Source organism: Corythoichthys intestinalis, chromosome 18 (assembly GCF_030265065.1).
Source record: "Corythoichthys intestinalis isolate RoL2023-P3 chromosome 18, ASM3026506v1, whole genome shotgun sequence".
Taxonomy (NCBI): domain Eukaryota; kingdom Metazoa; phylum Chordata; class Actinopteri; order Syngnathiformes; family Syngnathidae; genus Corythoichthys; species Corythoichthys intestinalis.
This window is the reverse complement of record NC_080412.1, coordinates 32,035,290-32,148,337: the sequence shown is the minus strand read 5'-3', so window position 1 is coordinate 32,148,337 and position 113,048 is coordinate 32,035,290. Positions and strand designations below refer to the sequence as shown.

The following is a 113,048-nucleotide window of genomic DNA, read 5'->3' as shown; positions in this document are numbered from 1 at the left end:
CAAAGATTTATAGAAAATCATGTAATTGGTTGTAAACAGTTACTGCTCTATTAACATTACCTCCTAGTGGTGGCGGCTACCACTCTCAAAAGCGTATTCATTTTTAATAAGATTTAGTGGACTAAATTATTTTATCTTTATTATTTTATTTATTTTTAAACTTAACTGCAGTTAAAAACTTAAACCACAATAACACTGCACACTTAGAAACGTATCAATAGGACAAAAGTGCTTTCGTCGTTGCATTAGACTAATTTGAACACTAGATGGCGGAAAATAACCAGCGATTAACTTTGTGATTCGTGCAGCTACTTTAACCCTTTCAGTGACAGCAGTAACTGCAGTGCACATCTATCAAAAGTTGACACTTAGACCTTTTAAACCTATATAAAGCTAGTTACATTATATTTGATTTTGTCATTAATTTGAAAAATGTCAATCCATTCAATAAAGTTATGTTTGATATATGACTTATGTTTGATGTCAAATAATAATGCTTAATAATCATGAATATTCATCAAAATAATGTTTTCTAGTGCAGTCCTCGTTCAAACTAGAAAATTTAGAACCTTAAACCACTGATCGATTTTGGATTAGCAGTGTACAAACAACAAAATGTATGACATTAACACTTTGCTTTTGTAATCCATAGAAAGTGGGAACTCGGGTTGCAGCTCTCGATTATTTAAGAAATCGATTTATCAAACTTTCAAACCTTCTCAAACTGCCATTTTCAGATCTCTCCAAAGGTGTTCTATGGGATTCAGGTCTGGACTCATTGTTGGCCACATTAGAAGTCTTTAGTGTTTTCTCTCAAACCATTGTCTAGTGCTTTTTGATGTGCGTTTTGGGTCATTGTCCTGCTGGAAGATCCAGGACCTCTGAGGTAGACTCAGCTGTCTCACACTGGGCCCTACATTATGCTGCAAAATTTGTTGGTAGTCTTCAGACTTCATTATACCATGCACACGGTCAAGCAGTCCAGTGCCAGGGGCAACAAAGCAACCCCAAAACATCAGTGAACCTCCGCCATGTTTGACTATGGGGACCGTGTTCTTTTCTTTGAAGACCTCATTTCCCCCCCCTGTAAATTCTATGTTGATGCCTTCTCCCAAAACGCTCTATTTTTGTCTCATCTGACCAGAGAACATTCTTCCAAAACTTTTTTGGCTCTAGCCTGGCTTTTTTATGTCTCTGGGTCAGAAGTGGGGTCTTTCTGGGTATCCTACCAGAGAGTCCCTTTTCATTCAGATGCCGACAGATAGTACGGGTTGACACTGTTGTACCCTCGGACTGCAGGACAGCTTGAACTTGTTTGGATGTTGGTCCAGGTTCTTTATTCACCATCGTCACAATCTTTTGTTGAAATCTCTCGTCAATTTTTCTTTTACGTCCACATCTAGCGAGGTTATCAATAAGTGTAAACCCCATGACAGTGTCATGGGGTTTACACTTATTGATAACACTGTGCATGGTAGACGCAGGAACATTCAGGTCTATGGAGATGGACTTGTAGCCTTGAGATTACTAGAGAGATCACAATTTTGCTTCTCAAGTCCTCAGACAGTTCTTTGGTCTTATTTCTTTTCTCCATGCTCAATGTGGTACACACAAGTACACATGACAGAGGTTGAGTCAAATTTAATCCATTTTAACTGACTGCACATGTGATTTAGTTATTGCCCCCACCTGTTATGTGCCACAGGTAAGTAACAGGTGCTGTTTATTCCACAAATTAGAGAAGCATCACATGATTTTTCAAAGGGTGCCAATACTTCCGTCCGGCCCATTTTTGGAGTTATGTGTAAAATGATAAAAAAAATTTTCTTTCTCTTTGGTATTTTTCATTGCAAGCAAAATAAATAAAGATATTACTACCAAAGTATTCGGAATTGCAATAATTCTTCGGGAGAAATTGAGCATTATCTGACATACAGTGGGGCAAATAAGTATTTAGTCAACCACCAATTGTGCAAGTTCTCCTACTTGAAAAGATTAGAGAGGCCTGTAATTGTCAGCATGGGTAAACCTCAACCATGAGACAGAATGTGGGAAAAAAACAGAAAATCACATTGTTTGATTTTTAAAGAATTTATTTCCAAATTAGAGTGGAAAATAAGTATTTGGTCACCTTCAAACAAGAAGATTTCTGGCTGTCAGAGAGGTCTAACTTCTTCTAATGAGGTCTAACGAGGCTCCACTTGTTACCTGTACTAATGGCACCTGTTTTAACTCATTATCGGTATAAAAAACACCTGTCCACAATCTCAGTCAGTCACACTCCAAACTCCACTATGGCCAAGACCAAAGAGCTGTCGAAGGACACCAGAGACAAAATTGTCGACCTGCACCAGGCTGGGAAGACTGAATCTGCAATATGTAAAACACTTGGTGTAAAGAAATCAACTGTGGGAGCAATTATTAGAAAATGGAAGACATACAAGACCACTGATAATCTCCCTCGATCTGGAGCTCCATGCAAGATCTCACCCCATTGGTGTCAAAATGATAACAAGAACGGTGAGCAAAAATCCCAGAACCACACGGGGGGACCGAGTGAATGACCTACAGAGAGCTGGGACCACAGTAACAAAGGCTACTATCAGTAACACAATGCACCCTCAGGGACTCAAATCCTGCACTGCCAGACGTGTCCCCCTGCTGAAGAAAGTACACGTCCAGGCCCGTCTGCGGTTCGCTAGAGAGCATTTGGATGATCCCGAAGAGGACTGGGAGAATGTGTTATGGTCAGATGAAACCAAAATAAAACTTTTTGGTAGAAACACAGGTTCTCGTGTTTGGAGGAGAAAGAATACTGAATTGCATCCGAAGAACACCATACCCACTGTGAAGCATGGGGGTGGAAACATCATGCTTTGGGGCTGTTTTTCTCCAAGGGGACCAGGACGACTGATCTGTGTAAAGGAAAGAATGAATGGGGCCATGTATGGAGAGATTTTGAGTGAAATCTCCTTCCATCAGCAAGGGCAATGAAGATGAGACGTGGCTAGGTCTTTCAGCATGACAATGATCCCAAACACACAGCCAGGGCAACAAAGGAGTGGCTTCGTATGAAGCATTTCAAGGTCCTGGAGTGGCCTAGCCAGTCTCCAGATCTCAACCCAATAGAAAATCTGTGGAGGGAGTTGAAAGTCCGTGTTGCCCAACGACATCCCCAAAACATCACTGCTCTAGAGGAGATCTGCATGGAGGAATGGGCCAAAATACCAGCAACAGTGTGTGAAAAGCTTGTGAAGAGTTATAGAAAATGTTTAGCCTCCGTTATTGCCAAGAAAGGGTACATAACAAAGTATTGAGATGAACTTTTGGTATTGACCAAATACTTATTTTCCACCATGATTTGCAAATAAATTCTTTAAAAATCAAACAATGTGATTTTCTGTTTGTTTTTTTTTTCATATTCTGTCTCTAATGGTTGAGGTTTACCCATGTTGACAACTACAGGCCTCTCTAATATTTTCAAGTGGGAGAACTTGCACAATTAGTGGTTGACTAAATAGTTATTTGCCCCACTGTAATTGCAGGGCTGCCAATACTTTTGGCCAATAGTGTATAATATATATAATATAATAAAGTCGATTCTATTCTATTGAGCAGCGTGTTAAATAATTTGTGCTAGTAGTCAAAACCACATTTTTTTTTTTTTTCAAATTACAAAAGCACTTTGCCCGGAGTTCTGCTGTACTTGAAGTCCCTGAATGCAACATTAATTCAGCTTCCAAAGGAGTCAAAAAAAAAAAAAGGAATCAGCTTCTGGGTGTTGCTGCACAGCAGAACAGATGAGGATTGGGGATTAGGGGGTTGGGCCGTCTGCTGGTTGGAAGAAGCGTGCCTCCAGACATCCAGTCGGTGCGTGGCGGTGCAGCAACGTCGCATCCCTCCCGCAGCATCAGCATCATCCTCGTAGCCGCACGCCGCAGCACACCGTGAGTTGCCTACATCTGTCTGCGTCCTTGTTGAAATTTTGTCTGCACGTTTTTGCCCTCATTCACCTTCCCGACGACGTGTTTGTATCAGGCACGTTTAAACGTTTGCTCTTAGAGAAGGGAAAAGAGTCTTTTTGTTTTGATCCTCATATAGTTCAACATGAACTGCAACCTGTTCTGCATTTGACTTTTGTCACAGCTCAGCAGAAGTGTTTAATAATTGTTGATTTTTAATTTCATATTTGAACTTTCAATGCATATTGTAAATTTTTGAATCACACTCTAGCCAAACAATATACTCTTCTTTTGAATGTTTAATTCTAAACATTTTAATGTCTTTTCATGTAATTTCTTTAAAAAATACATTTAGCATTTGCAAGTATTAAAATGTTAACAGTTTAGTTATAGTACTGTATTTTCTAATGTTTGAGTGATTTTTTAATTATGTGAAATATGTTTATTAGTCATATAATTTATGTATTTTTGCAGTTTAGTTAAAAATATTTTTCGTGATTCTTTAAGAATTTGTTCATAAAATATATTAGGATGAATCAAATATTTGATAATGAAATATTTCTCACATACTATTGATTAGTAATACATCATATGTGTTGATCAGTTTTAATGTACTATTTTACTATCTTTACTTTCTAAAACTGTTATTTAAATACTATATGATTAAATATGATGAAATATTTTATAAGAGCTTTAAAAATTATCAACTTGAAAATTGTGTTTATTCCATTTTTATTCAATATTTATTTTGAATTTATTTTAAAATGTAGTATATTCAACTTGAAAAGGGAAAACACAATCTAATTGAAATATCCCCAAATTAGACAGTTTGCTTTTGTACCACATCCAGGTAACGTAACAAGAGGTTACGCAAGATGGTAAAACTGGGGAGTCATCTTCAGGACAAAGGGGCCAAAGCGGCGAGCGTGGAGGACGGCTTCCAAAACGTGCCCCTTATCACTCCTCTAGATGTGGGCAGCCTGCAGAGTCAAGCCCCTGACAAGGTGAGCGCCCCTCTCCTCCCTCCATCCTTTTCACTTTACATCCATCCTTTGCGCTTTGTATTCCTATCAGACATCAGGAGACAGATTAGCTCATTTGTCATCTCCTCATCCCATAGTCGTCCACACCCCTACGTTTGTCCTGTTACCATGGTGATGCTTCAATGGACGCTAATGGTTTCCGTTCGATCGGATTTGCATGTGAGTTCCAATGGGACAACTAAGCCTCTTTTCCCTACTGTCCTATCACAACATTAACCCTTTCAAGTAGGGTTGTCCCGATCATGTTTTTTTGCTCCCGATCCGATCCCGATCGTTTTAGTTTGAGTATCTGCCGATCCCGATATGATTGCTTTTTTTTTTTGCTCCCGATTCAATTCCAATCATTCCCGATAATTTTTCCCGATCATATACATTTTGGCAATGCATTAAGAAAAAAATGAATAAAACTCGGACGAATATATACATTCAACACACAGTACATAAGTACTGTATTTGTTTATTATGACAATAAATCTTCAAGATGGCATTTACATTATTAACATTCTTTCTGTGAGAGGGATCCACGGATAGAAAGACTTGTGACTTTGTGTATTGTGACTAAATATTGCCATCTAGTGTATTTGTTGAGCTTTCAGTAAATGATAACGTGGCCATCCCAAATGCATGATGGGAAGTGCACCCATGACTGTGCGTAGTGCTAGCAATTGATATATGTTCTCTGCGTTGGGAAATAACTTAAGGTGATAAGACAAAGATCAAATGCCACCTTGCTTCTCCACATTGCTTCCCATGATATTTCTAATCATAGGGAGAGGGATTGCAAGGCTTTAGCCCATTTAAAATAAGGCTCCAAAGGCTGCCAAAATTCATTCTACTCATTTTGCGCTGCCTTTTATCTCTTAATATAGGCAAAACGGCGTCATTACAGATTGAGCGCGACAATGAGTGAGACGGTCGTCCAGTGCATACATTAATATATAACGTGACACATTTTTTATAGGGCTGTCAAACGATTAAAATTTTTAATCGAGTTAATTACAGCTTAAAAATTAATTAATCGTAATTAATCGCAATTAATCGCAATTCAAACCATCTATAAAATATGCCATATTTTTCTGTGAATTATATATATCTATTCTGTAAAATAAATTGTTGGAATGGAAAGATAAGACACAAGATGGATATATACATTCAACATACGGTACATAAGGACTGTAGTGGGCATTTCACTCTACTGTCATTTAAATCTGTCTATGCTTTCCTCACGCCGAAGCGTCTACTTTTTCGAAGGCTAGACAGCTAGTGAACGACGCCTTAATAATCAGACTTCTTCCTTTTTCATCTGATTTATTAATAAAAGGGCCTCAAACCATTGTCCTCTTTAGACCGTTTACGTAAAACTACAAAAAAAGAAGTAAACAAGCATTGCATTAGCAACAACGTTAGCTTAGCACGCTATACAGGTTGACTAAACATAAACAAAAAGCGTCTCATACAAAAAATATAACATTTTGCTTATTAACATAATAGGTACATTCTTTACAACAACCATACTTACGGACAAATCTTTTCCAAGGATCATATAAGCACAACAGAGACGTCGTGCAGCCCATATTGAACTGGCAAGAAAAAAATAAACCATGTCGCAAAGCGACCACAAGAGTTCGCTGTTAGACAGCACAAAACGTCTTGCTGTAAAACTTACCAAAAGGCAGAATACTGTCTGAGAGGGACATGTGCGTTAATTGCGTCAAATATTTTAACGTGATTAATAAAAAAAAATAATTACCGCGCGTTAACGCGTTAATTTTGACAGCCCTTATTTTTAATAAATTAATTGCTGCCGTTATTGGGATAAATTTGATAACCCTACTTTATGCCTAAACTAAAGACTCTGGATGAGTGTAACATATTATGTCTGTAACGTTAAATACAATTAGAAAACGATTTAATTAAAATATATATATTTTTAAAAAAGGCATGGTCGATATTTTTTTGCCGATTCCGATACTTTGAAAATGACGTGATCGGACCCGATCGATCAGCATCACATCTCTACTTTCAAGGACAGTGGTCACTACAGTGGACAGCAATAGACTTCACTATCAGTTGATGGGGAACGGGGTGCGGTGCCGCTCCGTAGGGGGCTTATTTTCAAAAATTTCAAATTCAAATATTTTTAAAACCAAAGCCGCTAGTGACGTCAACCAAAACATACACCTCTTTTAGTCATATATGCGTCTCCATGAGCAGCGGCATTGAAAAATTCAAAGTTGTTCCCTAATAAAATCTCGTTTAATTCTTTTTTATCTAAGTATAACAAAAACCTTAAAATGGCTATAAAATTCTCAGATTTTACGCTAGATGCACAAAAATCACCAAATGCAGAAATAATCACCTACATTTTCAGGATCAATATCAATATTTAACATATAAGTTTTTGCCCGAAATAGTGACTTCAATTTTTTCAATTTTGTGCAATTTTGACTTAAGCTTTCAACAGCTAATAAATCGATAGAGACGCTATGAAGAACTACTGTATGTGGAATAAATAAATAAATAATAAATATCTGTTGACAGGGCTGTCAACAGTCCTGCAGGGGCCCGGGAACAAGAGACCATTATAGCCCCCCCCCACCCCCCTACCCCTGCCACCGGCTTGTCACGACAACATACGCAGTACTTTTAACGCTTTGCAAGCAATGACAGTGTAAATGTTCAAAATATTTGAGATGGACCGTTAAATTTAACAGACCGTAATGTGATGTGACACAATATAAATAATTTCCATCGCCATGTAGGCTACAATACAATACAACTGAGAGTGCTATGCCTGCCTGTTAAGAACCAAAACAGTAAAACTAAACATCCTGTGCCTGCCCTCTCCACATCCCTGGAGTTATCAAGCCCTCAAACAGTGATGCGCTTAGATTTTTTGACAGCAAAGTCATTTATAACATCAGTGAAATCCAGTTTTTGGGCAAGCTCACGCTCAATAGAGAGCATGGCTAAGTTCTTAAGACTGCCTTGTGATATGGTGGAGCGTAGGTAGTTTTTTATTATTTGCATTTTACTGAAGGCTCGCTCTTCTCCAGCTATAGTCATACCTGTAGTATATGGACTATGTGTCCCATGATCACCCGGGCTCATGCAGCCAATGGCATGGGACTTGGGGTGATCTAACGCAGCGCATCTAGGTTGCTGGTTTATGATATCTAGTGTGAAGTGCGCAAGTGTAGTTGAGTATTAAAAAAGTTCATATACGTCGCAGAAGCATAAGCGGATTTTAAGGGGGGCCCACGGGGGCTAGGCCCCCCCCGGTGACCGAAAAGTGTCATTGCATGAAATTGACTTTCCTACATATATATAAAAGTTGTAAAGCAATAAAACTGCAACAAAAATGAATGAAATAACAAAAAAATATTCATAGTGGGTCAAAATTATTTTTCGAACAGATCATGTAATTAGCACCTTCAAGGGTCATTTGCTTTGCATATAATTTTCAAAAAAATAAAAAAAATTAGGGGAGGGCAATTTTATTTTTCACATGATTTTTTTCTTTGATTGAAAATATTTTTTTGGGATTGAAGCAACTTTTTTGGGATTGAATGATTTAGACACAAATGTCCTCCCCATAATATGGCCCAAACACAAAAGGATTGCTTCAATCAAAGAAAGAAAAAAGAAAAAAACTTTTTCATTGAAAAATTAAGTTCAAATGCAAATTTTTCAATCTCAAATAAAAACGTTTTCTATGATTGAAATTTTTCTTTTTTTGATTGAAGTGATTTTTTTCTTTGGAAAATATATTTTTTTGAAGCAATTTAATTTTTTAAATTGAATAATAAAGACAAAAACGTCCTAGCCGAAATGTGGCCAAAACACAAATCAATATTACTTCAATCAAAAAAGTTGCTTCAATCAAAAATAATTTTGACTAAAAAAAAAAAAAAAAAGCTTTCACATGCATTTTTTGAGTTCCAAATTTATTTTTGCTTTCAAACACCTTTTTTTTTATTTTTTATTGAAGCCACTTTTTTTTTTTGATTAAAAATATATATTTCGATTGAAGCAACTTTCTTTTTTCACTGAAGCAACTTTTTTTTTTGATTGAATAATAAAGACACAAATCTACTTCCATATGGCTCCGCCCAGGGGATACGATTTTTGACTGGGGTAACTACATTGACACGACACCGGCGGGCGTACCATATTCAATGGATGACAATCTTGGTGAAAAGTATTGCCTAAGCGGCCTGTTTTAGAATTCGCCTCAAGAATGTTGGGAAACAAAAAACGCTCGTTGTCAACTTATTATTATAAATATTCTTGTAACTTAATTTTATTGCTGACACTGCGTTTCGGGGTCATCAACATGTTGTGCCCCCCCCGCCCGAAAAGTCAAACTCCGCCTACGCGCAGAAATCACGTCTGCTCTTTACTTCACATCACCAGCATATGACAATATCGCAGCTCAATAGGCTACAAGCGGCCGGTGACAGACTCGAATCGGGCTTTGGTCACGGTGATGGCGAATGTCAGTGTTAGCGGCTGTTGTTCACTTACCGACATCACCGTCCACAGCCAACTCTAGCCCTAATTCTCTGGCTTCTTGTCCCCCTTTTAAAACTTCATTTTTACTCATTCATCTCTATGATCTTCAGCTCTTTTTTCTTTTCTTTTCTGCGCACCCGATTTATGATGACTCGCCATGTATAGAGTTTATAACAATGATAGATTTTAATTTCCCGCTTCAGGGCGCTTCTAGTGTATTGAGTGCCCCAGAGCGGGGTCAAACCATTCTCTGCTAAGACAGAGGGTGGGTGGGGTCGATGTGCAAAAAAAGGAAAAAATATATATTTGAAATATTTAATACTGTATGTAATATACAAGAAAGCTCGCAAACAGTTTGCTCAAGACATGTCAACAATGCACGTGGATTACTGGAACCATGTCCTATGGTCTGATGAGACTGGCAAGCTTTCTTGTCTACCGTCTTCAGAAGAGGCTTCCTCCTGGGGTGACAGCCATGCGTACCAATTTGATGTAGAGTGCGGCGTATGGTCTGAGCACTAACAGGCTTACCCCCCACCTCTTCAATCTCTGCAGCAATGCTGACAGCACTCCTGTAACGAGTCACATGACATTTTGGAGGGAAAATGACGATCAGTACTCAATTTAGATATTTAGGGATGTACGTAGTTTCTAAGGCAGGGGTGGGCAGGGTTTTTGTTCATACCCATCATGAGGACAGCCTTTCACCAATCTGGTTTCTTACAAGTGCAATCAGTTGATTGCAGTCAGGTGCTTCTTGTTTCCACTGAAACCTCATTGGTTAAACTGTCTGTGCTGAATCAGTTGGAACAAAGACCAGGACCCACTGCGGCCCTCGAGGACCGGTTTGCCCACCCCTGTTCTAAGGGGTGTACTCACTTTAGTTGCCAGGGGTTTAGATATTAATGGCTATATTTTGAGTTATTTTGAGGGGAAAATAAATTAACTCTATTATTATAAGCTGCACACAGACCACTTTTCATTGTGTCAAAGCAGGGCCGGCCCAGGCCATTTGGGGGCCCTAAGCAAAATAATGCAAAGGGGCCCATATTTTTGGCCCGCCATTTTGTCACAGTGTACTGTGAAACCCATACATGCAATCCAACCCAGATGTCCATATTTTGTATATTAATCAGATCTTGTTGCACTGCATACTTCAAACTTCTCACCCCAAATGATTGTCAGTACTTACAGTAGATAGCGCCAAACCTTTTTCTAAAAGAGGAAAGAAAGAAGTTAAGGAAGAACTTTTATTTTTTTTAAGCTTATAATCAAGTATCAAAACTCACAAAAGTCAAATACAGAAAACTGTAGTAAAAAAAATAGAATATAAATTAAACAATTGCCAGATTGGGGGCCCCCTACTGGTCAGGGGCCCTAAGCAGCTGCATAGTCTGCGTATAGGCTGGGCCGGCCCTGTGTCAAAGTATCATTTTGTCAGTGTTGTCCCATGAAAAGATATACTTAAATATCTGCAGAAATGCGAGGGGTGTACTCACTTTTGTGATACACTGTATAGCGAGTAGAACATGATATTTAATCAGACAATGATTTACTGTAAATAAAAAAGAAATACGTGAATGTAAAGTAAAATAAATTAAGGGTCATTCAGGGGCCCCTATGGCCATGAGGCCCGGGAAAACATAACTTGTTGCCCCCTCCCCCACGTGTCGACGGGCTTGTTTGTGGAAACGGATTACACTACAAAAGCACTTTGTTAGGCTTGTTGTTAACACTTGTGTATGTAAATCTGACATGATTATTCTTCTTGGAGTTGTGTGTATGGCAGCCTGGCAGTTTTTTTTAAACATGGGTTCATGGACCATGGATCAAAGCACTGTTCCGCCTTGTTCCGGCCCCGAATCTTTTACCGGAACAGTGTTCCGGCCCACTTCCACCCTTGCTCCTAAAGGACAGTGGTTTGAAGTCTTACTGTCCAGGCGTTTGTGTGTGTGTGTGTGTGTGTGTGTGTGTATGTGACAAGCAATATCTGTCAGTAGCCACCAGTTTGTACGATATGACATGACATTTAAAGAGCTGTCAGTCACTATACTCTGGCGACCTTACAAGCACACGCACACACACCATCTACTATGCTTATATCATTGCAAAGTAAGTAAGGCTGAACCCTGGGGATGTACCACTGAATCATTGTTGGTCCTGTTTGAAGAAGGAGGTAAGAGATAAGAGAAGCGTCTTCCTTCCACGTCTCTGCTGGCTGTCAGCCACTGCAGATTTTGTCGTCCGCCCCCTCCGACTGAAAACATGTTTTTGTTGGGCCTGCGTAAGCTGCTTAAAACAGCCTGTATGAAGCACCGTCGCTAATCACACGTAGCAAAGTCTACTGGATATCTTTGTTCTTATTCATAATGTTCTACCGGAAAGGCAGACACGTTTATGTGTAGTTTTTTGTGTAATTCTAAATAATTTGTAGTCAGATTTATTTGAGCTGGGCAATTTATTTTTGCATGGGGACAAGTGGAGCAAACTGCTGTTTGTAGTGTATGTTCTTGGTTGCTACTAGGGTTGTTCCGATCATGCTTTTTTGCTCCCGATCCGATCCCGATCGTTTTAGTTGCCGATCCCGATATTTCACGATCCGATTGCTTTTTTTGCTCCCGGTTCAATTCCATTCATTCCCGATAATTTTTCCCGATCATATACATTTTGGCAATGCATTAAGAAAGAAATGAATACAACTCGGACGAATATATACATTCAACATACAGTACATAAGTACTGTATTTGTTTATTATGACAATAAATCCTCAAGATGGCATTTACATTATTAACATTCTTTCTGTGAGAGGGATCCACGGATAGAAAGACTTGTGACTTTGTATATTGTGACTAAATAGTGCCATCGAGTGTATTTGTTGAGCTTTCAGTAAATGATACTGAAGCCATTTAACCCAAATGCATGATGGGAAGTGGAACCATGACTGTGCGTAGTGCTACCAATTCATATATCTTCTCTGCGTTGGGAAATAACATAAGGTATTAAATAAAAGTTCAGTTGCTACCTTGCTTCCCCACGTTACTTCCCATGATATTACTAATCATAGGGAGAGGGATTGTAAGGTAATTAAAAAAAGGCTTCAAAAGCTGCCAAAACTCACTCTACTCATTTTATGCTGCCTTTTATCTCCCAATATAGGTAAAACGGCACCATTACAGATTGAGCGTGACAATGGGTCGTGCAACGCATGCATTAACTGCGTTAAATATTTAACGTGATACATTTTTAAAAAATTTATTACCGCCGTTATCAGGATAAATTTGATAACCCTACCTTAAGCCTAAACTAAAGACTCTGGATGAGTGTAACATATTATGTCTGTAACATTAAGTACAATTAGAAAACGATTTAATTAAAAAAAATATATATATTAAAAAAGGCATGGCCGATATTTTTTTGCCGATTCCGATACTTTGAAAATGACGTGATCGGACTCGATCGATCGGGATGCATCTCTTGTTGCTACATTCATTTGAGAAGTTTTACCGAAAAGGATATATTCCATAAAAGGGGTAAATCAATCTTGCCAAATGAAAGAGGGCAATTTGGAAAAAAAAATGTTTTACCATATTTTTCGGACTACAGGTAGTCCCCGGGTTACGAACGAATTCCGTTCCTATGCTGGCGCCATAACCTGAATTTCCGTGTAAGTTAACCCTTTAACCCTTGAAAACCCAAGCCTATTTTGACCGAATTTGCATGCCTTTGATGTTGCCTTTATATTTCAAAGAAAAAATTGTTCACAATGGCCTGATTGGGTCCCTTTTTTCAGGGCACCATAACCTTCATGTCCAAACTGTTTTTTTTTTCCGTCACTGACCAACTATAATCAACATTTTGGACCCAAAAGACCCCCAAAAAATCCCCAAATCTTTGGTCAGAATTTGTAATACTGATGTCCCATTGACAACCAAACATGTTCGACCAACCGTTTTGAAGCTTGATAATATTTATTCAACTTGTTAGGATAAACATTCAACAGAAAAAAAAAAATAAGAATGAATAGTTTTATGTTCAATTCAACACAAACAGCAGGTATGGTCATAGGCATTTTTGGCCTTTACACGGACTGTGTTCAAAACAGTTTATATACAATGCAAAATAGAAATAGATTAGATAGTGAAGAATGAAATCTAGGGCTGTCAAATGATTACAATTTTTAATCGAGTTAATTACAGCTTTAAAATTAATTAATCGTAATTAATCGCACTTCAAACCATGTATAAAATATGCCATATTTTTCTGTAAATTATTGTTGGAATGGAAAGATAAGACACAAGATGGATATATACATTCAACATTCGGTACATAAGTACTGTATTTGTTTATTATAACAATAAATGTTTCGTTTTAATAAAATTTGTAAAATTTTCTGTCAAAAAATAAACTAGTAGCCCGCCATTGTTGATGCCAATAATTACTTACACAATGCTCATGGGTGCTGAAGCCTATAAAATCGGTCGCACCCAAGCGCCAGCAGGGATCGACAAAACTCCAAAAAACACAAGTAACAAGTGGACATTGCACTGTGCTGTCATTTTAATATGTTTGAGCGAGGCATGTGCGTTAATTGCGTCAAATATTTTAACGTGATTAATTAAAAAAAATTAATTACCGCCAGTTAACGCGATCATTTTGACAGCCGTAATAAAATCAAATATAACATTGAAAAAAGTCTTTTAAAAATATTGACTATAAACTAGTTACATTTTTTCAGGCACGCCACTCAGTTTCCCCTTGAATGGGACACAGAGCTACGTCACACAGCCCACTCTACCGCCGTTTGCGCTGTTAGCCTGTCACTTTTCCCAACTCTCCAACTCGTCTGAAGAAAACAATGACAAATCTGGCTCATCCACTTCCTAGGGTTGATGAAATAATGTATTAGCTTGAACTGAATTTAGTTTTCGATTCATTCCACACGTTTCAAACTCAATCCAACCAGCCGTTGCTCACTATCTTGCCTCCCTCTCCTTAGGTGGCGCCTTGCTCGGCAATTTATTGAACGATTGAATGTGGAACGAATTAATGGAATAATGTATTCTTATGGGAAAATCCTGCTTGAGATACGACCATTTCGACTTACAAACATGGTCCTGGAATGAATTAACTTCGTATGTAGAGGTACCACTTAGAGAGCGGCATCTCGATCGATCGGCATCGATCACGTCATTTTCAAAGTATCGGAATCGGCAAAAAAATATCAGCCATGCCTTTTTTTTAATATATATATATATTTTTTTAAATTAAATAGTTTTCTAATTGTATTTAACGTTACAGACATAATATGTTACACTCATCCAGAGTCTTTAGCTTAGGCTTAAGGTAGGGTTATCCCGATAACGGCGGTAATAAGTTTTTTTTTTAAAAAGTATCATGTTAAGAATTTTAACGCAATTAATGCATGCGTTGCACAACCCACTCACGCATTGTCGCGCTCAATCTGTAATGGCTCCATTTTACCTATACGGAGAGATAAAAGGCAGCATAAAATAAGTAGAGTGAATTTTGGCAGCCTTTGGAGGATTATTTCAATTGGCTAAAGCCTTACAATCCCTCTCCCTATGTTTAGAAATATCATGGGAAGCAATGTGGGGAAGCAAGGTCGCATTTGGTCTTTTTCTTAACACCTTATTTTATTTCCCAACACAGAGAAGATATATCAATTGCTAGCACTACGCACAGTCATGGTTCCACTTCCCATCATGATTCCACTTCCCTTCATGAATTGGGGCATAGCTGGAGTATCATTTACTGAAAGCTCAACAAATACACTAGATGGCAATATTTAGTCACAATATACAAAGTCACAAGTCCGTGGATCCCTCTCACAGAAAGAATGTTAATCATGTAAATGCCATCTTGAGGATTTATTGTCATAATAAACAAATACAGTACTTATGTACTGTATGTTGAATGTATATATTCGCCCGAGTTTTATTCATTTTTTTCCTAATGCATTGCCAAAATGTATATGATCGGGAAAAATTATCGGGAATGATTGGAATTGAATCGGGAGCAAAAAAAAAAAGCAATCGGATCGGGAAATATCGGAATCGGCAGATACTCAAACTAAAACGATCGGGATCGGATCGGGAGCAAAAAAACATGATCGGAACAACCCTAGTACCACTGTATTAGTAAAATAAAGTCAAAAACAAGATATTATAAGGACAAAGGTACTGTTTGCACGACAAAAACAACCAACAAAAACAAAACAAAAACAAAAAAACGACTGGAGACAAAATGGCGGACAAGACTCTGGCGTCATAAAGTCGAAATCACGTAAATCGCGTACGTCGTAACTAGGGCTGCAGCTATGGAATATTTTAGTAATCGAGTAATCGACTGAAAATTCTGCGATTAATCGAGTAATCGGATAACATATACATGAGAAAAAAAGACATTTCATCTAATATTGAACCATTTTCAGTCAATCAATGTCTTTATTTTTTATGTACATTGTTGAAAACAGCCAACAATTGCATCTCAGATGTGATTCGAAAAAAAAATCACTGCTTTCACTCAAAAAAGCTTCTAGAACTCTAGAAAAAAAAAACAAACATATTTCTTATCTAAAAATGTAATAACGCTTGATAATACACAGCACTTAAAAGCTTGGATTTTTTCCCACATGTTTTAATTGAATTTCCATTTGTGTCAAGCTATTTTTAACTTCTATTTAAGTTTTGAGTTAGTCTAAACCAGGCATGTCCAAAGTGCGGCCCGGGGGCCAAATGCGGCCCGTGGTCAAATTTCATCCGGCCCCCTGTCATAAAATCAATAATGTCTGGCCCGCACACAGACCTAATAAATTGGTCAGCAGTACCACCAGCATATGAAGTAGCTTACACACTAAATGCTGCTCCTCATTTAACCACTAAAAGGCAGCAGCACTCTAAGCAACATTACCTCGCGTGACCCTTTACTCCCAATTTTCTATAATGGCGACAATCAACAACAACAACAAAAAAGAAAGTTGACTGACGGCCGACGCTTCAAGGATAGGTGGAAATTGGACTATTTCTTCACTAAAATACGCAAAAACTGTGTCTGCCTCATTTGCAAAGAGACAGTCGCTGTTTTAAAAGAGTTCGATGTGAGGCGATATTACCAAACAAGACACGCTGACATGTACGACAAGATTACAGGGAAGATACGTAGCAAGAAATTGAAGCAACTTAAAGCTAGGTTAATTTTACAGCATCAGTATTTCGCAAGAGATAAAAGAGAACGCCACAAACGCTAGTTGCAAGATTTTGTGGAAATTATTAATTAAAAAAAAAAAATAATAAAGCAAATGTGACACACAGAATGGCATGCTAAAATTTGCAAAAAATATATTGTTCTACGTAAAGGATGTCAGCCAAGGTCGGCCCCCCACATTTTTACCACACCGATTCTGGCCCCCTTCGCAAAAAGTTTGGACACCCCTGGTCTAAACTGTAAGTCCTGATAGGATATTGAGTTTTTGCAGTGTTCAAAATAAATGTATGATACCTGCTGTATTGGAGCACATTAGGGACCAGTGCTACTTGGTGTTTTATCCAGCAATGACTACTGAGCTAAAATTGACAGTTAGCATTTTTATTTTACACCCCCATCACTCTACAGCGCTATGTTTTCACAGATTAAATAAAGCCAGTATGTAAGACACGTTAGCCACGCATCGACAGTGGTCATAATTAATAGGAACGTAGCCTTTCTCAGGGCTAAGGTTACGTGATCGAGTGACAGTTACGTTATATTTATTAGCGCTGAGAAATCGACTGCTTAAAGATGGCGGCTGTTTACTAACGCCACCCAGACGCGGCCGAGTCTGTCATTTCACATCTAGTTCTATGTACATGCGATATCTATGAGATGCATCAGACGCTACCTGCTACCATCGTAGCATCATACATGCGGGCATAGTTTTTAGCAACGTCGGCGTAGGTTTTTTTTTTTTTTTTTTTCATTGCTTCTTCCTCTAAGCACGTGAAGTCAGCGCATTGTCCCGCATTAAAAGTAGTCCGGGCAAAACATGATGCTTTGAGCTGGCAAAATTGAACGATTCCTCGAGGTGAATAAAATTACTCGGATCAGTTTTCAAACTCGAGTTACTCGAGTTGCTCGAGTATTCGTTTCAGCTCTAGTCGTAACCTGGGGGCTACCTGTATAAGTCGTACCAGCCAAAGAGTGCACATTGAAGAGGAAAAAAAACAAGTCTCATTGGAGTATAAGCCAAATTTTTGGACTCGAATGTTTTAATTTATATGAGACCAAGACAAAACTATCTGTTTAACCTTTTAACACCTAAGCCTATTTTGGCCGAATTGGCATGCATTTGATGTTGCCTTTATATTTCAAAGAAAAAATTGTTTACAATGGCCAAGTTGGGTCCCTTTTTTCAGGACACCTTGAACTTCATGTCTAAACTGTTGTTTTCTTCACTGACCAATTATAAATTTTGGACCCAAAAAGACAAAAAAATCCCGAAATCTTTTTTCAAAATTTGTAATGTTGATGTGCCATTGACAACCAAACATGCTCGACCAACCGTTTTGAAGCTTCATAATATTTATTCAACTTGTTAGGATAAACATTCAATAGAAAAAAATAATATTGAATAGTTACATGTTTGACAATTCAACACAAACAGCAGGTATGGTCATAGGCGTTTTTGGCCTTTTCAAAGTCGCTCGCTCAAACCAACAGGCCGTTGCTTGCTTCGCATGCCTCCCTTTCAATAGTTGGCGCCTCGCTCGGGAATTCATTAAAAATGATCACATTCGGTTCGTCCTTCTTGACAACACAACGGCTCTTGGGATATGTAGTCTTTTGTGCTGCTTTCGGTTTTGAAAAACGACAAGAAATGATGGAAATATGGAGATGGATACATGGTCCGTGCAGCATTTTAATGCATATTTATGAGTGCAATAAAACTATAAAACTCAAATGACATTATCTCCCGTTTTTCTTGGTCGATTGACTTCATATAAAAACTGGACATCAACTTCCGCACTTTCAAACGAGACCAACCAGCGGCACGTGGGTGACGTAATTACAGCGTGACGAAGCTTCAAAGACGATATGCGTTAACGCGTCGCTGCCGACACGTTCGTTGTTGAAGGGTTAATAATAGTAAAATGTTAACAGTATGTTGTATGTTAACTGTTTTTTGGGTAACTATAAACCCTAGGTGTTGTTTTCATAGAGGAGAAAGACAGTCTTTAACTGAGCTGAGTGAGGTATTTAATTTAGGAATCTCTCAGTTGGAATGCTATTTTACCTCATCGAGCGCCAATCAGAATAATGTTTTGTCTCCACAGCAGCGAAAAAGGATGTGTTGAATTAAGGTGAGGAATTTAATTCAGCCATCTATTAAAGCAAGTCACAGTTGAATGACATTCAGTTTATTTCTCGCCAAGAAAAATGTTTTTACAGAGGTGAAAATAGCTGTGATCGAGCGCTGCCATTTAATGGAGGCATCAATGAGAGTCTAGCAGAGGTCAGTATCTGAAGACATACAGTGTTTATTTTCTACCAGTCAAACATTGTTGTAGTACAGTACATGGGGCTTATTAACTGCAGTGCTTTTATCTGATGTTGGGCCAGTTTGTGTGTGCCTGTAAAGCTAATGGCAGCTTTAGTGGGTCATGTGGGCTACCAGTACCCTACATCTGCAGTTGACAAGAGAAAAGCTCTTTCCATCTCGCTTGGCGACTCCATGGCCACCATCGACTGCCGGGTTAGCACTCGCGCGCGTAATCTCACATCGTGTAATATGGCTTTGGCCTACATGAGCTGGGGCAGACGAGTATTAGATTGGATTCCATCCAAGCGTAGACACTGGAATTGGGATTCAAAACAAAACAAAGCGCTATTTAAGTTAAAAAATCCTGAAAAAAATATGTACTTCCCAGAATTTCTATAGATATGAACATAGAACAGTCTAGATTCTCTGTTAAAAGCAAAAAAAATGGGTAGTTATCATTCATTTTACGTAAATATTTCAAGCTAAAATTACGCTATTTTTTAAATCCAACGTGGCGGCTGCATAAGCAGAGTTCAAGGGGGGCATGCCCCTCTGGTGGCCGAAAAGTGTCATTGCATGTAATTGACTTTCCTATATCTGATCTTAAAATTAAGGATTATATCCAGTTGTAGTATTATATCTAGAGTAGACAAGGATATTGGTGTGTAAAGGGGCACAGGCCAAAGTTAATTTGGCCAGAATGCAGTCGTTAATAAATTATTTATTATTTCTGTGCGGCCCGGTAGCAAATGCGCCGGTGATTGATGACCTCTGTCCTACGGGAAGAAGTGGCGCAATGTTAGCAGGAGCTGTCATGTCAACTGATGGTGAAATCTATGTATCAAATTATTTTAACTCATAATAACTTATCTTTTAAGAACTACAGTGGTACCTCGACGTACGATCGCTTCTACCCACGATATTTTTGACATCCGACGTAAAATTTGGCTAGCCATTTGTTTGTATATCCGAAGAAATGCTCGAAATACGACAGTTTTTGACAGCGCCGATTCCAGGTACCAAGCAGTGTTGGGAATAACGCCGTTATAAATAACGCCGTTACATAACGGCGCTATTTTTTTCAGTAACGGGGTAATCTAACTAATTATTTTTTCCGCCGTTACCGTTACTGACGGTCAAAACCGGTGCGTTACTTACTTTGAATAAATTGAAGAAACTACCAGCCGTAGCAAGTCTACTCTGCTCTGTTTATTTGTCATCCAAGACTTGGAGTGCGTTCAGGTTCATGGCAATGAAAATAGTAAACACACATAGCCTACCTTTGCAAAAACGATGGAGTTGCCGTTTGATACGGTCATAATGTGCAGGTACTGCACCCATCTGCAGCAAAACTGTTTGTACCTTTGTAGCGATTTGTAATTTCGGAATCGCTGATGAGTTTGGTAACATACACCAAACAATAAATACAGCAGAATGTCCATTTCGTGTAATTGTGGAAGCCCGACGACATCTTTACTCCATTCGTCTTCGGCTTGCTCGTAAGGGTCAACGTTGTTCACATCCTTAGGTTTGATCACATATCTGTTCTTCGCCTTAGTAACGAGTTTGTCTCTTTATCGAACTGGCAAGTTAAAGTTTAATGTCCCACGAGCCAGACCTGCTTCCAATATGGCTGAGTTGTTGTCAAATCTCACGTGATTCCCCATTCTGTGACGTAAACGCTCGAGCCTAATAGCGCACGTACTTCAGAGCTGGTTGTTTATGTGTGAATTGTCTAGCCCTATGTTTGTATATGTGTATTTGTTGTTAATAAAGTTTTATTTATTTATTTATTTATTTTTAAACAAACTTCAGAGCCGGTGTTTTCACACACAAACCGGAACAGCGCAAGCGGCAAACACACACACGCAAAACAGATGCAGAGGGATATGATGGCAGCGCATTCAGAGGAAAATTTGTCCTTTACGAGGTGGAGATATAAACACTATTTCAAGTTGGTCGAAATTAAAGGAAAGAATGTGCATGTAAAGTGTAATTTATGTCCCGGGGCAAAGCTTTTGTCGACATATGTGGTAAGCAATTCAAATCTGTTTATTTTTCTTGCTCTTCAAGTGTAGGATAAATCTGTTGCTGCTGAGGTGCAATAAATATTACAAGGTTCTATAACACAACTACCTGCCTGTTCTTATTTATTCAACTGACTCGAATACTGCTCAGAAAATTTCAAATTCTTTGACATTCATCAACTTCTTTTTAAAGTAACGGTAATAGTTACTTTCCCTGGTAACTAGATACTTTTATTATATAGTAATTCAGTTACTAACTCAGTTACTTTTTGGAAAAAGTAGTGAGTAACTATAACTAATTACTTTTTCAAAGTAACGTGCCCAACACTGGTTCCAAGAATGTTAACGCAAGTGGTGAAAAAAGAAAAAAGGTGAGGCTTACCATTGAAATGAATATGGAATGATGGAAAAATCAGCGTGGGGTGCGTGTCCGTGAACTGCTTGACAATACTACTCCGACCTCCGTTCGCCAGTCTTTATAAGTTAAGGTGACAACCTTTGCCAAAGAGATCGCCAGCTTTGTCAGGTTTTTAATCATTTATTTCAGAACTTGTGCAACACAACACACCAACTGCCAACAACAACAGGATTTTAAAACAAAGTAATATTTCAACTGTACTCTCTCACTCCGCCATCGACCCCGCGGTGCGTTCAGGTACACCACGCAAAATACAACCGCCACATTAGAACCCGATTTGTTACATTATTACAGGTATTATTATTATTATTATAACTATTAGTCCAATTTTTATTCATAATGCTATTTGCAATAATAAGAACAGTATTTATTAAGGTTTAGTGTAGGTTTTTGGGCTGTGGCACGAATTAATGGAATTATAATGTTCTCTTATGGGGAAATCCTGCCCAACATACGACCATTTTGACTTCCAAACAAGGTCCTGGAACGAATTCCCTTCGTATGTAGAGGTACCACTGTACAAGTCATTCTTTCCGAAAAATTGTGCTATTCATTAGCTTGTCTATGGCATTTTACGTTTTCATTTTAAAAAAATTTTTGTTTTAAATACAAGGCTAAACTTTGTGTTTGTTTCATATTTCAACTAGTATCAACTAGCTTGAAGCCTCTTTTTTTAAACTAAATATTCACTCTCTGCCAAAGTTGTGATGTGAGCTTCGCCGAATTCACAGCCACCATATGTTGTTTGCATTGCAAATGTTTGCCCGCAAATCAGAGCAAAAAATTGGGCAAAGGTTGGCTCTTATCTAAAAAAGACAACCGTCAAACTCACATCTTGAAACATTTCTTAACTCCAGCCCTGTCCAGCAGCTCTACACTTACTGTACACTTACACTTGCATAGATTGCTGTTTTTCAGTGCAGTTTCTTCCAATTTTTGAGCTCGGGCTGATTTTCATTCCGCGTGTGTGAAAATCGATTCAGACCCCTGACATCTGTCGAATGCAAATAACTGCTTTGACTTACGTGACCCAGCCACACTCATCCTTCGAGACCACGGTCTTTTACCGCAATGTGATTGTATTTGGATTTTACGAAGCAGATCTTATCAACTTTTTACCATCTTGTGTGTTTGTTTTCAGCCCTCACAACAACCCGACTCATTTTCCCAAAAGACATTACCGCTGATTTCAGCTATATTTTTCAACGTCTACATAAAATGGTGGTGCACTAAAAATGTCAATAATGCTGAAACGGTTGCAGTTCACTTCAAACACGTTTGTTTTTAAGGCTTGTTCTCTAGTTCAGAGATGATTTTCGGCATAGTTTTTGGGTCAACATTGACATACGTTTAAATCGGTGTTGTTTTTGGCATCCCTTTTAATTTTCGTCTTAGTCTTTTGGATGATAATGCTTATTAGTCTTAGTCATATTTTAGTCATCTCAAAATACCTTTGTCTTCATCTAGTTTTTGTTGATGAAAACTCAAGAATAATTTCGTCTAGTTTTAGTCGATGTTTACTAAAAACGTATTTGTCATTAAAATTGAAAATATTTTACTCCTAAATTAAATAAATAAATAAATGTTTTCGAATGAACATTAACAGACGAGCACAAATTGTAGCGTTTACAAGGACAACGTCAACTTGGTGATGATAATATACACTTAGCCAGAACACAGTACATTATACTCGATTAATTATACTAGGGCTGTCAAAATTATCGCGGGCGGTAATGAATTTTTTGAATTAATCACGTTAAAATATTTGACGCATGCCCCGCTCAAACAGATTAAAATGACAGCACAGTGTCATGGCCACTTGTTACTTGTGTTTTGTCGTCCTCTGCTGGCGCTTGGGTGCGACTGATTTTATGGGTTTAAGCACCGTGAGCATTGTGTAATTATTGACATCAACAATGGCGAGCTACAAGTTTATTTTTTGATGGAAAATTTTACAAATTTTATTAAAACGAAAACATTAAGAGGGGTTTTAATATAAAATTTCTATAACTTGTACTAACATTTATCTTTTAAGAACTACAAGTCTATCCATGGATCGCTTTAACAGAATGTTAATGTTAATGCCATCTTGTTGATTTTTTTGTTATAATAAACAAATACAGTACTTACTGTATGTACAGTATGTTGAATGTATACATCCGTCTTGTGTCTTATCTTTCCATTCCAACAATAATTTACAGAAAAATATGGCATATTTTATAGATGGTTTGAATTGCGATTAATTACGATTAATACATTTTTAAGCTGTGATTAACTTGATTAAAAATTTTAATCGTTTGACAGCCCTAAATTATACCCAACTTGATGCCACGAAAAAAAAAATGTTAGCATTCAACTAATGCTAACACAAATGCATATACTTCACAATCAGTTGACAAGACAGCTCCCACATACATTGCGCCACGCCTTTCCATAAGGGGCAGACCCAGGCAGAACATTGAGTTGGCTTTCTCAGTGATAAACTCAAAAACACGCTGCCTTCTAACGCCAGATTTAGGTGGAAACAGGACAAAGGATTTACTGTATACAAGAAGGCAGTAGTGTCTCAAGAGTGATTTGGTTGAGGATTTAAGGTAATAATTATATTAAATAGCACCATGCATGCATTTCAAAATGTGAAAAAAAAAAATCAATGGATAAAATTAGTGTAACTTTGGCTTTAAATATTTACGTAAAATGAACGATAACTGCCCGTTTTTTGTTTTAACCAACAATCTAGACTATTATACATTCATATCTTTAGAAATTGCAGGATTTAGGCATTTATTTACAAGAATTTTCAGCTTGAAAAGCTCTTAGTTTCGTGACGTTCGCCATGTCGGATTACACAATACCATAACTTTGGCTTGAAATACTTACCTAAAATGAACGATAACTGACCGTTTTTTTTATTTTTATTTTTTTTTTGCTTTTAACCAAGAATCTAGACTATTTTACGTTCCTATCTGAAGAAATTGTGCGATTTAACCGTTTATTTACAATAATTTCTAACTGAAAAAGCGCTTTGTTTTGTGACAGCTGTCATGTTGGATTTTGTAAAAAAAAGAAAAAAAAAATTAGGGTATATTAAGTAATATAGGTGATTATTTCTGCACTTGGTGATTGCATCTAGCATAAAATGTGAGAATTTAATAGCCATTTTAAGTTTTGTTATACTATATATACAGTGGTATGAAAAAGTATCTGAACCTTTTGGAATTTCTCACATTTCTGCATAAAATCACCATCAAATGTGATCTGATCTTTGTTAAAATCATACAGATGAAAAAAAGAGTGTCTGCTTTAACTAAAACCACCAAAGAATTTATAGGTTTTCATATTTAAATGAGGATAGTATGCAAACAATGACGGAAGGGGGAAAAATAAGTAAGTGAATTTAACATTTAACATTTTGTGTGCCCCCCCCCCTTTGGCAGCAATAACTTCAACCAGACGCTTCCTGTGGCTGCAGATCAGTCCCAACAATTCATGATCACAGGTCTTGAGACAGCTCTTTTGACCGAGCCATGATACACATCAGACAATGCTTCTCATCAAGACCAGATGTGTGTTTTATAGTGGGCAGGGCAGCTTTAAACCACTTATCAGTGATTGGGTGCACATTTGACTTAAAATGTTTGGTAGAAATTGGTTTCAATTGCTTTTTAAGTCTCCTTAGGCTGAGGGTTCACTTACTTATTTTCCCTCTCTCTGTCATTGTTTGCATGCTATCTTCATTAAAATATGAAAACCTATAAATGTTTACGTGGTTTTAGTTAACGCAGACACTGTTTTTTTCATTTGTGTGATTTTGACAAAGATCAGATCAAATTTGATGGTGATTTTATGCAGAAATGTGAAAAATTTCAAAAGGTTCAGATACTTTTTCATACCACTGTTTATTCCACATAATTGAGTAATCAGGATTTTATTTTGGAACGACTTTGAATTTTTTTTGATGCCGCTGCTCACGGAGACTCATATATGCCTAAAGGAGGTGTCTGTTTTGGTTTTAGGTCGCTAGTGGCTTTGGTTTTGAAAATATTTGAATTTGAAGTTTTTGAAAATAGGCCCCCTACGGATCGGCCCCGAGCCCCATGTCTCGTTGACTGATGGCGAATGCTATGCCAACACTACGAGTAGAGATGTCCCGATCGATTGGGATGATCGATCGGGTCCGATCACGTCATTTTCAAAGTATCGGAATCAGCAAAAAAAATATCGGCCATGCCTTTTTTTAATGTACATATATATTTTAATTAAATCATTTTCTAATTGTATTTAACGTTACAGACATAGTATGTTACACTCATCCAGAGTCTTTAGTTTAGTCTTAAGGTAGGGTTATCAAATTTATCCCGATAACGGCGGTAATTTTTTTTTTTTTTTAAATGTATCACGTTAAAATATTTAACGCAATTAATGAATGCGTTGCACGACCTACTCGTGCATTGTCGCGCTCAATCTGTAATGGCGCTGTTTTACCTATATAGAGAGATAAAAGGCAGCGTAAAATGAGTAGAGTGAATTTTGGCAGCCTTTGGAGCCTTTTTTTAATTGGCTAAAGCCTTACAATCCCTCTCCCTACGATTAGAAATATCATGGGAAGCAATGTGGGGAAGCAAGGTAGCAATTGATCTTTTTCTTAACACCTTATGTTATTTCCCAACGCAGAGAAGATATATCAATTGGTAGCACTACGCACAGTCATGGTTCCACTTCCCATCATGCATTTGGGCATGGCTACAGTATCATTTACTGAAAGCTCAACAAATACACTAGATGGCAATATTTAGTCACAATATACAAAATCACATTTATCCTTTAAGAATTACAAGTCTTTCTATCCGTGGATCCCTCTCACAGACAGAATATTAATAATGTAAATGCCATCTTGAGGTTTTATTGTCATAATAAACAAATACAGTACTTATGTACTGTATGTTGAATGTATATATTCGTCCGAGTTTTATTCATTTTTTTCTTAATGCATTGCAAAAATGTATATGATCGGGAAAAATTTATCAGGAATGATTGGAATTGAATCGGGAGCAAAAAAAAGCAATCGGATCAGGAAATATCGGGATCGGCAGATACTCAAACTAAAACGATTGGGAGCAAAAAAAGCATTATCGGAACAACCCTAACTACGAGTTACATTTAGTGTGTGATGATCACTCAGCACAGATCTTTAAAGGTTAACCCTTTAAGGTCTGGGCCTATTTTGTCTGATTTTGCATGCCTTTGAAGTTGCCTTTATATTTCAAAGAAAGAATTGTTTACGATGGCCTGGTTTGGTCCCTTTTTTTGTGACACCTTGAACTTCATGTCCAAACTGTTGTTTCCTTCACTGACCAATTATAAATCATCATTTTGGGCCCAAAAAGACCAAAAATTCCAAAATCGTTTTGTCAAAATTTTTAATATTGATGTCCAATTGACAACCAAACATGCTCGACCAACCGTTTTGAAGGTTCATAATATTTATTCAACTTGTTAGGATAAACATTCAATAGAAAAAAATAATATTGAATAGTTTCATGTTTGACAATTCAACACAAACAGCAGGTATGGTCATAGGCATTTTTGGCCTTTACGAACCGTAACGAACTGTTTTGAAACTTTGTAATATTTATTCAACATGTTAGGATGAACATTCAACCAAAAAAATTTTGAATAAATAGTCTTATATTTGACAATTCAACATAAACAACGGGTATAGCCATAGGCGTTTTTTGCCTTTATACATGCTCTAGTCAAAACAGGTTATATACAGCAGACCAAACAGTGAAGAACAGTGAAAAAATATATACCATCTAACACAAAAAGTGTTTAGAGGCCATCTCTTTATGAGTTTAGGTATTGCGGCCCATCACCTGATGAAAACTATGTACACACAATCAAGCTTCTTGAACACACATTTATATACACAAATTGAAAAGACTGATTGTGGGAAAAAAATATATATACATAACATTGGGAAAAAAAGTATTTTCAAAAATATTTACAATAAACAAGTTAAATTTTTTTCAGGCATGCCACTCCGAAAAGCAGTTTCGTCCTGGAATTAGACACAGGACTACATCACACAGCCCACACTTCCATGGGGTGTCGGTCCTCTTTCCACCCTTCCATTTTCATTTCACTTTACTTTCATTGTCACTATAAATGTACATGAAAAAAAGTCAGTATTTATGAAAATAATAAAGTATAAAATAAAAATATATACAGCAATAAATAATAATGGAAATCTATATTATGACAATAGAAAGAATACCATAGCTGAATATGTGCTACATCCCTAATCTTCATATAGAAAGAACACCACAAATGATAAATTCCTGCCTGGGATACACACAGTGCACGTACGACTTTGATCTAATATGCACATTTTATTATTATATACACAAACACACACTTATATTGCATCAAAATTAACTTTGTCTTGCAATATCAAAAGAAACTTTTTCAGCATAAAAAAAAAAAAAAAGTGAGTTGGCTTACCTCTGCTCGTCAATGGCGTCACCCACGTGTTCAAATCCGTCACTATCTTCACTCGAGGACTCTTCCGAAGAAGACGATGATGACGAATTTGGACCATCCTCTTCCTCAAATTGATCAAAAAGCACAATTGCTTGCGCTAAATTTAGTTTTCCGTTCATTCTCAAAGTCACACAAAGTCGCTGCTCGATCCAAACGGCCGTCGCTCGCCACCTCGCTGCTTCAGAACAATCCTCCCTCTCGTTCGGTGGAATCTCGCACGGCAGTTATATTTATTTTAAAAAAAAAACGCATTTTGTGCTTCCACTGTGACTTCGAAAGGGTTCGTTTGATTTGTGTTTTTTTCATGGAGCTTCCGTTTTGAAAAAGGACAAGAAATGATGGAAATATAGACATAAACAAATGATCCATGCAGTGTTTTAATGTTTTTTTGAGAGGACAATAAAACTATAAAACTTAAATGACAATATCTCACGTTTTAGTTGGTCGATTGACTTCAAATAATAACGACAGTAAACCGCAACTTCCGCACTTTAAAACGAGACCAACCAACGGCATGTGGGTGACGTAATTAAAACGTGAGGGCGCTTCAAAGACGACGTGCGCTGAGGATGCGCCGGCACGTCCTTCGACTCTCAAGGGTTAAGCAACACTGCATATTCTCTCTTGCCAAGATAAGAAAACAAATCTTACTGTGTAAGTTTCAAAACAAGCAAGCCTGGAGAGAACACTGGGGAATTGGAGTGGGGTGCAGCACATCACATGAGTGACACAACCAGACACTGCTGCGATGCAGGCTAACCACACATAAAATGTCACATATTGTGAACATGTGTATTTTTGCCTTGTTCTTGTCTCGTCAGACGAAAACCGGCGTTCGTCTCGTTATGTTGTAGTCTACCGAAATACATTTTTAGCTCGTTATCGTCTTGTCGAGCCATGAAACAATTGTTCGTTGATGAAATATTGTTGTGACGAAAACAAAACTGCTTTAATTATTCCTCAGTTTGATCTAATGTTTACCAAACACATCTGACACCACTATGAATTCCTACCTACATAAAAAAACGTTCGTGACTTCCTCTAACAATATAAGGCTTTCCCTATCAGCCGCGCTTCGAGGAGAGAATGTGAAAGTACTTCTTAAGATGTGTGAAAGGAAAAAAAAAACAAATCTGACAGCATTTCCACAGGGAATATCACATCTAGAATACTGGAGATTGAAAGCAAAAGAAGGGTTATAGCAATCTTTTCTTTGTGAAGTGCATTCTTTAATAGATTGTGTTTTATAAAACGATCATCCCGCATAAATCAATCCAATAGCAGGTCTTGTCATTCGTTGCCATGTGAAATGTCAGCAAGTTGCTGTCAAATCTAAGCTACTAATTGGCTTTCTGGCTCTATATATTCTTGCAGCACACTCTGCGGAGGTTGTGTATGAAATCCCTTCCCCGCTGATGTGTAAGAACTTAATGACACATTGAAAGGTCACGGTCCACCTTTGTATGGCTACTGTGCGTGCTAACCGTTGCACCACATACCAAAACCAATACAGCTGTCAAGCTGGATAAACTTGTAATTCTAAGCATTTCCATTCAGTTTCTTAGCACCTCTATTTGTGAACTTTACCGCTTTTACATATCCTTGCAATTTTAAACTATCAGCCACACACTTTGACATAATGATTCTGACCTTTAAAAATGTGGATAACCTTTTAAATGTAAGCATTTGTTTTCTTCACACCTTGATTTAAGGGCTTGGAGTTTCCAACGTTCTCAACTCTATGTGTGTTATAGTCATATCGAGATTGCAATGCTACTTTCATTAGGTAGCACGTGTATTCGATAATGTTTTATGTATCACTTCTTTATTTGTCTCTCAAAATACCCTTTGTTTGTTGGGCAGCATTCGCTGAATTAATAAATAATATTTATTAGGGCTGTCAAAATTATCGCGTTAACGATCGGTAATTAATTTTTTTAATTAATCACGTTAAAATATTTGACGCAATTAACGCACATCCCCCGCTCAAACAGATTAAAATGACAGTACAGTGTAATGTTCGCTTGTTATTTGTTTTTTTGTGTTTGGCGCCCTCTGCTGGCGCTTGGGTCCAACTGATTTTATGGGTTATTACCATGAGTGAGCATGGTGTAATTATTGACATCAACAATGGCGAGCTACTAGTATATTTTTTTAATTGAAAATTTTACAAATTTTAATAAAACGAAAAAATTGAGAGGGGTTTTAATATAAAATTTCTATAACTTGTACTAACATTTATCTATTAAGATCTACAAGTCTTTCTATCCATGGATCGCTTTAAGAGAATGTTAATAATGTTAATGCCGTTTTGTTGATTTATTGTTATAATAAACAAATACAGTACTTATGTACCGTATGTTGAATGTATATATCCGTCCTGTGTCTTATCTTTCCATTCCAACAACAATTTACAGAAAAATATGGCATATTTTAGATGGTTTGAATTGCGATTAATTACGATTAATTAATTTTTAAGCTGGAATGAACTCGATTAAAAATTTTAATCGTTTGACAGCCCTAATATTTATATATTTTTTAAAATCCACGATCACAGCCATGATAATAAATGGTGGAAAATATTATCAATGGACAGTGTTGGGCACATTACTTTAATAAGTAATTAGTAATAGTTACTCACTACTTCTTCCAAAAAGTAACTGAGTTAGTAAATGAATTACTCTATAATAAAAGTAACTAGTTACCAGGGAAAGTAACTATTTCCAATACTTTAAAAAGAAGTTGTTGTATGTCTAAGAATTTGAAATTTTCTGAGCAGTATTCGAGTCAGTTGTCTAAAAGAATAAATAGACAGGTAGTTGTGTTATAGAACCTTGAAATATTTATTGCACCTCACCAGCAACAGATTTATCCTACACTTGAAGTGCAACAAAAATAAACAGATTTGAATTGCTTGCCACAGATGTTGACAAAAGTTTTGCCCTAGGACATAAATTGCACTTTACGTGCACATTCTTTCCTTTAATTTCGACCAACTTGAAATAGTGTTCATATCTCCACCTCGTAAAGGACAAATTTTCCTCTGAATGCTCTGCCATCAAATCCCTCTGCATCTGTTTTGTGTTTGTGTTTGCCGCACGCGCTGTTCCGGTTTGTGTGTGAAACACCGGCTCTGATTGGCTTACCATGACACATGACTCTAACCTTCAGCCAATCACAATCACTTCCATCGCATCTATCCAGGGGGTGCATTCAGGTAGCCTTGTCTCCCTACTCCTCCCGTCACCCTCAAAGCGTCTGCCGTCCTCAAGACGGAAGCAGCATTCTTGCTGGCTGACAGTGGGCGATGGGAACGAGGCTAGCATTCAGGTGTAGCAAACACAGAAACGTTAGCAAGCTTTGGAAAGCACTGTCTAATTGAATGAGCAGGGACAAACAGCCTGGAGTCATAAGAAGTACGTGCGCTATGCTCGAACCTGAACGCATCCCAAGTCTTGGATGACAAATAAACAGAGCAGAGTAAACTCGCTACGGCTGGTCGCTTCTTCAATTTATTCAGAGTAAGTAACGCACCGCTTTTGACCGTCAGTAACGTAAATGGCGTTGTATCGGCGGAAAAAATTAATTGGTTAGATTACCCCGTTACTGAAAAAAACAATGCCATTATTCCCAACACTGTAAATGGATTATTTTTCATTCTATCTGGGGAGAAAAATAGATGCAAAAAAGAAAAATGCTCATTTCACGATTTTACTAAGCCACTCTCATTTTCCAAGAGGTGTAGCGCGCAACACTTTTGTCGCCTCATTATTCTATCACCCTTCCCCCAATCTCCTGTAATGAATTGCTCATTAATCAAAGTAGCTGTGCCTTTCGCCAGCAACTGGAGAACAAAGTGCACACAAGATCCTAAACCGTAGCCTGATGGAAAGAATAATCATAGGAATGACACTCTTATAATAGAGAGAACTATAAACTTGTTGTTCCTCACAATTACCTCATTTTTCAGTGCTTCTTGAAATAGTGGATATAGTCAAAGAAAAAAAATCTACAAGTGCTGGAATTTGTAGATACTGACTATAAGCCGCCACCCACCAAATTTGACACGAAAATGGCATTTGTTCAGAGATAAAGTGCACTGGACCATAAGCCACAGCTGTCATCACTGTATTATAAGTGTCTGTCATAGCATATGAACCACCATGAAGCTTTGAACCAATTGGCTGCAAAACGTCATTGCTTCAAGAAGCTTCATTTGGCCATAACTGCTCCCTTGGGGAAGACAGTCAAGCTCTGCTGCCACCTGCTGTCAGCACTGTTGTTGTCATACATGCCTCCTAGCATGCATTGCAGCGCTACAGATGTAAATAACAATCAAAATTCATGTTCTGTGCTAATTGTTTCTTCAGTTACTGTTCCAGTTGTTTCATTAATTGCTCGATATGGTATTTAGTAACACTTTATTTGACAGTGACGCCATAAGAGTGTCATTAGACAATCATAATTATGACATGACACTGTCATGAGCATTAATGAATGCTTATAACAGATGTCATTTAGTGTTATCCGGAAAACTATCTCACTTTTGAATGGATGTAAAAGATCCGAGCTGCACATAAATGGAGTTAGTGATATAATTTGCCAGATGACACTTAATTACATCAGTCATAGGCAATCAGTAATGCCCATGATAGTGTCATGTTATAATTATGACGGTCTTATGACAGTCTTATGATGCCGCTTTCAAATAAAGTGTTACCTATGAATTCAAATAAATCAACAAATAAACCGCACTGGTTTATAAGCCGCAGGACGCAAAATGAAGGACAAAAGTAACTGCTTATAGTCTGAAAATTACGGTAGTTACGAGTTTTTTTTTTTTTTTTTTTTAAGTATACTTCTTACACTTTTTAGATGGGCAAAAGCCCATATAGTAAAATTCTTTTTTTATAATTATTTTTTTATGGTGTTTCTTCAGCATGCTGCACAGCTCAAACCATTTGACCAATCAGCATGGTTCGAATATAAGGGGTGGCCAGCCCCCCCCCCCCCGGTGGCCGAAAAGTGTCACTGCATGTAATTGACTTTCCTACACATATATAAAAGCTGTAAAGCAATAACTAGGGCTGTCAAACGATTAAAATTTTTAATCGAGTTAATTACAGCTTAAAAATTAATTAATCGTAATTAATCGCAATTAATCGCAATTCAAGCCATCTATAAAATATGCCATATTTTTCTCTAAATTATTGTTGGAATGTAAAGATAAGACAAGATGGATATATACATTCAACATACGGTACATAAGGACTGTATTTGTTTATTATAACAATAAATCAACAAGATGGCATTAACATTATTGACATTCTGTTAAAGTGATCCATCGATAGAAAGACTTGTAGTTCTTAAAAGATGAATATTAGTACAAGTTATAGAAATGTTATATTAAAACGCCTCTTAATGTTTTCGTTTTAATAAAATTTGCAAAATTTTCAATCAAAAAATAAACTAGTAGCCCTATTCTGTCCTCAATGTGTGTGAGTACACAAATTGACAGATAGCGAACATAAGTTCCAAAAAGAAATCAGACGGTGTGGCAAAGTTGCATGGGCTTTACTGAAGTCATCTCTTTTTGACAGGAGCACGTTTCTTGTATTTTTGTAAAACTGAAAATAACAAGGCAATGTGTCAATAACTTGCATGAATCACAAAATAACATAAAATGTACACACACGTGTCCATTTGAGCAGTAGCACTAGCCAATTAGCTCACAAGCATCTAACAATGTAACTGCATTTCACCATATATGTGAACAAATTCAGATACACATCATCAATAACTATCTAATGCTCATGAATATAAACAAAGGAGGAATAAAACTCACAAGCGATGCATGTATTAGACACAAACAGTGTGATGGGGCTATGAGAACTGCCACTGAATACTGGATGCGGACGTTAGCTGGTCTGAATAGCACTGTCTATTAGTGTGAGTTCGCGTCGACATATAATTACGTCAGAAAAGCGCGCCGAAACCCAAATAATCAGCTGCACTGAATCGCCAGCAGAGGACGACAATACGCCACATCACATATGCAAGTCACACCCAAGCGCCAGCAGAGGGCGGAAAAACTCCATAAAACACAATTAACAAGTTGGCCTTTCACTGTACTGACATTTAAATCTGTCTGAGCGGGCCTAGTGCGTTAATTGCGTCAAATATTTTAACGTGATTAATTAAAAAAAAATAATTAACGCCCGTTAACGCGATAATTTTGACAGCCCTAAATAAAACTGCAACAAAATTGAATGAAAAAAAAAAAAAGGGGTCGAAATTTTTTTTTCAAGCACATTAGACAGTTATTTGCTTTGCATATAATTTAATATATATATAGCTGTATATGTATTAAAGAAAAAAAAATGTTTTAAAAATGATTTTTTTTCTTTGTTTGAAAATATATATATTTTTTGGGTTGGATTGAATGATTTAGACAAAAATGTCCTAATCATAATATGCCCCAAACACAAAAAGGATCGCTTCAATCAAAGAAAACTTTTTCAATGAAAAATTAAGTGTTCAAATGCAAATTTTTCAATCTCAAATATTTTTTCACATTCAAAAACTTTTTTCTATGATCGAAGTATTTCTTTTTTTGATTGAAGGGATTTTTCTTTTTTAAAATCTAGATTTTTTTGAAGCAACTTATTTTTGATTGAATAATAAAGAGAAAAATGTCCTAGCCAAAATGTGGCCAAAACACAAATCATCATTACTTCAATCAAAAAGTTGCTTCAATCAAAAAAAAACAAAAACAAAAAAAAATAATCAAAGCAAAATAGCTTTTACATGCATTTTTTTAAGTTTTCGAGTGTTTTTTTTTTTTTTTATTTATTTTTGCATTCAAAACATTTTTTTTTGATTGAAGCGACTTGTTTTTGGTTGAAAATATATATTTTGATTGAAGCAACTTTTTGTTTGAATGAATAATAAAGACACAAATCTACCTCCATATGGCTCCGCCCAGGGGATACAGTTTTTGACTGGGGTAACTACATTGGCACGACACCGGCCGGCTCACTTGACATGAACCAGCTCTGATAAACTGATGGTGCATTCACACATTTTTTTTGGTCCTTCAAATATACATCACAATAATATCTAGCAAATTTTGTCACTAACTCTATTTATGTCCTGCTTGGATTTTTACAGCCACTCAAAAGTGAGCTAATTTGCCAGATGACACTTAATGACAGTTGCCACGTTTACATGGAGCCAAATATTCCAATTACAATCGGAATATTTGTTCAAACCGAATAAATGTGTTCCATATAAACACATCATTCGGAATGAACAGGCCCAAACCGAATGGAATTTCATTCCGATTCACAGGGGTGGAATATTCCTTTTCCCAAACCGGTTGGAAGTAAAATTATATCATGTAAACAGGGAAGCGGAATGGTGTCTGGTTGCGTTCTTTCTGCGCATGCTCCGTACTGACGTGGTGACGTCACTTGGTGACGTAAGTAACGTCACTTGCAACATGGCTTCCAAGCACACGCACAGCGCACCCACACAACTTTTTAAATGAACGGCGTATCATTCTGAAGTTTTGTTTCCACTCGAAAAGTTAAAACAGCAGCTGATCTGACGATCGATCTCCATGTTTTGCAACGTGACGCTTTGTTTTGATTAATCTGCGCATGTCAGACGGCAGTTGTCAAACGTCCTTTCGGAATAAAGGCAGTCACATGTAAACGCTGGATCGGAATAGATGAAGTGACATGTAAACAGCTGATGTGAAATTTCCATTCGGAATGATTTGAATCGGTATGAATAAAAGTCAGCATGTAAACGTGGCTACTGTGTCATAAGCATTAATCAATGATCATGACAGTGTCATGTCATAATTATGACGGTCTTATGACAGTCTTATGATGCCGCTATCAAATAAAGTGTTACCGGTTGATATCTTTTGGTGTAAATATCCCATAAGACAGTGAGGACAGCTGCGGCTTATAGTCCGGTGCAGTTTATCTATGAACAACTGCCGTTTTTGTGTCAAATTTGGTGGGTGGCCGCTTATAGTCAGGTACGCCCTAAAGTCCAAAAATTACGGTATATAGAAAAATGTGTAGCGGAAAGTTAAACCACGAACGTGAACTGCGTAATACTCAAAGTCACAGAGGCGCGCAATCAGTTTCTTTTTCATGACCTTTTCGCTTTTTAAAATTGTCGCCACTTCCAAGAGAGCGAGACTCACAAAACGGCTGCCCTGAGAGGCTCCACCTGTCTCAGCCACTTTTATGCACACATCCCTCTAGCTGTAGTTTCCACTTCTAGGAAATACGTATAGGAAAGTTAAGTAACCTAAGTAAGCTAAGGAAGTTAATTAAGTTAAGTAAGCAGTTAAACCAGTAGTCTAGTCTGTTCACTAAGCCAGTAAAAGGGCTCCATTCTGGACCATGACATTGACATTACCCTTACTATCTTTGGAATAGATGTAACGTGTAATGTGATTGTAACTGGTCGGGTTTTGCTGAAGTTGTAATAAAGCGCATTTGAGACAGTCCTTGTATTGATGTTCTTAGAAACAACAAGTTTTCCATGTAATGGTAAAAAAAAAAACTGTTTGAATTGTTTTAGTTGTTTACAAGAGGAGGCAGCGTTCTTGAAAGACAATCAGTTTCAGAGAAGAGCCGAATAAAAGAACAGTAATACCTTTCAATTTGGCCTACCCCCAAGGAAAAAACAGATATCCACTTTCCACCTCGACCATTATTGTTTGCATCAATAAATTACACCCTAACCCATTTTTCTGTTTCAACACCTAATTTTTTCGATCAGGCTTCTTTTCAATCTTTGATTGAGCCGCCAGAACACAACACTGTGCTTTCCTCTCGGGCCACCGGACTTAAATTGTGGTTGTGTGACCTTGTTAGCCTGCAGTGGAGAGTAACTGCTATCCTCGTCTAGGATGATTGTACTTGTGGGAATACTGAGAGACAAGTTTAGAATGTATCTTCCTATTAGAAGTGCAAAGGCCCTCTTAAAAATTATGTAAATTTTTATGCATCAAAATGTAGGCAAGCGAATCTTAGTATCTTAAAAAATGTTAGGGGTTGTGAACAAAATCTCCAAACATTCACCAAATAGCCACCCATGGGTGTTTGGAATACCGTATTTTTCAGACTAAAAGCCGCTACTTTTTTCTCGGCATTTCTACCCTGCGGCTTTTATAAGGAAGCGGCTTATTTTTGGATTTTTTTTTTTTTTTTTTTAACAAACGAGCCTCATATGTTCTTGCATAGACTTTATAATTATATTGACAGGACACGGGGCGCTGGGCCAATTAATAGGGGGCCTGCATTGTTGGTGTGGTCATCAAAGCTGACCGAGTGGAATCACAGACAAAGAGCATTTTTTGTTGAAAGTTCTTGTGAATAAATGCTTAAATCCCCGAATTCTTTATAGATATGGAAGGGAAACAGTCTCGATTCTTGGTTAAAAGCAAAAAAAAAAAAAAAAAAAAAAAAACAAAACGTGCAGTTAGCATTTATTTTACTTATATATGTCAAAGTACGATGCTAGTCTGTTAGTTAATGTGGTGGCCGCCATATGTAAACAGAGCTTGTCCGGTGAAAATTCTTGCGAATAAATGCATTTCCGTGAATTGTTTATTGCTATGAACGTAAAACAGTCTAGATTCTTTGTTAAAAGAGCCAAAAACCGGGCAGTTAGCATTTGTTTCATGTAAATATGTCGAAGTACGATGCTAGTCTGTTAGTCAATGTGGCGGCCGCCTTATGTAAACAGAGCTTTTCTGGTGAAAATTCTTCTGAATAAATTCTTAGATCCTTGAATTCTTTATAGATATGGACGTAAAACAGTCTCGATTCCTTGTTAAAAGATCAAAAAACTGGGCAGTTAGCATTTATTTTACGTAAATATGTCAAAGTACGATGCTAGTTTGTTAGTTAATGTGGTGGCCGCCATATGTAAACAGAGCTTGCCCGGTGAAAATTCTTGTGAATAAATGCATTTCCGTGAATTGTTTATAGCTATGGACGTAAAACAGTCTAGATTCTTTGTTAAAACAGCCAATAACCGGGCAGTTAGCATTTGTTTCATGTAAATATGTCGAAGTACGATGCTAGTCTGTTAGTCAATGTGGCGGCTGCCATATGTAAACAGAGCTTTTCCGGTGAAAATTCTTCTGAATAAATTCTTAGATCCCTGAATTCTTTATAGATATGGATGGAAAACAGTCTTGATTCTTTGTTAAAAGAGCAAAAAACTGGGCGGTTAGCATTTATTTTATATTATATATATATATATATAATATTAATAATTACCTTGAATCCTCAAACAAATCACTCCAGAGACAATCTTTCCTGTTTGTATGTGGTACAGCTTTCGTACTTTTTCAACCTAAATCCGGTGTTGGATCGCTGCATGGATTGACTAACTGCGACCGACTGCGAATAACTGAAGCGGACTGTAGGACTACTACTTGACCCTACTTGAAGGCGTTGCGCAGTGGCTGACAGATGTGACCCGTCAATACAATTATTGTAAACACATATAAATGCTGTATGTTTGTTTGGATTTGTCATGCCTGAAGGGAAAATAAATAAATAAAAATAAAATAAAATAAAATAAAATAAAATAAAATAAGAAGTCTATGGTTCTTGTTAAAAATAACAAAACGCTCAGCTGTGCTTTTTCTAGCACCGATAAAGCTTGCCTGAAGCTCGTCAGACTAACTCAAAAACTCCATCTGATACCACAGTGGGGCAAATAGGTATTTAGTCAACCACGAATTGTGCAAGTTCTCCTACTTGAAAAGATTAGAGAGGCCTGTAATTGTCAACATGGGTAAAAAAAATCACATTGTTTGATTTTTAAAGAATTTATTTCCAAATTAGAATGGAAAATAAGTATTTAGTCACCTACAAACAAGCAAGATTTCTGGCTGTCAAAGAGGTCTAACTTCTAACGAGGTCTAAGGAGGCTCTAATCGTTACCTGTATTAATGGCACCTGTTTGAACTCATTATCGATATAAAAGACACCTGTCTACAACCTCAGTCAGTCACACTCCAAACTCCACTATGGCCATGGTTCTCGTGTTTGGAGGAGAAAGAATACTGAATTGCATCCGAAGAACACCATACCAACTGTGAAGCATGGAGGTAGAAACATCATGCTTTGGGGCTGTTTTTCTGCAAAAGGACCAGGACGACAGATCTGTGTAAAGGAAAGAATGAATGGGGCCATGTATCGTGAGATTTTGAGTGAAAATCTCCTTCCATCAGCAAGGGCATTGAAGATGAGACGTGGCTGGGTCTTTCAGCATGACAATGATCCCAAACACACAGCCAGTGCAACAAAGGAGTGGCGTTGTAAAGTTTCGTTTCAAAGTCCTGGAGTGGCATAGCCAGTTTCCAGATCTCAACCCCATAGAAAAATCTGTGGAGGGAGTTGAAAGTCCGTGTTGCCCAACGACAGCCCCAAAACATCACTGCTCTAGAGGAGATCTGCCTGGAGGAATGGGCCAAAAATACCAGCAACAGTGTGTGAAAAGATTGTGAAGAGTTACAGAAAACGTTTGGCCTCCGTTATTGCCAACAAAGGGTACATAACAAAGTATTGAGATTAACTTTTGGTATTGACCAAATACTGTACTTATTTTCCACCATGAGTTGCAAATAAATTCTTTAAAAATCAAACAATGTAATTTTCAGTTTTTTTTTCCCACATTCTGTCTCTCATGGTTGAGGTTTACCCATGTTGACAATCACAGGCCTCTCTAATATTTTCAAGTGGGAGAACTTGCACAATTAGTGGTTGACTAAATACTTATTTGCCCCACTGTATATTTTTGATCAATCAAATATTTCTGTGTAACATCATGTAGATATCCAATGTTAAGATATGGACACCTGCAGCTTACTCATATAGTGAGATACGGCATATATGTGGATTTATTTCTAAAATTTTGTGAAATTTGGCCGGTGCGGCTTATAATGAGGTGCGCTTTGTAGTCCAGAAATTGCAATAATTATACACAGATGCTAGTTGGACAATTCAACAACAACTTTGGACGGACAATGCAGAGGTCCAATCTTTTATAGGACGTTGGCCATGTTGGTTTGAACCGGCCATTACGGGACAACTACTAATAGGCTATTCACCCAAAAGAGCTCCATTTGGAAGCAAGCAGACAATTGCACGAGTCACTATGATCAGAGTCACAAGCAAGTCCCAAGTCTTACCACCTTGTGGGCAAGTCAAGTCAAGTTGAGTCACAAGGTTATGTCGAATCGACTCATAAGGTTATGTTTAGTCAAGTCGAGATTTGAGGTCATGTCGAGTCGCGCTGAGTCACAAAGTTGTAAAGACGAATGGTGTCAAGTCAAAGGTTGTATAAAGGAGTCATGTCAAGTCAAAAGGTTGTCCAGTCGAGTCACAGGTTAGTCAAGCCCATCACGATTGTTCCCCAACCCACTTACAAAGCACTCATGTTTAACTTTGAGTGAAACCTTACTGTCAATGTAAGTCAATGTAAAAATAATACTATGCGTATAGTCTGCAGAGAATTTGAATGATTTTTGATTGCCATGATGTTCCGTGAGAGCATGGCGAGCAAGCGGATCACTGGCAGGTGAACCAGGGAACCAATCTACGAACAAAGTTTTTCGAGTCAGCTTGTCGAGTCTCGAGTCATCGTCTCACAAGTTGAGTCTCGGACCCTCCCAGCTCATGCAAGTCTGGATTTTCTTTCTTAAAGTCCAAGTCGAGTTGCGAGTCATAAAATTTGCGACTCAAGTCGACAAGAGTCCGAGCCCCTGTGACACGAGTCCAATTGTCTATAAGCAGATATTGAAGAATGATGCGAAATTCCCAAGTTGTTTTGACAACATTATAGGCTGTAGCAGAAAGTTTAAGGAGCCAGTACACCTTGCAACCATGATGCTCATGCATCCTCCTTGTTGGTTATAATCTCACTTTAGTGCCCAACATCATTTTCATCAACATGGTAGACATAACTATCATTATATGCGGCACTAACAAGTCTCAAGGATCCCTGTCTGATATTGACTAGATCATCAGCCTTTTTGGTCTTAGAACATTGCTAATTGCTCCCAATCCGATCCCGATCCTTTTAGTTTGAGTACCTACCGATCCTGATATTTCCCGATCCGATTGCTTTTTTTTTTTTTTTTTGCTCCTGATTCAATTCCAATCATTCCCGATAAATTTTCCCGATCATATACATTTTGGCAATGCATTAAGAAAACAATGAATAAAACCGGACGAATATATACATTCAACATACAGTACATAAGTACTGTATTTGTTTATTATGACAATAAATCCTCAAGATGGCATTTACATTATTAACATTCTTTCTGTGAGAGGGATCCACGGATAGAAAGACTTGTAATTCTTAAAGGATATGTGACTTTTTATATTGTGACTAAATATTGCCATCTAGTGGATTTGTTGAGCTTTGAGTAAATAATACTGTATCCATGCCCAAATGCATGATAGGAAGTGCAACCATGACTGTGCGTAGTGCTACCAATTGATATATCTTCTCTGCGTTGGGAAATGACATAGGGTGTTAAGAAAAATATCGACTACTACCTTTCTTCCCCACATTGCGTCCCATGATGTTTCTAATCATTGGGAGAGGGATTGTAGAGCTTTTGCCAATTAAAAAAAAGTCTCCAAAGGCTGCCAAAATTCACTGTACTCATTTTACGCTGTCTTTTAGCTCTATATATATATATATATATATAACAGTGCCATTAAGGATTGAACGCGACAATGCGTGAGTGGGTCGTGCAGCGCACTAACATGATAAATTTTTTAAAAAATTAATTACAGCCGTTAACGCGATAAATTTGATAACCCTACTTTAAGCCTAAACTAAAGACTGGATGAGTGGAACACATTATGTCTGTAACATTAAATACAATTAGAAAACGATTCAATTAAAAAAATATATATATATTAAAAAAAGGCATGTACGATATTTGCCGATTCCGATACTTTGAAAATGCCGATCGATCGGGACATTTCTAATTTTAAACTAAGCATCTCAATATTTAAATAACGCTTTAAGCAGAATGTCACGCTCTGATTTGGTTATTTGATACAAGAGTTCAGACTCAGTATATAATAATGACCGCCATTTCACCCTCCCATCAATTCTCCAAACACTCATCTTTCTAATCCCTCCTCACTTTCCATTTTCAAAATTACTTTTTTTTTTTTTTTTAGCGTATGTGTGCGCCAGCTCTGTGAACTTGTCCTTGAGCTCCCAATGAGAGTCATTCCAGTTCCTGTGCACTGATGAGGCTCAGCTTCACCTGTTCGGGTTGCGCATCAAAATTCAGTGCATTACACACCTCACTTGAACAAAGCACACATGATTTGCATGAGCTAGCGCTAATAGGTTTCTACCCAATACATTGCATATTCTAAAGACCTTCAGACAATAGATCCCCTCGGGGAAACGGGAATATCTAGCAGCCCATATACAGACACGCGCTTGTAAATAATCTTAGATGAATAGACATGAACAATGAACATGAGAAAAATAGCAATAAATCCTACCCTAACCTTATCCCCAACTCAAATTTATACCTACGCACTATAGTCTCTCAATCATAATTTCTTACTCCTATTCAAACCCTTCCTAACATACGAAGTCATTTTCTCTGATTCAAGCCAATCATTCATCTGTCGAACCGTCATTCAACCATCCATTTTATACTGTAACCCAGTTACGGAACAAACATGAACAAGGCCCGGATGTGATGAGCATAAACGGGATTCTTCAAGTGAATCGTCCCACGGAGGGTGCTAGTAGACATTATAGCCCCTTTCACATATACGTGTGGGAAAGTACGCGTTTGATTCCCAGGTCACAGCGCAATGGCTGATGACGTAAATATCATGGCGGGTGAATCATCGTTTCCTTTTTCTTCGCAGTAAGATGAAAAGCGGTAAACGAACATCACAATTAACAATATGGCAAACTGGAAATGGCAAAATTAAACTGAAAACATAACGAAATATATTTGCTACTGGATCGTAGAGCCGAGGAAGAGAGTCCATTGTCCATCTTTGGAAATGTGTGGTTTATTTTGTTGCCAATGTTAGGGTCCACAACTGCGGAAACAAGGTTGTACCTCAAAGCAGAAAACAAAGTAGGGATGCGGTCAAGTGTTTATGAAATACAATCAAAAATTCAAGCAATTGCAGAAAAGGGAGAATAGGGCAATGGGTCTGTGACAGTAGGTCGACGGGGATCAAGAATACTAACCTAAGCGGTAGGCAGAGAGCCGATAAGACGTAAAAACCAAATACACTCAAATACCAGCACATTGAGGGAATTTCAAAACATGGGCAGCAGACGAACAAGCTAGCAAATGCATGAAATTCGGGAGTACAAGGTGTCGAAGGGCGCCCATGAGCTTGAATTGGCTGCAGGTACAGCGTGGGGAACGCTCCCACAACTGGCCCTGTAGCAAAACATGATCTGACCAACAAAATGTGACAGCTGATGCCAATGCCAAAAATGACGTAGTGTCCAGGTTATAAAATCGCGCCAGCAGCCCTCCCCGCACTGAGAGCGCTGAGTGGGCAACACGGGAAAAGTCTGTGAAAGTGTCCAACCCGCGTCGTCCCTGGGATATCTCTCAACGCTTGAAAGCAATGACGCGGGTAAATCCCGCGTAACTTTACACGGGAATTTACCGGTAAATGTTAGTGAAAGGAGGTTATTATTATTATTCGGGGGACTCCCAAGACGATCGTCCTGCGTGTGTGTGTGTGTGTGTTGGAGGTGTGCGAGTGGAAATTTTTTGTGGCCCCTTCCCCCTGGCCAAGTGGGGTGGGCACTGGCAGAGATATTTTAAAGGGAACCACGGAGAGAAAGACAGGTAGTTCTTAAAAGACAAATTTTAGTATGAGTTCTAATAATTTGATATTAGCATCCTTCTTGATGTTTTCGTTTTAATAAAATTAGTTTAAGTAGTAAGTCGCCATTGTTGTTGACGTCGCACGGCAGTGACGTCATTGGGTTACACTGATGGGCTTCCACAGTATGACTCCAGCGACATAAACATGTCATCTGTTCAGCCCTTTCAGTTTGAACCCGAATGACAGCACTGTCGATGTTTCACAAAACGAGCAGCAAAAGCAAAATGAACAGGAAAGACAGGATGGGATGAGACGAGAGTAGGTCAAAACCGGTGTTCTGCCAAAATGTGCTACACCGACAAAACGTCATACAGATAACAATAACAGAGAGATTGCATACAAGGGTTTATTGAAAACACAACAAAAACATTAACAGTAGGACGGGATGAAAAAAAAAAAACTGAGGGAAAACCACGGTGAGAGGCAACTAGCAACGAAGGGATCGAAAATACAAACTGTCAAATTGCAGCAAGTCAATATCTCGGACAAGACACTGCTGATGAGCTGGAAATGGATGCAGGTATGACATTCGGAACCCATCCCACAGGTCTGTAACAAAACAATCTGACCACCAGCAGAAAGTGACAAAATCATTGCCAGTCGACATACTAGCTTCGCAAGTATTGCGCACAAGAGCACAGCTATTCTCAGAGTACAGCACAATGACATCATCACCCCCAGCGTGCATTGCGCGTATAAAACATGGCGCCCTCCTTAGGTCAAAAAATGTGATAAATATTGTAGATTTTTTAATCAATGGCAATATTTTGTGTGTTTCTAATATATTTTAGTAAAAGAGAACAATTGTGGCTTATTGGAGCTTACAAGTCTTTAAGTCCGTGATACCCTTTATTACTTAAAACTCGGGCTGTTTAATCATGTAAAATATTTGACGCAATTAACGCACATGCCCCGCTCAAACAGATTAAAATGACAGTGTCATGTCCATTTGTTACTTGTGTTTTTTGGTGTTTTTTCGCCCTCTGTTGGCGCTTGCGTGCGACTGATTTTATGGGTTTCAGCACCATCTATGAGCATTGTGTAATTATTGACATCAACAACGGCGAGCTAATAGTTTACTTTTTGTTTGAAAATTTTACATATTTTATCAAAACGAAAACATTAAGAGGGGTTTTAATTAGGGCTGTCAAACGATTAAAATTTTTAATCGATTTAATTACAGCTTAAAAATTAATTAATCGCAATTAATCTCAATTAATCGCAATTCAAACCATCTATAAAATATGTCACATTTTTCTGTAAATTATATATATATTCTGTAAAATAAATTGTTGGAATGGAAAGATAAGACACAAGATGGATATATACAGTGGGGAGAACAAGTATTTGATACACTGCCAATGGGAAAACACACTGGCAGTGTATCAAATACTTGTTCTCCCCACTGTACATTCAACATACGGTACATAAGGACTGTAGTGGGCATTTCACTCTACTGTCATTTAAATCTGTCTATGCTGTCCTCACTCCGAAGCGTCTACTTTTTCCAAAGCTAGACAGCTAGTGAACGACGCCTTAATAATCAGACTTCTTCCTTTTTCATCTGATTTATTAATAAAATAGCCTCAAACCATTGTCCTCTTTAGACCGTCATAAAACTACAAAAATAAAAGTACACAAGCATTGCATTAGCAACAACGTTAGCTTAGCACGCTGTACAGGTTCACTAAACATAAACAAAAAAGTGTCTTTACAACCACCATACTTATGGACAAATCTTGTCCAAGGATCACATAAGCACAACATTACAACGTAGGCGTCAGCCCGAGACGTCGTGCAGCCATATTGAACTGGCAAGAAAAAAATAAACCATGTTGCAAAGCGACCGCAAGAGTTCGCTGTTAGACAGCACAAAAAGCCTTGCTGTAAACTTACCAAAAGGCAGAATACTGTCTGAGCGGGACATGTGCGTTAATTGCGTCAAATATTTTAACGTGATTAATTTAAAAAATTAACGCGATAATTTTGACAGCCCTAGTTTTAATATAAAATTTCTCTAACTTGTACTAACATTTATCTTTTAAGAACTACAAGTCTTTCTATCCATGGATCGCTTTACCATAATGTTAATAATGTTAATTCATTTATTTTATTGTTTATTGTAATTTATTTATTTAATTTATTGTTATAATAAATACACTACTTATGTACAGTATGTTGAATGTATATATCCGTCTTGTGTCTTATCTTTCCATTCCAACAATAATTTACAGAAAAATATGGCATATTTTATAGATGGTTTGAATTGCGATTAATTACGATTAATTAATTTTGAAGCTGTGATTAACTCGATTAAAAATTTTAATCGTTTGACAGCCATACTTAAAACCCTATATTACAGCTCTGCACATTATTTTAACTTTCTGTTTCACCTTTCCCTCGCCCAACCACGCCCACTTTATGCCTGCAAACTCCTTAGAGCTGTCGCACTCCCAGCACACCCCTAAGTTCCCCACTTGCTGTTCCTAATTACAAATATTGCATTAGATCTTTCTAGGTTGTGCAGGTTTGCGATTCCTGTCTTTTTTCCTCTCGAAATAAGACCTCGTATTGTTCACACCTGCTTATCACGTAGATCCCACACATCCTGCTGTAAATAAAGTGTGACTCTCGCTGCAGGTTGTGGTGAAAACCCGCACCGAGTACCAGACGGAGAAGAAGAAGATGAAGGTTCCCAAAGTGGAGGAGTTCACCATCAGCTTCACCGACGGTGTGTCTGAGAGACTTAAGGTAAGGAGAGCGTGAAATGTCATTAATAATTATGAGATGAATGTAATTACAAGGATTGAGCTGCCTCATTAGTTCCAGAAGAAAACGTGTGTGGATTATTACCAAACGTGGTAACACAAATGCATTATCAAAAACACCTTTGTGTCCGAGTCGATGAAAGAGGAGCACTGCCAAGTGTGCGAATCATATAATTCCCGTCTGGCATTCTGCTCCGTTCTCTCTCATTGTTGTTAGGGGTGACCAAAGAGAAGTCATGTTGTCATGACAGCAAAGTCAAGCTGCTTCCATGGCAACCCGCCATGAGAGCCAAAGGGGGGAAGTAAAACAAGGTGTTTGCATAGCAACACAGGGATTGGATGCAAACACAAATAAAAATCTCTTGAACTACATTTAGATTTATAGATATGTAACAAAATACTGTATCCCAAACTTTAAAGACACCTAAATTACATTTGATTTTATACAGTGAAACCTGGCTTATCATGTGATACATCACTTTGATACGGTGGCCAAGTAGAGTCAGGTGATCTGCAAAATCCAATGTTTGTTTGCAAATGCTGTTAACCAGCAATTTTTCATGTTTGAAATGTCACCTTTGAACTGCAAGTTTGCGTTTTGGAGAAGACTGCCAATGTTTTATAGCAGGCTAAAGTAGGTTAGGGTTTGGGTTGTGCGTTGGCAATTGGGGATTGTGTTGTGGCAGCTTGCATTTGTCCATTGGCAATTGGGAATCGTGTTGTGGGAGTTTGCATTCGTGCTCTTTTTCTTTTGCAAAGTGTTTGCTAAGGATGGGCGGATCGATACCAAAATATCGATATTTCGATCCAGCGCGTTAAGTTTTAGGTATCGATCCCCAAGCAAAAGTATCGATATTTGGAATAAATATATTATATTGTCTTTGTCTGTTTTTGGGGTATATTTTTGTGCACTTTTTGCACGACTTTTGCCTTTCGCGTTCCACACGCACGTAAGCAGTGCACGCACATGAGCACCGGTGTCTGCTCCCGCCCCCATTTACGTCCCTATCATATGTCGATCAGCATGCTTTTCCTCCGCCCCTCTCTCACGAGACACCAACACAGTCACAACAAACAAAAATTTGGAAGCTAGTGGTAGCATGGCTGCGGCATCAACGACGGATCGTAAAAGAAGTCTGGTTTGGACATATTCCATTTTAATAAATAGCAACGAGGCTAAGTGCACAGTTTGTGCCGAAACTGTCAGATTTTCTGGTTCTACCAAAAGCCTCACGAAACACTTAAGAAACGTGCATCCCGAAGCACACGACGAATTAAATGAAAAACACGCTGCTCAAGCCGAGGAGGACATGAGAAAAGACAAGAGCACGCCGCCGAAGCAAAGCAAAGTACTTTAGAAGGGGCGATTGCGAAAGGCAGGACTTATCCAGGTAACGTAGGTGCTAATAGATAATCAGAGCCGATATAAGCATTAGTGGCTGATGTGCAATATGAAACGATAAATATGGCGTTTTTGTCATCTCACTTAAAAAGAACTTTGCAGCACTATTGAATATGCTTTGTAATGGAAAGTTATAGCTACATCTTGTTTGTGAAAAGCAAAGTTCATACCGCATTATATAAAGAATGTAAAATGACCATAGTGACATATTCAACAGTGAAGTATTACTGTAACCTAAATGTGTCTCCATTTTATTAATTTTTGATACAATGAGGACAAATCAGCCCACATCACATTCCATAGGATAGTCAAGTGAACTATTGGCAAGCAAGTTGGGTATAAAAATATATGAATTATTATTTAACATTTTAAATACACACATCTCCCCTTACTGTATTTGTAACAATAGCTATTATTCCTTTTTTTTTTTTTTTAAATTGCAAGTGACTATTGTTTATTGGATTTTTTAAAAAATGATCTATCATTAGAGGGCGGTAACATGCTACTATTAATTTCTTCTTTAATTAGATTCAAAATATTTAACTTAGGTAGATTAAAATTTGATCAAATACAACGTGTAGCAGGGAAAGGTTCTGTGCATATGAATTTAAGGGTCATGTTTAAAGAGTGAGACTGACTAATCAGATTTTGTTGTTGATGGTTTGGGAGTTTGTAGGAAAACTGCTTTGCTAGTTATTAAAAGCAGCAGTTTTTCCATTGCAATGCATATTTGACACAAAGAGACTTTTATTAGTTGTTGAGTGCCTGCTGTTTTTGTACATTAGATATCAGAATGGCTGAGAACTCTGCAGGGTTGTATATATATTAGGGCTGTCAAACGATTAAAATTTTTAATCGAGTTAATTACAGCTTAAAAATTAATTAATCGTAATTAATCACAATTAATCGCAATTCAAACCATCTCTAAAATATGCCTTATTTTTATGTAAATTATTGTTGGAATGGAAAGATAAGACACACGACGGATATATACATACAACATACTGTACATCAGTACTGTATTTGTTTATTGTAACAATAAATCCACAAATGGCATTATTAACATTCTTTCTGTTAAAGTGATCCACGGATAGAAAGACTTGTAGTTCTTAAACGATAAATGTTATAGTTACAAGTTATAGTAATTTCATATTAAAACCCCTCTTCATGTTTTCGTTTTAATAAAATTTGTAAAATTATCAATCAAAAGTAGAGTTAATATAATAATAATAATTAAAAAAAATAACAATTATAAAAATAGAGTGAAAAGTTTTACGTGTATTTTGCATAGCTAAATTGATATGGAATGCCAGTTTATTTTGCATTGTTGTTTAACTGTGTGTCAGAATAGGGCCTCATTACTATAGACTGAAGTGCTTTTCTTTTTGAGAACATTTTTTTTTTTTTTTGAGAAATAGGAATATTATTTTTGTTGTGCTTTCACTAAACGATACTTATGTTTGTTGTGAAGGAGAAGCTTATGCCAATAAACGGCGCGGTCCAAAGAACGCCTGTGTCCACTCGCCTTTACTGTATAACATATACTGTATCTGTACATATCTTACCCAAAATAAAACAAGAGACACATAATTGCCACTAAAAGAAAGAAAACTTACCGAAATATGTGTGGCGCACAAATACCAATTTGCATTGCATTGTGAGTACAGCATAAATGTCTCACAACTACTAATTCTGACACATTTAGAAGACATAACATGAGTATGGAACGGCGCTGCCCCCAAGCGGCCGGTGGCATTCTCTTCACTCTTAATGTCCATAAACGGCCTCATTGTGATGTTTGAGGCAATATGCCAGCGGGTCATTCATTGCAAGCGTTAATTGTGTCAAATATTTTAATGTGATTAATTTAAAAAATTAATTAACGGCCGTTAACGCGATAATCTTGACAGCCCTAATATATATATATATATATATATATATATATATATATATATATAAAATATGAACTTCCGGTATCGATATCGAATCGGGATCGCAATATTTGGCCTTGGTATTACTTGGTATCGGATCGAATCCAAAATCACTGGTATCGCCCATCACTAGTATTTGCACTTTGCACTTCGCACGTCTCAGTCACCATACAAAAATACAGCAAAATATGCTTACTGTATGGAAGGCCTGGTCACATCTTGGTACAGCGGCAGAGGTTGCGCTAGACTTTTTCGTTGTCTGTCATTTTGACTGACAGGGTCATAAAAATCCGGTCATAATCTATTTTTACCCGTCACTTAAATTTTTAAAATGATGATAATGACATTCTGGTGACCCTTTGTTTGGCATAATTCAACTTCCGTACTTGTGTGTCCATTTGGCCGAGCGCGTTACCGGCTACGACACAGTCACGTGACAGAGACACTTAAGAGCCACGCGCGTTCCAGCTTGAATAGAGAGTTCACAGAGAGCAGCAGAGCTACAGCGGCTGGACACAGCAATTCGAGCTAACAAGACTCTTAACATTGCATACTGCTTCAAAATATTCAATAGTATTTAGTTTTCATTCATTTTAAATTAATATTCTGTCCGAACAAGCTTAACAGAGAATCCATACCGTGCCATTACACATCAAGCAGATGAATATGTAACTTTTTTCTCCGCAGTGACAAAAACAGCTGACTGTGGCCCCAGTAGCTAGGCTACGTATGGAACAATGAAATTAACAGTTCACCTGCTGTGGCCTGAACGGAGTCTTACACCTTCCTCCTGGTGCGCATGGACTTGAATTGCGTGCCCGCTTGTGCAGTCCCTGTTTTTTCACCTCTTTTATCAACACCATCGTCGTTTTGGGGCTTTTTGAAGAAACTTCGGACACTCAGTTGCCTTGACATTTTTCAGAGTAAGGCCAACGACGTCATGCATCAAGAGAGACAATAGCTAATTAATATGCTCACTCGCCACCCTGTGGTCTGGGTTGTGAATTGCAACCTGTCAAAATGACAGGTGGACTCTTTTTTTCCCGTCACCGTTTTAAAAAAATCGGTCAACAACGGAAAATATTCGGTTAACGCGACCCCTGCACAGTGGTATCTTAGCATTAAAGTACGCAGTGTTTTATTTATTTAATATTAACAATAACATGTCTCCAAACTTAGATGCTTGGATTTTTTATTTCAGCAGACCATTTGCATTCATGGTCCAAAAATAAATGAACAATAAATGATTGAAAAACAATTAATTATAAACTCATTACATATAACTACTGCGTTACCAGAAAAGAAACAGTCACTAAGAAAAGTGGAAAAGTAATAAATTACAAAAATCTGTACAAAAGCCCAGCAAAATGCATCTGGGGAATTGTCATTGCATTGGCATGCCCTATGTTTACTTGCCTATATTTGCAACACTTTGGTCGCCACCTAGTGGCTCTTTAGGATAACTGCTGTAAACATGATTCGATTGTGAATGATTACTTTTATTTAATTATAAACATTTTGGCTTATTACAATTTACATGATTTATATGGGACATTTATAGGGCTGCGGCTATGGATTATTTCAGTAGTCGATTAATCTACCAACTAGTTAGTTCGAATAATCGAGTCATCGGATCAGGAACATTTAATACGTTGCAGAATAAATTTCAGGAGATGTAAAAAACAAAAAAGACTTCCTAAGATTGCACTTTCAAAAGAGCATTACATGCAATCACAAAATAAAATTCCAGGATCCAGAGTGTTTCTTTATGCAGAATTGCACATTTAAAAATAATTTAAAATTCCTGAGTTTAGTTTAGCAGTATGAAAAAAATACATGAGGATCTAAGTACAACATAGCATAGCAAAAGTTAGCTTAACTCATTCACTCCCAGCCATTTTCACCGGAACAAGGCCCTTCGCTCCCTGCCGTTTTACTGGATTTTGACTGATTTTGTAAGGCCCACAGAAAATTCTGTTCTATTGCTATATAAACATGGAACCCAACAAAAGAAAGATTAGACTCTCTTCTTTCAGCAGAAAAAAGTTCATATCTTTTTCCATTCTTTAGATATCAGCATTAGAAAATAGCTTAGTTTGAGCAATTTTCTAGTTTCTGAAGAAAAATGGAGAAATTGAGCTTTTTGTGAAAGCATACATTTCAAACATAACTTTGACTTATACACAGCTATTTTTTGCTTTAGTTACATCCCAAACATCTGAGTAAAGTTTTCCTTTTACAAAATAAGATAAACAATAAGACAAATAGAGCTTTTGATAGCAAAGTAACAATTTATTTACACATAACTAACTGAAAGATGACGCTATTGTGGCCGCGACAAGCGGTTAAACTTTTCCATCATCGTTGCCTGTCTTAAAAAAATGAATTTTTTTGAGTCTCTGCGGGCTCTGCTCGCAAGCAGCACGGACTCAACAGCATCTAGTGGTCCCGGTCGTTCTGCTCGGTCGTCCAGCGCCTGGCATCCCGGGCGTCCTACCGGTTGTTCTGCTCGGTCATCCTCCGCCAGTGCCCGGCCGTGCGGCTTGGCCGCTCGTTGCCGTTGAATCGGGTTGTGGCTCTTACCAAATGCGCTACTGCACATCCAGTGGCCAGTTTTATTGCTTTAAAATGGATTTTCAGCTTTGTGCTTTGGAGCTAAATTGAATCACGACCCAGATATGTCTTTTTTGAAAAAAAAAAATAAAAAATGTAAAAGACATAAATACGTCTTTGGGACACTGAAACAATTAAAAATAGAACGTATTTATTCGTTTGTGGGAGCAAATGAGTTAAATGCTAGAAAGCGCTAATATTTTTTGTTTTTTACAATGCTGTTAACAAATCGTTCAAACTCATATTCCCAGAAGAAAACAGCTAAATATACCTATAAACTACATTACGAATGTATAAAAAAAACAGTAGTCAAACAAAAAATTATGTTGGTCCTAACAGGGAGCAGCCGAATTCTGCCATGTTTCATGTTAAATGAGTTATATCATATTCACTTTTGCCACTAGGGGGCAGTGTATCCACCTAAATCAATAAAACTAAATGCAAACACTTTCACAACCATTACAACATGACTCTAAGTAATGAATACTCCAAGCAGCAAAATTAGATTCAAAGCTTTTTTTCTATTCAAACCACTCGAGTTAATCGTTCATAGTAGCTCATAGTAAATCATTACTTTCTATAACTTCAGTTGAATTTCTGTATTTTTCATGGAATGTTTATTTTATTTGAAAAACCTTGAAGTTGTAACATTTATGATTATTAAAGCATCCAGTGTGGCATCACAATACAGTTAGCAAAGACACGTTAAGTGCACAACCTCAAATATCGGAATTGGTGTGATATCCGTATCAGATATCACACCAATACCACGAAATACTAATGTTCAGCCAATTCCATATCATTCCTTATTAAGGATTTCTTTTAGCATGTGAAATGTTACAGACATGCTAACGAAAATGAGCATAGATTTTAAAGTAATTACAAAAGATGGAAGAAATGCTGATGCCATCAAAGGCGATTTCATGGAAAATATGAAATCTGATAGGTTAAAGAATTCCATCGTGGAAATACAAAGTAATTTAACTTACTGGATGAAACACAATCGGGAAAAAAAAAAATGAATGCACACATGGAAGCAATGTTGCTGAAATGGAAAATTCCCATGATCCTTTATCAAGGTTATTGTTTACCACAAACCGTATATAACCTTATAGATTAGGGTGCATCTCTTAATGAGGATAATGCTGAAATGTTTAAACATAGCCCACAGCGGTTATCAGACTTTTCCAGAAATGTTGCAGTCGGCTTACGAGGGCGCGCGCTGCTTTCAGCTTTTGTTAGGCACAAATGCAACTCAGTCGCTCTGATTCTGTGTGATGTCGCTTGCTTTTGGGGGCTCAAGTGAACCGCCGGCTTGGCTTTAACTGACGAGCTGATTTTGCGCACACACGCACAAACGAGTTGCTTACACATCTCTTCTCTCCTCAAAGCTTTGCAGTTTGTGTTGATGGTTGGAAAAGCTCAGAGCTCTCTAATCCACCCTCGCTGGGTCCGTCTCCCGCTTCCTTCTACCTTGCATCCTTTTTTCCCCCACTTCTCTTTTCTTTTCCCACCTCAGTTTGCCTGTTTCCTCCCTCCTCATCTCCACTGTGCACTGCGGGAATATTGCAACCCACACGGCCACGACGGTGTCCCAAATAATACCAGTAGGAGGAATGTTTGAACAGCTATTACTGTCGTAGAAAAAGGCCACCATTTCAGGGTGTAGTTCACTTTTCGTCTTATGTCCGCTGGCATAGGCTACAGCATCCCCGCGACCTTTCTGAGGATAAATGGTATGATAAATGAATAAAATTTATCGCTTAGAAAATTGCATCACTGTGAGGTGTACACTTGAGTTCGATGGCCACAAACTCTTCTGCCAAATATTTGATAATACTGTATGTAGAATGAAGAATACTGTTGTCATGTATGAAGAGCATTTGAATAGAAAATACTGCTCTTGAGTTTGGGGATGACATCACATCTCACGTTTTCTCATCAGAAAAAAACGGGTCACGTGTATTACCATGCTGTGTGCGTGCCGCCAGCCACGGCGGTCAACAACATAGCCTGGCTATCTATCGGGATGCTAACAGTAAAGAAGCCGGAGAGATACAACAAACGGCTGAATTTTCTCACTGGTGATACAGCCATTACTTCACATATCCGTCCAGTAAAGATGACAAAAATATCTCTGTGCGTTGCAAACTCTGCGCTGGCTCAGAAAGACCGCTAAAAAGTCGACATCCAATTCAACAAGGAAACACTTGGAATTACAGCACAACGCGAAAAAACTCGAAACAAAGCCAACAGGTAACGAGACAGCCAGCACTTCTACAGTTTGTCACCAGCCTTTATACTATGTGTAATTATGTACATTTTATAGTTAGAGTTTGTAATCATAGGCGGAGTTTTAGATTTGTGGGACCGGGGGAAAAGCATGTTGACTACTCTGAAACAAAAGTCAAAAGTTTGGACACACTTAATCAATTTTTGCGTTTTATATATTTTCACTACTATTGTAAATTCTCACATCAAAACTATGAACGAACATGTGGAATGGCAAAAAAATGAAATAACTGAAAACAGGTTTTGTATTCTACATTCTTCAAAGTATCCACCTTTGAGGTGTCTCAAAACTTTTGGCCAATACTGTGAATATATGTATATATATGTATATATATATATGTATTAGGGCTGTCAAAATGATCGCGTTAACGGGTGGTAATTAATTTTTTAAATTAATCACGTTAAAATATTTGACGCAATTAACGCACATGTCCCGCTCAGACAGATTTAAATGTCAGTAGAGTGAAATGCCCACTTGTTAATTGTGTTTTATGGAGTTTTGCCGCCCTCTGCTGGCACTTGGGTGCGTCTGATTTTATAGGCTTCAGCACCCATGAGCATTGTGTATGTAATTATTGACATCAACAATGGCGGGCTACTAGTTTATTTTTTGATTGAACATTTTACACATTTTATTAAAAAGTAAACATTAAGAGGGGTTTTAATTAGGGCTGTCAAAATTATCGCGTTAACGCGCGGTAATTAATTTTTTAAATTAATCACGTTAAAATATTTGACGCAATTAACGCACATGTCCCGCTCAGAAAGTATTCTGCCTTTTGGTAAGTTTTACAGCAAGGCTTTTTGCGCTGTCCAACAGCGAACTCTTGTGGTCGCTTTGCGACATGGTTTATTATTTTCTTCTTTTCTTCATTATGGCTACGCGACGTCTCGGGCTGGTAATGTTGTGCTTATATGATCCTTGGACAAGATTTGTCCGTAAGTATGGTTGTTGTAAAGAATGTACATATTATGTTAGTAAGCGAAATGTTATTTTTGTATGAGACGCTTTTTGTTTATGTTTAGTGAACCTGTATAGCGTGCTAAGCTAACGTTGTTGCCAATGCAATGCTTGTGTACTTTTATTTTGTAGTTTTACGACAGTCTAAAGAGGACAATGGTTTGAGGCCATTTTATTAATAAATCAGATGAAAAAGGAAGAAGTCTAATTATTAAGGCGTCGTTCACTAGCTGTCTAGCTTTGGAAAAAGTAGACGCTTCGGAGTGAGGACAGCATAGACAGATTTAAATGACAGTAGAGTGAAATGCCCACTACAGTCCTTATGTACCGTATGTTGAACGTATATATCCATCTTGTGTCTTATCTTTCCATTCCAACAATTTATTTTACAGAATATATATATAATTTACAGAAAAATATGGCATATTTTATAGATGGTTTGAATTGCGATTAATTGCGATTAATTACGATTAATTAATTTTTAAGCTGTAATTAACTCGATTAAAAATTTTAATCATTTGACAGCCCTAGTTTTAATATAAAATTTCTATAACTTATACTAACATTTATCTTTTAAGGACTACAAGTCTTTCTATCCATGGATCGCTTTAACAGAATGTTAATAATGTTAATGCCATCTTGTTGATTTATTGTTATAATAAAGAAATACATTCCTTATGTACCATATGTTGAATGTATATATCCATCTTGTGTCTTATCTTTCCATTCCAACAATTTATTTTACAGAATATAAATATAATTTACAGAAAAATATGGCATATTTTATAGATGGTTTGAATTGCGACTAATTGCGATTAATTACGATTAATTAATTTTTAAGCTGTAATTAACTCGATTAAAAATTTTAATCGTTTGACAGCCCTAATATATATAATATATATATATATATATATATATATATATATATATACACACACAGTATATATACACATCTTGACACTGTTCGAGTTCAACTGTTCAAGTTGTTGTTGGTCGCGTTTGAAAGCTTAGGTTTAAAGAAACTCTAAATATCCATCTTGCCTCCTCTGGTGTAGTTTTGGCTAATGATTTTGACCCATTATGAAAACTTTACGTTGTAGGATTTTTGTTCATTTCATTAATTTTTGTTGTTTGTTTTATTGCTTTACAACTTTTATAGACAACATTTTAACGGCTAGATCTTTATTTCAATGTGGAAATTCAGACTTTTTTACATTAGGCTTAATCTTGGAGTTAGCGGGAGTTTAATTGGTCGTTGGAGTTGATTTAAACAAATTTTGTGCAGTTTGTCAGTTATTTGTTAGTTTTAGAGCTCCGGAATGGCTAAGCTAGGGCGAGTCAATGGTGGTTGAAATCAACTCCATCGACTAATTAAACCCCCGCTAACTCAAAGATTAAGCCTTATGTGAAAAACTCAATTACACGCGATGACATTTGTCTGTTATTTTTATGTTGAGGCAGCAAAAGCAGAAAAATTGGTAAAAAGTAACTGATAAGTTACTTTTAAAGTAACTTAGTTACTTTGATAATAAAGTAATCAGTAAAGTAACTAGATTACTTTTTTGAGGTGTAATCAGTAATCAGTAATTAAATTCCTTTTTTAAGTAATCCGTGACAACACTGGCACCCATTGGCATATTGTTTCATCCTTGTTGGACAGTAGTTTGACGAGTTTGAACTAGGGTAGTGACAAAATATCAAAATGGTGGTATAACCCCAGATAGCAGACCGACTTTGGATCAACATTCCGCTGTCGATCTTATATCGTATCGATCTTATATGTTGTTCCAAGGTTGAAATCCTTACAAAACCTAAACATCATTTCGATTATTAATAATATTGGATCATCTTCGATAACAGCAATTCAAATTTGTGTGTACCAGGCCCGGATGTAGGTTTACCCACCAGAGTGGGCACCCCCAATGCAGGCTTTTTTTTACCCTCTGTATTTCTCCGGGCTTGGGACAGGCGCAAGCAGGACACTGGCTTGTGTTCCGTTGAGGCTGCATTAATTATGGGGGGGTTTATTTATTTATTTATTTTCATTCATCTACTTATTCTCGCAGTCGGCGTGATGTCACGATGACGTATCTCGCATAGCAACGTGTCGCCATTTTGAGATGGGGGCACGCACAGGTAAACATCCGTAGACAAACGTTGTCTGAAATGTATATATTTTAGCTGTGTTTTGCGTCTTTTTTTCATAAAAACGTTTTAAACATGACTTATTATTATCACGAGTTACTGCCGACAGACGCAAGGAGGCAATACAACTTAAAATTAGCGTGTATTGGCCTGCAAATCTGCCCATACCAAGTCGCAGCTGATAGCTGGATAAACAATCCAAAGGAATTGCCTGCAGTGGAGTTCGGAAACATCTACAACTACCTCATAAAGTCACCCAGTAGGTTGACCTTTATCAATTACGTGGAATATGTACTGTGTGGAACTAAGAAAACTGGTAGTATAAACGGAGTGATTATTTCTGCCGTAAATGGTAATTCGCCTCCAAGCGTTATTTAGCCGTGAACACGTCACGGCAAAATAACCAATTCCCACCAGGCCAATAATATACCGATTGACAGATCAGAGCAGTTCAAGGCAAAGGAAAAATAAAGCTTTGCGAGTTATCTGTTACGGTAATAATAACCACTGCCTAGTCAATTGAATCATAGCAGCTAATTGGGGGGAAAAAAAAAAAAAAGTTGATTAAAGTTTACTCACCAGTAATAAATTGTCGGCTGCAAACGTAAATGTGCCTGGATTTAGGTTTCCACTGGCGAGAATGGTCCACGGAACAGTCTTCTTTTACTGTTCCTCGATTGATTGCGTTCAGCCATTTGCTTGTCCTTTTCTTCTCACGAAGAAGAGTAAAGAACTTCAAATGCGGCTCCGAACTCTTCCTTGAGTTACACCCCGCGACACGGCAACTTTTATTCATTCAGATGGAAAAAAAGACCGCAAATAAGACAAAAGTTCAATGCGTTTGTACTACAATGCACGACAGAGCAACTGCTTGTGACTCATGTTTTGCCCCCATTTCAATATGGCGACGCTTTGCTGTGGCTGGTGACGTCATTAATGCCCGGATGTCCGACTGCGAGAATGTGTCTGGAGGAGAGAGAGGAAGCGCGCGGATAACAAATGAGGTTGGAAAAACAGCTTGTTTTGGTGATTGCTTGTTCGGCGTGGTTGCGGCCAACAGTAACCGTTAATCCTGCAATAAAAAAGTAGGTGAGACCAACTCTTTGTGCGTTCTCTATATCCAGTGTGACGCTACAATAGATATTCCTGACATTTTGATTGGGTGAGCACGACTCACATCTGGGTGGGCCGTGCCCATACATCCGGCCCCGGTGTGTACAAGTAGCTGCTGATACAGCAATAACAAACGATTAGCATGTATCAGTTAGCGTAGGCACATCATCAAAAATAATCACATAAACTTGCCCTAAGTATTCAACCACAAATGAAAATGCACAATAAACAGTACAAAAGGGGTTATATTCAGCCGTCGCCTCTGGATGCTTCACAAGCAACAAATGTGCGCGCAGGCTGTCACCTCTTCACTCGGCTGCGGCCTCATGTGTGCGTGTGCCGTCACTGTTGTGTGTGGGGTGGGCGGGTGTTTAAATACTCTCACGTGCGGAAGTACAACCAGTTCTACGCCTCCTGTACCACAATAAAAGCATGCATCACAAAACAAGAGTCAACATTTAAAAAAAAAAAAAAAAAAAACGACGACATTTAGGCGTCGCAAAGTCGAAATCACGCAAGTCGGGTCCGACGTAACCCGGAAACTACCTGTATCGTGAGATCATCGTTATCATGAGCCTTGTATCACAAATCGTATCGTTACTAGAGCTACTGTATCATGAGATCATCGTTATCATGAGCCTTGTATCGCAAATTGTATCGTATCTTGAGTAGTGCTGTCAAACGATTAAAAAATTTAATCTAGTTAATCAGATGTCAACTGTGTGTTTAATCATGATAAATAACATTTCCTTCGAGATGAATAAAGTTTGCATTTGCAGTTTTACACTAAATGGCCTGAAAGCTGTGTGATATAAAAAAATAAACAGTAAATTTTCACACACTTAACTGAAAAACATTACACTAAACTGTGCGTCAAGGTGTTTAGAAACACTGCTTAAGTTAGCCAGTCATACTCTATATTTTTTTTTTCCAACTGCTCAGGCAAACTAGCTTGTTGACATTTTCAGATAACAGAGCAGACCTTTTGAATGAATGAATGAAATATTTATTGTCATCATCATTGGTATCATTGACAATCATTGACAACTACAAAATGTGATATGATTTGCCCGAAGGAACCGAAGAAGAAGACAAAGGCAGACGGTAGGAAGCATATGCTTATCAGTTTCCCGTCCCCCATACAACTAAAGACGTACACTCAGACATGGTACATACATCAGATGGCCACAAACTGTTCAATAACACAATCAACAATCTGGATTTACAATAATTCAGCGTCCAGTCAAGCAGCTCGATTAATTTCAGGGAGTACAAGGTTATGGCTTTGTCATATCCCTGACATTTTAGCATCTGTTTGCACTGGGAACATTTTGTTGTGGCTATGTGTGTGGCAAACGTGCAACAATTGGCGCACACAAAGATCACTGTAACAGTTTCATCAGACATGAATGTATGAGGAAAATTAAACAACATGTTGTACATATTTTATCCCAAGATTAATGTCTCCACAACAAAAAACATGCTTATTGTTCGTTTTATACAGTATCTTTTCCATATACTCAGTAAGCTGGACATTTGAATCAGGAGCTCGGTAGACACAGCAGATAATTATGTTTTTACAATTGGGGATAAGGACCTCAATTGTAATACATTCCAGGAGATTGTCAAACATAATTGCAACCCCCTCTCCCCCCTTAGATACCCAATTCATTTGTGCCATGTTATTTCCGTGCAAGTTAAAGTCAGGGCCTTTGTTATCTTTAGTCGATAATCCTTAATGTGTTCAAAATTCTTGTAGAGACTCCTGCCGTTGATAAGCTTCAGCTTACCGTCCACATCCACGAATTGTTATACTGGTCCGCTGTGTAGTATTTACAGTTATCCAGCTATTGTAAAATTGTGGTCCAGAAGTGTGATTTAGGATGTCGTCATTAATTTTCAAGTGAGGTCAGCTGGTCAAGACTCCTAATAGCTTTAATCTTCATATCTTGCATCTTGACAAGGATCCTGCAATCCGAGACCCAGGTGTTGGCTATTTTCCCAGCTTTCTTGAGTTGACATGATTTTCTTGCAATTTCGGCATTTCGGCGAGTCAAGTTGTCATTCAAAAAAATCTTCGACCCTTTCAGGTGGCGGCGCTGGTTAACCAGGGCAATCTTGGTCTTGTGGTCTGCCAGCTTCATGAGCACCGTCGCCGGTCCTCTCCCCCCAGATGGGAGCAGAAAGCAATTGCCAGTTGGGCTACTGTATCACCTGGGCTAGGCGTCAGTTGTAATCCAGAAATGATGAGCTCATTTGTGCGTCGGCACCAAAATTTCCAGCCTCTTGATGCGAACTGCTCTCTCCTCGACCGCCTGCTTGAGTTTCTCGTTTTCAGCGTGCATTAACTGGAGCTCTCTGAAGATTTCTTGATTGTGGTTTTGAATCAAGCCAGTCAAGGAGACCTCCAATTTCTTATTTCATCCAAGTCTCCAGGTTTCAAATTCTTTGGAGCCATACTGGGAGTCGAGCTTGCTGGCCCTGGTTGGCCCTGAGCGCTTATTGGTTGATATAAGTTGCTCTTGGGAGCTCAGAGTGCGTCTGTTCACAGCTTTTCTTTTGAACAATGTGCCCTGTCAAAGAAAACAGTCTCTCGCAAGGAAAGGTTGTGGCAGGTGTGACCAGATACTTTTTTTGCAAGGTGGGCCAGCTTACTGGGGGCACCACTGTGCACAGATCACCACTGTAGTGGACATAAGTCGATGCTGGCACTGCCTTGTACCTGTCCAGTGTTTTATCATTGGTTGTTGTTGTTGTTGTCGTTTGATTTTCAAGGCCCTCGTCTTCGACTATGATAATGGGTCTACAATCTACAGTCTCTGGCTACCCAAGTAGCGATAGCAGTAATCAACCTACTTGTTGTCTTTTTGTTGACAAGTCCGAGTCCGCACGCTGCCAGTGTAGCTTGATGACTGCGGCTTGTTCCCGCAGTGTTAGCGTCATTGCTAACGCTAGCGAAGATATGCTTTGCCCGAAGGTGGTACTTTAGGCTGGTTGAGCTTCGATCGAAGGACAGTTCATTACAGTTTTATCCAGATTTCCATTAGGCAGCTTTTTAAAACGGAATTTGCCATGAAGCAGTCCTGGGTCATCATCCTCACTCATCGTGGGTGGCTGCATTTTTTCCTGCATTGCCGCGCGGAGAATGTAAAGATCAGCGTGTGGGACTACGGGAGGCAGTTGTGGCAAAACTAAATTGTGTTATTTTTTTCAATGCGTTAATATTTCCAGATTAATCATGGTCGTTAACGCGTTATTGTTGACAGGCCTAATCTTGAGCTACCCAGAGGTTTCCACCCCTAGTATGAACGTGCTGAAAGCTAAAGGTCAGTTATTAATCGGCATTACAAGCAAGGAAGTGACATGTCTACGTTTTATTCGTGCTTCTTCATTGAAATTTATACGGAAAGAGCTGACATGAGGTGAGAAGCAGAGTTGACATGTTCGGAGCTACATATTCATATTTTAAAGTTCAGTGGGAGTCTTCTTAACGCGACTTGACTTGAGTACGTCTATTAGCTCCACAATACACACAGCGCTTTGAAGACTTTACCCTGGGATGTCTTACCAAGTACACACTGTTTTCCCTGGCTATTTTTACCCTCATCCCAATTTTCTTTTTACCCCCTCTTTGTCCTTTCTTGTCCTCTCTGTCATGTCATGCCGAGCCAGCCTTCTGTGGCCAGCTCCTACTGGCACGTAATCACACGCGCATCATATTGTTCAAAAACTGGCTGCTGATTAAGTGAAGCAGCCAGATGTGATGGCAAGATACTGGAGGCTTGGCACGACACACACAAACACAACATCAGTGCACAGCTTTGAGTCTACATCTTTAGATATATCAACCTGATGTTTTCATGATAGTAAGGTGATATTGCCAAGGATAAGATCATTATTTTCTCCTGGTGGTAATTTGTATTTTCGCAATTGTCGATGTCTTTACATGAAACAGAAACATTGAGCAAAACATGTTTGGGGCTGCGCTAAACAAATGTCAGTGGCCTCATCAAGTTATCTATTTGACTTGATTTTTCTTACATTATAGCTGACCAGATTAAACCTCAGTCCTTCCATCTATAGTAGACAATATTAACATGATTTTCTTCACAAAGATGCAAAAATGAGCTCTCATTGTTAAAGGGACTATTCTATACTTTTCTACTCCATCCATGCTCCACCAACGTCAGTACACAAAGCCCAGAAATTTTAAATGAGACTGTTTCAAATCTGTCTAGTCTTCGCTTGGCAAAAACACTTTTCTAACCCACTTATGACTTGCTACCAGTGGTGGATAAAGTACTCACTTCTTTTTAACCTAAGTAAAAGTACAGATACAGGGGCAAAAAATATTACCTAAGTAAAAGTACCTAAGAAAAAAAAATACTAAAGTAAAAGTACAAAAGTACTTGCTTTAATATTAACTTTACAAATAAAAAGTAAAAGTATTTTTTCCGAATGCAAAAATGTGAGTATGTGTACATGTGTATCTATTAGGGCTGTCAAAATTATCGCATGAAACGGGCGGTAATTAATTTTTTCGATTAATCACGTTGAAATATTTGACACAATTAACGCACATGCCCCACTCAAACAGATTAAAATGACAGAACTGTGCAAAGTCCACTTGTGTTTTTTGGGAGTTTTATCGCCCTCTGCTGGCGCTTGGGTGCGACTGATTTTATGGGCTGCAGCACCCATGAGCATTGTGTAATTATTGATATCAACAATGGCGGGCTACAAGTTTATTTTTTGATTGAAAATTTTACAAATTTTATTCAAACGAAAACATGAAGAGAGGTTTTAATATAAAATTTCTATAACTTGTACTAACATTTATCTTTTAAGAACTACACGTCTTCCTATCCATGGATCCCTTTAAAAGAATGTTAATTATGTTAATGCCATCTTGTTGAGTTATTGTTATAATAAACAAATACAGTACTTATGTACCGTATGTTGAATGTATATATCCATTTTGTGTTTTATCTTTCCATTCCAACAATAATTTACAGAAAAATATGGCATATTTTATAGATGGTTTGTTAATTACGATTAATTCATTTTTAAGCTGTAATTAACTCGATTAAAAATTTTAATCGTTTGACAGCCCTAGTATTTATACACAGAGTTCTTAGCCAATATTCAAAGAAAGAACCAGAAAATTTATTGACTGATCAATTTTTTCTTAAGTGTGCGGAATGGGGAAAAAACAAGCAATAAAATTGACTGTAAACAGAAGCTCAACAAGCTAGAAAAAAAAACTCCTAAACCTCAAAATTTAGATTAATGGCGGCCTGCAAGCAAGAGTGTACAGCACCCATCTGAAGGCACACTGATATCTTATTCACCTGCCTAATCTTTCTTGTACTTGTACTGCTTCCTTTAGCGCTCAATTACGGTACAGTTGCACAGGGCTATTAATTCACAATGACAAAAACAAACAAACAAAAAAACAAACAAACAAAAGTAACGTGCAACGCAGGCTGCAATTTGAAAAGTAGTGGAGAAAAAAGTACAGATTAGTGCTGTAAATGTAGTGAAGTAAAAGAAAAAAGTACCGCTTTATATTTGTAGTCAAGTCAAATACAGATACACAATAAATGTACTTAAAACAGTAACGAAGTACTTTTGCTTCGTTACATTCCATTAGTGCTTGTTAGTAACTGTTTCTTACATTTCTGGTTCTGATTTGATGGGCCAAACACTTGTTGCTTTATGTCCCTGCTCATACAAGCACGTGCCCCATGCACAAGCTGCAGTTATGCTTTAGGCCACAGGTGGCAGTCACGAGTAAAAATGTGACAAACTTTGTATACAGTGATCTCTCACTACTTTCGCGGATTTTTTTTCCATTAAAAAATAAATAAATACAGTTGACCTGTCCCGATCCGATCATTAGTCTCACTCTCCCTCCTGCTGCTTTTCTTGGTCAGGCAGTGCATTGAAGTTGCTTATTAAAGTTAACGATAGTTGACAGACGTTAAGGATTTCTCTTGCCAGAGATGCTTGGAAGCCAAAAATTCAAAGCACCGCATTCGTCAATCATCTTTTAACTTGTTAAACAGTTGCTGTGGCAACTCATTGTGTGTAAGTGAGCAGTTTGAGCGGATTTGATTGGACTAACTCAATGGAGCATTTAATAAAGACAAGCTTTTTTCTACTTTTTTCTTGTTTAAAGATAATTCGGTGGAACATGTTTAAAACTTATAATTACTATATTTCAAGTGCTTAAAAACCATTTATTTATACATATCTATCTATCTATCTATCTATGTAACAGTTTTTTTTTTTTTTTTTTTTTTTTAAATTATACTTTGGGGAAAAAACATTGAAAAAACGTCTTGTCTGTATCTCTTTCCAATTGTAAATCTGAATGAATACACTGAACATAGAATTTTTTTTTTTTTCTCTTGGAGAGGGGGGGCGCTACTTTGCTTTTTTCACTTATCGCGCCGTGTTCTGGTCCCCATTAACTGCGAAAAACAAGGGATCACTGTAGTCCCTTTAAAGTAAAACCCCCAAATTTAGAGGGCTTTTGGTATAGAAAATATTTTAAACATTATTTTATTACATACTTAAAACTGAAGATCTTAACACAGGCAGATAAATGGAAAATGGACGTGCATAGCCATCAATGGCATAGCCTGAGTTGTGTGCCAGTTGAATGTCAATGCGCTGTAATGTAAAGTGTATGTTAAAAAATCACAGCCACACGTTTTTCTGCCATTTAACATAAATGGAAAATTTAGACGCGCATAGCCGTCAATGGCATGAACGTGCATGGCCTGCAAAACTGCCAATCCCCCCCCAAAATTGCACATATCCCCCAAAATCCATGTTGCCACATACCCCCCAAAAAATCCCACATGACAAAATCCATTTTGTCACATGGCAAAATAAATTTTGCCACATGGAAAAATGCAACATGGCAAAAAAAAAAAAAAAAAAAAAAAAAAAAAAACGGCACATGACAAAATCAAATTTGCCACGTGGCAAAGAAAAAATGCCACATGGCAAAATTCATTTTGCCAGATGGCAAAAAAATGCCACATGGCTAAATCTATTTTGCCACGTGGCAAATACCACTTTTGGTTCCAGCTGTCTCTCGATAATTGTGCGTCAGAAAAATGACTCTCCAGGAGTAATGTTCTCCTGGTAAATACTGTATATACTAGTAAATTTGGCTCACAAATTACTCAGCACTATTTCCTAAAATCTAGTGAGCAACTTTGTGTCTCGAAACTCGTACCAGAAATGGTCTTTTGAACTGTTTTGTCAGTGACAGATTGAAAAAATGTCAAGTCTGGGTATCGGGAATGCGAAAGAGCTGTCTTGGTCGAGAGATGTTGAAGAAGGACTCAATCATTTGCTTGCGATATAAGAGGACTTGAGAATTAGAATAACTAATGATATTTCTGAATCTTCTGTGAAGCAGCTCTTGATATATGCATATGGATGAACCTTACATACGCGTTTTTGAAATGTGGATGAAAGCTAAAGTCCATAAAGGAAATCCATAGGCACAGGGAGAACAGCAAATGAACTGAATTCAAACTCGATTTCAGAATCGGTTCTACTCCATTTTTATTAACGTGTCATTCTCAGTATTCGATGCAATGTAGGGGTCAATTTGCCTCACCAAAGGCCTTCATAGCCGACCGAAGCCATTTGTCACAACCGAGACGTTCCACGTGTCAGCTGCCAGACCGACAAAACGGACCGACAGTTTATCGGCGTTGCACTGACAGATAAATAACATCGGCCGCTATGTGCTGAGCGAGATGTGAGATGATTAATAAATCCAGATGGCTCTTGTTGTGCTTTGTGCTGTCCACATCAGGCAGCAAGCTCAAAAGAGGCAACAGCTGATGTTGAATATCGGCACATCACGGCATACGGGCTTAAATTGCACATATAAACTGAAAATAAATTAAAGTGTAAGAAGTTCTCCATCCCTGAGATTCCTTTGCACTACATTTATAGGTTGCCAAGAATGAAAGCTTTCATCTACAGCCAGCAAGCATAATTACTAATTTCCCTGTAGCCTATAATACAACGGCACATACCGGAGTTGGCCAGAGTAGCCAAAAGTTGTACTCAAGAGCAGTGTTGGGCACTTTACTAAAAAGTAACTGAGTAAGTAACTGAATTACTCTACAGTAAAAGTAACTAGTTACCAGGGAAAGTAACTATTTCCGTTACTTTAAAAAGAAGTTGTTGCATGTCAAAGAATTTGAAATTTTCTGAGCAGTATTCAAGTCAGTTGAATAGAGAAGAACAGACAGGTAGTTGTGTTATAGAACCTTGTAATATTTATTGCATCTCACCAGCAACAGATTTATCCTACACTTGAAGTGCAACAAAAATAAACCGTAATCAATATAATAAAATAACAATCAGCAGTAAACAATATAAACTGAGTTTAATAAATTAAATCTAACTCTCACAACCTGAGACAACTAGTCAAGTAGACATAGCCTACTGTACTTCAAGTATTTTGACTTGAAATAGTGTTTATATCTCCACCTCGTAAAGGACAAATTTTCCTCTGAATGTTCTGCCATCATATCCCTCTGCATCTGTTTTGCGTGTGTGTGTTTGCCGCACGCGCTGTTCTGGTTTGTGTGTGAAAACACCAGCTCTGATTGGCTTACCATGACACATGACTCTAACCCTCAGACAATCACAATGACTTCCATCTCATCTATCCAGGGGTGCATTCAGGTAGCCTCGTCCCCCTACTCCTCCTGTCACCCTCAAAGCGTCTGCCGTCCTCAAGATGGAAGCAGCATTCTTGCTGGCTGACAGTGGGGGATGGGAACGAGGCTAGCATTCAGGTGTAGCAAACACAGAAACGTTAGCAAGCTTTGGAAAGCATTGTCTAATTGACAAACAGCCTGGAGTCATAAGAAGTACGAGCTGTAATATTCTGATACAGAATTATCCGAGGCACCCTGAAGTGCACTCTGCGCCATCATTGTTTTGCTCACATGATGCGGGAGTGAGTTAGAGACACGGCCTGCCGAGAGCCGTACGTTTGTGTTAATGTTGAAGTTATATGTCCTATTAAAGAAACTGAGTTCCAGCACGTCCTGTGTTGTATATCTTTGCTAAGAAAAAGCACAAAACAAAACACGTGCGCTATTCTCGAACCTGAACGCGCCCCAAGTCTTGGATGACAAATAAACAGAGCAGAGTAGACTCGCTATGGCTGGTAGTTTCTTCAATTTATTCAGAGTAAGTAACGCACCGCTTTTGACCGTCAGTAATGGTAACGGTGTTGTAACGGCAGAAAAAATAATTACTTAGATTAACCCGTTACCGAAAAAAATAACGCCGTTACATAACGGCGTTTTGTATTACGACATTATTCCCAACACTGCTCAAGAGAGACTTGTAACTTTAGAATAATGTGACTAACTAAATGAAAAGCTGGTCCCCTAAATAATTGTTTGAATAAGAAACAATATTATACAGTGTGAAAAATTCTCAAGTTACAATCAACTTCTGGTTTATTAGCTTTAAAACCTTTTTTTTTTTTAAATTATTTTTTTACGCGAATGATTTTTTTTTTTCGTGGAATATTTCTTGGACTTCAGACATTTTACCTTTCAAATCTTTCAGTTTTCCAGTACAGGTAGTCTCTAGTTTACGAACGAGTTCTGTTCCTGCGCTGGCAATGTAACCGGGATTTCCGCGAAAGTCGGAATTGACTGGTTAAATGCCTCAAAACACCCTCTAAATTAAAAGAAAAAAAACCATCCAAAAACATGTACCGTATTGGCCCGAATTTAAGACAGTGTTTTTTTACATTGAAGTAAGACTGAAAAAGGGGGAGTCGTCTTATATTCGGGGTCTAGACATTATACCCATTCACGACGCTAGATGGCGCCAGATATCATTGAAGCGAATGCTGAACTTGAGGAGTAATGTTCTGTTATGATAGATCTCAGCTACTCTCAAGTTTAACCAGTTTGCATTATTTTACTGCAATGTTTTTCCTTATTCAGATTTGTTTCAAGACTACAGTTTCAGTTAGACCTCACTTTGATGGTTAATGCAGTTATTGCAATTTTGTTGTTTTATTACAATAGATTGGTTTATTTACATTTAAAAAACAGAAGCCATTCATTTACGAATGTGATTGCACTTTAGTTTACATATTTAAATGTTCAGATATTAAGATTTGAATGAGGCAAAATAACATGCTTTTTCTCTCGAATATATTGTCATAATCATTTGTTTCAGATTTACTGTAAGTATTTTCTGTATAAAAATTAATTTGGTGTTCAAAAAGTCTTTTTTAAAACTTGAGTATTGAAAAAGAGGGTCGTCTTATAATCAGGGCCGTCTTATATTCGGGCCAATACGGTATTATACATCATTGTACTGTCCTCACTAAGCTCCGAAATGACGTTCAGATGTCGGTGTGGTTTGCTGACTTTATTCAGCTGCTCATGACATCAACACTTGCAGAACGAAACTAAAATACAATTAAATAAATCAGTCTCATCTTCAATAACAGCAATTCAAATTTGCATTTCCCTGTAGCTGCTGATACAGCAATAAGAAACGGTTAGCATGTATCAGTTAGCGTCCGCACATCATCAAAAACAATCGCATAAACTCTCCCCAAGTATTCGACCACAATTGAAAACGCACAATAAACAGTACAAAAGGGGGCTGTCGCTTTTGAATGCTTTACAAGCAACAAGTGTGCGTGCAGGCTGTCACCTCTGTCACTCGGCTGCTCTGTGTCTGGGGTGGGCTCGCTTCCTGTTCTACGCCTCCTGCGGCAAAATAAAAGCATTCATCACAAAATTCAACATAAAAAAAAACGACTAGACTCAGCCATTGTGAAGTTGAAATTGCATAACTCGGGTCCGTTGTAACCCGGGGACTAGATGATTCACATGACATTCTCATAATTAGGGATATCCTGATCTGATCACGTGATCGAAAATCGGCTGATCGTGCCATTTTTCAAAGGATTGGAATCGGGTGAAAAGGATCGGGTTTTTAATTAAAAAAAAAAATATATATATATATATATATATATATATGGCTGAAAACACTCAGGTGACTTGAAGTTCCGCTCTGAGACCCCCAATTTGGCAAACTTTCAAAATTTTCCAATAAGCAAGTGTGATACATCATTGGAAAGCCTAAAATCTCAATTTTCTGGGGGAAGAAAAATTTGAAAAGGGGGGCTTTTTTTTTTTTTTTTTATGTTTTTTAAACAGCAAAACCCTATCTGGAGGTGTGTGCACACGAGAGCAGAATTACAGACGCCATGACTTTAACGAGATATTATCCCATACTTGCTTTGTTTCCAGCAAAAAACTCCATGTAGCATGTATCACTGAGTGTCAAGACACAGCTGTGAATGGCCACAGCTGGATTTTTGGGGGATTTTATGGGTAAAACAAGGTAATTTAAGAACGATCGCGATGCAGAAATCGCAGACATCAAGGAGTGGTCAAGATTTTCTTTTTCATATATTTACCCTTTCAAACATTTTTAAAATATTTTTCTTTGTTTGGATTGATTATTTATCATCTAACATATCGGAGAAAATGCGACAGTAACAAAAAAAATACAATTAAGCGATAGTTATGAGGTAGATATATGTGACTTTTTTACAGACGCTATTTTTTTCATTGTGATGTCATTTGTTTAAAAGTTTCAAATATGTGAGTGAATAATTTGTTAGTCGTTTTTTTTTTTTAAACGAAATATGAGACACCAATTAATGATTCTAAGCTAAAAACGACAGACATTTTGAATAATAAATATAATTAATTACCTTCGTTTTATGGCTGGGTTGAAACAAAAGCGGTTGCGCGACGTCTGTAAACGGGGGTTTCCAGGGTAAAAAGGACACATTAAAAATTGTTCTTTTCTTTTAAAGAGGAGTGCAAGAGCAGAAACTGCTTTTTCAGTCTTGTCTGTGTTTTCTGCCATATACAGAGGGGCAAATAAGTATTTAGTCAACCACTAATTGTGCAGGTTCTCCCACTTGAAAATATTAGAGAGGCCTGTAATTGTCAACGTGGGTAAACCTCAACTATGAGAGACAGAATGTGGGGGAAAAAAAAAAACAACAACTGAAAATCAAATCAAAAAGAATTTATTTGCAAATCATGGTGGAAAATAAGTATTTGGTCAATACCAAAAGTTCATCTCAATATTTTGTTATATATATATATTTGTTGGCAATAACGGAGGCCCAACGTTTTCTGTAACTCTTCACAAGCTTTTCACACACTGTTGCTGGTATTTCGGCCCATTCCACCATGCAGATTTCCTCTAGAACTGTGATGTTTTGGGGCTGTCGTTGGGCAACACGGACTTTCAACTCCCTCCTCACCCTGTGGCGTCAAAATGCATAACAAGACCGGAGAGCAAAAATCCTAGAACCACACGGGGGGACCTAGTGAATGACCTACAGAGAGCTGGGGCCACAGTAACAAAAGCTACTATCAGTAACACAATGCGCCACCAGGGACTCAAATCCTGCACTGCCAGACCTGTCCCCCTGCTGAAGAAAGTACACGTCCAGGCCCGTCTGCGATTCGCTAGAGAGCATGTGGATCATCCAGAAGAGGTCTGGGAGAATGTGTTATGGTCAGATGAAAACAAAATAGCACTTTTTGGTAGAAACACAGGTTCTCGTGTTTGGAGGAAAAAGAATACTGAATTGCACCATACCCACTGTGAATCATTGGGGTGGAAACATGCTTTGGGGCTGTTTTTATACAAAGGGACCAGGACAACTGATCTGTGTAAAGGAAATAATGAATGGGGCCATGTATCGAGAGATTCTGAGTGAAAATCTCCTTCCATCAGCAAGTGCATTGAAGATGAGACGTGGCTGGGTCTTTCAGCATGACAATGATCCCAAACACACAGCCAGGGCAACAAAGGAGTGGCTTTTTAAGAAGCATTTTAAGGTCCTGGAGTGACCTAGCCAGTCTCCAGATCTCAACCCCATAGAAAATCTGTGGAGGGAGTTGAACGTCCGTGTTGCCCAATTACAGCCTCAAAACATCACTGCTCTAGAGGAGATCTGCATGGAGGAATGGGCCAAAATACGAGCAACAGTGTGTGAAAAGCTTGTGAAGAGTTACAGAAAACGTTTGGCCTCCGTTATTGCCAACAAAGGGTACATAACAAAATATTGAGATGAACTTTTGGTATTGACCAAATACTTATTTTCCACCATGATTTGCAAATAAATTCTTAAAAAATCAAACAATGTGATTTTCTGTTATTTTTCCCCACATTCTGTCTCTCATGGTTGAGGTCTACCCATGTTGACAAATACAGGCTTCTCTAATATTTTCATGTGGGAGAACTTGCACAATTAGTGGTTTGACTGAATACTTTTTTGCCCCTCTGTATAAATATACATATTTTTATGAAAAATGAAAATTGAAATTGTTGTCATCCAAGTATTATACAATTTACATTCCATGTTTACTCAATGGCAGATGAATTTGCATTAAAAGTGAATGAGTTAAATTGATTCCTAATGTTAATTTAGATATTTAACCTTAATCACATGACGTTGTATCAACACCCATTTGGCTTGTCACTAACCCCGTGATTTGAGTCTGGTTTACAAGGCTTCATGGATAATAAAGTATAATATCATAATGAGAATACATTAGCAGAAGTGGCATCTTGTCAGGCACAGGCTTCAGTGCAGTCGCTGCCACCCTGATGGATTATGAATCCACTCGCGGGGCCACTTTTCAGCCTTTAATGTCAGACAGCATCTTTAATGATCCTAAACAGACGGGACGGCCTCCAGATGCACACACGCCCGCACACAAAGAATGCATATTGAATAATGTGGAGGCAGAATGCAAAGCAGAGTTTTCAGGTATCTTTGCTTTTTTTAAAACCCTACTTTGAAACCCTAGCCCTAGTGTAAGACGTTAATTTGATAACCTAAACTAGGTTTTAAACCCTAGTATTTAAGTATTTGAACACCCTGCGATTTTGTAAATTCTCCCACTTAAGAATGATGGATAGGTTGGAAATTTTCATGGTAGGTGCTTGTCCACTGTGAGAGACAATCTAAAAAAAAAAATCCCGAAATCACAGTGTATAATACTTTAACAATTTATTTGTATTATACTGCTGCAAATAAGTATTTGAACACCGAAAAAAAAAATCAATGTTAATATTTGGTGCAGTAGCCTTGTATTACAGATTGCAGGAGGGATTTTGCACCACTGCTCCACACAGATCTTCTCTAGATCAATAAAGTTTCTGGCATGTCACTTAGAAACACGGCGTTTGAACTTCCTCCAAAGATTTTCTTTTGGGTTTGGATCTGGAGACTGGCTAAGCCCCTCCAGAACCTTAATATAGTTTTTATGAAGCTACTCTTTGGTAATTGTGGCTATCTGCTTCAGGCCATTGTCATGTTGGAAGACCCAGTCACGACCCATTTTCAATGAGGGAAGGAGGTTATTGCCTAACATCTCACAATACATGGCCCTGGTCATCCTCTCCTTAATACAGCGTAGTCATCCATGTGCAGAAAAACACCCCCAAGGCATGACGCTGCCACCCCCATGCTTCACAGTAGGGATGGTGTTCTCGGGATGGTACTCATCGTTCTTCTTCTTCCAAACACTATGAGTGGAATTAAGACCAAAAAGTTCAGTTTTAATCTCGTATGACCCAATGACTTTCTCCCATGACTCCTCTGGATCATCAAATGGTCAAAAGCAAACTTAAAACGGGCCAAGACATGTGCTAGTTCAAGCAGGGGAACCTTCTGTTCCATGAATGATTTTAAAACATGACGTCTTAGTGTATTACCAACAGTAACCTTGGAAATGGTGGTTCCAGCTCCTTTCAGGTCATTGACCAGCTCCTCCTGTGTAGTTCTTGGCTGATTCCTCACCATTTTAGGATCATTGAGATATCATACGAGGTAGATCTTGCAAAGAGCCCCGAGTCCGAGGGAGATTGACGGTCATGTTTGGCTTCAAGATCCCCAGTCCGAGGGGGATTGACAGTCATGTTTTGCTTCTTCCATTTTCTAATGATTGTTCCAACAGTGGATGCTTGGCAATTGCCCCTTAACCCTTTCCAGCCTTGTGGAGGTCTACAATTCTGTCTCTGGTGTCTTTGGACATCTCTTTGGTCTTGATCATGTTAGTAATAGCGTACCGCACGAATGCTATTTTTAGACCGTGACGTCGCATCGTAAAGCGGAAATAAAGAGGGAGTGGGACGTTATAGACCCGCCTTCGCATAGAAACAATGTCATTTGTGCTACTTTTCTCCGATAATCTTTCAAAAACCACCTTGCCAATCACACATTGCTTTTTTGGAACTTATTGAAACGACCCTAGACATTACGACATATGAAGGATGTTTTCTTTATACATTTCCCGAAACCAAAAACACACACACCTGTCTTCCAAAAAACAAAATATCTTTGCTTTTTTTTCACACACTTGAAAGTATTTGATGACTTGAGTGCACTTTGAGTGACCTTTCCACGTAATGATGGCGTCTGCAGGGAAATCACCTCATACACGCACACACACACAGCGTGAGCATAAAGGTCACCCAACGCTTCCCGCAAAGCCCCGAAGCAGCTCTGTTGAAATGCGCGTCCCTCAGCCGAATTGAGACGAGACAAAGAGTAGGTGCACGTCGTCATAGTATCAGCTCGCGTCATTTACTGTATTCGCAGCACGACCGTCGCCATGTCAACCACATTGTCTGTCTTTGAGAGGTGTCACATATGCTCTGAGCTCACAGCCCTTGTCTGAGAGCAAATGTAAATTGCTTATGGGAAAGGAAAACATTTATGATGAGACGGGGGGCAATCAATATTATTAGCGGGAAAAAAATGTTTAAACAATTTTGCTGAAACATTAGGTACAAGAAAACATTTAAAAATATATAATTGAGGTTGTAGGGTTTTTGTAGCAAAGAAATGTACTGTGTAATTCTGAGGGCTCTGCAGTATATGTCTTTTCTGTTTTTTTTTTTTTTTTTGTTTATTCTCGGACAATTAAAAATTGTTGCCAATGTTGCTGGACAGCACCATCTTTTTGTACACTACCATCACAGTTTGTTTTAATTTTTCCTCATAATTCATAACTTAATTCCTACCGTAATAGCACACTTTTTCCCCCCAAAATCAACTTGTAAAATCATGGTGATCATGGTGTGCATTATAAACGGGTACATGGATAGAGACAGAAATATATACATATATATATATATATATATATATATATATATATATATATATATATATATATATATATATATATATATATATATATATATATATATATATATATATATATATATAAAATGTATATATAAACCAATTTTTTAATTTTTATTGACATGGCCACGTTGTGTTGAAGAAACGTATGCGGCGACCCGTTGCCGACCATTATGATTCGTGACGTCATCATTTTGTATTGGTAATACTTCACTCTAATCGGCCGAATGATTTCGTCTGTGTTAAATTCTGCTTTTTTCACTCTTCATAAAGCACAGAATTTAGTTTCTTGAACTCATTTGAGTCAACGTTTATTGCAGCTCCGCAACTCGGACCATAACAAACGTAAGCACACACTTCCTGTGTCCGTCAACTATATCTGTCCCTCGGGAAACTCAAACCCAAATAACAATAGTTCCTATTGTTACTGTCGTGTTGACAGCGATGAGCTCTCACGGATTTCCGACTTACGTTCTCACTTTCATTTTACCGTATCAATCCATGGAAAAAACATTTATTCATCATGATGAAGCGAGCAAGTTATACAGCAGCCTTTAAAAGAAAAGTCACATCTATTTTGTTTTCTCCTAGATTCTGGTAAGTTGGAGAAGTTGTTAAATCATATTATTACTGTAAATATTGTCAGTTTATGGTAATGTTTTGAACTACTAATGTGCTATGCTTGTGCTGTGTTTCACCAGTCAGTAAAATGACATTTCTGTATCTGTACACGAGCTCTGTTTTCTTGAATTCTTCTATTTATTGGTGCTAAAATTAGGGTGCGCGTTATAAACGGGTGCAATAATTTTCCCTAGATTTTACAAGTAAATTTGGGGTGCGCATTATACACGGGAGCGCCTTATATTCGGGAAATTACGGTATTTAATGTTGTTTTTTTTCTCCCTTTAAAATGTTGGATTTTACTACTTTGTCAATGTTATGACCATGAACCATTAGGTGATTTCCACTAATAAAACGGAGCAAATTTCTCTCTTAACATTTTCTTTTTGCTTGAATAAAACAACAACAAAAAAAGTAATAATAATAAACAAAAATGAAACTTATATACTTTAATTTCTTTGAAGTATGGACTAGCAACATATATATTACTGTGAACGAACTTTTTAACCCAATATTGCCAAATATATCACATTCAAGTATTTCTGAACCTCATTTCAGTAAAAAAAAAAAAAAAACCTTTGTTTAAAACCTTATTGTGTTCTATCTCACTTTAGTTGTATTTGTTTTACCACGAGAACTGCGTGTAAGGGTTAATGTATCATTTATGATACAAATTAGAGAATATATAGGCAAATTATTGTTTAAAAGATATATATATATTTTTTTAGTATTATGTCATAGACCTCACTATCAGTGACGGGACACAGATCCTGGGGCCGATCCGTAGGCTGCCTAGTTTCAAAATTCGAAAAAATTCAAATATTTTCAAAACCAAAGCCGCTAGCGACCTAAATCTAAAACGGGCACCTCCCTTAGGCATATATGAGTCTCCATGACCAGCGACATCAAAAAATTCGAAGTCGTTCCCTCATAAAATCCAGATTACCGTACCGAATTGTTATTATTATTATTTTATTTTTTTACAAGTATAACAAAACTTAAAATGGCTATCAAATTCTCAAATTTTACGCTAGATGCACAAAAATCACCAAATGCAGGGATAATCACCTATATTTTCAGGATCAATAGCAATATTTAACATATCATTTTATTTTTTTTGCCCATAATAGCGACTTGATTTTTTTTAATTTAGTGCAAGTATTCAACAGCTAATAAATCACAATTTTCACATCACAAACTTAATACTTGAGGAAAGCATGCAGAATGATCATAATTTTACTTAACAAAAGCAACATTTGCATTTACGACATACAATCATAGGCGGAGTTTGACTTTTAGGGCAGATGAGGCTCAGCTTGCCTAAATGAACTTGCAAGAAAAATTATAATGCTAAGTTGAACATAAGCGTTTTTAGTTTCCCATCATTTTTGAGGGGAATTCTAAATCAGGCTGCTTAAGACAGCTATACTTTTCACCGAGATTGTCGTCCATTGAAAATGGTACGCCCGCCTGCGTTAACAGGTGCTCTGTCAAATTTTGCACCCCAATCAGCAACTTTGTGTTAAAAATGGCCGCGAATACAGCGGTTACACAGTAAACACTACAAATTTTCTTTACATGAAGGAATATTTACATACGTTTGATCATGGACAGACATGTAGAAAAGTTCTCCTCTGACACATTCTGCCATGTTAGCTGCAGACAACAACTGCACACCACTGTCTCACTGTTTATGTCTTCGCCGTGTAGTGAAGTATTAATTTACGCCATATTTGTGTGGAGCATGTATGTTTAAGATGTTACTTGTTTATTTAGCACCTGTGGATAACATTGAGGATTCAATTGAATGTAAAAGAGGGCTTATTCACCGCCACAACAGGTTTGGAAGCAAAATATTATAAGGGTGCAAAATTTGTTGTACAATTAGCATCTTTAGTGGGGCAAATTGAAACTCTGCTCACCATCTTGGCGGTGCTCTCTGGCTTTTCACGGTCCACATTTTCAATCCTTGGTTCTTGCTCAGTAGTTGTTGTCGCTTTTGAAAGCTTAGGTTTGAAAAAATTATGTATATGGCGGAAAACACTCAGGTGACTTGAAGTTCCGCTCTGAGACCCCCAATTTGGCCAAATTTCAAAATTGTCCTATATGCATGTGTGATACATCATTGGAAAGCTTAAAATCTCAATTTTCTGGGGAAGAAAATTTTTGAACAGGAGGACATTTAAAAATATATATATATATTTTTTTACAGCAAAACCCTATATGGAGGTGAAAGCACGCGAGAGCAGAATTACGGACGCCATGACTTTAACGAGATATTATCGCGTACTTACCTTGTTTCGATCCAAAAACTCCACGTAGCATGTATCACCGAGTGTCAGAGCTGTGAATGGCCACAGCTGGATTTTTTGGGGATTTTATGGGTGAAACATGGTAATTAGGGTTGTTCCGATCATATTTTTTTGCTCCCGATCCCGATCGTTTTAGTTTGAGTATCTGCCGATCCCGATATTTCCCGACCCGACTGCTTTTTTTTAGCTCCCGATTCAATTCCAATCATTCCCGATAATTTTTCCCGATCATATACATTTTGGCAATGCATTAAGAAAAAAATGAATAAAATTCGGACGAATATATACATTCCACATACAGTATATAAGTACTGTATTTTTTTATCATGACAATAAATCCTCAAGATGGCATTTACATTATTAACATTCTTTCTGTGAGAGAGATCCAAGGATAGAAAGATTTGTGACTTTGTATATTGTGACTAAATATTGCCATCTAGTGTATTTGTTGAGCTTTCAGTAAATGATACTGTAGGCATGCCTAAATGCATGATGGGAAGTGGAACCATGACTGTGCGTAGTGCTACCAATTGATATATCTTCTCTGCGCAGGGAAATAACTTATGGTGTTAATAAAAAGATCAATTGCTACCTTGCTTCCCCACATTGCTTCCCATGCTATTTCTAATCACAGGGAGAGGGATTGTAAGGCTTTAGCCAATTAAAAAAAGGTTCAAAGGCTGCCAAAATTCACTCTTCTCATTTTACGCTGCCTTTTACCTCTCTATATAGGTAAAACGTCATCATTACAGATTGAGTGTGACAATGTGTGAGTGGGTCCTGCAGCGCATGCATTAATTGCATTAAATATTTTAACGTGATACATTTTTTAAAAAATTAATTACGGCCGTTATTGGGATAAATTTGATAACCTTACCTTAAGCCTAAACTAAAGACTCTGGATGAGTGTAACATATCATGTCTGTAACGTTAAATACAATTAGAAAACGATTTAATTAAAAAATATATATTTATTAAAAAAAGGCATGGTCGATATTTTTTTGCCTATTCCGATACTTTGAAAATGACGTGATCGGACCCGATCGATCGGGATGCCGATCGATCTCTAATGGTAATATAACAAGAGTCGCGATGCAAAAATCGCGACTTTTATTAGAGATTTTCTTTTTCATATATTTACCCTTTTAAACTTTTTTTTTTTCAAATTTTGTTCGGATCGATTATTTATCATTAACATATCGAAGAAAATGCGGCAGTAACAAAAAAGAAAAATACAATTAAGCGATAGTTATGAGGTAGATATCCGTGACAGACACCATTTTTTTCATTGTGACATAATTTGTTTATAAGTTTAAAATATGTGAGTGAATAATTTTTTTAAAGTTTTTTTATTTAAAAAAAAAAAAAAAAAAAAAAAAATTAAACCGAAATACTACACATCAATTAATGATTCAAAGCTAAAAATGACAGACATTTTGAATAATAAATATAATTACTTACCTTGTTTTCATGGCTGGGTTGAAACAAAAGCGGTTGCGCGACGTCTGTAAGCGGGGGTTTCCAAGGTAAAACAAACATATTAAAAATAGTTCTGGGGCTTAATGCGCCATGAATCTGCTATGGCAGCATATAGACATATTGCTCTATCAAACACAACAGTTCTTTTGGCTTAAAATACAGCAGTTTCTTTTAAAGAGGAGTGCAAGAGCAGAAACTGCTTTTTCAGTCTTGTCTGTGTTTTCCGCCATATCCATCTTACCACTTCATTCCCCAGGTGGCTATGGCTAAGCAAAGCAAATGATCGTCTAAGGTACTACTTGTGTTACTTTGTATTTGTGGGTTTCTTGAGTAAGTGAAAGGGTTGACGTTTTTTATTGACAGATCTTTAGTTATAGAACAGAAGAGAGGCATCATCAACATTAACTGTCCACTGGCGGGCTTTTTATCAGCTGTCTCGAGCTCGCTGCATATGTCTGATTTCCGTGTGCTGTGACGAGCAGACATTACTAATCAAACATGCAGACACGATTTGCTCATATCAATACAATAGTAACATGATCTGTTGGAAAAATAATTTTGACCCATTTGACCCATGACTCATTTCATTCATTTTTGTTGTTTGTTTTATTGCTTTACAACTTTTATAATATTCTTAATTTTAAAATGATACATAGGAAAGTCAATTACATGCAATGACACTTTTCGGCCACTTATGCTTACAATCAGAACTTATTTTGGTTGAATCCGATGTTACTATTGCCTCAGCACGTCTTGGCGGCTATCTGGCCTTCGTCGTTTTTAGATTGAAATGTTACATAACATAAAACACGTAGAAGGTGATTTCTTTTTTTTTTTTTTTTTGTATGGATGCAGAAATGTCTAAATTATTAGTTTTTTGACAAAAAAAAAAAAAAAAAAAACAGGCAGTTGGCCGAAAATTACCTGGTTATTTGAACCTAAAGTTACGCTGTTGTTTATATATGAAAAATCCAACTTGGCATGGCCAAGTGGCATTTTTTTTTTTTTTTTTGCCATGTGGCTAAATTTTTTGCCACATGCCAAAAACCACTTTTGGTTTTCGGCCCTGCTGGTTATCATTCATTTTAAATAATTATTTCGAGCTAAAATTACGCTATTGTGTAATCCAACGTGGCGGCCATCACAAAACAAAGAGCTTTTTAAGTTGAAAAAAAACCAAATACGTAAATTCCAGAATTTTTATAGATATGAACGTAAAACAGTCTAGTTTCTTGGTTAAATTAAAAAGCAGGCAGTTATCATTCATTTTACATGAATATTTCAAGCTAAAGTTAGGCAATTTTTTTTTTGCCAAAAACTGTCATTTGGCCGAAAATTACACCATCATTTGACTGTAAAGTTACGCTACTGTGTATGGCTACAACAGGGTGGCCATTACAAAATAAAGAGCTTTTTAAATTAATTTTTTTTTGAATAAATGTGTATATCCCAGCATTTCTATAGATATGAACATAGAACAGTCTAGATGTTTGGTTAAAAGCAAAAAATAACGGGCAGTTATCATTCATTTTACATAAATAATTCAAGCTAAAATTACCCTATTGTGTAATGCAACGTGTCGGCCATCACAAAATAAAGACCTTTTAAAGTTGAAAAGTCTTGTAAATAAATGTGTACATCCCGGAATTTCTATAAATATGAACATAGAACAGTCCAGATTCTTGGTTGAAAGCAACAACAACAACAACAAAAAACGGGCAGTTATCGTTCATTTTACGTAAATATTTCAAGCTAAAATTAAAAAAAAAAAAAATTCCCACAACGTTGCAAAGTTCATGCATGGGGAAATTTTATGCAATTATTACCTTGAGTCCTCGACCAAATCACTCTTGAAGCACTCCTGCCTGCTTGTATGCAGTAAAACATGAGTCATTTTCCCACTTAAATCTAGCGTTTGAACGCAGCGTGTTTGAGTTCATCACAGTGAAAGCCAAATGCTCTGCCTGGGTCGGCCCCCGACGGAAAGGTGTAGCGCAGTGTTTGTCGGAGCTGTCTTGTCAACTGATGGTGAAGTCTATGATTATGTTTATAGTCCACATAAACTAGCCCATGTCCAAAGTCCGGCCCGGGGGCCAAATGCGGCCCGTGGTCAAATTTCATCCGGCCCCCAACCTCTGTCATAAAATCAATAACGTCTGGCCCGCATACAAATTTAATAAATAGGTCAGTATATGAAGTAGCTTACACACTAAATGCTGCTCCTCATTTACCCACTAAAAGGCAGCAGCACTTTCAAAAACATTACCCCGTGTGACCCTTTACATCCAATTTGCTAAAATGGCGACATTCAACAAAAAAAGTTGACTGCGACGGCCGACGCTTCAAGGATAGGTGGAAGTGGGACTATTTCTTCACTAAAATATGCAACTGTGTCTGCCTCATTTGCAAAGAGACAGTCGCTGTTTTTAAAGATTTCAATGTGAGGCGATTTTACCAAACAAGACATGCTGACATGTACGACAAGATTACAGGGATGATACACAGCGAGAAAGTGAAGCAGCTTGAAGCTAGTTTAATTTCACAGCAGCAGTATTTCGCATGTCGAAAGAGAACGCCACAAAGGCTAGTTGCGAGATTGTTGAAATTATTAATTAAAGAAAATAATAAAGCAAATGTGACACACAAAATGGCTTGCTAAAATTTGCTTAAATATATTGTTCTACGTAAAGGACGTCAGCCAAGGTTGGCCCCCCACATTTTTACTACGCCAAATCTGGCCCCCTTTGCAAAAAGTTTTGAAAGCTTCATGTCAGAGGTACCGAATGTAAAAAAAACTGAATTTTCTGTTCATTATGTCAGAGGTCAGGAATTACAGAGTTTATGAACCATTTAATGAAGCTTCAATGCTTCTATAAAATTTAATATTACATTGTAAAGCAGGGGTGTCCAAACTTTTTGCAGAGGGGGCCAGATTTGGTGTGGTAAAAATGTGGGGGGCCAACCTTGGCTGACGTCCTTTACGTAGAACAATATATTTGAGCAAACTTTAGCAAGCCTTTCTGTGTGTCACATTTGCTTTATTATTTTTTTTAACTAATAATTTCAACAATCTCGCAAATAGCTTCAGTGGCGTTCTCTTTCGACTCACGGGCTCTTGCGAAATACTGCTGCTGTGGAATTAATAGCTTCAAGTTGCTTCAATTTCTCGCTACGTATATTCCCTGTAATATTGTCATACATGTCAGCATGTCTTGTTTGCTAATATTGCCTCACTTTGAACTCTTTAAAAACAGCGACCGTCTTTTTGCAAATGAGGCAGACGCAGTTGTTGCGTATTTTAGTGAAGAAAAAGTCCAATTTCCACCTATACTTGAAGCGTCGGCCGTCGCAGTCAACTTTCTTTTTTTGTTGTTGTTGTTGTTGTTGATTGTCGCCATTTTAGAAAATTGGGAGTAAAGGGTCACATGGGGTAATGTTGCTTAGCGTGCTGCTGCCTTTTTGGTGGGTAAATGAGGAGCAGCATTTAGTGTGTAAGCTACTTCATATGCTGGTAGCAGTACTGCTGACCAATTTATTAAGTCTCTGTGCGGGCCAGACTTTATTGATTTTATGACAGAGGCTGGGGGCCGGATGAAATTTGACCCCGGGCCGCATTTGGCCCCCGGGCCGGACTTTGGACATGTCTGTTGTAAAGTATTCATTGTAGTAAAAATGGTTACATTTTTACATAATGGTACGTTATTCGCTCCATACTACATTTTAATTTCATGACCACATTTTTACCTCTTAGTAGCCAACATTGATAGACGAATCAAATATTTGACAGGCATCTTAAAAGGGGCTTCAGTCTCACCCTGATATTACCAAGCATTTGGATTTGTCTTTACTGAAGAGTTAGCACTTGAGTTTATGCTCTTTTTTTTCCCCGACATAATTCCACCCGCTAATCTTTAAATGGAGTGATGGGGTGTTTGAGGAAGGGGGTTTAGCTTGGCCCCCTATGTGGCCTGTCAGTTCCTAGCAGAAAGAGCGAGAGAGTGGGTGGTGGGTTTCATTAGCACAGAAATCCAAATATATAGGAAGGTTGGAAAGCACGGAGAAAGGCCTTATCATTGGGTACTCCTGCACAGTTCAAAGTAAAATACAAAAATAAAGTAAAACTGAATGTAGAAAAACAGTTGTAAAAGCAATATAACGAGGAAAAAGCTACAAAAAAATGAAAACTTTTGATGCTGACTGATTTACTGAAGAGATACAAGTTCCAAGTTGTCTCTAATCTGTACATCATGGGCAGTCTTCTATTCAACACATCCTCCTCTCTCCCAACAGAGACTCCTCTATCAGATAACACATTTGACACTTCCCCCCACCCATTCTAAGCTGCTTGGATGAGTTTCTTCACCACCTCACTCACAATTGCTATCGACCGTTGACCCAACACACTTCAAGTAATTCACGTTCGCTATCTCTTCTCCCTGTGGCTTTGCTCTTCCTCTCCATCTTTCTGTCAAAGCTATACAGTAAATTCCATTTTACCCCGGCTAAACTTAACCTTTTAAGCTGTTCATCCACCTTTTCACTGCTATAACAAGAGATTACATTGTCACAAAAAAATAAATGAAACCTAATAATACTGTATAAATAATCATGTCAATCAAAATCGAGCATAACCAATCCAATTTAACTCAGTTGCACGTAATATTTGATATAAATTGTGAACATCTTTTTCATCTGTTTTTTGCATTAATACTACTGGAAAAGCAAACACACATAATAATATCGAAATTGATTGTGCTGTATATTTGCCAAAACAATATAAAATATTCTTAAGATATCAAGTCACAGAAGAGTGAAAAATCTTACTTCGCAATGTCCCTGGTTAAAGCAGCAGCCAGCCACCCAGCAGGGACATCAAGTGTCACGCACCGGGTGCTCCTTATTGCATCTGTCGACTCTCGTTAGGGGCCACAGTGCCAAACCTCTTCCCTCATGTCTGTTATCAGAAGTGACGGTGGCTGACTTGAGAGCGATAGGAGAACAGGGCTGTCCAAACTAAGGCCCCCTGGCCAATTTTTATTAGCCCGCAGCAAATTATGAAAGTATCCCTGAACATGACCGGCACAAAAAGCTTAAATTCAGTCTTCATAGACTACTAGATGGAACTCGTCACTTAACCCCTTCAGAGCTAAGCATGGTGCTGAAGGACATGACGCGTTCGCGTCTTTAAACCAATAAATAAACTGAATTTAGGTGCTATTGCCACTTCTGGGAGATGATTGAATGAAATTTTACCCATCGAAATCAAATCATGAGGTTTGCCACGCCCTTTTTGCTATTTTTGGCTCTTTGAAAATGGCTGACCAAACGCAACTTCAAACAGGATAACATTAAGTGCTCATTTCTCATCAAAAACATATTAATATTAACATAAAATATAACAAATACAAGCATGAAATATCTTCGACCAAAAAATTGCACGTTGTTCTGGTGTTTGAGTAGAGTAAAAATCAGCGTATACAGTGGGCGAAATAAGTATTTAGTCAACCACTAATTGTGCAAGTTCTCCCACTTGAAAATATTAGAGAGGCCTGTAATTGTCAACATGGCTAAACCTCAACCATGAGAGACAGAATGTGAAAAAAAAAAAACAGAAAAATCACATTGTTTGATTTTTAATAGGATTTTTAATAGATTTTTTTGACACAGATACCGATATCGATAACTTCCTGCTCCTCAAGGCCGATACCGATACGATAACCGATAATATATATATAATTTTCCAATGTATATTTACCTGAGTTTTTGAACACCTGTAGGTCAAAAATACTAGTGGTTGATTCAGCATAGATTTGCCTTTGACCAAACCACAATTTTTATGATGACATGAACATTATTATAATGAACAAAACAAAGAGAAGAATAGTCTTGACTTCAAAAAAGTGCCCATATTAATTTTTTTGAATAAATATAATTTGAGTCAATCACAATCAATCAGTCAATGTCTTTGACGATGTGTTGCCCTGAACAATGAGCACTGATCTAAAACAAACATAGACCCAACATGTATTGTGTTTTGTCAGCAGATAAAACATTTGGTGCCACAGGAGAGGAGACTTTTGTCGTCTTGGTCCATGAAACAACTTTCTTAACCTGGCCATTATAGAACAGCATGCCTCTCAATAACCAAAAGGCCTCTCAAGAACTTGTAAACATAACACTGTAAAATGCAAACATTTGCTAATTGTCATAGTAAGGTTTATAAGTCATCAAAGGAAAAATACAGCCTCTAGAACACTAACAAAATTTTGCATACTGGCAAAACAGGAGTGGAAACAAACGCTCTCATCCCAATCCGACACTGCGCCAAAAACATTATTAATAGGCCCGATAATATATAATGTTATTGGAGTTATTGGGATGACGTCATAATTCCTATTATCGGACCGATAATTATCGGACCGATAATTATCGTGCACCTCTAATTTTTAAAGAATTTATTTGCAAATCATGGTGGAAAATAAGTATTTGGTCTATACCACAAGTTCATCTCAATACTTTGTTATGTACCCTTTGTTGGAAATAACGGAGGCCAAACGTTTTCTGTAACTCTTCACAAGCTTTTCACACACTGTTGCTGGTATTTTGGCCCATTCCTCCATGCAGATCTCCTCTAGAGCAGTGATGTTTTGGGGATGTCGTTGGGCAACACGGACTTTCAACCCCCTCCTCACCCCGTGGCGTCAAAATGATAACAAGAACGGTGAGCAAAAATCCCAGAACCACACGGGGGGACCTAGTGAATGACCTACAGAGCGCTGGGACCACAGTAACAAAGGCTACTATTAGTAACACAATGCGCCGCCAGGGACTCAAATCCTGCACTGCCAGACGTGTCCCCCTGCTGAAGCCAGTACACGTCCAGGCCCGTCTGAGGTTCGCTAAAGAGCATTTGGATGATCCAGAAGAGGACTGAGAGAATGTGTTATGGTCAGATGAAACCAAAATAACTTTTTGGGAGAAACACAGGTTCTCGTGTTTGGAGGAGAAAGAATACTGAATTGCATCCAAAGAACACCACACCCACTGTGAAGCATGGGGGTGGAAACATCATGCTTTGGGGCTGTTTTTCTGCAAAGGGACCAGGACGACTGATCTGTGTAAAGGAAAGAATGAATGGGGCCATGTATCGAGAGATTCTGAGTGAAAATCTCCTTCCATCAGCAAGGGCATTGAAGATGACACATGGCTGGGTCTTTCAGAATGACAATGATCCCAAACACACAGCCAGGGCAACAAAGGAGTGGCTTCGTAAGAAGCATTTCAAGGTCCTGGAGTGGCCTAGCAAGTCTCTAGATCTCAACCCCATAGAAGATCTGTGGAGGGAGTTGAAAGTCCGTGTTGCCCAACGACAGCCCCATAACATCACTGCTCTAGAGGAGATCTGCATAGAGGAATGGGCCAAAATACCAGCACCAGTGTGTGAAAAGCTTGTGAAGAGTTACAGGAAACGTTTGGCCTCTGTTATTGCCAACAAAGGGTACATAACAAAGTATTGAGATGAACTTTTGGTATTGACCAAATACTTATTTTCCACCATGATTTGCAAATAAATTCTTTAAAAATCAAACAATGTGATTTTCTTTTTTTTTTTTCCCCCCCACATTCTGTCTCTTATGGTTGAGGTTTACCCGTGTTGACAAATACAGGCCTTTCTAATATTTTTAAGTGGGAGAACTTGCACAATTAGTGGTTGACTAAATACTTATTTGCCCCACTGTACTAGTTATAAGAGGGTGTGCAAATAACATTCTCATTTGTTTTAACTCTGTTACCCTGTTGAAAATATTTCTTTACAAATATTTAATTAATCACATAAATGTCTGAAAAATCTTAGACAGTATATCGCTCACTTTTGTTCTTTTACATTCCAAAAACCTTTGAATTCAAGTATGTAGATTTTTAATATCCACTGGAAATAAATTTCTAAGTGAAAATATCCCTGTTGAATACCCTTTGAAAGCATGTACAATTGATGAATATGAAGATAAACGAGCAGAGAAGGGGGTCAAAGGGGAAAAACAGAAACACCTGCCGAAAGCCAAAGAAAAAGTCATATAAAAGCGAACCCTTTTTGAGGCCGACTCTCACAAAATTTTCAAACGCATTGAAAGTTTCAAGAGTATGAATGAGGAAGTTAAACGGTGGCCGGGTTTGCGTGCGTGCGTCAGCCGGCATAACGCTGATGGACTCCGAGCATCACTCGCGTGCCTAATTGTTATGACATGTTTGTCGGAGCTGACGGAGCAGCCAATCGGAACGTCCAAAAAAACGGGAGCGTGGGAGGCAGGAAATTACAATTCAACGGAAGGGCAGCTTTTGTTTATTTATTTCCAAGAAAGACGTGTGCACACTGATGTAATGACACACACATACACATACACAATAACAACACAACACGCGCGCAGCTGTCAGACGTTGGCAGACACTATGGTTTTTAAACACAGATATCCTTCCATGTCTCATTTGCATAATTCAAATTTAAATGCAATTTCAAAGGCATGCAATCAAAGTGTCAAGTTGAAAAGGAATCCTTTTTTATGTTAATCTTCTCCACAACAGCATGTCCAGCCTACCAGACAAATGCAAAATGCACCCACATTTGCATTAATTGACAATTATGTACAGTATATACTGTATTAGTATACTGTACCGTACTGTAGAGAAATATAAATAACATCACTATTTTCAAAGGAACTGTGATGCATTATACTTTATAGTGTATCTATTTATTATATATCAATTTAGAGTATGTGACATTTTACCACAACATTTGAGGAATATTTTTAAAAATCTGCATTTAAAACAGATATATGTACTATTACTGCCCAGTGTTAAAATGTATACAAGACCAATACTTTTACCTAGGGTTGTTCCGATCATGTTTTTTTGCTACCGATCCGATCGAGATCGTTTTAGTTTGAGTATCTGCCGATCCCGATATTTCCCGATCCGATTGCTTTTTTTTTTTTTTTTGCTCCCGATTCAATTCCAATCATTCCCGATAATTTTTCCCGATCATATACATTTTGGCAATGCATTAAGAAAAAAATGAATAAAACTCGGACGCATATATACATTCAACATATAGTACATAAGTACTGTATTTGTTTATTATGACAATAAATCCTCAAGATGGCATTTACATTATTAACATTCTTTCTGTGAGAGGGATCCACGGATAGAAAGACTTGTAATTCTTAAAGGATAAATGTGACTTTGTATATTGTGACTAAATATTGCCATCTAGTGTATTTGTTGAGCTTTCAGTAAATGATACTGCAGCCATTTAACTTCTGCCCAAATGCATGATGGGAAGTGCAACCATGACTGTGCGTAGGGGCACCAATTGATATATCTTCTCTGCGTTGGGAAAGAACATAGGGTGTTTAGAAAACGATCAACTACTACCTTTCTTCCCCACATTGCCTCCCACGTTATTTTTAATTGCTGAGAGAGGTATTGTAAGGCTTTAGCCACATATAAATGGCTCCAAAGTCTGTCAAAATTCTCTCTACTCATTATACACTGCCTTTTAGCGCTATCTGTAGGTAAAACGGCATCTTTATAGATTGAACGCGACAATGCGTGAGTGGGTCGTGCAGCACATGCGTTAATTACTTAACGTGATTAATTTTAAAAAAAATTAATTACCGCCCTTAACGCAATAAATTTGATAGCCCTACTTTAAGCCAAAACTACTCTGGATGAGTGTAAGACCTTTTGTCTGTAACGTTAAATACAATTAGAAAATGATTTAAAAAAAAAATATATATATATTTTTTTAAAAAAGGCATGTCCGATATTTTTTTGCCGATTCCGATACTTTGAAAATGACGTGATCGGACCCGATCGATCGGGATGCCCATACCCATCTGACACAAATTCATATAAAAATTACATCAATCGTTCTACATTTGTGACGAGTGACGTCATCACTCGAAATGAATATTTCAATATAAAACCATAGCAGTACAAACAAACCTATTTACAGCACAAACTGGTACAAATGTAGCACAATAAATGGGGGGCTGCCAGTGATATCATCACTTGAAATGAATACATCAGTAACTGGAACGTTAGCAGCACAAACGAAAAAGTTTACAGCACAAACTATCACAAACGTAGCACAAACGAACGGCAATGTTTCGGGTCCATTTTGATGTAATTGGGGGGGATGTGTGTGGTCATCACTATAAATTAAAAGCGGCATATCTACAAAACCGTTGCAGCACAAACAAAATGTTTTTACAGCACAAACAAAACACAAACGAATGATGCCATTTTTAATCAAATGGGGGGGCTGGTTGACCTCAGATTGACCTATAAAAGACTTGTAATTCTCTCAAAAAACGATAGGAGAAAACAACACATACATTCAGAAACGTAGCACAAACGATTGAGATAATTTTATTTATCGTATTTTTCGGACTATAAGTCGCGCCTGAGTATAAGTGGCACCAGCTATAAAATGCCCAACGAAGAGGAAAAAAACATATATAAGTCACACCGGAGTATAAGCCGCATTTTTGGGGGGAAATTTAATTGATAAAATCCAACACATCGAACAGATATGTCATCTTGAAAGGCAATTTCAAATAGAAATACAATACAGAACAACATGCTGAATAAGTGTACAGTACGATAATGTTACATGATGCTTGAACAACAAAATGTGAATGTGGCCGATATGTTAACGGAACATAGCTATCAGGAATTATTTAGATGACTATAGCATAAAGAACATGCTAACAAGTTTACCAAACCATCAGTGTCACTTCAAAACACCAAAATAATATGTGAAATGATATAATAATGTGTTAATAATTTCACACATAAGTCGCTCCAGAGTATAAGTCGCACCCCCAGCCAAACTATGAAAAAAACTGCGACTTATAGTCCGAAAAATACAGTAAATTCGCATCTAATGGGGGGCCAATTCTCACGGAGGTATTTTATTTCATGTATTAATACATGACATAGTTTCCCATAAAGTTAACGCATTTAATGCAGGTTTGACAAAATTATACTGGTTCAAGGGCCACATTTATTGCCACTAGATCTCATGTTGGCCGGACAAGTTTATTTTTGACCAAATAAAGCCCCTCTCATACATACCTTAACACCGTTAAAGGCCCAGGATTTAAACAGGTAACGCTTGTGTGTGAAAGCAATTTCCCGGGTCGACTGACAAGGAGACTTAACGAGTCCCGTCTTAGTATTATATCCGGGACTTTCCCGGCATATGTGAAAGCACGCGTTTGATTCCCGGGTCACAGCACAAAGGCTGATGACGTAAACATATTGGCGGGCCGATCGCCATTGCGACAAAAAGGGGTAAACAAACATCACAATTGTAATTTTAAGATATAATTACTTGATAACACAAATTATATGGTTTTACAGTGCCAATGTCAAAATAAAAGCGTATCGTTTTGTATGTACGATATGAATTAGCTACAACGTGCCTATCAAGCAGAACAACCTTGCGGGCCGGATTGTACCCCATTGTGGGCCGCTTTCAGTCCGCGAGCCGTACATTTGACACCGCCAATTTAATAGATTCTATCCCCGCAAAATCATTCGGTGTTACATTAAATATATTTAAGTTCATAATACATTTTTTTTAATTAATTAAAAAAATATTATTAGGAAAATTGCGTTTCAGATATTAATATTTCAACGGACATAAAATGGGAATGATCATATGTAATATTTCAACTAATCTAGAAGGATTTCAGTTCTGCTTACCTTCACTAGGGTTGCGTGTGTGCTGGACTCTTTCCCAACTGACACTTATACTGACCTGAGTGGTATTTGCGTCCCCTGCAGGTCACCATCCTGATCATCTTGGCCTTAGCCTTCCTTGCCTGCATTGTGTTCCTGGTGGTTTATAAAGCCTTCACCTATGACCACGCCTGCCCAGATGGATTCCTCTACAAGGTACAAGAAATACTACTATAATAATAGTTCGGAGTCACATAGTCCCTTTCAAGGGACTCCATGGAAATTTAATACAATATGTAGATTGGTAAAATGTACAGTAATGTAAAAAATATTAGGACACCCTATGGAAGCCTGTATATTTTCTAACATATTTGGTCATATGGATATTTAATATCAATTTTAACAATCTTGAGAGATGAAAGTAATAGAACTACATAACTAAAACTGAAAAAAAGTTTTTTTTATAACTTTCTGTAAAATGTCATTTTAAAAAAATGCCATTCCTGTTGAGGAATAAATTAAGACAGCCCACATTCAATCCCACGTAAAATGGCTAAAACCACACACAGGTGTATCACATCAGGTGCACATAGTTGGAACATTATTACCAGGGGTGCAGATATTTTTTTTGCCCAGGTTCTCAGAGGAGGACCTGGAGATGTGACTTGGTCCTCATTGAGCTTGAGAGCCAACCCGCCTGATGCGATAAAATTATGACAAGCTTTAGTTAGAGCAAAATACCTTTAATTAATTATATTAACAATTAATGCCTGATTAACATCAACTGGCACAACAAAATTGCCATTACTTTGAAGTGAAATGTAAAGAAATAAACATAAAAGCAGTACTAGTAAATAAAGGGCATTATGCGGCTCCCACATTAACTCCAAGCCTTTGTAAAAGTGGGATGTCCTCCTCCTCATAAGAGCTCATTGAACGTGCATGTTTAGCTTTGTGAAATGCGAGCAAAAACACGTTTGTCAGTGCATGGCGCTGCGCTTCATCAACTTTATTCCGCCACTTGTCCATAGGGCGAGTGGGGTGCTGCCTGACATCGATAGTTTGCTTAATTGCCACATGCTCTGTTTTTTTTCGTGCTTTTCAAAGTTTGGATGGCTGAAATTCTTTGACCCTACATAAAACGCGCTTCTCTTATCAGCGACATTGGGATTCTCACGGCAAATTTTGTACCACATATCCGTGCGAGCATCATTTGCTTCTAGCCATGGTACCTCCTGCAGCCACTTTTCAGCAAAAGTCCTTTTTTTGGTAGCTCCGGTGACGTCTCAGTCGTCTGTCTGTCCTTTGACGGGGGTGGGGGAACACGGAAATAATTACTCAGTGGGCCTGCCTCCGACATTTTGAGAAGTGATTATCTCGTGTCCGCCGCAAATACAGTGGTCAGCCATCGGTACGCAAAAGCGTATGGAAGCCGTTGACGGCCAGCGCGTTTGTATACGTCCAGTACGAATGCGCGCATGCGGACCACTTATGTGCACCCCTGATTATTACCCAGTGCTTTGAAGGAGGCTTGCTTTATTTAAACCTCACATTTATTCTGGTGTGCCCCTGACTGTTGAAATGAGAGAAAACACCATGGTGAGATCAAAGGAGCTTTCTGAGGCCTTTAGAAAGAAGATTGTAGATGCTTTTGAGTCAGGTATGGGATTTCAAAAAGATCTCAAAACAATATAAAATCATCCATTCCACTGTCTGGTAAGTAGTCTACAAGTGGAGGACATTCAAAACATCTGCCAACACACCCAGGTCTGATGGTCCAAGCAATTTCACCCCGAGAGCAGACCGCAAGATGCTAAAAGAAGTCTCCAAAAACCCTAAAATGTCATTACGGGACCTACAGCAGGCTCTTGCTACTGTTGATGTGAAAGTGCATGCCTCTACAATCAGAAAAATACTTTACAAGTTTAACCTTCATAGGAGGTGTAAAAGGAGGAAATCTTTTCTCTTCATAAGAACATGAAGGCCAGACTGAAGTTTGCCAGAGTGAATGTAGTCAAAGACCAGGACTTCTTGAATGTTCTTTGGGTAGTTGAATCTAAAATTTGAATTATTTGGACACTAGAACAGAGGACATATTTGGCGTAAACCCAAAACAGCATTCCAGGAAAAGAACCTCATTCCAACTGTGAAGCATGAAGGTGGAAGTGTCATGGTTTGGGGATGCTTTGTTGCAGCAGGACCTGGCCAGCTCACCATTATAGAATCCACCATTTATCCTATTGTGTATCAGAGGGTGTATGAGGAACATTTGAGTTCATCTGTGAAAAAAATAAATCCGAAGCAAAACTGGACCCTGCAACATGACAATGACCGAAAACATACCAGTAAATCCACCAAAGAACGGCTGAAAAGGAGGAAATGGAGAGTCCTGGAATGGCCGGGCCAAAGCCCAGATCTTAATCGCATTGAGATGCTGTGGGGGTGTACATGCAAGAAACCCCTCAAACATCTCACAGCTGAAAGTATTCTGCGTTAAGGAGTGGGGCAAACTTTCTTCAGACTGATATCAAAGACTGGTAGATGGCTCCAAAAAAATTGTCTCACTGAAGTTACGTCCTAACTTTTTCCTCAGTTAGAATATGCATTTTTGTTGATATAATGTATTTGGTTTGATGAGTAAAACAATGTTTAATTTTTGTTGTTCACCTGCAATTAAATCACTTTCTTTTTCAGAGAAAATTTCCATCCAAAACTCCACTCCAAACGTCATTTTTGTTTCCTAGCACGACCTCTGCTACAGTATTTACAGTGTAATGTTTTGTTGCACCAAGGAATGATTCATCATGGGTTCTAGGGGAAAAAAAGTTTGATTATACTTTGGGAGAAAATTATGGTGCATTAGCATTCCCCTCTGCTCAACACTTGTTGTTCCCTAAGTTGTATAGTGCGCAGTCTTTGTGTCACCTTGACCGTCAGAGACTCTGAAAGCTGTAATCGAAAAGCTATTTCAAAGCCCGTGCTGGGACTCTTATTCCATGTTGCTTAGCCATCATTATCTGCTCTTGGGTATCAAATGGAGAAATGTGCACCCACACAGAAATAAGCATAAAACTCAAGTAAGTTATCAATTTAGCTGCACATAATAGCCACAGTATTCCAAGAAATGGATATGACCAATTCCACTCCATTGCCTCCCTACCTTAAAGAGACCCTTCAGCCAAAAAGAGTTCACTTTTCACTAACAAGCTCACTTGATGGACATTTTGCTCAGAAAAATAAAATTGGCATTTATTTTCAATATTATCAGTTCATTTAGGAGGTGAGAGAATGCGGACATTCACAGACTGCTTTTTGGCTATCTGCAGTGAAGGCATACAGTACAAGGTTTGGTCTCAATAGGTAGATATAACAGCATAACCTGCATAGTCTTCATAATTTATTAATATATTATGAAGTCTATGCATGCATTTACACTTTTTGCTGGGGACAGAACATTAATTACAATAAACATATTAGGTGAACGGGGCTTAGGGCTATATTTTTCACCAATATGAACCTAATTAATTGATAGTCTAAATCAGACATGTCCAAAGTCCGGCCCGGGGGCCAAATGCGGCCCGTGGTCAAATTTCATCCGGCCCCCAGCCTCTGTCATAAAATCAATAACGTCTGCCCCGAACACAGACTTAATGAATTGGTCAGCAGTACTGCAACCAGCATATGAAGTAGCTTACACACAAAATGCGTCCCCTCATTTACCCACTAAAAGGCAGCAGCACTTTAACCCTTTATTGCCAAATGTATCACATTTGATACAACTAAAATTTCATGATTTTGAGACTAATTTAGAATTTTGACATTTCTTTTTGAGAAAAAAAGTGATGGATGCAAGTCAACACATGCATCTGCAGGTTCCATGAGAAAAAAAAAATCATGATTTAGCATGCGTTATAGATATAGAGCGCTTATTACACATATTCATTTTGACTTTTTTTTACAAATTTGAAAAAAATGTTTCATTAGGACCTTATTTTTCAAATTTAGGGATTCTCTGATAAATGCTTCATGTTGGATGTATTTAAGGGCTAAGCAACATTATTCCGTGTGACCCATTACTTCCATTTTTCTGTGACAATCAACAAAAAAAAGAAAGTTGACTGTGACGGCCGACGCTTCAAGGATAGGTGGAAATTAGACTATTTCTTCACTAAAATACGCAAAAACTGTGTCTGCCTCATTTGCAAAGAGACGTCGCTGTTTTTAAAGATTTCAATTTGAGGCGATATTACCAAACAAGACACGCTGACATGTACGACAAGGGAACGGAAAGATACGCAGCGAGAAATTGAAGCAACTTGAAGCTAGTTTAATGTCACAGCAGCAGTATTTCGCAAGAGCCAGAGAGTCGAAAGAGAAAAAAAAAATTAAGCAAATGTGACACACTGAATGGCTTGCTAAAATTTGCTTAAATATATTGTTATACGTAAAGGACATTGGCCAAGGTCGGCCCCCCACATTTTTACCACACCAGATCTGGCCCCCTTTGCAAAAAGTTTGGACACCCCTGGTCTAAATGTTCAAAGCAAAATAAATCTTGACTTATACTTTCACATGTATTGGTTCAGGTGATACAGCATTCGAGTCAAACCTTTGTTTTCAAAGACTACTAAAGAAACATTTTGAAAACTTCCAAAATAAATGTCTGGATTTTATTACCAAATTTAAAATGCATTGTTTGAACATAACTTTAATTATATTAACATATACAATAAATGCAAACTTGTTAATAATCTCTTAACTGTCCAGGAATGTAAAAAATAAACATTTGTCTTGAGACCACTCACTGTTGTCTGTTTAAATAAAGAAATTAAATATAACTGAAAAAAAAATGTTGGCCAGGGAATAAGAAAAATAAATAAAAATGGAGTCTTCCTTCAGGTAAAACATAATTGCTTTTGTCCACAAGCACAGCCAAACTTCACACAAAGTGGAAGCTCCTTGGGGCTGCTTTTAAACCACATCAATAAAATAAAAAATTTTCGGCGAGGAGGCTAAACCTCTGTTCACTACATAGTTTAATTAACGTTAACAGTAGAAAACACACTTCTCGCTAAGCAGCTTCCTACTCGAGTTTTGCAGGTCAGCAAATTCACACAGTTTAATATGATGCAAGCTCTGCTGCCGGTCGGACATTCAGAAGCAAAATTAGTGGTGTGTTCCCCACCGCCACAACATTGATGTCTTTTTACATTGCTTACAGTGGTTACTGCTGGCCAAAAAAAACTTCTAATACTGTATCACTCCTCTTCGAAGTGGGCTGAGGAGGTAGCAAGTTGTCAAAATGTTGTATTCCTGTTGGGGCTGTCAGTGCGTGTGTTTGTCTGTAGGGGCTGGGGGTTCAAGTCATCTGCCAATCAAACGTGCGTTTGAGGAAAATAAATGTACATGGCACATCGAGCAAGTGTAAAGGGGTAAATGTAAGTCTAAACATAATGAAAATAATTCACAATAGTAGGGTCAATTCTATCCTTACAACATATGAGAAGACAATCCTAAATTACCGTTATAACTGAACTCATTAAAAAATGCAAATAAGGTTGCTTAAAAGTTGGTGGGGACAATTTGAGCATCCTGAAAAGTTAATGTTATGTCCTTACCGTCCCTATGCAAACCTATGCCCTTGATAAAGAACCATATTTTCAGAGATTTAAGTGGGAATTAGTAGAGACATGCACATGAATTTTGGTGGCGATGGTTAGTTTTTGGACTCTAGACCAGTGTTTTTCAACTTTTTCTGAGTCACGGCACGTTTTTACATTGGAAAAAATCTCGCTGCACACCACAAACCAAAATTTTCCAAAATTACTTCCTGTACTGTGTATTTGTTTATAAAATAGTTTATCAATTTTTATACTTACTCAGTGCAATTACTTGAGCCTGTTTAGATGAACCCAAAGCTGATGTCCTAGCAGGACTCTTCATCAACAGCTTCCAGTCTCCGTTTTATTTTTTATAGCAGTTAGGCTTGAAAAGCTCAGAATTATCAGACAGACGAACTTTAGCAACGTCTTTAAACGCATCAGGGCCGAGCAGCTCGCTGACAATAGCTTTGCAGGCAGGTAGTGTTAAGGTCTCTGCCACTGTGTGGGACTTTGGATTTAGCAACAAGTTCAGCAACAAGGTAACTTGCTTTGGGGGCTTTCTCATTTACCTTTTGTAGCTTTTCTCAAAAATTTTGCCCGTTTCTCTGTGTTTTCACAAAGGCGAACAAAATAGTCCATCGACTTGTTTGGAAGCGACGGGTGTTTCGTTTGGGGATGACGTTTAGGATAGCTGCTCGTGTCGCGTTCAAGAACTGCTCAGATTTTTAGCCGTCAGCCACCTTGCAGCCATTGACAATGTGTTGGTCTAAAACACAGGGGGAGATTTGACTGTCGTCACATATGGATAAAATGGAAAGGACGCTTTCGTGAATATTGACTCTTGACAAGTCTGATGATGACATACAGTAGACGTGCTAGGGTCCACATTGTCACAGACAGAAAGGTGCTGATGGATAGAAATCCGAGCAGTTATTGAACGCGACAAGAGCAATACCTGGCTCGTCTGCACACGACCGCAACTTTCTACCTCCTCCTTCCTTCCTACTGCAGCTCCGCCCAACAACGTAAAAAAAAAAATTAAATAAAAATGCGACATTGGATAATTTCTCGCGGCACACCTGACGATCCCTCACGGCTCTAGACAACGTTAATACATAGACTTCAAAACCCTATATCATGAAGTCTATGGTTAACACTAGGGTTGTTCCGATCATGTTTTTTTGCTCCCGATCCGATCGTTTTAGTTTGAGTATCTGCCGATCCCGATATGTCCCAATCCGATGCTTTTTTTTGCTCCCGATTCAATTCCAATCATTCCCGATAATTTTTCTCGATCATATACATTTTGGCAATGCATTAAGAAAAAAATGAATAAAACTCGGACGAGTATATACATTCAACATACTGTACATAAGTACTGTATTTGTTTATTATGACAATAAATCCTCAAGATGGCATTTACATTATTAACATTCTTTCTGTGAGTGGGATCCACGGATAGAAAGACTTGTGACTTTGTATATTGTGACTAAATATTGCCATCTAGTGTATTTGTTGAGCTTTCAGTAAATGATACTGCAGCCATGCCCCAATGCACGATGGGAAGTGGAACCATCATGGGAAGTGGAACCATGACTGTGCGTCGTGCTACCAATGGATATATCTTCTCTGCTTTGGGAAATAACTTACGGTGTTAAGACAAAGATCAATTGCCACCTTGCTTCCCCACATTGCTTCCCATGATATTTCTAATATGCCGATCAATCGGGACATCTCTAGTTAACACTACACTCACAGTTCCAACCCTCTTACCACCATGTCTTCTTTGGAAGACAACACCTCTGATTTTGTATTCCCTTTCACCGTATGACAAAAACCTATCAACAGTATGTAACCTAAGCATCCATTTTGTTTTTGTTTCAGCACAAGCGCTGCATTCCAGCTTCACTGGAGGCTTATTATGCCGCACAGGACGCCAACGCCAGGGGCCGCTTCTACACAGTGATCAGCCACTACAGCATGGCCAAGCAGACCACCTCGCACTCCGTATCCCCCTGGTTGCCCGGGGGGGCTGCGGGGAAGCCGCACGATGGCAAGCCCCCACATGGCGGCGACGACGCCCACTGAGCCGGGTTGCACAAACGCCATGAATACATATGAGTGTATTTTGTGCCAGTAGGGCCTTTAGAGTGCATGCAGACATCAGTTACCAGTCACGTTTGGATTTGTCTGCCCGTTTGCTCTGACTGAGCGCCATTTTTCTTATCGTGTTAAAACACATACATCTTGCTTATTTCTCATTAATTTATATATCTATTTTTGACAGTAGTGTGTGGATTTATATGTGACTCAATCAACTAATTCAGAGTCTTATATCTCCTCTTGTACTGTATACTATTTGTATACACAGTAGGATGCGTGTCAAATCCCATACACATTAGATGGGCCGGAATTAGATAAAGTGGTGCTTTGAGATATAAGTGACCCAACTTAAGAGTGTTCCAAGATGCAAATGTTAACGTTTCTTCACACCAGTGTTTTTTTCGTCAACGATGATAACGAAAATACTTAATCAACGAACACATTTTTCTCAACGATGACCCACGATGACCCCACGTTGATGAGCTAAAATCTTGTCTTCAGAGACTAAAACATAACGAGATGAATGCCAGTTGTCGTCTGACGAGACGAGAACGAGACGAAAATTTGTCATAATTTCTGTCATAAGTTCACAATGTGTGATATCTTCTTATCGTATGTGTAGTTAGCACGCATTTTAGAAGTGTTTGGCCGTGTCACTCATGTGACGTGCTTTGCCTTAGCAGTGTGCCCATTCAAGACTCACTTTGTGAAACAAGTCAGATGCTGCTTGCTAAGTTTTGTTTTCTTATCTTGGCTATGCCATGTAGCTTTAACCTTTAAAGTTCTGCGCCAGTGTTGTTTTTGGCAGCCATTTTAATCTTTTGGACGAAAATACTTATTAGTCTTAGTTATATTTTAGTCATTTCAAAATATGTTCGTCCTCGTCTACTTTTAGTCAACGAAAACAGTCGACAATTCTCAAAATTTTTTCGTCTATAAACTTCAAAAGTTTAAGTCCATTAATAAATAAATAAATAGATAAATAAAAGTTTTCCAAAATTTTCGAATGAACATGACGGACGAGCACATAAGTGTAGAGTCTACAAGGACATCAACATTTTCATGATGATAATAAACACTCAGCAAGAAAACAGCACATTATTTGCAAAAACTCACCTGGACGCCACTAACTGTATGTAAAATGTTTTCCAAAAGTTTAAGAAGACACCGAGTCACCGCGCTAAGTGCTAATGCTAACGGAAACGCTATGCGTACGTGAACGCTATGCTAACGCTACAAGTCAGTTTAGTGTGTGACGATCACTCAACAAAGACCTCGAAAGGCTAAAGCAACGTATCTAACCAAGATAAAAAGCAAAACTTACACATATCTTTTACAAAAGGAGCCTGGAATGGGCATAGTCTTCACTCACGCGCTGGAGAGTTAGCGTGTGTGTGGTGCAAGGGGTCAGGGTGAGGCGCAGCACGTCACATGAGTGACACGACCAAACACTGCTAAATGCGTGCTAAACTACACATACGATAAGAAAATATCAAACATTATGAATTTATGACGGAAATTATGACAAATTTCCGTCTTGTTCTCGTCTCATCAGACGACAACTGGCATTCATCTCGTTATGTTATATTCTTCCAAGACACGTTTTCAGCGTGTCGTCGTGACGTCAACGTCATGAAAAAAATGTTCGTTGACCAAACATTTTCGCCATCGTTGACGAGTACAACACTGGTCTGTGCTTAGTGATCATCACACACTAAACTAACTTGTAGTGTTAGAATAGGGTTCATGTTAGCGTTAGCATTTAGCGCGGTAACTTTGTGTCTTCTTAAACTCTTGGAAGACTTTTTACAAACAATGTGTGGCGTCCATTTCGAGTTTCATTAATTGCAAAAAATGTGCTGTTTTCCTGCTGAGTATGTATTAGCATCATGAAGATGCTGATTTCCTTGTAGACTCTACAATTATGTGCTCGTATGTCAATGTTCGTTCGAAATTGTCGGAAACATTTAATTTATTTATTAATTTATTGATAGACTAAAACTTTTGAAGTTTATCGACGAAAACATTTTGAGAATTGTCGACTAAAACTTGGCAAAATTTGTCTGACTTTTCCTTGACTAATAAGTATTTTCGTCCAGAAGTCTAAGACGAAGACGAAAATTAAAAGAGCTGCCAAAAACAACACTGCTTCACACCAAACAAAGACAATTCCACCTTGTACATTTTAAAAAAACATACAAATGACAATGGTAATAGTCGCGGTTTTAGAAGCACACATAACTTGAACACAAACTAAGGAGCGGCACATTTAGGAAGATAAAATACTCACAGGCATATATTCTTTATCCTCTGCGAATATGTCTAATATTTTGGTTTATTTGTGAGTCAATTACAATAGTAGGATGAGAAATATTGTATATTCGGATAAAATACTATACCAAAAGTGACTTTTTCTAAAATAGTTGTATTTTTTATTGGGGAGATGATTGACGTTCCCATTCATTTTCATGTGAAAAGATGATTTTGAGACTTGTATCTCAAGGCACCACTGTATCAATGATTTATTTTCTTCAATATTACCATTTTGTTACTGTTCTAGTTTCTCTCTCCAGGATTCAGTTTCTATCCCTCAGTTTTTCTTTATTCTTATCTCCTTATCCCCCCTCCATTTAGTTAATTAATTCCTTCCTATTTCATTACTGCTTTCTCTTTGAACTGCTTTTTATTCTTACATCTTCCTTCTATACCTTTCGAATTCTGCTTTGCAGTTTTCCAAACTTCTAAGTTGCCTAGAAAAGTGTGAACATGCTTTTGGCCTAGCATCTTATATCTAATGATGAGCCATTCTACCGCTTCTGCTGTGTACCCTCAGGCATGACCCCCACCCCACATCCCCCATCAAAAAAGTTGAAAAAGTGTGCCCTCTGGTGTTTGTTGTTTGACTTTTAAATTTCTTCTCAAAACACCAGTGAGGAATTTTTAACTTCCAGCATTCGTAAACATCCTCTGAAGTGAAATACTCGCTATTTGAGCCCTCATATGTACATAGTAACGTGCTTGCTTTTTTGGGTATCACATTCATTGCAGATGTTTGTCGTAGCTTTAAATTGTATTACTAAGAATGATAATATTTTTTACATTTTTGCAGTAGCTTCAAGTCAAAAGCCATTTACAGGTTTGCGAATGAAGGTGTGTATTTGAAGGGGCCGTTTCTAACATGCAGTACAACTGAGATTGTTTATGAACAGCTGTTTTGGTTAGCACGAGTTCAAACGTGATCAAAAGTTGACTATGTAATGACATCTGCTGCTTGTTTTGAGCTAAATGTATTACGCTATAACCCAAGACTGTTAATTGCTGCTGTTTTGGTGAGCAAAAGTTCAATTGTAATTGCAGTTACCATGTGTTTGCTAATTGGGTAAAGAGTGGCACTTATGACACACCCAGTTTGCTTCACTTCATGGGAAAATACAGAAAAAAAGAAAAGCTGGTAACGTTCATTTCCAAAGCATTTATTTATCATGTTTATTTATGAGCGCAGCTTTTTATTTTTGAAAGCATCTGATCTACAATGAAGACCGCTTTCAGTGAGCTGTTGTGATGTTGTTAGTTGATAGTGTATTGTAGCCGTCCCCGTAACGATTCCTTGTGCGTTCCCCGCCCGCTCTCTCTCAGTTCAAAAGGATCCCAATAAAAAGATGGAGTGACCCGTAATCAACTTGTCCGTGTGATTGATCTGTCACATCGTTAGGATAAAAATATTGGGGCCCCTCATCGTCTGTAAGTGCTTGTAATATTGCACTTTTAAAGTAAATTCACCAAGTGACACCCACTGTTTAATGAGAGTTTGACGTTGGATTACATGTAATATTAGGTAGTAATATAATATACCGTATTGGCCCGAATATAAGACGGTGTTTTTTGCATTGAAATAACACTGAAAAAGAGGGGGTCATCTTATATTTGTGGTCTAGACGTTATACCCGTTCACGACGCTAGATGGCGCCAGATATCATTGAAGCGATGTTCTGTCATGACAGATCTCAGCTACTCTCCCTATTCACGACGCTAGATGGCGCCAGATATCATTGAAGCGATGTTCTGTAACGTCAGATCTCAGCTCCTCTTTTTAGTTTAACCAGTTTGCATTATTTTATTGCAATATTTTTCCTTATACAGATTTTTTTTCAAGACTAAAATTACAGTTATACTTCACTTTGATGGTTAATGCAGTTATTGCAATTTTGTTGTTTTATCACAATAGATAGGTTTATTTACATTTCAAAAATCAGAAGCCATTCATTTACGAATGTGATTGCACTTTAGTTTACATATTTAAATGTTCAGATATTAAGATTTGAATGAGGCAAAATAACATGCTTTTTCTCTCAAATATATTGTTATAATCATTTGTTTAGGATGTACTGTAATTATTTTCTGTATAAAAATTAATTTGGTGTTCAAAAAGTCTTTTTTCGAACTTGAGTTTTGAGAAAGGGGGTCGTCTTATAATCAGGGCCGTCTTATATTCGGGCCAATGCGGTAATTTTTATATTATGCTGCATTTTATCGGCCAGAATTATGATTTTTTTTTTTTTTTTAATTATACATTTCTTTTACAAGGCACTTAATTACTAGACGTCCAATCCATTTTGACTGGGAAGGGCGAATGAACATTTGTTCAGTCAAAATGGACTGGATGTCTAGCACCGTCAATGGCACTGAAAGATAGCATTCACAGCCAGACTATCCTGTTTAAATGAACTGGACATCTATTGCTAGCAATGACATACAATGAATTAAGTACAGTGGTACCTCAACATACGAAGTTAATCCGTTCCAGGACCTTGTTTGTAAGTCGAAATGGTTGTATGTCGAGCAGGATTTTCCCATAAGAATACATTATAATCAGTGTTGTGACTAACGGCGTTACAATATATAACGGCGTTACTAACGGCGTTATTTTTTTCACTAGTGAGTATTCTAATTAATTAATTTTCTCATCTTGGCAACACCGTTACCGTTACTGAGGATAGAAAGGCGTGCGTTACCATTCGTTACTATATTGGTTGAATGACGCGAGAAAAGTCTGAGGAAGACGGACTCACCGAGACAACAGAGCACAGCAGGAGTGGGGAGGAGGCAAAAAAGTTGTGACGTCAAGCAAACGCGATGCTAGGTGGTTCCGTTAATACCTGACTTTAGCCGATAGCCTACAAACTACGCCCACATGATATGGTAGATATGGTAGACATGGTAGATATCACATACATATAGAACTAGATGCGAAATGACAGACACGGCGGCGTTAGCAACATGTACAGTATAGGAACTAGATGAGTTAGTAAACAGCCGCCATCTTAAAGCAGTAGACTTCTTAGAAAGGCTCTGTTGTAAAGAACCTTCCTAGCGAACCTAAGTAACTGTTTTTCTAAAATACTCCTAAATCGGCAAAATCTTGACTTGAATCTATCTTTAAATGATGAAACAGTTTTAAAACTTTAAAACAAATGTCAAAAGTAGACAGAAGGGAACTAATGCAATAGTGGGAGCAATTTTAACAACTTTTAACGGTTGATTCAGGGTAAAGGGTAAATAAGGGTAAAGAATTGGGTTCGGGGCGATTGTCCCAAAACCCTTTTTTTTTTTTTTTTTTTTTTTTTTTGAGGAAAAAAAAAACAAAACATGAAAATTATCACCAGTTACTTTGCCAAGTAAGTAATTACTCTTACATTCAGGTAACTGAGTTACTAACGCAATTACTTTTTGGGAGAAGTAATTTGTAACTGCAATTAATTACTTTTTTAAAAAGTAAGTATCACAACATTGATTATAATTGCATTAATTCGCTCCACAGCCCGAAAACCTACATTAAATTCTTAATAAATACTGATGTTACTATTGCAAATATCAATTACAAAGAGCAAAACAAATACATTATGAATACAAATTGGAATGATATAATAATAATACCTGCAATAATGTAACAAACGGGGTTCTAATGTGGCAAATGTGTTTGCGTGGTGTACCTCAACGCATCGCGTGGCTGACTTGACGGCATGTAGTCTTTTACTTGCTGCGGGGACACACTAGGCGTGTTGTGTTGTACAAGTTGATGGAATAAATGTTGCGAAACTTGACGAAGCTGGCGATTTCTTTGGCGATGTTACCACAATAATAATTGCCACCTTAAGTTATAAAGACTGGCGAACGGAGGAAGACTGCAGAGATCATAGACAGTCTACTGCTGTATTGTTGAGCTATATCACGGATGCACACCCCCCACGCTCATATTTTTCTATCATATCCATCATATTCATCTCCATGTCAATGGTAAGCATCACCTTTTTCCTTGTTTTCACCACCTGCGCTAATATTGTTGGAACCCATGTTGATTTCTCTCACAAGAAAATATGCCGCGCGTCCGTCTTGCAGGAAAACAAACAAACTGCGATGCCGTCATAGATCGTCGTGTTAAGAGCATGCCGTCGGAGGTTGAAAAAAAAGGTGAATCAAATTTTACGTCAGATATCGAAAAGATGGTGTGTCGAAGCAGTCATATGTCGAGGTACCACTGTACTATGAAAAAAAAAATCAACTTTAGAGTTTTATTTGGAGTAGTAACTAGTGTGTATTTCTTCTTTGGCTTTTGGTTTCATTAATTTAGTTTTTATCAACATTGTATTCATTTATAACTATATTTAAAATGATTAAAAACAAAAAATACAATAGAGCTTTTCAAATGACCAATTAGTAATAGCCAATTAAAGGGTTAAAAGTCTTAAAGGGCAGGTGAAGACTTCAATTCATGAGCATTTTACTCAGTTAAATTGTATTGAATGCATCAATCGCTGTATCAAAACTCACATTACCAGCATTTTTTTTTTTAATTGACTGCGTAGGTTTTGAGTTACTGCCATAGCAACACCTTAGCAACAAGGGACGCGCCTCGCTACCGGCCGCTACCTGATGATGTCAGTTCCTGAACAACTTGCCAGCACTCCAATAAGAAAGTATAGCACCAGGCTATCCTTGCCATATATTGCAAACATTTTCTGGGTTTTACTCGTGGGATTCATCGTGCCATCGTGATGTATAGCAATGAATTGCTCACACGAAGACTCGAGACTCTATGAGTGGCCTAAAAAAACTTTTTCTGCAAGGATTTGGACATTTTTTGTGAGAGTCAAGTGGAAGAACTTCTCCCCGGTCATGACAATTTGATAGATTTATTACTAAATCTACACAGTATATATACAGTGGGGCAAATAAGTATTTAGTCAACCACTAATTGTGCAAGTTTTCCCACTTGAAAATAATTGAGAGGCCTGTAATTGTCAACATGGGTAAACCTCAACCATGAGAGACAGAATTTGGAAAAAAAAATACATTGTTTGATTTTTTTAACAATTTATTTGCAAATTATGGTGGAAAATAAGTATTTGGTCAATACCAAAAGTTGTCCCCTTGTTGGCAATAACGGAGGCCAAACGTTTTCTGTAACTCCTCACAAGCTTTTCACACACTGTTGCTGGCATTTTGGCCCATTCCTCCATGCAGATCTCCTCTAGAGCTGTCGTTGGGCAACACGGACTTTCAACTCTCTCCACAGATTTTCTATGGGGTTAAGATCTGGAGACTGGCTAGGCCACTCCAGGACCTTGAAATGCTTCTTACGAAGCCACTCCTTTGTTGCCCTGGCTGTGTGTTTGGGATCACTGTCATGCTGAAAGACCCAGCCACGTCTCATCTTCAATGCCCTTGCTGATGGAAGGAGATTTTCACTCAAAATCTCTCCATACATGGCCCCATTCATTCTTTCCTTTACACAGATCAGTCGTCCTGGTCCCTTTGCAGAAAAACAGCCCCAAAGCATGATGTTTCCACCCCCATGTGTCACAGTGGGTATGGTGTTCTTCGGATGCAATTCAGTATTCTTTTTCCTCCAAACACGATAACCTGTGTTTCTACCAAAAAGTTCTATTTTGGTTTCATCTGACCATAATACATTCTCCCAGTCTTCTTCTGGATCATCCAAATGCTCTCTAGCAACAGCAGATGGGCCTGGACGTGTACTGGCTTCAGCAGGGGGACACGTCTGGCAGTGCAGTATTTGAGTCCCTGGCGGTGCATTGCGTTACTGATAGTAGCCTTTGTTACTGTGGTCCCAGCTCTTTGTAGGTTATTCACTAGGTCACCCCGTGTGGTTCTGGGATTTTTGCTCACCTTTCTTGGTAACATTTTGACGCCACGAGGTGAGATCTTGCTTGGAGCCCCAGATCGAGGGAGATTATCAGTGGTCATGTATGTCTTCAATTTTCTAATAATTGCTCCCACAGTTGAATTCTTTACACCAAGCAAAGAGTGAAGAGTTACAGAAAACGTTTGGCCTCCGTTATTGCCAACAAAGGGTACATAACAAAGTATTGAGATGAACTTTTGTTATTGACCAAATCCTTTTTCCCACCATGATTTGCAAATAAATTCTTTAAAAATCAAACAATGTGATTTTCTGTTTTTTTTTTTCCACATTGTCTCTCATGGTTGAGGTTTACCCATGTTGACAATTATAGGCCTCTCTAATGTTTTCAAGTAGGAGAACTTGCACAATCTGTGGTTGACTAAATACTTATTTGCCCCACTGTATCTATAACTACTGATAATTATATCACAGAATGACTGGGAAAAGAAAGGTTCAGAGAGAAATCACGATGCAAGACAGAGGCCTACCACTGTTCCTTTCGGTAAGTGTCGAGCTGCCAACCGGCGTCATCACCAACGTCCGCTGTGCTGAGTAAATCGTGGGATTCTGACGCCTCAGGTTCAAATATGTAGGGATTAATTGTTGATAATATATCCTGTGAGCCTTTGCCATCGTTGCCGTCACAAATGAGCAATCCTGAATGATTTCTTTCGGTGGAAATATCACTGATATTGTTGCTGCTGCTATGCACGCTGTGGATAGTCTTCTGTTGCGTTTGGGAAATTACATCACACCTCCAGGTTCCGGAAGGGACTATTAACGGAGTGCAAAAAAACCCGCAAATTATCCTCGCAGTTACGCGTTGAAAATGACATGGCTGTTTGGACAAAGTCGTCCAAAGTCTCTATTCGTAAAATTACACCGAAATCTTAAAAACTCTTCAGCTGCCCTTTAAATCAATGTCCCTGACACAGTTTAAAATAAATATCTATTAAATGCATTGTTAAAAATTTTATGCATGTTACGTGTTTTAGATCCCCCCGGTGGTGAGTTACTTTTTGGTTTTTTTCTGATCAGGCATTTTTTGGCCACCAAAACAAAGCTAAGACCTACATTCATATAGAAGGAAAATAAAAAGCAATCGTTGAGGAAGAGCAAGTTTTTGGTCTGATTAATTCGAGATCAATCATCATCATTATAGTTCTAATCGGACAATCTGAAGTAGTATCCGTTCTTCAAGTCACACCAGCCCAGCACTATTTTACATGGTCCTTCGAGCCGGATGGATAAATACTGCAGACAAACGTCCACCGAAGATGAGTATTACATACCTTAACGCTCAATTCAGCTCCCAGTTTACCTGAAAGACTATGAAGTCATGCGAGATAGCAAAGTGGAAGAATCAGAAGATAAATATTCTTCTGAATATGGCTCTTCAGATGAAGAAAATATTGTCTCCAAGTCCACGCCGAAGCTATAGTGAATCTAGAGGACATGCAGTCGCCATCGTGAGTCTTCAAGTCACACCAGCCCAGTGCTGTTGGCAATTCACCTGTCTTGCACATTAGCAATTCACCCTTGCACACTGAAAATTTTATGAATGGACACCTTGCTACTTGAATTGTCCAAGTTATTCCACAAGATATACAGTTTATCTTTGGTGGTGTGCCATGAGATCTTTCTATTGTAAAGTATGTGTTTTGGCTCATTCATGGTTGGAAAACTCTGGTTTAAAAAATATACGTCAGTAGGCTTACCTGCATATTTTGCCGCAGTGTATGTTGGCCTAGTTTCTTATCACCACTTAAAAGAAAACTGAGCTAGTTTTCCTCATTTAAAATTCAAAATATTAATTCAATTATTTAAAAGGAGACGTCTGGGTTAAGGGTTGCTGAGTCTGCTCACGTCAGACAAACATTGCATCGTTTTCTGCACCAAATATAAATCACCGGTGGTGATATTATCCTTTTTACTTTTTTTCCCCCCCTGCAATTAATGCTGGCATGTACGAATGCACACATAAGCTTTGTATTAGTTTGGATTGTGACTTGGCTGGAGAAAGTGGGCCATGAGGATAATCATATCCTGGTCATATTTTAGCAACGGTTGCCAAGAAAAATTGTGTGTTTATGTGGCACCCTGCTGCTGCAAAGATTACACAGGAAAAAGCTACCAGTCAAGGTCAGTTTCGACTAGAACAAATAAATAAGGCTCTACTGGAAGAGCACCAATCAGCGATGTATTTGAAATCGGAATAAAATTCAGAACGTGAAACCATTTATTCGAAATTGTGTCATTAGTCATTAAACCAGGCACACCTTGGGCCACAGGTCTAGTTAGTGCATAGGCGGAGTTTGACTTTGGGGCAGTGGGGGCACCACATGTTGATGACCCTGACACGCAGTGTCAGCAATAAAATTAAACTTTATAGAATATTTATATTAATAAGTTGACAATGAGTGTTTTTTTTGGTTCCCATCATTCTTGAGGGGAATTCTAAATCAGGCTGCTTAGGCAATTCTTTTTGCCAAGATCGTAATCCATTGAATATGGTACGCCGGCCGGTGTTGTGCCAATGTAGTTACCCAAGTCAAAATTGTATCCCCTGGGCGGAGCCATATGGAGGTAGATTGGTGTCTTTATTGTTCAATCAAAAAAAAAAAAAAAGTTGCTTCAATAAAAAAGAAAAGTTGCTTCAATCAAAATATATATTTTCAACAAAAAAAAATGTAAATGTAAATGTAAAACTCTTAAAACTCAAAAAATGCACGTGAAAGCTATTTTTCTTTGATTTTTTAGGGGGGGTTGAAGTTTTTTTTTTGTTTTTTTTTTTGATTGAAGTAATGTTGATTTGTGTTTGGGCCACATTTTGGCTAGGTCATTTTTGTCTTTATTATTCAATCAAAAAATAAAATAAATTGCTTCAAAAAATAAATATTTTCAAGATCAATCAATCAAAAAAAGAACAACTTCAATCATGGAAAACGTTTTTGAATGCAAAAAAATGTTGAGATCACTCAATTTTTCATTGAAAAAGTTATCTTCGACTGAAGCAATCCTTTTTTTTTGTTTGGGCCATATTGTGGGTAGGACATTTGTGTCTAAATCATTTAATCCCCAAAAAAGTTCAATCCAAAAAATAATAAAAATAAATAAATAAATATATATTAGGGCTGTCAAAATTATCGCGTTAACGCGCGGTAATTAATTTTTTAAAATTAATCACAGTCTAACAGCGAACTCTTGTGGTCGCTTTGCGACATGGTTTATTGCTTTCTTGCCAGTTCAGTATGGCTGCAAGACGTCTCGGGCTGACGCCTACATTGTAATGTTGTGCTTATATGATCCTTGGACAAGATTTGTCCGTAAGTATGGTTGTTGTAAAGAATGTACATATTATGTTAGTAAGCGAAATGTAATATTTTTTGTATGAGACGCTTTTTGTTTATGTTTAGTGAACCTGTATAGCGTGCTAAGCTAACGTTGTTGCTAATGCAATGCTTGTGTAATTTTTTTTTGTAGTTTTACTACAGTCTAAAGAGGACAATGGTTTGAGGCCATTTTATTATTAAATCAGATGAAAAAGGAAGAAGTCTGATTATTAAGGCGTCGTTCACTAGCTGCCTAGCTTTGGAAAAAGTAGACGCTTCGGAGTGAGGACAGCATAGACAGATTTAAATGACAGTAGAGTGAAATGCCCACTACAGTCCTTATGAACAGTATGTTGAATGTATATATCCATCTTGTGTCTTATCTTTCCATTCCAACAATTTATTTTACAGAATATAATTTACAGAAAAATATGGAATATTTTATAGATGGTTTGAATTGCGATTAATTACGATTAATTAATTTTTAAGCTGTAATTAACTCGATTAAAAATTTTAATCGTTTGACAGCCCTAATGTATATATATATATATTCAATCAAAGAAATAAATCATTTGAAAAATAAAATTGCCCTCCCCTAATTTTTTTTATTTGAAAATTATATGCAAAGCAAATGACCGTCTACGTTGCTAGTCACATGATCTGTTCGAAAAATAATTTTGACCCATTATCACATATTTTTTTGGTTTATTTCATTTATTTTTGTTGCAGTTTTATTGCTTTACAACCTTTATTTATATAGTAAAGTCAATTACATGCAATGACACTTTTTAACCACCAGGAGGGGCCTGGCCCCCCCATTAACATCCGTTTCACCTGGTGGAGAAACGATTTTTACCATAGCACATGAGCTGCATTGAGCTGTTTGTTCTATGATTGCAATAAATCAACCAAACTAGCGCCATCCATGTAGCCAGGTTGTTGCCAGTAGCCTATGTTCAGGTTCCAACGAGGTACTGAGTACTTTGTGTCAGTCGCGGATACTGGTCTTTCAAATGAGAAGTTCAAAGTGTGTCCCCCTGTGAGTGCTTTGTGGTAGTGGAGGGGATCACTGGCACCCGCTGCTCGGAAGGGAAAGAAACTACAGCGCCAGAAGTCAAGTATCCAAACGCAAGCAGCTACAACAAAAAATACCCCACCAGAAATACAAGCTCAATTTTTCGCTAGTCGTTTTTAACAAGGTAAATGTCGCTAGGATGATTAAGAAAGTCTCCGGTTTAACTCAGAACAACAAAACTAAAATTGAAAAATGCCTCCCGTGTTTGTTAAGATGACAAGACCACTGATTCGCTCATTTCGCTGTCAATCAAAAAGGGATTCAGCCTCAGACAGATCATCCATGCAGGGAAGCAGAGCGTCCAGGACAGCCGTACCCAATCCATTCCCCATAGACCCTCAAGTAACTGTCCGATGGGCGTGATAAATCCAGCTTTTAGCCAATAACTCATCTCGTTTCGCTGTAGCAAGCGTAAGCTGCATCGTAACCAGTGATAAGAAGCTAAATTCTGAACAAAAGCCAGTGCTGTCATAGATTCCTTCTAAAAGTAATTTAATTAGTGATGACTGATTACACCTCAAAAAAGTGATCTAGTCACTTTTCTGATTACTTTGATATCAAATTAACTAAGTTACTTTAAATGTAATATATCGGTTACTTTTTACCAATTTTTCTATCATAAAATAAAAATGACAACAGAAAAATGTCACTGCGTGTAAATGACTTTCCAAGAATAATTTCTCACCCCGTGGCGTCAAAATGATAACAAGAACGGTGAGCAAAAATCCCAGAACCACACGGGGCGACCTAGTGAATGACCTACAGAGAGCTGGGACCACAGTAACAAAGGCTACTATCAGTAACACAATGCGCCGCCAGGGACTTAAATCCTGCACTGCCAGACGTGTCCCCTTGCTGAAGCCAGTACATGTCCAGGCCCGTCTGCGGTTCACTAGAGAGCATTTGGATGATTCAGAAGAGGACTGGGAGAATGTATTATGGTCAGATGAAACCAAAATAGAACTTTTTGGTAGAAACACAGGTTCTCGTGTTTGGAGGAGAAAGAATACTGAATTGCATCCGAACAACACCATACCCACTGTGGAGCATGGGGGTGGAAACATCATGCTTAGGGGC

The 113,048-nt window shown here is 37.9% G+C and overlaps 1 protein-coding gene across 1 annotated transcript; it reads left to right on the top strand.

Annotated features, from left to right (window-relative positions):
* Positions 1–3,757: 3,757 nt before the first annotated feature.
* Positions 3,758–103,054, top strand: nsg2 (neuronal vesicle trafficking associated 2). The gene is made up of 5 exons (XM_057820689.1): positions 3,758–3,947; positions 4,813–4,966; positions 46,641–46,751; positions 91,761–91,871; positions 99,143–103,054. Exons 2-5 carry the CDS (start codon positions 4,838–4,840, stop codon positions 99,344–99,346), a joined length of 555 nt encoding a protein of 184 aa, XP_057676672.1. The 5' UTR covers positions 3,758–3,947; positions 4,813–4,837; the 3' UTR covers positions 99,347–103,054.
* The last annotated feature ends 9,994 nt before the right edge of the window (positions 103,055–113,048 follow it).

What these genes read in the sequence shown, in the direction of transcription:
- nsg2 (XM_057820689.1), top strand. Translation starts at nt 4,838, where the DNA reads ATGGTAAAACTGGGGAGTCATCTTCAGGACAAAGGGGCCAAAGCGGCG. An exon ending in AGAGTCAAGCCCCTGACAAG is followed by an intron (nt 4,967 to 46,640) that starts GTGAGCGCCCCT and finishes CTCTCGCTGCAG; the next exon opens with GTTGTGGTGAAAACCCGCAC. An exon ending in CAGATGGATTCCTCTACAAG is followed by an intron (nt 91,872 to 99,142) that starts GTACAAGAAATA and finishes TTTTTGTTTCAG; the next exon opens with CACAAGCGCTGCATTCCAGC.